The sequence below is a fragment of the Aedes albopictus genome, chromosome 3, assembly GCF_035046485.1.
Source record: "Aedes albopictus strain Foshan chromosome 3, AalbF5, whole genome shotgun sequence".
Classification (NCBI taxonomy): domain Eukaryota; kingdom Metazoa; phylum Arthropoda; class Insecta; order Diptera; family Culicidae; genus Aedes; species Aedes albopictus.
Window position 1 is genome coordinate 126321673 of NC_085138.1, and position 113291 is coordinate 126434963.

A 113291-nucleotide genomic window follows, 5' to 3' on the forward strand; every position below is an offset into this window, starting at 1 on the left:
AATGCACAACTGGGAATGTGTTACTAACTTCATCAAAGCCTCTTTTTAACGTATATAAGCACTTTAACAGTTACCCCTGGTCAAGTGTGAATCCGGAATAAGTGATACCAACGTCATAACTATACTTATTTTTTAAATATATTTTTGAGACTAATATTCTTCTTTAATAATACAAGTATGACTACGTTGAATATGTTCTCCATACAATGAATATGTTTTCATTACAAATATTTGTGCTTCGAACGTGATGCGTTGAGACCTGGTATGCACGGCATTTCTGGAGGGTTTGTCGTACGGTGAAGATCTGGTCCATTGTCGACCGACCATCGATGAAGTGGGCTTGTGAACTTCCCAAAAACTTATTCGTTTCAGATGACAGACGACAGAAGATGAACTGAGATAGCATTATGTAGACAGCATTCAAAATGGTGATCCCTCTGAAGTTGTCACATTCGCCTTTCTTGTGAATGGGGTAAATTACACCTTCCTTACCTTCCTCCGGTAGCTGTTCGGTTTCCCAGATCCTGACTATCAACAGGTGCAGACGAGTGGCCAACTTTTATGAGCCCATCTTGATGAGTTCAGCTGCAATACACTCCTTACCGGCTGCTTTGTTGGTTTTGAGCTGGTGGAGTAGGTGGAAAAATCTAATAAATAACATATTCAGTTATTACTGATTGAATTACCGAAGAACAAAAATTATTGTTGAGTTGCTTAATAATAGCTCGTTCAGATACTACAAGATCAAAACAATATCAGACAAGATTTGTCGACCTTTTTCTTAAAAAAAAAATTTAAAAAAAACTACCAACGTCCTGCATCGAGCCTACGACCTTTGGATTCAAAGGCGGCGATGCTTACCACTCAACTGTGGCTCACGCTTGTGAGTATCATGGGAATAAGAACATGAGGTTCTTCGTTTCAACAGCTCAAAAAGGGATACATGGCATTTCACTAACATCGAGCCATCTCTATGGGTGCATGTGTACCATTTCGTGCAGGAAAGCTAAATTTGTTCTTATGTAGATATTTCCAGATATTTCGACAAGAACAAAAACTGATATCATGTCACTTCGAATTAATCGTGCGATATTCGAATTTTTTTGAATAACACATCAAAATCACATCGAGCTACGACAACAAAAATGGTTCGTTTTGAGAATCTGATTTAGATATTCTCGTCTACCCGGGGACTGGCATTTGATATTTGTTTTTTCGTGTGTAATTTTACGGTAGCTTGAGCTTGAGCTTGATTGACCGCCCGTGGATGCTACTCCAGTATCGCCAGACCAGCAACACTCACACAAGGACCAATGAGATAACTGCCGGGGACAAGCAGGCATCTTCAGTGTGTGAGCGTTGGTGATCTTCTATTTTTAAGCGACAATGGCGCCTGCCACGTCAGGTTGCAGGTCAATGTGGGGAAGGGGTAAGGAAGTGATGATTGCAATCGTTTGTATCCACATCTGGCCGAATATACCTCTGCGCCAGCACAAATTCATGCGGATGTTGGAGTGTTGGTGGGAATTGGTTGGCAGAAGGTTCACACATTGGTGTGTGGATACCAGAGGAAGGTGATAGAATTGTGTGTTTTTATTATTTTGAAGATGTGCGGCACAGCTCGCTTGATTGCATAACTTGTAGGCGTTTTCTAATAGGATTGTGACACTGTGCTGTGAAAGTTTGGAAGGAAGGGAAACGGCTTTTTTCAACCCGTTTCTGTTCTAGCGACGGCTATGAACATGTTTATATACATGAGTTGTATATGTAGAGAGCAGAGAGAAAGTATATAGAAAGATACAAAGTAGGAGGAAAGGGACGGGCCAGGGATTGAACCCAGGACCTTCTGCATAGAAATCAGAAGCGGTAGCCACTAGACCACCAAGCCCGTCTATTTTTTTTTCATGTGTAATTTTACGGTAGTAGAAAAATACCAGTGAACTAGAATTGGGAAAACTGATTCAATTCTAACAGTGAATCGCTTCCGATTCACTCTAAAAAAACGACTCTTTTGATCGATTCAGTAATTTATTTCCAGGATTTGAATGAATAAGTCGTTTTTCAAGTGAGCCGACTCCTTTTCTCATATTTTTGACCAGTTTTCGAAAAAAAAATCCACTTGCATGGTACGAACGTTGTTGTTGATATACTGAGTGAACGTATAGATCCAGACATTTCTCATACCACCCATTGAATTTGAATCCCTTAAAATTATAATTTCTAAGAGAAAATAAAACATTTGTATCGGAAGTTGGAACCCAAACGTTTAACGCATCCTTAAGCAGGTTCGTCCCAATGTTGACCGATTTTCGCTAATTGTTGAACGATTCACTCCGGTAGTCGATAATGTAAATGATCTGTTACAAATATGTCAGATTTTCATCTGCAAGTTTCACGAGAGTTTCAGAAGGGTTGCGAAGGGGTTTCTGGAGGTTTCTTGAAACTTCCAATGAGGTTTCAGAGATATTTCAGATGAGTTTCGAGACGTTTCAAGGCTTTTCAGAGGGTTTCAGAAAGATTCAGGGGTTTATGGGGGAATTCAGGGAGGTTTTCAAAGATGTTGCAGGTGGTTTTCAAAGGGGTTTCAGGTCTTCTCAGGGTTTCATATGATGTCAGAGATATGTCCCCTGGTACACTCTTGAAATCCCATAATACCCACTGGAACATCATTCAAACCTCCTAGAACGCCCTTGAAATACCCCAAGAATGCGCTTTTACCCTCGAACGATCGCGCTGTTGTATTTTGTACAACACGTTGAAAAAATCTCGCTTTTTGTACTAAGCTTTAGCGTGGTGCTGACGCAGGTAGTCAACCGCGCGAGTTACGGAAGGTTCAACACCTGAAATCTTCTTGAGTTGCATGAAACATTCATGAAACTCCCTGAGGTCCCCGTAACACCCCTGGAGCACCCTTGAAACACCTTGAAACACGTTGTAACGCCCCTGTAGCGCTCCTGAAGCGCCCCTGAAATCCAGTGAAATTTTTGCAACTCCCCAGAATCTCCCTCCCAAGTAAATTTTTGATGACCAGTTAGTCATGTAGAGGTTTTGAGAACCGTCATAAAACAAAATATTTTTTATTTTGGTTATCTTCTAGTCTGTTTGACTACAAAATGCTACTTGAGCTGCCCTTGAATAAGCGATCCTGAAATCCCTGAAACTCACTGAAACACCCCTGGAGCTGGAACGCTCCTGAAACCCCATGGAACGCTCCTGAAATCCCATCGAACGCGTATATATTAGAGTGGGTCATCATTTATATGGAAAATGAAAAATTCAATGGTATCCCATCAGATCAAAGCTTTTTTGGTCCCTTTTCAGGACCCAAATAAATGTGCAAAATTTGGGCACGATCGGTTAAGTCTACGTTTTGCGCATCGCGTTTGAAGTTTGTATGGGGTTTTACATGGGAAAACACACTTTTTTTGCATTTCTCTCATAACAAGCTCAAATTTTTCTAAAACCATGTAACCGATAAAGTGAAAACATAGCCTAGGGTGTCCTGAAAAACTTTGTCGAAGACCGCGAAGTGATCTGATGCTTATGAAAGAAGTTATAGCGTTCGCATTGCTTGGTGAATCAGCATGATTTTGTTGCTATTGTTATTCCTTTACATGTTAATACATAAACACATGCATGCGTTTCGTTGGTCATAACTATTTTCACAAGCATCGGATCGCTTTGCGGTCTTCAACAAAGTTTTTCAAAACATCCTAGGCTATCATATTACAATATCGGTTGAAAAGTTTCAGAAAAACTTGTTCAACTTATGACAAAAATGCAAAAAAGTATGTTTTCCCATACAAAATCCCATACAAATTCAATTGCAGTGTAGACGCAACCGATCGTGCTCAAATTTTGCACAGATACTCAGGACCCAAAACGGAACCAAAAAAGCTTTGATCTGAGAAAACGGTTCCGATGACCCACACTATAGTATATATCGCCCCTTTATACACCTTTAACGTCACCGGGAAACTCGCTAGAATCCCTTTGAAACTCCCTGGAACTCCACGGGTCGCATATGAAACCCTCTATAACGCCCCTAAAACGCTCGTGAAATCCGGTTAAACCTCTTGGAATATCTGAAACCCTCGGAACACCCCGGGAACGCTTCTGAAAGCTGTTGAGCCCATGAGATCCGGGAAACAACCCTGGAAAACCCTTGTTACTAACTGGAATCTCCAGAAACTTCCTGAAACAATCCCTTGAAAACCTCTGTAACGCTCCTGAAACTCTTTTCTGCGCCCGCCTGGAACGTTTCTGAAACCCCCTGCAACACCCCTGGAATTCCCTTGAAACTCTCTGGAATGCCTTTGGAAACCTCTGAGATCCCCTATAACACCCCTGAAACTCCCATGAAACCCCATTAAACCTTCTGAGACCCTCTGGAAAGCTTCTGAATCCTCTCGACCGCTCCAGAAACGGTATGAGTGTATTTATTTTTATGATTAAAATCAAGGAATGCCCAAGAATTTTCATTTTTAACAACTTTTGAAAATTAATCCAATTTACACACTGAAGATGCCTGATAATCCCAAGCAGTAACTAGTGTAGCTTTTTAATCTGGTGGTACTGGACTTAAACTACGGGCGGTCAAGCAATCTCAAGCTAAAGCACTTAAATTGTTAATTATCAAATAGAAACTATATACAGGGGATAGACAAAATGATCGGGACAGGCAAATTTTTCAAAAAATGTTCGACTGGCTGTAATTTTTCGGAAAGTGCATCAAATATTCTCAAATTTTTACTGTAAGTTCATCAAGTAGTTGTGTATCAGTGGTCCAGAAAGATCGAGCCATTATCCACGAAGATATAAAGATTCTTGGAAAAGGTGAAATTATCCGATAGCCAAATTTGAGCTGTTATATCTTCGGATTCAATGAACCGAATGCAATGAAATTTGGACCATTTATGACTTATATAATGAGCTATGAAAAACCGTTGACTTAACTTAAAATTTTTAACACGAAACAAAATTACAACGATTACATTATTTTTCTAATAAAACACCAAATCATCCAAAACTTCAACATCGTTTCAAAATTCAAGATGCAAATTGTAGTTCATTTCACTTCCCTCTAATTGATATATATATATATATATATATATATATATATATATATATATATATATATATATATATATATATATATATATATATATATATATATATATATATATATATATATATATATATATATATATATATATATATATGAATGTGTTTTGAAGAAAAGTAACAACATAGCCGCCAACAAATTGAGAAAGTAATGGAATACATATTAAAAATAGACCAATTTGCTAAAAAATCGTATAAATTAAAATATACGAATATATAAAATAAAATCGCTATAATTTTTTCTCTTGTTGAAAATTTCAGGTCAAGTCAAATGTTTTCCAGAGTTCATTATAAAAGTCATAAATGGTCAAAATTTCATTACAATCGGTTCCTAAAATCCGGAGATATAATAGCTCAAAGTAAGCTATTGGATAATTTTACCTTTTTCAAGAATCTTTATAACTTCGTGGAAAATAGAACGATCTTTTTCAAATTTGTACCACTTATACACAACTAGTTGATGAACTTATAGTAAAAATTTGAGAATATTCGATGCACTTTTTGAAAAGTTACAGCTAGTTGAACATTTTTTGAGAAGTGAAAATTTTGCCTGTCCCGATCATTTTGTCCATCCCCTGTACATTATGCATTTCACCGCTTATGAAACCAGCTTCCTGTCGTGTCTGCATGAAAAGTGATAGTGTAATAGCAACATATCATCACACAATATTACGTACCTGTTAACTAAACTAAGCTGTACGACATCACGCTCATTAGTCAAGCGAACCGATATTAATTCATATCAAACCCTTTATACACACGCTTACCGGGCATGTCATAGAAACCTCGTCAGGTGGGTGAAGTAAATCATAATAATAAGCAAAAAGTTGATTGACAGGCTCGTTTCGGTACTCCACTCACGGTTTGTTGAAATTTTGTGTTTGTTACGATCGTAGAACCGATTCACCTGATCCACAGCAGCTGCCGCTGCTGGCCAAGGAGTTCAACTATTTCGTTTATGTGGCAATTTATAGGTCATTGTGCCATCTGGTGCACGCGCAGCAGCACTCCTACTAAGGTCGCACACAGAAGCCCTACATTGCGTAGCCGTGATCGGAAAAGGTATGCCAATAATTGTTGGTTGGGTGGGTGAAAATTACCATACTTAACTGCTCGAGACGGATGCTGGGCTGCTGCACTTTCCAACAGCCCTTCGCTCACTCACCGAACAGGTCCAACAACCCTGGGGGAGGCCATTATGAAATCCATGGAAAGCCAAATTAAAATTATGCACGACCGACTGCACAAAGACGAATTCAATTCAAATGTCAGTCCTGCCAACAACGCGAGCCCAGTTTTAGACGAGCCCTGGGAGAGCGCAATTTGTATCGATTATCATTAATTAGAGGAGGTTGTCTGTTTCTGTTTTTCCAACTTTTATTTTGCATTGTGTTTTCATACGTCAGAGTCCAAACTACTTTTCATGGAGACCTACCTCAGCGTCGTCGTATGCAAGGTACGTCTAAGTCGCCGGATCACCTCTCGCTCATCCACCAAAAACCGTCCGTGCAATCGCGCAATTGGAACTCAAAAAGCGTAGAAGAGTAACGGATGCAGGTCGATGCTCTCTCAGTCTGTGCAGTGTCGCTGATGCTGGTCCAACGTCGTATTCAAATGCATTTACGTTCAAATATAACTACACATTTGTGAAGAATCAGCCTTGCTGCGATGGAGCGCATGTCGCTCCGTAATTGGCCTCCACGGTCATCGGTGTATGTATGTACTGTGGCCGCGAGTCGCCTTCGGATGATGACGTCGTCTCGTAGCTGCGGCTCCCAGCCAGCATTAGAGATCCACAGAAATGCCCGATAATTGACCCATTTCTCAATTATCATTTTCAACTTTTGCTGCGGCCGGCGGCGCGGCCGCGAGGCGGTCGGTCTACGTCTGTTTCTCTAGACGTCGCACTTTCCGTTTCCTTTTTCGGGCGGGTTCCCTGCGCTGCACCCACTCCGAGTGTTCCGAGTGCCGCACCGCGAGTCAGCTGCACTGACTGGTAGTGATGCTCCGTTCCCCATGGAAGTGAAATGCCGTGTATTCTAATCAAGTCGAGAACGCTTGGCGCAGTCAGTGGTCCAATTAGCCGTAATGGGATGATGTGGAGGTAAAAAGGGAGATTAGCTCCATCAGGGCCGATTATCCGATTAGCTCATTACGTTTATTTGGTGTGGTGGGGCTTGGCATTGCTGTTTTTCTGTTGATCGTGGAATTTTCAAGCGGCGTTGACCAGATGGTGTGGTAAAAGCTGCAGTTCCAAGCTTCAACATTATTTATATAGTGGAAATTGGCTTGCATGCACAAAGCATGCTTGTCTAAGACTCGAGACCAGTCGAATATTTCCAATTTCCGGTGATTATTTGCTTTACAAACTTACTGATGCTGAACGCCAACATTGTTTTATGGGTTACTATCTGTCACAGCTAAACTGTGTTCCAGTATTGCTCCAGTTCGATCTAACTCATCAGCCAATTCATTTCCAGCGATGGAAGAATGGCCAGGTATCCCTAAAAGATAAACAGCCTTTGACGGATTCAGATCCTCGATTTGAGTTCAACAAGCGATAACTAACTTCGACCTAGAGTTGGCCGAAGCAAGTGATTTAATAGTAGCCCGACTGAACAGAAGCATGTGACTTTGCCCATTAAGTGCTGCTGAAGTGCTGATTGCACTCGGCACAAAAGAGCAAAGATTTTATTTGATTTATTATGATTGTAGGCATTTGCCCATTTCGGCCTAAAAAACGATGCAGTATCTACCAAGTGAGTAAGACTGATGTAGCCTTAGCTTTCGAGAGATGCCGTCTGAAATACTTCTCTCCACATCAGCAGATGTCCACTCTTCCCGGGAAGGGAATTTTGTGAAAAATGCCCTATAAGGAAAATTACAAGCAATTGTAAGATCACTTGGAGCAAGGACCACTTTGTCTCAATTCACCAAAAGTGAAAACAACGAGGTGTGTGTTAATGTGCGATTTGCAGGAGTTTCCTCTAGTAGACCGAGTACCCACAAGCGGTAAATACAAGAAAGAGCTTTTTGTTTAAGATGAATGTGTAGTGGATTAACGCCAAAGAGAACTTCGAGAACTGCCATGGGAGTTGAAGAGAACGCTCCAGACATCGTCGTTAGGCACGTCCTTTAAAGATGGCCTTTTTTATTGAATTGTTCTCACTTCGCCCTTTTGCCACCACATGAAAACATCCTTAGGCAAATATTGGTTGAACAACAGTTCTTCAAATCCATTTGATATACTTGAGTTTCAGACCCCAAGTTTTACAAAACGTTCGCCGGCATTGTCCGAAAGGCCATGCAAGTTTTCTCGATTCTGAACTCAATACGAGGTATCCAGGAAAGCTTGGAATCTCTAACGTACTTTACCTGATCAGATTGATTTCAGAATCAAAGAGACGCAAAAGTCGAACGCCATTACAGTTTCGCTTTTCCGTGAAAAGAACAATAGATGTTCTACTCGGATTTATCGAAAAGCCATATTAGCGACACCACTCCTTAACTGTCTGAAGGGCGCTTTGCATCAGGTTGAAAAGTGTTCTGATACACATACAAACTAACAATGTTAGGTAGTCGTCGGCAAAACCATATGAAGGGAGGAAAACCGCTATTATTGAGTTGCTTCAATAGCGTATCTGCTACGAGATTCCAAAAAAAAACGGTGACAAGACTCCCTATTGAGGGCATTCGCAAGCACACAATTTCCTATTCGCTGCTTGACGCAATGTCGAGAGATGTCGGATTTTGAGCATTTGGTAAATCCAATTGGAAATAATTGGAGATATTCGAAAGATACGCTGACAAAGGCACCGTCGATATCTAAGAAAACACCCAAGAAGGATTGTTGTTAAACGAATGTCTTCTCAATATCGTAAACAACCCTGAGTAGAAGTTTTATTTTTTATTTTTGTGTATTTTAACCCTTTGGAGCCGGAGGGGTCATATATGACCCCAACATAGAAACGGCTGTATAAATTCACCCATTCAATAAAACAGAATACTGTCTTCGGCAAAGTTGTTGCAAATTGAGTCCTCTATTAGGGAAAAATTGAGATATTTGTATTTGGAACTTCATTCATAATCTAGAACATCCTGAACACCATGAAATTTGGAAAAATGAAATAATTGACATACCAGTTGTTCTAAAAGCTAAACTTGGATGTGGGTTTCGTTTATATGTATCCATTTAGCCTTCATCGAGAATATCAAAAGGTGTTTTATATTCTGGGATGCTCTAGGTGTTCCAAACTGTCCTGTAGTGAATTCCTTCAAATCTACAAGAATAATTTCATGTATTTCCGCCACAACTAATAGCATTGCATAAGATACTGGGATCCGTGAAGCTCTTGACATTTACAATGTCATTTATAAACGCTATAGGGATCTTCCAGGTTAGCCAAACTACCTTGGAGTTCAGGACTTCAGATCTACACCCGTAACAGTATCCATATCTGTTAAACTGAGAAACGCTACATAATCAATCGCAGTTACTGGAGCAATCTGAAGTCTAAGAGCTTATTATAAACCTTTGGGACATTTAGGGTCGTCCAAACTATTCTATAATAAAGTCCTTGAAGTCTACAAGAATAATTTTATGTGTTTTCACCATATATAGTATTGCATAATCTACTGGGGTCCGCGAAGCTCTTGAAATCTCAAATGTCATTCAGGGATACTACAGGGATATTCCAGGTCAGCCAAACTACCTTAGAGTTCAGGACTTCAGGTCTACACTCGTAACTGTATCCATATCTGTTATATTGAGAAACGCTACATAATCATTCACCATTACTGGACCAATCTGAAGTCTAATTTATTATTATAAACCTTTGGGACATTCAGGTTCGTCCAAGCTATTCTATATGAAGGTCTGCAAATCTATAAGAATAACTTTATGTGTTTTCGCCATAAATAATAGTATTGCATAACCTGCTGGGATTCGCGAAGCTCTTGAAATCTGAAATGACATTTAGAGACACTACAGGGATATTCCAGGTCAGCCAAACTTCCTTGGAGTTCAGGACTTCAGGTCTACACTCGTAACAGTATCTGTTATACGGAGTAACGCTGCATAATCAACCGCAGTTACTGGAGCAATCTGAAGTCTACTTTTTTATTATAACTCTTTTGAGACATTCACGGTCGTCCAAACTGTTCTATAATGAAGTCCTTCAAATCTACAAGAAAAAAATATGTGTTTTCACCATAAATAATAGCATAGCATAATCTGCTGAGATCCGTGAAGCTCTTGAAATCTCAAATGCCATTTAGAGACACTACAGGGATATTCCAGGTCAGCCAAATTTCCTTGGAGTTCAGGACCTCAGGTCTACACTCATAACATCAGCTATGTCTGGACGTACTGAGTAACGTTTCATAATCTATAACGGTGACTGGACCAACCTAAAGTCTACTATATATTTTTATAAACCTTTGGGACATTGAGGGTCGTCCAAACTGTCATGAAGTTTAGCTCTTGATAGTAACAGTAGTTAGTCTCGCAATGAACTTTAGATTGTAATCTGTAATGATAGTTTCGAGATATTCCAGATCAACATCACTACTCCGGAGACCATAGCTTCAGGTCTACATTTGTGAATCAAATTGTGATAATAGCTTTTGCCACTACGTTAAGGTGTTACATAATCCACTGTACTCACGAAAGTAGTTAGAGGAACAATACGCGTTGTTATATATTTTTGGGATACAGTCGACTCTCCACATGTCGATGTTCTACATCTCGATATCTCTCCCTATCTCGATGGTTTGGTCGGTCCCTTCATTCTGCATACATTTTACCTTTCTACATGTCGATACCTCCTTATCTCGATATCTCTCTATCTCGATGCGATCTCGTTCGTTTTTGTTCTAGACTTTCTCTCCATATGTCGATATGCCCGTTTTTACAGGTTGCTAGGTCTAGTTTCTTAGATGCAAAACATTCTGGGAAGGCGAAGTGACATCTGTTTGTTGACGGTTTTTCCCAGTTACGGACGATTTTCCAATTTAGTGTGCATTACAAATAGGTTCTTCAGTTCGATCTCTCCCTATCTCGATGGTCCCTTGAATATCGAGATGTAGAGAGTCTACTGTATTATGGGCTCCTTACTGTTATGAAGCTTAGTTGATAAAAACAACCACTGTAACTTTGAGAAGACTTGTTGGACATGATAGATTACAAATCATAGCTTTTAATGAAAGAAGTTACCGTTACACTCGTAAACTTTAGGATCTAAACTCAAGAACAGTTTGGATGACCTAGGATATCCCGACTGATCTGATATTGTCTATTTACCTTTCAGAAGACTTGCTGGACATGATAGATTACAAATCGCAGTTTTGTATAATGAAATCAGTTACCGTTACACCCGCAGACTTTAGGATCTAAACTCAAGAACAGTTTGGATAACCTAGGATATCCCGACTGATCTGATATTGTCTATTTACCTTTCAGAAGACTTGTTGGACATGATAGATTACAAATCACAGCTTTGTATAATGAAATCAGTTACCGTTACACCCGTAAACTTCAGGATCTAAACTCAAGAACAGTTTGGATGATCTAGGATATCTCGAGTGATCTGATACTGTCTATTGAATTGTCAGACGACTTACTGGACATGATAGATTGCAAATCGTAGCTTTGCATAATGAAAGAAGTTACCGTTACACCCGTAGACTTATGGATCCAAACTCAAGAACAGTTTGGATGATCTAGGATATCCTGAATGATCTGATACTGTCTATTGAATTTTCAGAAGACTTACTGGACATGATAGATTACAAATCGTAGCTTTGTATAATGAAAAAAGTTACCGTTACACCCGTAGACTTATGGATCTAAACTCAAGAACAGTTTGGATGATCTAGGATATCCCGAATGTTCTGATACTGTCTATTGAATTTTCAGAAGACTTACTGGACATGATAGATTACAAATCGTAGCTTTGCATAATGAAAGAAGTTACCGTTACACCCGTAGACTTATGGATCTAAACTCAAGAACAGTTTGGATGATCTAGGATATCCCGAATGATCTGATACTGTCTATTGAATTTTCAGAAGACTTACTGAACATGATAGATTTCAAATCGTAGCTTTGTATAATGAAAGAAGTTACCGTTACAACCACAGACTTCAGGATCTAAACTCAAGAACAGTTAGGATGATCTAGGATATCCCGAATGATCTGATACTGTCTATTGAATTTTCAGAAGATTTACTGGACATGATAGATTATAAATCGCAGCTTTGTATAATGAAAGAAGTTACCGTTACAGCCATAGACTTAAGGATCTAAACTCAAGAATAGTTTGGATGACCTAGGATGTCCAGAAAAAATATTACGCATAATATTCTACCGTTTTTATACTATTGAATACCAAAACTACAGAAAAACGTAGAAAAAACCCCAGAAGAACGCTTGGAAAAATTCCGGCTTCAAAGGGTTAACTGGTGTGAAAGAGTCACAGTGGACTTACCAGATTGGTAAGCATGTTGATTCACATGAAGAGGCACATTGGATGAACATCACGGATGTGATGATCGACAATGCGTTCTAAGCATTTCAGAAGGATAGAGGTCAAACTGATAGGTCTGAAACTCTTTGCTTCTTCATACGACGCACGACCCACTTTCGGAATAAGTTTTAAAATATTATCTCGCCTGGATTTAGGAATATACCCTGTAACAAAACTACAAACAAGTATTTTTTTTTTCAAAACATGTTTGAAATAATCAAATCTCTTCTGAAGCAAAATAGGATAACTCCCATCTGCCCCAGGAGATTTGAAAGGAGCAAAGCTATTAAGTGCCCACTCAATCGATTCTATAGTTACAATACTCCGAGCTGAAGCCAGGGAATCACAAGACTACAAGAAAAGGCATCAGGTTCATCCGAAGATGTAATATCCACACATCCAGGGAAGTGTGTGCTGAATAAGCAATCCAGAACTTCCTCATCAGAGGAAGTCAGATCGCCATTTGGCAAACGAAGTTCGTTCACTCGGAAATCCTTAGATTTCGCAAGGATTTTATTTAATCGACTGACTTCACTCAAACTAGAAACATTTGTTCAAAGGTTTTTCCAGCCGGATCGTTCAGCAGACCGGAGAGCTTTCCTGTAGGCCTTGCGAGCCGACCTGAAAGCCTCCGAACCAGCCGAACGTCGTCTGTTCCAACTCTTTCTACATTGTTTCCTGAGCATGGCCAGATCAGAGTTTCACCAAGGGGTTCCCCTTGTGGTCTTCATAGACCGTAGAGGGCAAGCTTCTTCAAAAGCTTTCACAATGAGAGCCGTTGTAGTATCAACGTCATCATCTAAATCACTTGGAGAGTTAATGGATGGTGAGTATCCATGATGTTTGGTCGTAACTAAATCGGTAAAGAGATCCCAGTTGGTTGACCGGGGGTTCCTGAAACGCAAAGTTTGCGAAGTAACATTCACATGTTCAAACAAGATGTAGCGATGGTCAGATAAAGATTCTTCATCTGACATATGCCAATTGGTCAGCTCGTGACTAATTCTGCTAGAGCAAAGCGTTATGTCTAACACTTCCTCGCTAGCAGATACCATGAAGGTTGGGCGGTTGCCTATGTTTAATAATCCAATATCTGTACTACTTAAGTATTCCATCAAGTTGGAGCTCTCAAATTGATGTCTGAGCTGGCCCAGATTATATGGTGAGCATTAGCATCACTACCAACCAACAATTAGCGGAAGGCCTTTTGAAGTGCAGTATGCAATGGCTTGCTTGAAAGCATCCGTAGGGGATGGTTCATCATGCGGTAAATAAACCGAACAATAAACGTATTTCCTGTTGAGGTTTCCAACAGATACATCGATTGTGATAGCACATACATCTCTGGTAGTTAGTTCAGAGATGAGTGTAGCAACGATTGCGTTGTTGACAAGCACACATGCTCGAGGCATGACACGTGAGTTTGCCATTTTATTTTTACTGAAAGTAGCAAACATCGGATTCACAAGGTTTCTTAGATAGAAATTCCCCTTACGAAAGTGAGGTTCTTGGACTAACGCCACTTGGGCTGTACCATAAGTCTACAAAGATTGATAGTTGCTGTTCTTTTGTGCTGAAGATTGATCTGAGCTATCCTAACCGTAGCCACTACCCAAACTAGGCAAGATTAAACTCACAGCAATCACAGCACAAAAAAGAACAGCAACAATAAAGCCAGATCGGTATCGATTTGAGTGCGCCAAAGGCGAGGATGCACTTAATACACTATGTAAATCGCATAATGCGAAACCATATAGGTGAACAATTAAACTAATCAATGACATCTTTCCTAATCCCGCCCTTATTCATCCTCAAGTTTGAGACTAAAGAAGGATGGCTGATTGTCTCGGAGAAATACAAGGTTCACTACGACTACGCTATTGCTCCGGTTAGCACAGCAAGGGCAAAATATTGTGGAGGGTGCCCTGGTACTCCACAGGCTTCGTTTGCGATTAGGTTTGTATTAGACCCCCTAACCATTCATTCCTAGGCACTGTAAGCATGAAGTCGCATAACACCATGAATTAGGGGTCAACTGACTAGTGGACTCCTTGCACTGGAACAGGTGGTCCGTATAGTGTTATTCTTAGGGCCGATTTCTTCACCCTGGCTTAGCCGTTAAGCCAGGTTTAACTATATGGGTAAGCCTGGCTTACGAGTTAAGCCGAGGTGAAGAAATCGGCCCTTAGCCAGTTGAACTTATCGCTACCGATACTGCACAGCTGCCTAGGCTGATCAGAAAAAAAAAAGATAATATTGATGATTATCTGCAACTTCAAACATTTTGGGACGATTTTGTCTGATCTATACAATTGTTTGTTGCCGTGCTGCCGCCCGATCCACCCAACCTTTGTTGGGCCCTCGTGGAGTGGCTTAACCAGACGGATTTGCACAAGTTACACTGTGCGGACCCGCAGCTCCTTCACTTCGTCCTCGAGGTTTCGTTAATTCGTCTGGTACGATATGTACACCGGGTAACTCTGCGAATCTGCAGCACCTTCGCTTCTCATTTGACCAGGTTCCCTTCCGTCTGAAGCTCCTCTTCTCCGATCTGTGAGTCATATAGGTGTTCGTACAGGATTACTTCAGGAATTCCCACCGAGAGTTGCTCCAGGGATTCCCACCAACGAATGCACCAAGCAGTCCCGCCGGGGAATTCCGATGGGGATACTGCAGCAATCCCCGGCTACACTACCTGGTGCAATTACTGGTGGGAATTCTTGGAGCAACTCTCGGTGAAAGTTCCTGAAGTAATCATCGCATTGGAGGAAATTGCTAGAGCAATCCCCGGTGGGAACTCCTGGCAATCCCCGGTGGAAATTTCATAAGGAGTCCTCGTAGGATTTACTGAATGAATCCATGTTCAAAATTCCTGGAGGAATCTCCAAAGCGAACCCCTGAAGAAATCTAAAATTCCCACTGTATAAGTTCACCATTTCCTTCCTAGAAACTTCCAGCAGTTTCCCTCCGGGAATTCTGAAGTAGTTCCTTCCGAGAATCCTCTGACATTTTTCCCCCTTCTCATGAACCAAAAAATCCTGTAATAACTCAGCATCTGGAAGTAACCCAATAAGTAACTCCTAGAGCTCCTAAAGAAATTTCCGTGAAGAGAAGTTGAAACCTCTTGCAGTTTTTCCGGGGTCTTCTCTACCACTTCCATTCGAGATTCCCACTGAGAATTTCCCCAACAAATCCCTTCCTGAAATTTTCAAGCATGTTTTATCAATCCTGCAACCATTTTATACGACAACTGCATCGTATTTGTTGTGCTATTAACAATGATAAGATCAGGTGCAAATGTTTGACAAATCTGGAGCAGTGAACTTTAATTTTTGGCAACTATGATGCTGCAAGAGCTGTCGGCAAAAACCGTCAAAAATAAATCAAAAAGCTGGATATTTGTTGTTGTATATGGATTGAGGGCCCATATAGCCGAGGCGGTAAACGCACGGGTATTCAGCATGACCATGCTGAGGGTGACGGGTTCGATTCCCGGTCGGTCCAGGATCTTTTCGTAAAGGAAATTTCCTTGACTTCCTTGGGCATAGAGTATCTTCGTGCCTGCCACACGATATACACATGCAAAATGGTCATTGGCAGAGGAAGCTCTCAGTTAAAAACTGTGGAAGTGCTCATAGAACACTAAGCTGAGAAGCAGGCTTTGTCCCAGTGAGGACGTTACGCCAAGAAGTAGAAGAAGAGAATATGGATTGAGAATTTGATGAGTCACTCAGAATTGGAAGAAAACAGTGAAAAGATCTAATACTCGTTTCCCCCCCATAATTGCAAATGAATTTAAAAGTTTTACGAAATTACTGAAATTTCAAGACTTATTGAGAACGCCAGTTTTTTGCAGTTCTATAACTTGAGCTTGAGTTTGATTGATCGTCCGTGGATGCTACTCCAGTATCGCCAGACCAGCTACACTCACACAAGGAACCAATGAGATATCTACTGGGGACTAGCAGACTAGATTTTCAGTGTGTGAGTGTTGGTGATACATTATTTTAGGCGACAATGGTGCCTGCCACGCCAGGCTGCAGGTCAATGTGAGAAAGCGGAAGGAAGTGATGATTGCAATCGTTTGTATCCTCATCATGTGTGCGTCTGCGCAAATGCATGCGGATGTCGAAGTGTTGGTGGAATATGATTGGCAGTGAGTTCACACATTGGTGCGTGGATGCCAGGCGATTAAGATGAAAGATTAGTGTGTTTATTACTCTGAAGATAATGCGGCACAGTTCACTTGATTGCTTAACTCATAGGCGTTATCTGATGGATTTACACTGTGCTGTGAAAGTTGGAAGAGATGGAAACGGCTTTTTCAACTCGTTTCTGTTCTAGCGATGTTTATGAACATGTTGTAGTTGAGTTGTATATGTCGAGAGCAGTGAGAAAGTATATAAATATACAAAGTAGGAGGAAAGGGACGGTCCAGGGATTGAAACCAGGTATTTCTGCATAAGAATCAGAAGCGGTAGCCACTAGACCACCAAGCCCCTCTTAGTTTATTGCAGTTCTATAACTCACACAAAAGTGTTGAATTTTTGGCAATAAATTTCTACAAAGTTCTTGTTTTCACTGACTGCCTGGTATACAATGCATATTCACAGCAAAGCATATTGTATGGTCTCTCTAAGTGTGCTTCTATTAGTATGAACATGACACACAAGCACACCATACCAGCTCACGGAGGGAGAATTTGCTCCAATAAACAGCAATTATGCTTACAACGTTCGTTCGTCTTTTGTCATATGCAATGTACGCCTTCTTCTGTTTGGCATTCATTGTGTCGCGCATTTCAGTTAATATCATTCATTTTAATTAAAATACCGCATGACGGTCGCGTTTCACTGTCTGTCTGGCGAGTGCATCAAGTTTCTCATGGTGGAACGTTCCCCTGGCTCTGTTGAAATGTTGTGCTGTATGCATGAAAAAAAAAATGGCTTTTCTCAACAGTTTTGCATTTGGTACGTGTGGGATGACGTGTGATGACACACATTTCGTTGACTTGTTTCCATACACAGTTTGTTAATGAGTTGTTAAACGATAAATCATTCAACGAATCAGTTTTAATTACTCGGCAATCTTTCCGAACATCAAAGCGAACAGGAAACCGATCCGGATGCCCCGATTGTTAACCATTAAACGTCATCAGCTCGTGAATCTCCTCTCACAGTCGTCGCCACGTCCCAAGTTGACACTTTCCATCACAAACCGCCAGTTCCCCCCATCAGTCACAGTCAGTTACTTCTTCCTGGGGATCGGAGGGCATCTTGAAAGAGAGCAAAACACGAATAAAAACATTTGATTTACGATCAGTTAGTGCCCCAAAACCAGAGGGCCAAAAATGGCCATGAAAAGCCCCCGGCCGAACTGCGGTATGGCCGGCCTGTCACGTTCGGTCGCCAGTCCATAAATTCGGTAGCTTTACGGCTTGCGGCATCGTCGGCAGCATATAAGCTAAACACCAACAGCCCGGACGTATAAGTGGAGTGGCTTGTGATTGTATGGGACCAGAGCAATTTCTGGGTCTGGGGGGATTCCATTCCGGTAAATGGTTTTAAGCAATTTTGAAACCAGATATTTTTTCATTGATCATTTGTGTCGTTTCGGTAATTTTGTTCAATTAGCTAATGTCTGGACACACTTTTATAAAATCCATGGTTTGCATATACATGACCGGTGTGGGCTAATTGAGCAAGCATTATAGTCAAAAAACGTTGTTCTTGCATCATTTTCGTAATAGGCCTTACTAAAGGTCTATTTTCAAAATACATATTCACCGAATTTTTAATAATAGGAAGACAGACATTTATGTATAGGGTAAGTGTACCAATTATGGCTATAGTACCAATTATTCGGCATAGTTCATTTTCACCCTTAATCGATGTAAATTAACAAGAAAATTTTTGTGAACAACAGATCACGTTCACAAAAGATGGTCGCACTCATTTAAACTCCACATTTTTCTTAAATCATGGTAGAAATAAATCATTTTCCTTAAAATTTCGACTGGCACACGCTGTAATCAATACTAAAAGTAGTTTTGGCTCCGTTTCTATATTTTTCCTGTAAAGTATGAACACTAAGGTGTTTTTTTAACTAAGTGATGACATTCGTTGGTCTTCTCGTTATTTTTGTATAAATAGCTTTCCTTAGGTAGTGCCATAATTGGTACACGCACCCTATATGGCAGCAAAAATTTCAAGGTGTTTTGATTTTCAATGTAGGTTAGGTCCTTTTGGAAAGTTTTTCGAGAATACTACTTCGAACAATTAAAGATGTCACAGTCGTCACAGTAAAAAATGCTTCCGTTGCCCTTTCTGTGCAACAAAGTTTCCGTGAGTCATCTGACACGCCGCACAAGCGGCGCAGTGAGTGATCCGAAGCGCAGACAAACGAAGCGACAATAATTGAGTTGTAAGATGACAATGCTATCTTCAGACGCCGTTTTGTCGGCAGTTACATTTTATTACGTCTAATTTTTTGAAAGGAAAGGTCTAAAATGATCAGCTGACAAATTAGTGAGTCATGTTCGATGACAAAATAAAAACAAGTTACTTGAAATCCTTTTTCTCTGCGCTTCGAGTTCTCTTATCGCAACACCTTTTAGTGACGAAACATTCTTCGAAACAACCTCGTGATCGAAGAATGGCGTCACGGCTGTAATTGTACACATTCCTCGAATGATGTCAACTGACTTCCCAGACAGCTGATGAGGTTTTTTTCCTAGTAGCTCAATACACCTATGCATAAAATTGCTGTGATGCTGCCGTAACTAATTGTTTAATGCAGCAAAGGTGTTGGAGCGAAGATAAACATGTAACAGTGTCACATGCAGTATTGTTTTGTCTACTCTCTTAACTCTCAAATGAAAATTTGAAGGCAACTGCTGCTAGTACAGTCTATTAATATGAAATATTGAAAAAAAAAATGCCTTTTCGCTTGACCTACGCATTTTTTTTGTAAACTGTTTGCATATACTCGAAGCAAACTCTCTTTAAGATCCGTGCGTCCATTGTTCGTATGGTAATTAACCACACGTCTGACGACAATACGTCACTTCTTTCGCTGTTTGTTTTGTTTACCTACTTTTTCATTTCACAGAATTGGAGAAATCACCCGTCCAAGTCCAAGATTGTGGCGTTTTCTAAGATTTATGCCATTGTTCCATTTGCTCACGTTTGTCTCACTAAATCACATCGGCTCTATGTGCCGATGCTGAACCATTTTTATTACCTACAGCTCTCAACCCACGAAAGTGTTTCCAGATCCCCCACTCTATATTGAATTAAATTGTTTTGTTGTCGCATTACACAACAGCGGCGGCGACGGCTACCCACACTGATAACCTCTGGAAATCACAGCCCGCCCTAATGCGGGCGCAGACTTCCGATCAGCGCAGGGCAAATGACATCATGCGTTTTATGAACACACTAATGTCAGAATAACCTCAAACGTTGATTGTGCAGGGCACGGTAGTGGCTAATGTATCATCATCATCATCGTCATCACCAGTCGCATCGCAGTGAAGGCCTGAGGGATGACGGACTTGGGGCTATAAATCAAATCTGTTATCAAGTGCCTCTGGTTAACGTGTGCTTTTGATTGAATTATATGAGGTCCTCCGGTAAGGGCCGACAAAAATGAACCGCCAGACGTCACGTTGAGATGCTCACGAAATCGACGAAAGTTTGGCCTTTGTTTCTGCAATATTTGTTGCTTCCTCCAGCAAAAGCTGTTGGGAACAATCCATTCATGCGCTTTCATTTATGCTTGAAGTAAATGAAATATTACTTCTCAGGGCAGATATGTTTTTTTTTTTTCTATCATCAATAGAACTGGCAGCACGACAATGTTCTTCAAAACGGATGAAATAAGTTTTAACAGTTGGTGTTTAGAACGCCATGTATTTTAAACCTTCCAAAATCAGTTTCTTTTTAGTTTTACCAAAATGCCAAATATGCCAAACTAAGGCGATTTCAGAGCAATGACAGAAAAGCTTGGAGTAACATATCGATTCCATTTCCACACTTAAACTAGACCTAAATCTTGAAATAGTTCATTACATTCCTGAATCCTACAATGATTTCCAAGAAAATTTTATAAATCCTTTGGGAGTTTTTTTAGAAAAGATTTTGTAAAATTTAGTAAAATTGTGGTACTTATTGTTTAGATTTAATATTAGCTTCATTCCTGTTTGCACAGACTGACATTACTACCACGATACAACGGACATAACACAGTGGCCAATGGAGAATTTTCCGTTAAGTTTCGACGAAGATTTCCGACTGAAGCTGCTAACCGCACAGCCACGAAGACAACATGGGATTCGTACAGTTTTTTTGGTGATTCTCATGAAATGCCTTCTGATATTCCTCCAGGAGCTTCTCAGTTCACCGCGAAGTCCTCCTAGAATTTCCCAATAATTAGTCGAAGTGCTCTGCAGGTAATCCTCCAAAGGCACTCTGGGATTTTCTTTAGATGTTTCCAGGAAATTTCTACAGAAGCTCCCAAGGGTCTATCTTCCTGGGTTTCAAGGATTTCCTTTAGGAGTTTCACGAAAATTTCTTCTGACCCCTCCGAGAATTTCTCCAGAAATTTTCTGGGAAACACTCCATGACTTCCCACGAATACCACGGGGATTTCTTTAGAAGGTTCCGAAGAATTCCTGCAACATTTGTGGTAGCACTCCTCTAGAATTTCCCTGGGTATTTCTCCATGGTTTGATTGGGATTAGCTACATAAACTATCCATAATTTCCCTCCAGGACTTCCATGAAAATTATTTCAGGAGTTCCATAAGAAGTCCTCCAGCAAAAATGGATAATTCTCTCAGGATTTCTCTGAATTTTTTCCTTGAATTCCTAAAGAAGCTCCTCTGATTTATGTTCAAGAGTGCCCCAAAAAAATGCGGCAATTCCTCCAGACGATCCTTGGAAATCCATCCTGGAGTTCATTGGAAATTCCTCCATGAGTTTCTCGGGAATTCTTCCAGAATTTAGTCGGGAATACCAACACGAGGTTCTGCGAAATTCCTCCAGCAGTTCCTCAGTAATTCCCCTAGGAGTTAATCAGGAATTCCTTCAGGAGTATTTCGGGAACTCCTCCAAAAAATCCTCGGAAATTCCTCCTGGAGATCCTCGGAAACTCCTACTAGAGATTCTTGAGAATTCCTCCAGGACTTCCTTGGGTATTCTTTCAGGATTTTCTTGGGAATTCCTCTAGGAGTTTTTTTTTTGGGAATTCCTCCAGGAGTTCCTCAAATATTCATCTAGAAGTTCATCGGGATTTCCTCTAGGAGTTCCTCGGACATTCGTCAAGGAGATCTTCGGGAATCCCTGCAGCAGTTCCTCTGGAATTCCTCCAGGAGACCCTTGAGAATTCCTCCAAGAGATCCTCAAGAATTTCTTCATCAGTTCTCCAGGAATCCCTGCAGAAGTTTCCAGGCAATTTCCACAGTGTTACGTACTGTCAATGTATGTGATACACTTCGTGATTCGTCGGTTGATGTAATGTGTTCGGATAGGCCGAATGGCTTCTCAGAGGAATAATAATAAAGCAGACTTTAGTCTAATCTGAAACTTGAAACTCTACGGATATCTTTTGTACATAGCTGATCACGACAATCCCGTTAAACCCTAAAGTGAACTTAGCACTGTTCTTAGGTTCTTAGCTTTTGCGTAATAGTAGTGCTTCTGCTCTACAAATAATATTCGCTATTAGACGGCGAATATAAAAGTGACGACGAGGCTGAAAAGCAATTGATTTTCGCGTGCATATCGCCCATAATTGTGAAGTGCAGTTTTTCAACAGCCAAGCATCGCTGGCAGACACATCTTCCAAATTTATCGGCTGGGCTGTATCTTAACCGAATTTGACAATCGCCTTCCGTTCCTTGGTGAAAATTTGGTATGGAAGTTGAGTTCTATGATTAGTGTAGTAAATCGTATCAAACACTGAGTGCACTTTATTAAAAAATACCCATTTTGTTTCACAGCGTGGCTGCGGTCGCTGCATATTTAACTCTCAGACTTATTTATTTATATAGAAACAATAACTCATTCACAGTAGCTAAATGGCTCTTTGTATATGAAGAATAGGGTGGCCCAGAAGTTGGTCTTCGTGATTACAATTGTGATCCGGTATTGTATCATTAAATTGCATTAGTTTATGAGTTTGTGTACCTTTTTATCAATTTAGGAAGAAGTGAAGGACTATTGTTTGCCGATGCTCAAAAAGGGTGACCCATTATCAGTTGCAACGAATTAGGAATTACAAAGGCTGCCTTTACAACACAAGGTTATTGAATTCGTAGAACGGCGGACGACACATCGTTGCTATATGTGACACAGCCTAATGTCCATTTCCTAATCACCACTTTCGTTGCGAACTGCATGCTTTGGCGAACGATTTGTTTTCGACCGATTTGTGAAATTGAGTATTTAATGTTTGATTTACTGGTGCCCTTTTTAAGTGTTTTGTGAGTCAGTGTTTATAGAGTTTGGAAATTTGTTTTAAAAGCGCCTAATGCGAAAAAAACGAGAAATCTAGTAGATGCAGTAGTAGACAGTAATGTGTTGCAAAAAACAATAGATGTTTAGAACTAGAGAGAAGTCCCATTATGACTAGAGTGTGCAGAAAACGTTCAGTTTTTAGTGATTTATTACAAATGTTTGGGCCAGTGGGTAATGCTTTTTTGGTTAAACTAACATGCAAACTGAAGACGAAGGTCTTCGTTGAGAACAGTAGGAATGAAGAATTCCAGTATAAATTTCGGAAAGGCCCGATGTTGTGGGAACATACTGAACCTAAAAATATTTTCATTTATCGAGTAAAGCGTGGGGGAATTGTAGGATTTATGTATTTATGGTCGTGTATTCTAGCTAATGCTAAAGCTAAGATTTATTTTAATGAGGGCAAATTGATGGTCGTGCAGAGTAAATGGCAAATTCCTAAAATAATAAAACCTTTAATGACTTCTCGACATTGTAGCTCAATGGCATATTGTAAGGGACTTTCAGAAAATTGGAGAGGAAATTTCACTATTATAATTAGATTGCATCGAAACCTACTGAAATTGGAGCATAAGTTACCCAAACGGATTGCCATTAAAGGTTCCCAGATTGTTAAACATTGGAGGTGTTTCGATTTACGAGGTCCTAAAATAATGAAGAGTTCAGTTACGTGTTTGCATAAGGTGCAAGAGAGCGGGAAAAGTCCTATATTTTCGAAGATGGTGTTTAACCCATTAAAGGTTCCCAGATTGTTAAACATTGGAGGTGTTTCGATTTACGAGGTCCTAAAATAATGAAGAGTTCAGTTACGTGTTTGCATAAGGTGCAAGAGAGCGGGAAAAGTCCTATATTTTCGAAGATGGTGTTTAACCTTCCAGGACGCGCGCCATCAAGCAACCGAAACTGCACCGCGCTCGCGCTGTATACGAAAAGCGAGGTTTTTTGGTAGTGTTGTACTTTTTACAACAGCGCGCGCGCTGAAGGGTTAAGAAGACATGGTGTCACAATGAAATAGATAATTTACGGCGTTTAATCAGCAAACATTGTAAAAAGTACCTTTTTGCTATTTTTCAGATTTTCTTTGAGAGCATAAGCGCGATGGCGCGACTGACACTGATCGGCAAAGTCATTGAAGAAGGCCGGCGAGGGCCCAATACTTCGACTACGAGGATTCATCGCAACGATGCCAAAGAGCTAGTCATGATGCCATCGTCTGGAATTCCAGAATCAAAAACGGATTTTAAAGCGGGCACTGAACTAAACTACTGGAACTTGATTGAAAATTTACCTATCGATTTAAGAAGTCTAAAAATCATGATGCGTAGTAATTATTATCACAATTGTAACCTAAAATGTTCTAAAGTAGCTCGAGTTAGGCAAGACTTTGCACATATGATAATTGGTAATTTTAGTTACGAGTTTGACAATTGTCAATATCTGAAATTTGTATTATATTTTATCTTTCAAAGGGGAAAGAGCTGTTACGTACTGTCAATGTATGTGATACACTTCGTGATTCGTCGGTTGATGTAATGTGTTCGGATAGGCCGAATGGCTTCTCAGAGGAATAATAATAAAGCAGACTTTAGTCTAATCTGAAACTTGAAACTCTACGGATATCTTTTGTACATAGCTGATCACGACAATCCCGTTAAACCCTAAAGTGAACTTAGCACTGTTCTTAGGTTCTTAGCTTTTGCGTAATAGTAGTGCTTCTGCTCTACAAATAATATTCGCTATTAGACGGCGAATATAAAACACAGAAGTACCCGAGTGTTTATCTTGGAGCTCCCAGGGAATTCCTCCACTAGTCCTCGGGATTTTTTCCAGGAATTTCCTGCGTATCCTTCCATGACTTCCGCACGAACACCACGGTAATTCCTTTAGTTTCCTTTAGCTTCCCAAAAGGTCATGCAGAATTTGTGGTAGAATCCCTCCAGCATGTCCCTAGGAATTTATCAATGGTTTTCCTGGAAATCATCACATAAATCATACGAAAATTCCATCCAGAATTTCCACGGAACACACTTTAGAATTCACTAAGAAGCCCTCCAGAAGTTCATGATTCTCTCCAAGATTTCCCTATTATCTATCTATATAAATAAAAATGGAATGGTGTTTGTATGTCACGAATAGGCTCGGAAACGGGTCAACGGATTCACAAAATTCTTCCACTATTGCATTCGTACAGGGCTCCGACGTGTTCGTACGGGAAAACAATTGCAAAAATCGACCGGGAAAGCAACGAAATCGGGGAAATTTTAAATTCTTTTTTTCGGGCCATTTTCCCCAGAATTGAATGTCAAAAAACATAGTAGGCAGGCAATACGACATTTGCCGGGACAGCTAGTTTTTCCATTTTTTCTTCCTTGGATTTATTTCCACGAGCACCACCAAAAAATCAGAAATTCCATCCAGTTCCTCGGGTATTCCTCCAGGAGTTTCTCGGGTATTCCTCCGGGAATTTTCCGAAAATTCCTGCAGAATATTCTCGAGAATACCTCCAGAAGATCGTCTGGAAGTCATCCTGTAGGTCCTCGGAAATTCTTCCAGGAGTTGCTCTACAATTCCTCCATGAGCTCCTCTCCTGGAGGTATTTTTTTAGATGGTCCTTGGAAATTCCTTCAGGAGTTCCTCTGCAATTCCTCCAATAGATCCTAGGGAAATCCTCCTGGAGATGCTAGGGCATTCCTCCAGGAGATCATCAGAAATTCCTCAAGAAGATCCTCGGGAATTTCTCCAGGAGTTCCTCAGGAATTCCTCCAGAAGTTTTTCGGGAACTCCATAAGTTTCCCGCGAATTCATCTAGAAGTTCCTCCCTCAGATTCCTCGGAACTTCCTCCAGAAAATTCCTCCAGGATTTCCTCCAAGAAATCTTCGAAAAATCCTCCAGGAGTTCCTCCAGGAATTCCTCGAGAATTCATCCAGGAGATCCTCAGGAATCCCTGCAGATGACCCTCGAAAAATCCTCCAGGAGATTCTCCAGGAAATCGGCGAGAATTCCTCCAGGAGATCCTCGGCAATTTCTCCAAGCGTTTCTCCGCAATTTCTCCAGAATATCCTCAGGAATTCCTCCACGAGATCCTCAGAAATTCGTACAGGAGATTCTCGGAAATTCCTCCAGAAGTTTTCGGGAATCTCTCCAGGAATTTCTTGAAGAGTTTCTCTGAAATATCTCCAGGAATATTTGAGTTCCTGTTCCAATTCCTCGGCAATTCCCCCTGGGGTTCCTCGGGAATTCCTCCAGGAGAAAAGTGTTTCTCGGGCATCCCTCCAAGAGAATTCCTTCGGAGTTCCCCAAGGTTTTTATTTTTTGGCAGTTCTTCCGGAATTTCTCTAGGTTCCCCGAAAATCTACTCCATGAGTTTCCCCTGATTTCCCTAGCATTTCCTGAAGTTATTTATGGGAACATCCAGTTGAACTTCTGATAAACTCCTAAACGATTTCTTGAGAATGTCCTGGAAGTATCCCCGCAAAATTGCTAGAGGTATTCGTGACGAACTCCTGGAGGAATTCCTAAGGAGTTCCTAAAAACTTCCCAAAAACTTCTTTGGAAATTCCCGAGGAACTCCTGGAGGTATACCCGAGAATCTCCTGAAGAAATTCCCGCGGACCTCCAAGGAACTTCTGGATGAACACACATAACACGCGGCGCGAGACTGGATGAATTCTCAGCAAACTACAGAAGGAATTACTGAGGAACTCCTGGAGGAATTTCCGTAGAACTCCTGGATGAATTCCCAAGGATTTGCTGAAGGTATTCCCGAGGATCCCCTAAAGGAATTGCCGAGGAATTCCTAAGGAACTTATGAAGGAATTCCCTAAGAACTCCTAAAGAAACTCTCTCAAACTCCTGGAGGATTTTTTGAGGAACTGTTGGAGATTTTCTCGAGGATCTCCTGCAAGAGTTCCCGAGGAACTTCTGAAAAAAAAAAAAAAATCCGAGGACCCCCTAAACAGGGCTGAAAATCGTCGCCGTTTGAACAGAAAAATAGACAACGAGAACGAAAACTAGACAGTCTTCGTTGCTCGTTCCACATCCGATGGCTCATTTGAGCCAGCGACTCGTCATGAAGGGCTTGTGTCGTGAAGAAAACAAAATCTTCATCCGTTTGTTTCGCTCTTCGTCCAAGGTGCCTAGCCGACGAAGTCAATGTTGCCCCCAACAACACAAAGAAAATGGATTTTAATAAAAAAAAAGTTGGTGGTCTTCTGTTTTATGATTGAGCTTCGTCGTGAAGCCCTTAGTCGACGACTTAAAGGTTAGTCGTCACCGTTGTTCTTTCGGATGACGATGATTTTATTGTTCTCTTCACGGAGCGGTGACGAGAAGGACGATTGTTAGCCCTGCCTCTAAATGAATTCCCGAATAACTCCATGAGGAATTCCCAGGAAGCTCCTGGAGAAATTCTCGAGAAACTCCTAGAGGAATTCCGCGGAATACATAAAGGAATTTTCTAGAAACTCCTGGGAGAGTTTTCGAGCAACTTCTAGAGGTATACCCAAGAATTGTCGAGAGACTTCTGCAAGAATCTTTGAAGAACTCGTGGAGAAATTCCCGAGGAACTTCTCGAAGAATACTTGAGGAACTCCTGGAGGAATTCCCGGAGATCTCATGGAGAAAATCCCTAGTAATTCCAGGAGGAATTCCTGAGGAACTCCTGGAGGAATTCTCGAGGAACTTCTAGAGGAACTCCGGAGAATACATAGAATAACTTACGAGGAACTCCTGGAGCAATTCCAGGAATGCTTGAGGAACTGCAAGAGGAATTCTCGACGAACTTATCATGCCAAAGATAAAAGCTCAGCATCTGGTTTCTATGAGAACGTTTCACGGAGTCTTTCACAGAAAAGGAAACTCATTTCGAAAACCTTCGAGTTCAACTGATTCGTTTTCTACCATTCTCTATTGGTCCGTAGCAAACTGCATCTGTCAATGCCGAACCCTGAGAATCTGCGATCGCATTGGAATGTAGCATACCTACCTACGCACTGCACATGTTGGGAAACTAGTAGCGGAAAATTATGGCGATTAAAGCCAACAACCTTCCGAATCGGTCGGTCGGTCTCCTCAGCTATAAACTAGAATCAACTTTTTTGTTTCACAGATGACGGCCATCATCATAATAGCAAGAGAGTAATAGTGCTTTGCGCTGGCCTCGATGATTATTATTAGCATCATTTTATGGTGCGAATCCACATGGCTTTCCCATGCTCTAGGTACTGTAGTGGCTGTGTAGCCTAAAGATCAATTACTTGATTTTGAAAGTAATAGGTACATACGATCTTCGAACCGCGACTAAACTCATTATGATGGGATGCTTAGGTATGCCTAATCGCGTTGGTTAACCGCTACACTAACCGATTAGCATACCAAATTTTATATTGGAAAGCATTGCGTTGGTAGATTAAATTCAACATATTGGTGCATTTTTTAGAGAAAGTAACTTTCATGAGAGTTTTCAGCGACGTGAACAACAGCGGCTAAATTAATGCAAAGGTCATAAAATTACAAAGTAACCGCTCGGATGATCGAGCAAAGATGGTTGAAACTTGATACACAAAAAAAAAGAAAAGGCAAAATCTTCGAAAGTGCCCAAAATGTGACCACCTAATAAAATGCGAAAAAGGGCAAAGTAATTTTGACCGCACTTGGCGGCAATACCAGGCAAGCGGTAGCTTGACCAATCAAACTGTCAAAGAAAATTTAAGTTGATAGATTTGTTTTTGTCGATGAGATTTAACCAAAAAATACCGAACTTCGAAAGGTGAATGTAATTCACCATTCCGGGGTATAGCTTTGGTACCGAAATGCAGCGTTTTTGCCGGGATTGAAAAGAAATCGTCTTGACATCTCTTCACTGCATTGTATTTAAACTCGCATTTTTGAGATTACTACTCGACACAACACGGATTGAAAGCTTCAACAATTCCCAACTCTGTATTAAATTTCGGGAATCGTCCCAGAGGTGACAGTTATTTTTTTCGCTGGTTTGCGCAAATCGGTCCAATCCGACAGGTTCTCTGTCAATTGATTTTCATTGACATTGGCGTGCGTAATAATCGCCCAAAAATGTCTTCTGTATTTTATCCTCCTTTCGATATCTTTCGTTGCCAAATATGGACTACCGCCGCTGGCCTGGCACAGGTTAAGTGAATCCCCCCGGCGGAGCTCTCTTATTTCCTGCTGTTACGATTCGCCACATAACGTCGTCACTGGATTGAGTTTGCAGATTGCCTGAAGATTTTGGTTTCGACTTTTCGCACTGTTGTAGCCTACGGAAGCAATGTGACTTTGTTGGTTCGAAAAAATGAAGGAAGTCAAGCGGTGAGAAAATGAAGAATAAAAAAAAGTGAAGCATAATATGCATTAAATTATAATAACGTTAAATTAAAACAATTAGCAAAGTGAGAAGAAGCAACTTGAGCGAAATGAAGCAAAAGTGGAGTGCAAAACCAGCAAAACTCCAAAACCAGTTCCAATAAGTGATAATTGAGAGAGAAGAAAACAAACGAAGCCGAAGAAAACAAATGCGATTAGGAAGCCTTAAGTAAAACGTTTCTATAAATAAAGCATCAAAACTAAAAGCAAAGTCGGTGCCGAAGTGAATGCGAATGAATGTACCACGCTCGCGAGAAGCAGCAACAGCAGCAGCAGCCAAAGCCCCAGCAATTGACAACAATAATAGCGATTCATCATCGACCTCTCCGACGTCGTCGGCCACCCCGCTCTCGCTATCATCCTCCTCAACGCCGTCCTCGTTTGGCAGCAGTGGTAGCGGTGGCGGTTCGCTGCGGGGCCTTGGCAGTGCTCTGCGGCAGCTTCAGCAGTACCAGCGCCGGCGAAATTTTCTAAGTTCGCCACCACCTCCTCTAGCATCACTGTCAAGCCCCGGAGCAGCAGTAGCCGCGTCAACGACGACGATGCTTCTCACGAGTAGTTCCGCGGCTCACGACCATCACCTGAGTTTTGTGATGGGTTTCATCAAAGAGGATGAAATCTACAACAGTGTAACGTCTTCGTCGTCGTCCAGCGGCGGAGGTGCGACTACGGCCTCCTCCATCATTTCCAGCACCACGGACACTTCGTCGGAGGACAACTCGCTGGTGGTGCCCTCGGCGGTGATATCGTCTTCGGTCGAGCTGGCTCAACCGTACCACGATGATGTAAGCATACATTTGGCGGGGGGTTGTACACAGGTTAATGCAGCATTGTTTGCTTTACGATTATTGCTGAAGTAAATGACCTTTCACTGATTAAGATCGCTTTTCTAATTTATATGATTGGGTATAAATGATTGGGTCACTCTCAAAACCATCACCGTTGATAACTGGCGTGGATTATCTGAAAAAAAAAAGCTTCTTTTTAGCTTTAGGTACGGTCATATGCGCCGGATCATTTTATATCTGTTCAGCCCATCTTTTCCGCTGTTTTCCACTTCTGCGGTTGTGTACTTTTCAGATCTCTTGTGAACACAGTTTTTCTAGGGAACTTGCTTTCCGGTATTCTCTAAAAATGCCCTGCCCAACGCATTCTTCCGGATTTGGCAGCCTTCTGGATGCTGAGTTCATCATGAAGTGGAGCAAGCTTGTGGTTCATCCTTCGTCGTCACATATCTACCGTTGCTCTCTTACACCGCACCAAATATCGTCCTTAACATGCATCGCTCGTACACTCCAAGTGCTTGCATGTCCTTTTTGACTCGACTCGAGTCCATAGTGGACCACCGGTGGTAATTATTTTAAACCACAGATTCTGTGGACTCATTATGATGGGATCAGGGTATCTCCTGATTTTTTTTTCGTGGTTGAAAATGTTTTTCGTTTTTGCAGAAACCATTTTTGAACAAAATTTTACAAAAAAATGGTTACTGCAAAAATGGAAAACATTTTTCGCCTCAAAAAAATTCATAAAATACCTTGATCCATACTCTACATGTGCACGAAAACCGATTTTGAAAATATTGCTTCGCTATTTAATAAAAAATCAAAAACCAAAAAAATGAGGAAATGCTTCCAGTTTCGCCTTAATCACCAGTGTCCGCGTTACCTGTGTTATTTAGCTGTTCGTCGAAGTGCTACTTCAATCTTTCAATCACATAACGTTCGTCCAACAAAATCCTCCTGTCCTTATCCATGTAGTGTCCTTATTGAAAGAGGTGCCGTGTTCGATACTGGAATTCCATTTCCTTAGACCCCACTTTGCGAAAATGTTAAAGGGTTTTCTAAAATCTTTAGCTGGAGCTTTCTTAGTCTGCTGGTGTTATGTTTGACTATTGAAATATCATTTATAATTATAACATTAGGCACTTTTTTTTCTAAGTAGCTAGGCCAGAGTAATCGTTCCCATCGTTACTATGTAAAGGTAATTAACCCTAAAAAGGATACCTTCATGGCCTCAGTATCGTCACCTCGCTGAGTGTGTTCCATCAAAGACGAGCTCTGAATGGCGTCTGGGGTCCAATGGACCCCAGGTATCCCTTTTAGGGTTAAGCACTTTTTCGACTGAAATAGTTACCAAAAGGCATTTTTAATATATGTATTATGCTTAAATTATGAAATTGCACCATTCGTGTACTTAAGATTTGCCAAAAAAACCTACTTAAAACAATATTTTCCTTAATATTTTGGCTGCTGTGTTCCTATTTTTGCGGTAGTGTTCCTTATATCCTCCGAAATCCCATATGAATTGAATGGGATTCCGCAACAACAGGAACCAACATTAAATTTTACCTCCATAATAGAAACAGTGTGCGTAAACCTCCTTTTGCTAGAGTCACTACGTTAGCAAGCTTTCCCAGAAGTAATGCCACAGGAAAGTTAATGTTGGTGCAAGTTATTTATAATCAAAAACAAAGAGAAATGATAGTTTTCATTTTTTTCCAAGCTAATTTGGATGGAAAATTACCGACTAACGTTTTGAAACCCTTCATTAGGTGGTGGGATCATTTTTTTTTAAATTGATTTTTATTATTGCCACGTCAATGGGCACACTTACCCTATGAAAACTTGTATTCGTCACTTACGGATTTATGTAGTTTTAAAATTGTTGCTCAACTTAGGGATTTGGTCAAGTTTTTATAGTATGTGAAAATGAACTTCAATGTAGATTTCAATGTAAGATATAATTGATTTAGAGTTCGGTGTTCGGTTGTAGTTTCAAGTTTATAATTTGAGCTGTTTGAGATTCCTTCAAACAGGTTCCTGAGATTCCTTTTGACAAACTCGTAGGATTTCGTTCATTCAGCTTGAACCCAACACATCGAAAAATCCAAAAAAAAGCATCGCCGTGCGCTTCATGAACATTTTTCTTAAAAAAAATAGAATATAAATCCATTTTTATCGAAAAACATCAATCCTCTCAGAAACAAAAAATTAAATTTGAACGATACGTAAATCGTTGTTGTTGTGAATTTCAACGAATTTAATCGAAAAAAATATTGAAAATTGAATTTATTTAAATGCACATACCTGGAGCATTGAAAAACACGCAATTTTACTCTTGAGAATCAACTCAAAATTCCATCTGATTGTATTTTTAACTTTGTATTGATAAGTACATTGAAAAGCATCCGATTTTCTGTCAACAAAGCTTTAAATTTCAAGTCGTGTAAATTTTCAGCTTTTGGTTTGCAGAGTTGCCAGCTACCGAGAATGTTCATGTTGTCATGGAAAGCACCGGAAGACGCGTTGTTTGCAAGTTTTGTGCTTCGATTTTTGTGGTTCAGGATGGCTGGTGAGTGTACACTGACTAATGGCTGTTCGGGCAAGTGCAGAATACGAAGAATTCCATCGAATCCGGCAAAAAAAATCACCCACACTAGCGGCACTTTCAACTGCAGTCGCTGCGCGTCTCCCGGTGCTTTGTTTTGAAATTCGCTTGCATCGTGGACAGGAATGATGGCCCAGTTTATGGCAAAACAGGGCAAAGGATGTTTGCTCCTTTACGTAAGGGACTAGTCCATCGATTTTGATTCGATTAGATAGGTAGCATGAAAAGTAAAACAAAACTTCCATGAAAACAGCAGCATATAAATTGAGCAAATCGTTTAAATTTCCACGAAACTGAATTTCACACGACTCGCTTTTTAGCTCGTGTAATTTTAAAATCTAACGCAATTTTGCGTTTATTTCGATGCTCCAAATATGTGCATCGATCTCAACGCAAAATTACACGAAAATTTTAACTGTGTTTTACTTCCCTATTCACGTGAAAACTAGTGCGTTGAGCTGAAAAAAGTTGAATATTGTCTAATTTCGAAGAACTGCGCCTTTTCAACTACATCACAAGCAGGATTTTTTTTGGGGAATTCCGGATATAGCTTTGGAGGAAATTCAAGAGATTTTCCAACGCCCTAGTTTGGTCCTAGTTTCTTCTTTCACTTGATTCAATCTACCAATTGTTGCTCGTTTCGAGCTTCTCAGCCATTGTCGTACACCATAGGGTTAGATACATCCAAAAATGTTTCGATTGGAGGATCGTGAGGCTAGCGAGGCAATTTTGGAACTATCTCGGCAGGGCTCCTATTTTGGGCACTTTTCTGCTATAACTCAGCCAATTATGAACCAATTGAAACAATGCTTGGAACGCGGTGAGATGCCTATAGTATCTATCCGGGTACGAAATTTCAAGTAAATTGGTTTGGCATTCACTGAGTTATTGCCAAAAGTGCCAAAATACCGGCCACTGCCCAAATGGCTCGCTCCCCTATGCCTAAATTAGATTAAATGCGTCGATATTTTCCGAATTTCATTGATTTTGAGAGGTTTTGGCACTTTCCCCCTCTCCTCTCCTCACACATCTACGTCAGTTCTCTCTGGTTTTAACCCGGACGTTCCACGGTGGGACGAATGGCCAAAAACGTGAACTTTTTTCAGTAGCGTCTTTAAACGCGATTTTATCGGAATGGTGTCTTCGGATGAAAATTTTATAAAAATAGGGCGCGTCGAATGGCGTTTAGTTTTAGTTCGCAACTTTGCCATAGGCGGCGCTGTAAAATCCAACTTTTTTGTTTGACGTTTTTTCAATATGGTGTCTTCGGCAAAGTTATAGATATGCTCAATACAAATATCTTTGCCAAAGACACCAACCCTCTATCTCTACATTGCTTCAAGATACAGACGTATTTTATGAATGACCCCCCAAAAATCGTGTTATTCATATATTTTGAAAACGCGCAGTTTTAGAAAGTTGCAATGTTCTACAAAGTTGTGTAAAATGTCAAAAGAAACAACTTTGTAGAAGTGAATAGGGTTTTAAAATGGCAATGAGGTTAGTTATGGCTATTTTTGAGTTAAAAATAGCCGTTTTTCAAGGCCCAATAACTATCTTGGATGCAAATGGATGCAAATCAAACCCCACTAGGTTCAATATGTATTACTATTAGTTGAATATTCTGATGTTTTCGGTTGTATCCTCGAGTATCCTTAGCAGGGGTTCTTAATTTTACTAGAGCATATTTTTGACGCTAAAACAATAATATCAGTTTTTGTATGTCATTTAACCCCATTATCTTCAGTGAAGTGATAAATATTACCTATTCGCATAATTGTATGCTTTATGGCGCCTATAAAAATCAATTATTATCGAATCATTATCATATTATTTTAAAAACACTGCATAGAAGTGAGCTGAACCAGACGGTCATATGTATCCAAGTGATCTCACCACCAAGCAAATACACATATTATTTTCAGCACGTATAGTAACCGAACAAGCAGAAAGTCAACTCATATTAAATCACTACGTTTCTAATGTCGAATACCCAATTACTAATTTTCTAATTCACTTAAAAGCGTCAACAGGCATGAGATTTTTCGATCGCTGTGAGAATGCTCTAAATAATTCCTGCATGAATGCAAAAAAGCTTTTGTATACAAAATGTTTTAATGATTTCTAGTTATCAAAAAAGTTGTGGATATGCACAACATCTTTGATGAAAAGTAAAGGTTTCTTTAATCAAAAATCATAAAAGTTGTTTTGGGTATGTGTTGGAATATGAGAACTAATTTAGAGAAGCTGTTTCACCCTTTTACTGGCTTAATCGAGAGTTACTTGAGCCATGTGTTCAATGAGCTTCCCGTATAAATACACACACTCTCCCGCTTGTTCGGCACCTGTCAAATTCATGTTGTTTCCGATAGCTGAAAATGCTCCTTTTCATTTCCACATATCTATTTGTAGCTATGTTTGAAAGTTGGGAAAATGGATACCAATGCTAACGTAAATGATTTCAGGTTTTCTAGACTTGCTATTTGTTCGGTTACTATACGTGCTGAAAAAGAATATGTATATTTCTGGCGTTCGTTTTGTATAGGTCGTATGTTGACTGTGATTCCTACCCTGATTCGACCTATTCAAATCGAAAGCCAGATTAACATATATGTTTTGAACACACGAATAAAATTTGCTTGCTGGTGAGATCACTTGGATACATATGACCGTCTGGTTCAGCTCACTACTATGCAGTGTTTTTTAAATGATATGATAATAATTCGATAATAATTGATTTTTGTAGGCGCCATAAAGCATACAATTATGCGAATAGGTAATATTTATCACTTCACTGAAGATAATGGGGTTCTAAATGACATACAAAAACTGATATTATCGTTTTAGCGTCAAAAATATGCTCTAGTAAGATTAAGAACCCCTGCTAAGGATACTCGAGGATACAACCGAAAACATCAGGATATTCAACTAATAGTAATACATATTGAACCTAGTGGGGTTTGATTTGCATCCATTTGCATCCAAGATAGTTATTGGGCCTTGAAAAACGGCTATTTTTAACTAAAAAATAGCCATAACTAACCCTATTGCCATTTTAGAACCCTATTCACTTCTACAAAGTTGTTTCTTTTGACATTTTACACAACTTTGTAGAACATTGCAACTTTCTAAAACTGCGCGTTTTCGAAATATATGAATAAAACGATTTTTGGGGGGTCATTCATAAAATACGTCTGTATATTGAAGCAATGTAGAGATAGAGGGTTGGTGTCCTCGGCAAAGATATTTGTATTGAGCATATCTACAACTTTGCCGAAGATAGTATATTGAAAAAACGTCAAACAAAAAAGTTGGATTTTACAGCGCCGCCTGTGGCAGAGTTGCGAACTAAAACAAAACGCCATTCGACGCGCCGTATTTTTATAAAATTTTCATCCGAAGACACCATGCCGATAAAACCACGTTTAAAGACGCTGCTGAAAAAAGTTCACGTTTTGGGCCATTCTTCCCACTGTGCAGTGGAAGTGCTCATAGAACACTAAGCTGAAAAGCAAACTGTGTCTCAGTGGGGACGTAACGGCAAATGTAGACTCAATGACCGTTCGGCCTAATGGTTTTCGGCTTGGAATATAGCACAAACATCATTTCTAAATTTATGTAAGAACAATCAATAGGGTTCAGAACGCGGATTTCATTTTTGAACAAGAAAACAGCTTTCAATGATGATGAATATGTCAATAACGAATCCTTCGGGCTTCAGCTAAGCATAGTTTCATCCTTGTATTATAGAAACATTAATATCTCACAATAGGGGGGCGAAAATGTTTTTCCCAAGCTCCAAGGGGGCGATTCCTCCAACAAGTTTGGGAAACACTGCTTTAAAGAGTTGCTTTTTTCATTCTTCGAGGAAATCCTTCTGGGATTCGGCCAAGATTTAAGAGGTTGTTCCAGCAGTTTCTTCTGCGATTCCAGGAAGAGTTCTTTTTGGGATTCTTCCAAAAGGTTCTCCTGGACAATCTGCAGGAGTTCGGTCTTGAAATCTTTCAGGAGTTTTTTTTTTCTGGAAATCCTCCAGAATTTCTTCTGACTCCGAGGAATCCTCCTTGAGTTTTTTTTCTGGGGATCTTCCTGTAGTTTGTTCTAAAAATCCTCCAAAAGTTCTTTTTAGGGATCCTGGAGAAATCTTCTTCTACTTCTTCTATATGGCTCTACATTCCCACAGGAACCTGGCCTGCCTCTCACCAACTTAGTGTTCTTTGAGCACTTCCGCAGTTATTAATTGAAGGGTTTTTTTTGTCAGTCCATAAATTTGTATGTTGTAAGGCAAGCACAATGATACACTATGCCCAGGGAGTTAAGAAAATTGTCCCAACCGGAACGAGAATCCAAAGTCTTAGCCATCAGGCTAACTAGAGACCCTCTGTGGAGAAATATCTTGTTCAAATTTCTGGATAAATCTCCAGAAGGTATTCTCGAAAGATTCCTAGGCTTAATTCCCTAAAGAAACTTCTAAATGTGTTCCTGAAGAATTCATGGAGAAATCGAGCAGAAAACGCAGAAGGCATTCGCGGAGGAATCCCGAGATGAAATTTTTGAAAGAATCATCAGAAAGAATTACTGGTATTATGGCAGGAGTTGGAAATGTAAAATGGAAATCTCCCAGGATTTCGTTCTTGAAATCTTTCAGGGCTACAAAATGGTAAGTCGACAAGGAGCGTTCAGCATAGCTTAGGTCCTCATAAGATCTAGGTAATCTCTGGGGATTCCTCCAAAGTTCTTCTGGGATTTCTCAAAGAGTTCTTTGTGTGATTCATTAGGGTTTTTTTATTCTAAGATTCCTCCTTGGCCAATTATTTTGGTTTCGCGTCGCGTCATTCCTCCTAGGATCCCTCCAGAACCAAGCAGTTCTGAGATTCCTCTTGATAATCTCGTCGAATTACTCAAGGATTTTCTCCAGGAATTCGTCTTGGCAATTTCTTTGGAAGCAACATTCTTTTTAACAATTGATAAACAACCAGCTCTAATTCCTTAAGAAGTTTCCAGTGTAGTTTTCGTAGAACTTCCTTTTGAAATCCATATAGAAAGTTTCTCCGTAAAATTTACCAGGAGTTTTTCTTTGGATTTCCATTTGAACTTTATCCTGAGATTCCTCCACGAATTTCTGCGCTGGTCAAACCTGTTGGAATTCCGTTTTTATAAACGTTACGATAGCTTGGTCTCTAATTGCAACAATACTTTTTCTGAGTTTTTAAAATGGAAGAATTAAGAGTAATCTTGAAATAAATAAAATGTTTATCATTTCTAATTTTACATACTTGAGGCTGTAATGGACGTAATGGAATTCGACGAATTTTAGACTAGGGATTAAAAAATGTTCCTAACTGACGTACACGGTAAAAAAAATCACTCAAAATATGAGTTTAAAAATAATCACTCAAAGGGGCTTTTCCCTCTTTCAAAATTTTTAGTTAAAAATAAATAACAATAACAATACTGAGTTTAAAAATGAGGAACGAAATACAAGACCATAAAACTTAAAATGAAACCTCTTAGATTTCCCTCAGAAATATTATCCAAGAAATTGGGTCTCGGGATTTCAGATAATCCCGTACCATTCCGCTAGGTTATCTCTTGGAACTCGATGATAAGTTTTTATTTTGGACAGCTAAAAGTGTTCCAGACACCTGAAAATTTTCCACGAGTTCCTCTTTAGTTTTCTTGTGAAGTTCTTTCTGATATGACCGTGACGTCCGTTCTTGAATTCCTCCTGATTGGCTTCCCCAAGAAATTCCTTCTCGGATTTCTGATAATCTCGTACGATTCTATTTCGTTTTCGTTATCTCTTGGATCTCGATATGAAGTTTTTGTTTGGACATCTGAAGGTGTTATTTCCCAAGAGTTTCTTTTAGGATTTTTATTTATTTATTTCTGATATTACTCCAGGTGTCCCTTCTTGAATCTCCACAGAAGTTTTTCCTGGGATTCTAACAATATTTTTTCTTGGATTCTTCAAAAAGACCCTTTTGCATTTCTTCCAGGAAATATTGCAGGAATTCGTCCATGAATTTCTCCAGGTGTTTCTTCTGGGATTCCAACAGAAGTTCCTTCTGGAAATTCCCCAGGAGTTCGTTCTTCAAATCTATTAGGATTTTTTTCTCTGGAAATTGGGTTCTTTAGGGGTATCCATATTATTCCATAATCGGAATCTCCGTCCAAAAATTTGTCGAAATCCAAAAGTCCATCAATTTTGGTGCCCGGGAACTATTTTTAAAATGCATTTAAAATTTGTATGTTTTTTTTATGTTCGAGATGAACTGTCCTTTTTTTGATTGAACTATTCTGCCCATATTCGCATAGTCGATGTAACCACCATTAGCAATGCCACCGTACAAAAGCTAATATCTAACACGTGTGCATATTTGTGACCAGTTTTATTCAAAAGATCACAAGATCTAACCCTTAGTTAGATGTCAAGGCGGAAGAAATCTTGAACTTTATATTTATTCATTGTTAAAATTCCAAAAGTATGTTGAAAAGTACAGTGGCGCTTACATCGACTATGCGAATATGGGCAGTATTATTCTATCCACAAAAATAAAAACTGTTGTGTTTATTCAACCATCAAAACAAATGTATTGGAACGAAATAAAATCACGTTATACTCAGAAAAATGACCTCTTTCTATTAGGATATAGAAAAAAGCAATATTTTGTTCACTAAACAACTCAATTGTCCAGGGTTTCTTGCTAGGTCCCTTCTAGGAATCTTCCCGTAGTTTGTTCTGAGAATCCTCCAGGAGCCTTATTTGAGGCCCTGCTGGAGTGCCCGAAAGAATCCGCTGAACACATTCGTGAAGGAATCACCAAGCGTAATTCGTGGAGGAATTCCCAGAAGAATTTTAGAATTCCTAGTGGAATCCCCAGAAGGAATTCTCAGAGACGCCGGGATCCACTATAGACTACCATTACCTATAAGTTAATATGAACTCCTTTTTTGTTCAAGCTTGTTGGAAAAATGTAATCAAGCTTAACTACTGATAAGCATCGTTTTCCTCCTCTCCTCTTTTCTCTTTTCTTTGCGTAACGATCCAACTGGGACAAAGTCTGCTTCTCAGCAGTGCTCTTTGGCAAGTAGTATCCAACGTTATTAACTGACAACTTTTTCTGCCATTGAGTATTTTGCATGCGTATGTCATATGGCAGGCACGAATATATTCTATGCCCAATGAAGGATATTCCCCTAATGAAATTTACCTGGACTGATCGGGAATGGAACCCATCATCCTTAGCATGGCTGAATACCCGGGCATTTACGGTTCTTAGATAATCTAAATCACCCTAGATTACCATTAGTTTGGTCGCCTTACGTATAGTTTTTCATTGTAACACCCGAGTCCCAAAAGGTTCACCCAATAGTCACCTTTTTCTGTAGTTCTCTTTGTGCGAAATCTTTTTCGCGTCCCATTTACTCTACAAAGCATCATCCATGCAAAAGTAATTAAGCACCTTTCAAGGTTGCTGCTGCACAAGATTCAAAACGTTTGAGAAGTTTAACACATTACCTATCATCACCCGACTCGGAACTCGGTGAATTGAGCTGTTGGTTACAGCAACCTGAAGCTTCACCATTATTGTGAGCTTTCCACCCCTTTTTTGTTTTGCGAAGCTTTGCGGTGAAGGTGAAGTGCTGCACTGGTGGTGTAATTGAAACGTTTCGTTAAAGCTCTCTCGAACTGGTATTAGTTAGGGTTACCAAGATGATTAACTAGTTACCTGCTAAATGTGCCTTTTTATTTCTTGAATCAACAAGTGTCCATCATTTAACGCTCCATAAAGATTATTTTTACAAAAATCATCGATTTTTGATTCTAATTCAGTTTTTCCTCATCTCCACTTCCAGAACAAGCAAATCAACCACAATGCTTCCCCGTTCCGACGCTGGGGTCAATCGTCGCTGCGGTCCCGCTCGGGAGATCAACGAACACCCGGTTCATCGCACCGAAGGCCGTCGTCCCTGGCTGCCTCGGAGAGCGATGTCTACACCAAGTCCATCGACGATGACTACAGCTCGACCAAGAGCGGGTACAATCCGTACCTGGATGGTGCCAGCACGGTAACGACGGACTCGACGCAAACAGCCGGCGGTACGGGCAGCAACAGCACTGGAGGTCCGGTGGGGGTCGCCTCGTGGGGAACGTCGTTTGAGAAACTGTTGGAAGATGCAGCTGGACTGCACACGTTTTCAGTAAGTTTAACAATTGAATATTTTTTGGAATGTGTTCAAACTTTCTCATGTCTTCCTTACAGGAATTTCTCAAAAAGGAGTTTTCCGCTGAGAATATTTACTTCTGGACGGCGTGTGAGCGTTACCGGCAGATTACCGATAGAGAGGAACGCGCCAAGGAGGCACAATCCATATTTGCCAAACATCTTGAATCGGGTTGCGGTGAGCCGGTGAACGTGGACTCGATCGCACGGAACATTGCCAAAGAGAATTTGCCGCAGGCAGAACCTACGTTGTTTGCCGCTGCCCAGAAGCAAATTTTCAACCTGATGAAGTTCGACAGCTATCAACGGTTCATCAAATCGGACATGTACAAAACATGCCAGGATTCGGAGGCGAAGGGACATCCTTTGCCCTATCCAGGTGAGCAGCTGGACCCGCTGCTGAGGACCGGGTTTACTCTGCAAAGTGCAACTAAGCTGAAGAAGTCGTTGAGTAATGCTGAAGACAGGCGGAGGAAATCGTTGCTGCCGTGGCATAGGAAGACGCGGAGCAAGTCAAAGGATCGTGGCGATTCGGAGAGTCGGAAGGAGAGTGGAAAATCATCGCTATCCAATGGGGGAGGGACTGGTGGTAGTAGTAATACCTTGAAGGTCTTGTCTACCAATTCTACTAGTGATATTCATAGTTCTAGGAGTTCCTTAGCTAGGTAAGTATCTTTGTATCAAATTCTCTATATGTTATAGACTTCAGAGTGCCTCATATTGCCGTTTTTTGACATCCTAACAAGCATTGAAACTGCAATGGTATTCATTTTATAATTTTTCCAGCTTTGATGCCGCCATCGGCAAGTCGTACGATCAGGACGACACCCGCAACACTCTGTGCCGTGTGATATTGTCGAACGGAGCGACGACGGTGGTCCAGACGCGCTCCAACGAAACCATCAAGGAACTAGTCGAACGATTGCTGGAGAAACGCGGCATCGTTTACAATGCGTACGAGGCGTTCCTGGCCGGCAATCACAAACCCCTGGATCTGGACGGTCCGTCTTCTAGTCTCGCCGGGAAGGAAGTGAACATCGACCAACGGGTGGTGTTCAAATTGAGTCTTCCGAACCGAAAGATGATTTCCGTCAAAAGCAAAGCCACCAAGCCGTTGGGCGACGTCTTGAGGCCGATTCTGTTGAAGTACAACTACGAGCTGGACCAGATGAACGTCTACTCCAAGGATGCGTACCTGGATATGACTTATCCGGTTACAAGTGTGGACGGACTGTGGTTGCAGGTTCGTAACGGAAACGAAAGTGAATTTCATCAGGATCTTACGCGAACCATTGCTTCGCGATCCGAAAGAGCTTACGCTAATCAGGTACCTCCGCTCCCTATTATCGCTACCTCCCAGCACCAGCAGATCATTAATCATTTCCAACAGCAATTGCATCAACAAGCACACGCCCAGCCACACAGTTTTGCAATGCCATCATCCAACGGAAGCGCTTCCAATTACATTACTAAAAAGTCCCAAAACATGTACAGCAATCAGTCGTATAACAACAATAATAACAACTTCCAGTTGAAGAGCAAAGAAGACTTCAAAGACGATACCAAACAGGAGCTCAACATGCTGGACGAAATCACCAACAAAGTTTTCAACGAGCTGATGAACGGAAAGATTGCCAACGGAAAAACTCCAGAAGACTGTACCTCGGATAGTTCATCCACCAGGAGGGACCGATTCCGGAGGCGGGGATCTAACGCCCCGTCGGAAAGTGGCCGAGGAGCTAAGAGCAAGAAATGTTCAACTGCTGGCTCGGAGGATGGTGGCGAAAGTGTTAATAACGTGGGAACCAAAAAGCCCATCATTGCCAAACTGAAGGCTGGAGTGAAGCTGCAAATCCCAACGCGATCGCAAAATGACGGTAAGATTGAATATTTTTAAGATTACGAATTGTGTATTGATTAAAACTTTTTTTCACAATTGTAGAGCTTTTGGAAGGTTTGAAGCGTGCCCAGCGTTCTCGCCTGGAGGATCAAAGAGGAACCGAAATCAATTTCGAGTTGCCGGATTTCCTGAAGGATAAGGAAAATTTCACATCCACCAGTCAATCGGCTACGACAACCACATTGGCCACGGCAACATCCGCCACCACTAACGCACCCACCGGAGGACCTGCAAATCCTACAAAGCTCACACGAAGGCCTGGTGTCAAGCGACCGGAGTTTACCACCAGTTCATCCGTTGAGTTTCCACTGAGCACCAGCACAAACGGAGGATCATTGCAGCAAATCAACCGACCACAGCCGGCCCCACGATTGTCCATCACCAGTACCCGGGGTCTAGTGGGTAGTGGGAGCAGCCCGACGTCCCCCGGCGTGTTGCCAGTGCATTCGGCTTCCAGTGAGAGTAATTTGAACAATCTCTCGCTGCGATGCAATGCCTCTCCCTTGATGCTGGACGACAACGGCAACGGATCACAGTCGGAGAACAGCTATGCAGGTAAGTTCTACGAGTACATACCAATGGGCTTTTGATGTCGTTCATGGTCCAACCGGCTATTGAAAATATGTGTTTTCTCATTTTCCAACATGTCAATACAGGAAGCTTTTCAAGTGTTATCGAGATGATCATGAGTGTAAAGTGAGGGTGCCCTTCTCGATTCCCGCGGGACGCCAATACGGTATTTATCAAAACGGGTTTCGGATAGTCTGTGTTGTATTCTGTATTGCACTCCCATAAGTAGCACTATTCTGTGTCTCGTTGATTGAGAATTATGTAGTCGTCATGTTTCCAGTAGATTATTGTGTGTAGCTTTTCATTTACAAAAAAAAACATGTAGACTTCGGAACATTTAATATCGAGTGTTTAGTTAGAATCGAAGAGTGTGATCAAAGTTGTATCAAAAATGCAATACGTACATTTCTAGTTTATATTTACTCATAAACCTATGGTCATATCAAAGCCTATCTCAGATTTCTTTCCATCTACCTATTTATCGCCTTTTCTATAAAAAAAAACTTCGTTTCGCCATACACAAACAGCCGTAAGGCCTCTAAAAAAAGTAAGAAAAGTTATCAAATCATAAAATTTATTTACACTGTTGTCATCTGGACATGAGCAACAGTGCCGTCCAATAGTAGATGTCAATAACATCAAATCGACTGCAACATTTTAATGGGGCTATCCATTACCCATTCAGGATGCCGTTGTAAAAAGTACAACACAACCAAAAAACCTCGCTCATCGTATATAGCGCTAGCGCGGTGAAGTTTCAGCTACTTGATGGCACGTGTCCTGAAAGGTTAAGTACGTTACGGTCCGATTATATTTTTCTAGAATTCCCTTGAATGTTCTTACAGGGTTTTGGACTTATGGAGGAATTTCTATGGGAATTCCTGAAAGAATTGCTGGAGGAATAGCTGGAATAAATTCCCGCAAGTATTTAGTCTAGTCTACACATACACAGCAATATCTTGAAAGAATCCTGGAAAAGCCGGCCAACTGTGCAGGGTTATCGACATGGGCGAAACTACCGGGGGTGCCGGGGTTGCCAGGCACCCCCTAGAATTTGAATGCATTGCTGTGAGATATGGGGCGATGAATGATGAATGGATGAACTCATGAATATTTGTTTGTAGTGCACCCCCTGGCAACAAATCGTAGTTTCGCCCATGGTTATCGAATACAATTGAACAACAGAACAATAGAACAACGATATCTCGTCAGCCGCGTTATATATGAGATGTGAAATATAAACGTTGAGAGTGACGTTACTAAAAGCTATTGACACTCCACTGAAGCTCTTCTTCCTGAGATGGGACATAGGAATTCTCGCCTAATGCCCTGGCTCAAAAGCCTAGGCTTAAGCGCCATATCTACCTCTTTAAGGTGAAACGTCAATAAATCCCATTGCAACTTTGGATACAAACTTTAGAGGCACAAATCTGACAAACGAGGCCTCGAACCAAGCCGCACTTGTTTATCCTGGCTTTGCTCACTTGCAAAAAGAGGCAGCTTTTCCAAATCGAGCGCATTTGTTTACGAATTTCCAAGATTGGTGCTCTTGAAAACGTGAGTAGGGGTGCAAGTCGGCCATTGTGGCAGCCATATTGGTATTCTCTGAAGTTTCTCCTTAAACGAGAAAAAGTGGTCCCACCTCCTTTTACGTTTACGAATTAAACGATAAATTGCCAAGACATATCATTGCACGTGCCCAGAATTCTTCCAGCAGCACTGTTATTGTGTTTCGAAAATCAGACAGCCCATTACATACCAGCTTTTCCATCCGATCGGCTAAATCGTTGAATGACATCACAAATGCCGCGAATACAACGTGCCCACACCTCACTTGTTCATCGATTTTAAATCGGCGTATGATACAATCGATCGAGACCAGCTATGGCAGATTATGCACGAATACGGATTCCCGGATAAACTGATACGATTGATCAAGGCGACGATGGATCGAGTGCTGTTCGTAGTTCGAGTATCAGAGACACTCTCGAGCCCCTTAGAATTTCGCAGAGGGTTACGGCAGGGTAATGGTCTTTCGTGCTTGCTGTTAAACATTGCTTTAGAGCAGTGTTTCCCAAACTTGTGGAAGCTATCGCCCCCTTGAAGCTGATAAAATAAGTTTTCGCCCCCCTAAGTTTGACTTTTTTAATCAAAATTTGAAGCTTTGCAATTGAGCTAAATCTCGGATTTCCAATGATTGTAGACCATCTGCTGTCACGACATTTATTTAAATTTTTCAAAAATATCCCAACGCACCAAGTTCTTTTACCACAAATTTTCATTATTTTTAATTTACTTGCAGTTTTAAATTTGAAATACAATATGTACATATCGTAAATAACATTCAATATCATATTTTTCTAGAATTTGAAGCAAATGAAGCTTCCTAATATATGTTTTTACAAAAACATAGTAATGTGTTCCATGATCAGAGTTGAAAGACGTCAATCAAGACGTCAATTAGGGAAATAGGGAATCCCTCTATTCAGTTGTCAAATTATCTGTCACGCGTTGTCTTCGATCAAGGGGTATTCGACCATGGAGTCTAAAGAGTCTGCACAGATAGATCGGCACACGTCGCAACAGTAAGATATTTTCAAAATCTACTACAAAGCCAAAGCATAAGATATCTTAAATACATTTTTTTAATTCTATCGGAATATCCCAGGACAAAACAAAAGACAAATATGTACTGGAAAAAATCAAAATTTCAATAAGAACTTCTAGACTCAGCAAATAACGTGAACTACTGATTTTAGGCCAGTTGTTTTAACTACAATCTATAATTGGTAATTCAACTTTTCAAAAAGTAGCTGCGAAAATCATTAGAAACCCTTAACAAATACTGAGAAGAGAAAACAATTTTTGGAAATTTGTTTCAACAAATCAATAGATATTTGTGACTGGTTACATTTTAATTTTAAAGGGTTCAACTATTCATCAGCTTTTGAAAAATCGCCCCCTTGTTGGAATTTTCGCCCCCAAATTATGAGTTTTCAAATTTTCGCCACCATGTAGTTTTCGCCCCCAAGGGGGCGATTTCGCCCACTTTGGGAATCACTGCTTTAGAGGGTAAAGCGGGGATAAACACGGGCCGAACGATTATCACGAAGTCCGTTCAGCTGCTTGGTTTAGCTGATGATATTGATATTATAGCTAGAAAATTTGAGACGATGGTGGAAACGTACATCCGACTGAATCATGAAGCCAGGCGAATCGGATTAGTCATTAATGTATCGAAGAAAAAGTATATTATGGCAAAGGGCTCCAAGGAGGTATCACCGCGCCCGCCATCCCATTTCTATCGACGGTGGTGAAATCGAGGCGGTTGAAGAATTCGTGTACTTCAACCTCACTGGTGACCGCCGATAACGATACCAGCAGAGAAATTCAGAGACGCATTATGGCAGGAAATCGAGCTTACTTTGGACTCCGTAGAACTCTACAATTGAACAAAGTTCGCCGTCACACGAAATTAACTATCTAAAAATGTCTGATTAGACCGGTAGTCCTCTATGGGCATGAAGCATGGACTCTATGTGCAGCGGACCAATAGCCCTTGGAGTTTTCGAACGGAAGGTGCTGCGTACCATCTACGGCGGAGTGCAGATGGAAGACGGGAATTGAAAAAGGTGAATGAACCTCCTCCTCTTCTTGGCGTAACGTCCTCCTGGGACAAAGCCTGCTTCTCAGCTTAGTGTTCTATGAGCACTTCCACAGTTATTAACTGCATTGGCGTAACTAGAGGGGGGGCCAGGGGGGCCAGGCCCCCCCCAGAATCCGCCAGGCCCCCCCCAGAAATTTTTATGACTTTATATATAGAAATTAGAAAAAATCTGAAAACCACTGTCGTGGTGACAAACATAGATCTATATTCTCAATTTAGTTGAAAATCGGAGCTTTTGACTAGCGAAGTTGGATTTTTCTCCAAATCCGTGCGTCGGACCTAACTTCGGAAGTGGTGCGCTGTATAGCAAACAGCTATACAGCGCACCACTTCCGAAGTTAGGTCCGACGCACGGATTTGGAGAAAAGCCCAACTTCGCTAGTCGAAAATTCCGGGTTCCAACTGCACGTACAGTAATAGAAATTTATTTGGCATAATATGTGTTTAAATTGACAGTTATTGGAGACAAGCAATACTTTGTACATCTTCTTTTTTAAATCGCTGAGAAATTAAATCTAAATGATAATTTCCAGGAATTCTTGGATGGGTATCTTTAAGAATCTTTGAATTTTTTAGCAGCATTACTGCAAAATATGGTTAAGTGCTTCTTTATCGAAATCAAGTATCATGTGGGAATAAAACTCTGGTTGAATTTGCAATGGAATTCCAGCAAAAGTTTGTGAATTCCTAGTGAGAATAGATGTACGTAGCTGAAGCGTAAACGCGAGTGTATTCATTAAAACCATGCTGGAGGTGATTTCTAGTCAAACACTATTAATTTCTTTTATTTCGTGGGCCAGGGGTATTTTTGCGTCTATCAAACAACGCACAAATTCAAATGGTCATTGAGGAAGTTTTAATATATTTAAAAGCTGGTGCTGCAAGATGTAATCGTAAGTTTGAAGGTATTCATGATTGGACTTGAAAAAGAATTGGTATTCATGAGATAATTGTGAAAGAATTCCTGGATGACTTCTTGGAGATTGTTTTGGCTTCTATGTCCCCCTAAAATTATCTAAAATTTCAATACAAATTTCAATACAAATCGCTGGAGGAATCCCTCTAGAAATCCTTCAAATTATTCAAAAAATCTACAAGTAATCCTGAAAAAGCCCTGGAGTGAATCCCTGGAAAACACTATGAACGGAATACTGAAACTTTTTAACTAACCTTGCTAACCGCTGAATAATTAAAAAAAAAATCCCGAGAGAAATTTCGGAAGAAATCATTACAAGAATTCTCGAAGCAATACCTGCAGGAATCCCTGCAGTAATTTGTGAAAGTATACCTGGAGGAATCCCTGGATGAATTCCAGGAGGAATCCAAAAAGTAATTATGCTAGGAATTTCAGCAAAAAAAAAAATCTGAAGAATCCGCATTAGAAATCCCTGTAGAAATTACTAGAAAATTTTTTAGATGAATCCTTGGAGGAATTTCTGGATGCATTCCTGGAGGAATCCTTAGAAGAATTCTTCAAGAAATCACAGGAGGAGTTCCTAGATGTATTTCTGGAGGATATCCGGGAGAACCTTCTGGAAAAATTCCATGCGGAATCTCTGGAAAAGTTCCTGGACTGATGCCTGGAGCATTAGAGGATTTTTTTTATTATCGTACAAATTGGTATGAAGTTTCTGAAGGTTAATGAAATAAGGTAGGGATCATATATATTTGAAAAACTAAGTTGAAAAAAATCAGGGTTGCCTAATTTTCCGGAAAACTCCAGTGAAAATCAAACATTTTCCACAGACACCACCTACTTTGAAAAATCATAGAACGAAGCATCATAGGCACATTTTTTTTTGTGAAATCATAAGCAAATTTTCTCAGCAATTCCAAGATGGATTTCTGGAGGAAATCCTAGAAAATTTTTTGGACAAATTCCTGGCGGATACCCTGGAAAAGTTAATGGATTGATTGATTGATTTGTCTTTTTTAAAGAGACTTTCAGCCATTGGCTCCAAAGTTAATGGATACATTTCTGAAGGAGGCATCCCTGGAGAAGTTCCTGGAGTAATGCCTTGAGCATTAGAGAAATTTCTGATGAAATTCCAAGATAAACTTCTAGAAGAATTCCCAGAGGAATTTCTGGAGGAATTCCAGGAGGAATTCTTGGAGGAATCTCACGGAAGAATCCTTAGAGGAATCCCTGCAGGAATTTCTGGTATATTCTTGGAGGAATTCCTGGTGGAATTTCTAGAAGAACCCGTGAAATAACTCCTGGACGAATTTCTAGAGGCATCCCTGGAGTTGAAATTCATGGATTTATTCCTAGAGGAAACCTGAAAGAATTTCCGGAGGAATCCCTTGGAAAAATTCCTATAGAATTTCCTGAAGAATCTCCTGAAAGAATATCGGAAGCAATCTCTAAAGGATTTCCTGCAGAAATTCCTGGAGGAATGCTGTAGGATTTTCCGAAGAAATTCCTGGAGGGATTCCTGGATCAATTTCTGAAGAAATTCCTGTAGGAATTTCTGAAGAAATACCTACGGTAAATCTTGGTGGAATTTCTTGAGGAGCCCCTGGAGACACTGCGAAGGTAATTTCTGAGGAATTCCCAGAGGAATTCCTGAAGGAATTCCTACATGAATTCCTGAAGGACTTTCTGAAGGAATTCCTGGAGAATTTCTGAAGAAACCTCATAAGGAATTCCCGCAAAATTTCTTAGAGAAATTTCTACAAAAAATCTTGAAAGAATCCCTGAAGATATTCTTGGAAAGAACCCTGGAGAAATCTCTGAAACTCTGGAGGAACCTTAGGAGGGATTCCTGGAGGAACTTCCGGACAAGTTTCAGGTGGAATTTCAGGAGGAATTTCTGGACAAATCTTTATAGGAAATCTTGGGGAAATTCCATGGAACTATTCATGGATTAATTCCAGGAGGAATCCTTTAATCAATTCTTTGAGGAATAGTTCAATGAATTCCTGGAAGAATCTCTAGAGGAATTCTGGAAGGAATCTATGGAGAAATTTCTGAATATATTCATAGAGAAATTCCCAAAGAAATTCCTAGAGAAATTCCTAGAGGAATTCTGAGAGGAATTTCTAATGGAGTTCCAGGAGAAACTTCCAGAGGAATTTCTGGAGGACTTACAGGAGCAATTTCAGAAGGAATTTCTGGAAGAATTACTGGAGAAATCATCGGAGGAATTTCTGGAAGAATCCATGAAATAATTCCTGGAGGAATGTGTAGAGGAAACCTCAGAGACTAAATTCCTGGATTAATTCTTGGGGGAAACCCTGGAAGGATTTCTGGAGGAATTCTCGGAACAATTCCTGAAGGAATTGCTGTACGAATTTCCGAAGAAATTCATGGAGGAATTCCTGGATCCATTCCTGAATAAATTACCGAAAGTATTCCTGAAGAAATACCTGGGGTAATTTTTGGTGAAATTCGTGGTAGAACTCCTAGAGGAGTCCCTGGAAAAATGCCTGGATGAAATCCTGGAAGAATCCCAGGAGGAATACCTGGAATAATTCTTGAATAAATTCCAGAAAGAATTTGTGGGGAAATTTTTAAAAGAATCCCTTGAGGATTTCCTGGAGGATTCCTGAAAAAATATTTGAAGGAATTCCTAGAGATATCTCAGGAGGAAATCATTCAGGAATCCCAGGAAGAACTATTGAAATATTTCTTGGATAAACTCCGAGAGGAATTCTTGGGGTAATTTCTAAATGAATCCCTGGAGGATTTTCCAGATAAATTCTTGGAGAAATTGCGGTAATAATTTCTGAAGGAATCCTGGATTAATGCCTGGAGGAATCCCTATGGAAATCTCTGGAGGAACTTCTGGAGGAATGCCTGGAGAACCCCTGCATAAATTCCTGGAGACATGCCTGTATCAATTCCTGGAGGAATCTCTCAAGAAATTCCTTAAGAAATCCCTGGAGGATACCCTGGGGAATTGCCTTGAAAAATCCCTGGAGAAATTCCTGGACTAATTCCTGGAATAATCTCTGGATATATTTCTAGATGAGTACCTGGTGGAGTTTTCAAAAGAATTCTGGGAGCAATCTAGTGGAGTTTAGAGTTTTTAGAAGAACTCCCGAAGCAATCTCTAGATGAATTGCTGGAGAAATCCTGAGATGAGTCCATGGAGAAACTCCCTGGAGAAATTTCTAAAGAAACCTCTCGAAAAAATCCTAGAGGAATCCTTAGAGAAATTTCTAGAGAAATTCTTGGAAGAATCCCTGGGAAAACTCTTTGAAAAATCCCTGGAGGAATCCCTGAAGCAATTTCTGGAGAAACCTCAGGAGGAATGCCTGGAAAGTTCTGGACAAATTCCTGCAGGAAGTTCTGGATAAATTCCTTGCGGAATCCCAGGAAGAATTCCTGGATTAATCTGTAAAGGAATTTTTGTGGAAATTGCTTGGAACTATCCCTGGAAGAATTCTTGAATGAATTCCTGGAGGAATCTCGGGGGAAGGTTCTGGAAGCAGTTAATGGAGGAATTTTTAAAGAAATTCCAAGAGAAATTTCTGAAGAAACTCCAAGAGAAATTTCTAGAGGAATTCCCAGAGCAATTTTTGGAGGAATTCCAGGAGGGATTCCTGAAGGAATTGCGGTATTATTTTCTAAAGGAATTCCTATGGGAGTTCCTGGATCAATTCCTGGAGGACTTTCTGAAGGGATTCTTGGGGTAATACTTAAGCAACCTCTTGAGGAATTCCTGGAGGCATCCTTAGAGGAATTTCTAGAGAATTACTTGGAAGAATTCCCGGGGGAATTCTTGCAAAAAAAAATTGGAGGAATCCCTGAAACAATTTCTGGGAGAACCTCAGGAGGAATTCCTGGACAAATCTCTATAGGAAATCTTGAGGAAAATCCGTGGAACTATTCATGGAAGATCTGCAGGAGGAATCCCTAAATGAATATCTTGAGAATCTCTGAATGAATTCCTGGAAGAATCTCTAGAGGAATTCTGGAAGGAATCCATGGAGAAATTTCTGAAGGAATTCAAGGAGAAATTTTTAGAGGAATTCAGAAAGGAATTTCTGGTGGAGTTCCAGGAGGATTTTCTGGAGGAATTACTGCAGGAATCATCGGTGGAATTCCTGGAGGGATCCACGAAATAAATCCTGGAGGAATGTGTAGAGGAAACCTTAGAGAAGAAATTCCTGAAAGAATTTTCGGAGGAATTCATGGAAGAATTCCTGGATCCAAACTTGAATAAATTCCTGGAGTAATTCCTGAGGAAATACCTGGGGTAATACCTGGAGAAATTCTTGGTAGAACTCTTGCAGAAGTCTCTGGAGAAATGCCTGAATGAAATCCTAGAGGCATGCCAGGAGTAATACCTGGAATAATTCTTGAAAAAAATCCGGGAGGAATTTCCGAAGGAGTTCCTGGAGGAATCTCAAGATTCATTCCTGATGAAATACAAAGTTTGATTTCTGAGGGAATTCCAGGAGGATTTTCTGAAGAATTCTCAGGGGAAATACTGAAGAAACCGCTGAAATTCCTGAGGAAATCCTGAAATCCTGGATTAATTCCTGCGGGAGTTTGTGATGGAATCCCAATAAGAGTTCTTCTAGAAATGTTTAAAATAATCTCGGAATTCGTTTTTGTAAGAATAACAGAAGAAATTTCCGGTGAATCCCTGGAGGAACTCTTGAAGTAATTTCTGAAGAAACCCGATGAGGAATCCCGGAAGCAAGCCCCATTAGGAACTCTTTATGGAATCTTAGGAGAGCTTTCTTAGCGAATACCTGGAAGATTACTTGTAGGAATATTCCTGGATAAAAAAAAATGAAGAAATCAATGTCTGCAGTAATTGTTGAAGGAATACTAGGATCTAGTGGAGCGGACCTGGTGGGATGGTTAGAACACTTGACTATCACGCCGAGGGATCGAATCCCACTCCCGACAAACTCGCAAAATTTGACTTCTTCCTTCGGAAGGGAAATAAAGCGTGGGCCCCGAGATGAACTAGCCTAGGGCTAAAAATCTCGTTAATACACATAAAAAAAACTAGGATCCCTAAAGGTTTTTTGTACAAATTTTTCAAGCAATTCTTGGAGTGTTTTTTTAAGAATCTCTAAGCAAAATTTTCTAAAAGAATTTCTGGAATACATTCCTGCAGAAATACTTCGAATCATTCCAGATGTAATTATTGGAGCAATCTCTAGTGGAATTTTGGAAGGCATATATAGAGATAACCCTGTAGAAATCTCTGAATACCTGCAGAAATACCTTAAAGGATCTCTGGAGAAATTCCTGAAGGAAACTTCGAAAAAAGCACTGTAACAATTACTGGAGGAACCTCTATAGATATCCCAGGACAAATCCCCGAAAAAATGTCTAGTGGAATCCCTAGATGAATTCTTGATTGAATTTCTGGAACAAGCCAAGATGGAATCACTGAATTAAGCTATGAAAAAAAATCTTGGAGGAATTGTTCGTACTCATATAGTTTACAAAACTATGAACAAATCTGAAACAGTCATTTTGATTACTCAAAACTACAATACTGATTTGCATATTCACTTATCGGGCGCCCATCCCGCTTAAAATTCATCTCAAGTCAGGCCCCCCCTGGGCCCCCTCCAGGAAAAAATGCTAGTTACGCCAATGATGAGAGCTTCCTCTGCCAATGACCATTTTGCATGTGTATATCGTGTGGCAGGCACGAAGATACTCTATGCCCAAGGAAGTCAAGGAAATTTCCTTTACGAAAAGATCCTGGACCGACCGGGAATCGAACCCGTCACCCTCAGCATGGTCATGCTGAATACCCGTGCGTTTACCGCCTCGGCTATATGGGCCTTATATGAATGAACCACGAACTGCATCAGCTGCTGAGAGATCCAACCATCGTACTCACCACCAAAATCGGGAGGCTATAGAGTACTGGTTTGCTGAATATGATACACCGCGCGGCCTTTGTAATGTTCCAAACACGCATTTGCACGAACTTCCACGCGGCAAATCCTTTTGGAAAGGAACAGCCGCATATGAGGAAACGCCGCAATGTTATCTCCCATAGGTATGAAGTAAAAGGGGAGCAAAGAACGGGGCTGTTTCTTTCCTCAGGGATTTACCGCGTGTACTTTTGGGCAAATGCATCAACATTACAGGCTTTATTAGGTTTGCCAAACAAACCCATTTGGTATTGCTGAGAAACCCTATACCTACACATCACATGCTGTCGTCATTTTTGTCGAGATCTTCATACAAATGTACACTAGCCTCTGTAAAGGTAGCACATCAATGTGGTTGAGCAGCTATGTTGTGGACGCTTATTGTTTGTTATTCACGAATCTATTAATTTGTTACTAAATTGTCCTATTTCTTTTTATTCTGTTTTGCAGACACGACTTTGATTTTTACCCACGGTCCCGTTAATACAGCCACGTCCCCCGAGACATCGCCATCAGCCCGCACCGCCCACCTTCGAGGGTCAAATTTTCACCTGAGTACGGGTGACAGTTACGATCCTTCACAACCTAGTAACGACCCCCAGGACACAAATCCCTCGGGCAACTATCATTCGTATCACCATCACCACCACCACCATCATCATCACCATCAGTCTGGCCATCATGCCCAGCAACAACAGCAGCAACAGCAGCACCATCACCATCTCACTGCTAGTACCAGCAGTGGCAGCTCAACCAGTACCAACAGCAGCAACACAGGCACCAATACCAGCAGCAGTAGCAGTAGTAGCGATGCCGACAATCAGAAGGGACCACCACCTTTGCCACCGAAGCCAAAAATTCTTCCCATCAAACCGTCCAACTGGGGCCACGCACCACCAGGGTCCAACAGTAGCAGTAATGGCAACAGCATGAGCACCAGTTTATGTAACCTATCTACTAGCTCAACAAATGGGAACGGTATTATTGGTAATAGTAATAGTAGTAGTAGTCAAAACGGTGTTAGTAATAGTAATAGTAACGGAAGTGGCAAAGATCGACGATCGTCTGGTCAGCAGCACCAGGGAGGCTCACTGGAACGCCATTCTCAGTCTCAGCAACAGTCGCAGACGAGGAGCGTCTTTCTGGACCACACAACAAGCAGCTTTGTGTAACGAGATGAAAGATATAATGTACATATGTTAGGACAATTCAAGATTTACTGTATTAAATGTGAACAGATTTTTTATTCGGCAATACGCTTCAGAAGCTGTTTTGTACGTATTTTTCCTAAGCTGTGCACGTATTTTTCATAAATTGATTTTATTTATTTTGCTGTCGACTGTCTGTATTATTTCAGAACTTTTTCACTTCACTATGTAGATATGGAGATTTATATACTGAAAATATAACTAATGTTTTTTTAAATTTATTTGTGGTTTTTATAAATATCACATGCCATTTTAGGAATCATGGTTAAATTGGATTTAGGAAAAATCCGTAGCAATCGTTTCAATATCATTCGTCTGAAATTTAATGATGGTTTCCATAAAGACTGGAGTAGCTGGCGCTCTCCATCCTAGGTCACGCTTAATTCTCACTAGGTAATTATCGTTATCGTTGCACCCATCCATATTTCCGGTTGCGCTCCACGTCATCTTGATGCAACTGGCCTCCAGGGCGTGATCGAGTCGAGGTGAATGTACTTCAAATTTTAGTCCTTAAGATCGTATAAACTATAACCGAAGACTACTTTATCAACAAGACATGCAACTCTGTGATTTTCCCATACTAATGGCAAGCGTCAACGACGGCACCGCCGCCTGGTGAGCTAAGGTGGTACATTTGTGTAAAAGTGTAAGAGTGTATTGGTGCGAGTATGAAAATTTACACACACTATCATGAATAGTGCCACCTTCATCCGGGGTGGCGCTGCTAGCAGTGGCTCTCGATTTTCAGCAGTGTTGCAAGTCTTGTTGATAATGTGGTCTTCGCTATAACCATAGCTTTAGTAAGGCGTCTACTAGCGTGGTTCAAAAACTCGTTTTTGCTCCACACCGTTTATTCGATTCGTAATCAGATTCTAAGCCTTCTCCCAAAAATTGAGCTGATTTGGTCGAAAATTGAGAGTGCACAAGCCCTTCAAAGTTTGTATGGGAATTACTATGGGAAAAGGACGTTTTTCATTCAACTGACCGTAGCATTTCTCCAAGTGCCCTAGGCCTAGAGTGTTAGTTGACCCTTGGTAGTCCTAGGCTACTCTATCACCTACAACTTTGCCGAAGACCACATTGAAATCGGACGCCTCATTAATTATTTATTAATTTTTGTCCAGAATGAAAATCCTTGATTATGATTGTTACATTATTGGATGGGCATCACTGCAATTCGCCTTGAAACATAGTAGCCATGATTTATGTGTGCTATCTTTGGCGCCATGAGCAGCAATGTTGCCTGCTGGGAAGTTGAACGATCACTGTTAATGTTTCGCCAGTTGGATGAAAATCGATAATTAATTAATGAGACGTCCGATTTCAATGTGGTCTTCGGAAAAGTTGTAGGTGATAGAGTAACCTAGGAGTACCAAGGGTCAACTAACACTCTAAGGTACCTGGGGAAATGCTACGGTCAATTAAATGAAAAATGTCCTTTTCCCATAGTAATTCCCATACAAACTTTGAAGGGCTTGTGCACTCTCAATTTTCAACCAAATCAGCTCAATTTTTGGGAGAAGTCTGAGAATCTAGTTACGAATCGAAAAAGCGGTGTGGAGCAAAAACGATTTTTTGAACCACGCTAGCGTCTACTTGTACGCTTCAACATTTGGACACTCCAAAGAACTCCGAGATGAAGGACAGCGACGAGGACGATCGAGTAAGCGTCACTATCAATACATCAAGAGGTCCAACTGTTGCAAAACTGGAATGGACCGTATCAAGCTGACTGGTGCCGGTAAAAAGCGACTAAAAACGGCTGGATCAGCGCTATGACAAAGACGAGGCCAAAAAGATAAAAGAGATGCCAACACCCACGGGAAAGCCGTACAAGGACCATTCTCGTAAATCCCTAGCCACATCATCGGTGAACATCCGGCTGCAACGGTACAAAGATCCAAATTTCAAAGACGGAAGGGCAGAGGCAGATGCTGTCCACATGCAGGAGTTTGCAGTCAACTCGGGAATACTCCAAGAGGCTGTAGCTGGGCGCCGTCAATCCGGGAAACCGAAAGTCCCAGGCACGAAGCAAAAAGCAAAAACTGCTCATACTCTACCCGGGAATATTAAGGTTCCTGGTAAGGTGACAGCAGCAGTAGCTGAGAGTCTGCAATCAGGGAATCTAAAAGTCCCAGATAGGAAGACTATTCCGCTATACACGAAGGTTGTAAGTCAAGTACGCATAAGACTAATACCAAAGGACTATCCGACTACAACTCTAGCAATAGCAATATAGCAGCTAATAATGGTACAAGACGCCATTATTAACAAAGTAGTGAAAAATCGGGAAACAGATGTAAAACCGATTTTCAGAGGCTGCACCATAAAAACAGGCGTCTTTGTTATTAACTGCCTTGACGAGTCTACAGCGGACTGAGTAAAAAGAATAACTCCGAGCTTACTTGTATGCGAGGGAGTTGAGTTAATAGCGGTCGACGAAAAGAACATTCCTTGAGCGCGAATCTTGGTAGCCTACCTGCCGAAAAGCGCCATGAAAAACAACGAGAACATAATGGCATTCATCGAGTCACAGATTGACTTGGACACGGACTCCTAGAGAGTTCTGCATCGATCTTGCCCTAACAGGAATGATGTTCAGCTGACTCTTTTTTTGTTTACAGAGACGCAATTACCAACATAAAAATGGTTCAGGTAAATCTACAACGTCAACAAAGGTAAGCCAAAGAAGACCTCGACCTGGTGCACTACAGAAACCGTGGGTCAACAAATGTAGGTTACTCTATGACGATAGCCAAGGACATCTCAGTAAATGGAAGGATTAATTTTACTCCCATTGCAGAATTTATCAAACGAGGCATCGTAGCCATCAGGATGGAGGTTCCAACATAGCCAGGGGCAAGTCTATCGTTAATATAGCATCAGCTTATTTTCCTGGTGATGAAGAAGAAGCTCCGACGTCCTCAATCTGTGAATTTGTCACTAACTGCAGACAACAAAACCAGCACTTTATTATCTGCTGCGATGCCAATGCTCTCCACACTGTATGGGGTGGGGAAGCAGTGACATCAACAAACGAGGTGAGTCCCTTTTAGAATATATTTCTGCTAATAACATTGATATATGTAACAGAGGGGACAAACCAACATATGTAAACTCAAGGCGACATGAAGTACGTGATCACTTTGTAGCCAACTTCTAACAGGTAGAATTGCATCTTGGGTATCTCTCTCAGATCATAAGCATATCACTTTCTCAATAGGCCGTGAGGGAATCCTATCGCGACCTCAGGAACACCAACTGGGATCTCTACAAGCAATATCTTGCGACCGAGTTTCCTCTGCTGGACGAAAAAATAAGAACAGCAGCGCAACTAGTAAAAGCTTCTTACTTACCTTACCGATCAGGCTAAGGCCGGGGTGGCCTCTGCTGTACATAGTAGCCGTCTCCATTCCACTCGGTCCATGGCTGTTTGTCTCCAGTTCCGCACTCTGCGTAGGGTCCGCAGATCGTCCTCCACTTGGTCGACCCACCTAGCTCGCTGTGCTCCACGTCGTCTTGTACCGGTCGGATGACTCTCGAGAACCATTTTAGTCGGGTTGCTATCCGACATCCTGATGACGTGACCCGCCCACCGATTTTCGCGGTATGGGCGATGGTTGGTTCTCTTAGCAGCTGGTGCAGTTCGTGGTTCATTCGCCTTCTCCAAGTCCCGTCTTCCATCTGCACTCCGCCATAGATGGCACGCAACACCTTCCGTTCGAAAACTCCAAGGGCGCGTTGATCCTCTGCACGTAGGGTACATGTTTCGTGCCCATAGAGGACGACCGGTCTAATCAGCATTTTGTAGATAGTCAACTTCGTGTTACGGCGAACTTTATTTGATCGTAGAGATCTGTGGAGTCCAATGTAAGCACGATTTCCTGCCACAATGCGCCTCTGAATTTCTCTGCTGGTGTCGTTGTCGGTGGTCACCAGTGAGCCCAAGTACACGAATTCTTCAACTGCCTCGATTTCATCACCGTCGATATAAATTCGGGGTGGCGGGCGCGGAGATTCCTCCCTGGAGCCCTTTGCCATCATGTACTTTGTCTTCGACACATTAATGACTAATCCGATTCGCCTGGCTTCACTCTTTAGTCCGATGTACGTTTCCGCCGTCGTCTCAAATATACGAGCTATAACATCAATATCATCAGCGAAACCAAGCAACTGATCGGACTTCGTGAAAATCGTTCCACTAGTGTTTATCCCCGCTCTCCTTATTACACTTTCTAACGAAATGTTGAACAGCAAGCACGAAAGACCATCACCTTGCCGGCTTGCCGTGACTCTCTGCGAGATTCGAAGGGACTCGAGAGTGTCCCTGAGAGAGCATCTTGTAGGCAGCGCTCAGTAGTGTGATCGCGCGGTAGTTCCCGCAATCCAACTTGTCGCCCTTTTTGTAGATGGGACACACGATACCTTCCATCCATTCCTCCGGTAATACTTCCTTCTCCCAAATCTTGGTAATGACCCAGTGTAGTGCTCTCACCAGTGCTTCTCCACCGTATTTTAAAAGCTCGCTTGGTAGTTGATCTGCTCCAGCGGCTTTGTTGTTTTTCAACCGGCCAACCTCCTCCTCAATCTCTTGGAGGTCAGGGACCGGAAGTCTTTCGTCCTGTGCACATAAAGCCTGTATCCGCAAAAATCGGGACACAGAAATACAGCTGTAAATCTGCAATAGATACATTAAAAATGCTCAAATTTGATCCATTAACATCTTCCAATGTGTTCATTTCATCTACAAAATTTCATGTTAATCGATGCAGTACTTTTTGTTGTAGCAATTAAAGAGTAGAATGTGCGCCATTGAATTTTGTACAGCCCCTAGGTTTGCTTGTCAGTGTTGTAACTTTTGAATTTAGCAAAGGAAATGGCTGAAATTTTACACACAAACCTCTCAATCTACATTTGTTGCATAGGCAAAATTTCAAAAAAATCGATGCGCTATCAACAATTTTATAGCCGAAACATGTATTGGGACAGAACTTGATTTTAGCACTTCGAACAGCAATTAGTCAGCACCCTTTATTGTTCCAATTGTACTATTGAAAGTACTACACCAATATTCATCAAATTATGCAGGCATAATATACACATAATCAACTATCATCTGTGAAAATTTCATGAAAATTGGCAGAGAAATGCAAAAGCTATGATTAGACATACATCGCACATGAAACACACGAAAAATATTCACTAACACTCACCCCTATCAACACCAATAACTTTCAAACCAATTGATAAAAGTTGATGAAATTTAACAAGAAAATGTCTCTATAAGTATCATAATTGCTTACGAAATTACATAACTATCATCACAAAACTTTGAACTGTAGCGTGAAAGAACCATATATTCTGCGAATGAAAATTGGTCATGATTGTACAAAATGCTTAAGGACAAACGTCTTGAAATCCCGCTTCAACAGTGCATCAGAACTTCAGACGCACAAATCTCAAGAAGCAAGCTTCAAACAACAGTGCATTTTATTATTCTGCTCTTGCTCACTTGTAATATGCTTAAAATAAGAAGATCAGTTGCGCTGGTTTCGTTTACGAAGAGATTTGTGCGCTCGAAATCGTGAGTAGGTGACAAAGTCGGCCATTGTGGCGACCATTTTGGGTTTCTAACAAGTCTATCCCTAAAACCACGTCTGTTTGTTTTTCATCCACAGTTAAAAGTAATCATATTCTGATTTATCGATCGTACTCTATTAATAACTTGATGATTTTGTGGCTATATCGCTCTTTTTCTACTCAGAGAATAAGGGAGAAGAGAACAAAGTGGATAATGAAATGATAGACATGATATGGTCGGCGTTAAGTCAGAGGGGACCAAGTAACAAAACTGACGAAAATAAGATTTTTAAGGCATTTTATTAAGAATTACTTTAGCTACTTGGAACATTCACCCGATTTTCTTAATATTACAATTAACGAGAGTTATAGCACAATTTTCTTTTGATTGAACTGCGAAAATCGATAATAGTGTGCAGTCAGAGTGGACCAAATGCTTGATGTGAAGAGAATTGAAAAAATATGTATTGGTTAAAATCCAAAAATCAAAATAATTTTTCATCAAAATATAATACGGTTCCAAATCGTATGGCTCCCTAACGCATTTTTTGATGATAATTGATCAAGAAAGCACGTGAAAATCCATTTTATTATGGTTAATGTCGTATTTTACAGATCATCGTGTTGAAGCAAATTGTGGCAATTCGCGTGCAGACAGAGTGGACCATGTGTCTCTAAAAAAAATAGTTGAAATTACCTTATTCTTCGCAATCCTTTCTAAATCAAAATATGTTTGTTTAGTAGCTGTTGGGCATCCTATTGAAATGTACCAATACCCGTTTCATGAAGAAATTAATTTTACCGGTAATTTAAGAATTGTGTACTTGGTTCACTCTGTCTGAACGAATTTTTGAAAAACGCCAGTCCTCTGAATAAATTATTATGAACTGTGTAACTACAATATTTCAAAAACGTACCGAACTATTAAAAAACGTTCAAAAGTTGTTAGCGATTAAATGTTCAAGTGAAGAATTCTTAAATAGCTCATAATTTACTACCCTTCATGTGATATTGAACTGTTGTACTTGGTCCACTCTGACTGAACATAAAAATTGAAAATAGTAATCAACAGTGTAATAACAGAAATATCAAATTTCAAACTTCCTGCTCACATTATACATTAACTGTTGTCCTACTTGTGCATTATTTTTCATCAAATATGTACAAACTTGAGTGTGAACTGTAGTTGGTTGTAGATTTTCCAAAAAATCGTTCAGTCAGAGTGGACGAAGTACAATCAATTACTTAGCAATTTCTCGGTTTCAAGCTTTTTTACGTTTTTTTCGCGATCAACAGAGAGCGATGCTTTGATGAATAGTTATTAAGATTTATAGCAAAAATTCAAGAACATTTGTTGAAAAACTCAAAACTTATGGAGTTGCAAACTTTAAAGTCTTTTTTCTAGAAATTAGGTAAAAGACACATGGTTCTCTCTGACTTAACGCCGACCATATAGTATTCGCTAGGTTGCGAACAAGTATGAAAATGTTTATAGAAGGTGAAATTAGGCAAGTAGGCCATGTATTGAACGAATACATCGAATGCGTGAAACTTCTGCCGTACGACCTGTGCTTTTAAACATGGCCTACTTGCCTAATTTCACCATCTATAAAAAATTTCATACTTGTTCGCAACTTAGCGAATACTTCTTCTTCTTCTTTATGGCTCTACGTCCCCACTGGGACTTGGCCTGCCTCGCTTCAACTAAGTATTCTTTGAGCACTTCCACAGTTATTAATTGAAGGGCTTTCTTTGCCTGCCATTGCATGAATTTGTATATTGTGAGGCAAGTACAATGATACACTATGCCCAGAGTGTCGAGAAAATTTTCCCGACCGGAACGGGAATCGAACCCGCCGTCTACGGATTGGCGATCCATAGCCTTAACCACTAGGCTAACTGGAGACCCGAATACTATCATATCTATCATTTCATTATCCACTTTGTTCTCTACTCCCTTATGCTCTGAGTAGAAAAAGACCGATATAACCACAAAATCATCAAGTTGTTAATGCATCGAATTTAAAAAAAATTGCACAAATAATAAACATACATCAAAGAATTCTCAGCCAATTATTTGGCCAATTTTACCGATTCATTACAGAGCTACAGTCGTGCTTCTGTGTCCCGATTATTGCGTATACAGGCTTTACTCCTAGATCTGTTACCACGCCACCTTTGCTGCCCCCACTCGCATAACAGTCCCATCTTTGCTGGGATTCCTATTCATATGGGACAGTTATGCGAGTGGGGGCAGTTTGGTACTTGCAACGTTGCCATGGAGGTACTCATCGTAATGCTGCCGCCACCTCACGCTCGCTCGTGAGAATATTCCCGTGATTATCTCGGCACATTTCGGCTTGTGGCATAAAGCCTCTGCGCGAGCGGTTCAGCTTCTCGTAGAACTTTCGTGTGTCCTTAGCGCGGTACAGCTCTACCATCGCTTCGTGATCTCGTTCTTCCTGCTGGCGCTTCTTCATCCGGAAGACTGAGTTCTGCCTTTTCCGCGCCTGTTTGTAACGTGCCTCATTCGCTCTCGTACGGTGTTGCAGCATTTTTTTTTTTTTTACTTAATAAAATTTGGTTTATTTCTAGTTGATTATGTTTAAAATTAATTACATGTTCATTAATTACATTTCAACACGAAGATAGAAATCTAACTCCCCTACGTCCACTGCGTTGTCACATCTCGTGACAAAGGTGACATAATTTATTAGGAGCTTGAGAATTGTTGTCCTTTGCCTTCTGGAAGTGTTGTTCAAAACCGGTCGTACCATATCTTCGAACGTGAGTCTCCTGCGTCCACCCAGAACAGTCTCCAAGACGCTGTGTAGGTGCCTCCACGCCGCAGTAACACGCATACATTCACTAAACTTATGCTTCAGCGTTTCCACTGTCAGGTTGCAGTGCGTGCATTGATCGCTGTCCGCTCTTCTAATTGTGTGCCACAAGCTTCGGTGCTCGGTTTTTCCATTAACCAGTACATACCAGTCGCTTCGTTGTTCCGATGTTAGCTTCTTGTCAGCAATATTACGCCACACTTTTTTCCATTCAACAGTTGGATGACATATTTCTACCCTTGGCTGATCGGTTTGGTTTAGGTAGAAACGGTGTATGCCATCAGAGGAGGGATGTTGTTGTAGTTCAGCCGGTAATCGTGGATAAGTTTGGAGGATGAATTTCAAGCAGGGCAGGTCAGCGGGGGGAGCTTGGTTATTTACCCCAGAAAGAAAAGTATTGTAGAAAGGAATGCAGTCAAGCTCCCGAATGTGACGGTTCAGAAGCAAGGCCTTCGGTTTCAGCATGGGAAGCTGCAGTTTCAGCCCTCCTTGTTCGATGGGTCTAGCTAACTGTTGTATTGGAATACGTGCTGGTTGCCTTCTCCACAAAAAAGTCCCCATTGCACTTGTCAGCTTTGCTACATGAATGGCATATAATGGCAGAAGCGATGCTAAATACCATATCTTTGAAGTGATGAAGGTGTTCAGAAAAATCACCTTTTGATGTAGCGTAAGTGTGCGTATCGAGTGTAGTCCAATTTGCTGTCCAATATTACCTATTAAGGACTCCCAGTTCAAGGTGATCATCTGCCGAATCGAATTGGCAAAAATCACCCCTAAAATTTTGATTTTGGTTTCCGTTCTCAACCAATCAATTCCAATTGGATTCCCGTTGATATAACCGACATCGATTGACGTCGTCTTACGCAAATTTAGAACAGCGCCTGATGCATGACCAAACCGCAGGAACAAGTCACGCATTTCATGAGCTTTTAGTGCCGACGTGACTACGATGCTGATATCATCGGCATAGGCTACTACCAGATCGTCGGGCCCGCACACACGTTCAAGCGATGCCAGCAACGGATGCAAATACAAAACAAACAGGTGCATTGATAGTGGATCTCCCTGACGCACAGATCGTTGAATTGGAAATGATGCCGTCATATGCCCATTTATCAACAGGCGAGAAGTCGAGAGCGTTGAAATGCGAGTGAGCAAATCCACCAGTCGGGTGTTCACACCGAGTGCTCTCATGTTTGCGTACAGGAAAGAATGTCTCACTCTGTCGAAAGCGTGATCGAAGTCGAATCCGATCAATTTAGCTACCTGCTTTCGTGTTGTAAGTTGAGCTATGCGGTCCTTCAGGGCTAGCGTTGCCTGAAATATATTGTTGTCTCCGTTCGAACATTTTTGAGAGTAGCTGAGAATGCGATGGGATTTCATAACGTTGTCCAATCGTGCCTTGAGTATCCGCGAGAGCAACTTATAGTCAAAGTTGAGTAACGATATTGGCCTGTATGATCCAACAGTGTTGCCAGTTCCTCTTTTCTTGACAAGCACAACGATGCCTTCGACGAATTTAGAGGGGAAATTCGATGAAAGTGCTTCGTTTAATATCAAGTTTAGTTTACGATGGATAACATCAAAAAGTCGGAGATAGAATTCCTTCGGCATTCCATCTAGCCCGGGGGATTTTTTAGACGAGCTCAATTTTATCGCAGACCAAATTTCCGCCGTCGTGATGTCGTCCATGCATGCTTCATTCACCGCGTCGTTGACAGGGATAACTGGGTCACACTGGAACTCTTCGTGTTGTTGTGGTTCCCTCTCCGGCTCCGAATACAGTTCGGCAAAATACTGGTACACGTGTTCTTTGATGTCTTGCGAGTTGTCGATGATCTCTCCTTCTTCGGTGTCGATTCGGGATATGGTCGTACGTTTCCTTCTCCTTTCGCCGAGTTGGAACACTGAGAGAGGTTCTCCGGCGATAATTCGTTCGTTAATCCGAACGAAGGCTTGGGTAAATTGTCGTTGTAAACTCAGCATTTCTCCCTTGAGGCGGTTTATAGTTGTAAGCATTGCTGGGTTTTGATAGTATGCCTCGTATGCCCGACGTAGCCGCTCGTAGAGTAATTGCTGCGCATGATGAAATTCATCGTAGGCTTGTTTCGATTTCCAGCGAAAGAAACTGGTGATCTTCGGTTTTGCGTGCTCTAGCCACCAATCCATCCAGCTGCGGTAGTGGCGCCTTTGACGGGTCCAGAACTGCCATCGATGTTGAAAATCCTCAATGTTTTCATTCGTGAGGAGGTGCGGTCGGAGTGACCAAAACCCTCGACCGGGCGGGTGCCCTAGATCAGGTAGGCATATTCGTGAAGTCACTGCCATGTGATCAGAAAACGAACACACGTGTGTATGTATGTTTCGCAGATGACCACACAGGCTACCACTGACATATATGCGATCCAGGCGTGATGTCGAGTTAGCGGTAATGTATGTGTGGCCGAAATCCCTGGGACGAAGTTTGACCCACACATCGTGAAGGTTCAGCTGTTGTACGCTGGTTCGGAGAGATGGGCTAGAGTTGTTTCCCGTAGCATCGCATTGGCGAAGAACGGAATTAAAATCGCCGGCGAGTATGGTATGTGCTGTTTGGTGACGAAGATAGTAGGCCAGAGTGTTGTTGAAAAATCGCTCTCTCTGGGCTCTATAGGCAGTGCCGGACGGTGCATAGATGCAGCACAACGTTGTGTCTTGGACACGCACAGCGACCAAACGCCCATCCAAACTTTTTTCCACATTCGAAAATTGGATATGGTCCTTCAAGGCGATGGCAGTGCCTCTTCTCGCGTGGTCAACATTCGCAATGACGTTGAAGCCGGGTAGAACAAGCTGATCATTTTCTACTTCTTGGAGGAACAGAATGTCGATGTCCAGTGTTCGTATGAACGTTCGTAGCGCATTTATTTTGGTGTTGCTCGTGATCGTGTTCACGTTTACTGTCGCAACGTTATAACTGGTGAAGAGGATGGTTTATTGGTGGGTGTCTTTGTTTTCAGAGTCGTCGGTACCATCGCACCGCATCTTCTTCCCGGCAGGACGTTTGAACGAGTGTCTGCTGGAGGTTGACGAATCTGTTTCATTACCGTCGGCTTTTTTGTGCATCGCTGATCTCCGTGTTACTCTGACCCACGGTTCGCTTTCGTGTCCCTTTTGCTGCTGCTCATCTGACTTCGTAGCATGGTTGTTGTCGTCATTAGCTTGGTCGTTGCCCGGTAGGTGCATCGAACGGCTTGTCGTCGGATCGGCATTCTCGTTTGCCGCTTTTTGGGTAGGCTGTCTGCCTAGCTTTACCGCTAGTTGATCTGGTCTCCGCTGCGATGACGAAGGCTTTGTACGAGGGAGATTCGGGTGTTTCATAACATCGGCGTATGACGTACTGTTCGCTGCCAGTTTTTGAACCAACAGCTTTTTGTTTTGTACGCAGGAGACGCCGTTGTGTACGTGCTCACTGCAATACTTACAAGTCTGCTGCTGACCGTAATAGGCTAGATTGGTTCTCTCGCCGTCGATCGTGACGTATGAGGGAATGTTTATTTTTACCGTCATTCGAACAGTTCGTACACCAGTCGGTAGACCGGAGAACAGGTGGCCGTCGTCCCACAGCTCTTCCCGAATAGAATGTAATTCTCCGAAGGCGCTGAGGAATTTGACGATTTTATCGTTCGTGACATCCTCGGAGAGGTTGAACAGCCGCACCTCGACTGCTCCATCCTCCATCAGCAGACGTAGCTTGTATGGTTTTCCATCGATTGTCATCTCGTGTTTATTGTCGTGTTCCTCGACAGTTTTCTGTGCTACTTCCAAGCTAGTCGCTTTGACGTAAGCGATTCCATTGCTTCGGCTGTACTGTATTCGTAGCACCTCTTCGCGTTTCAGCCCTAGCGTCACACCGACAAATTGGTGGACCTCCTCAGAGGTGGGCTTTTTCGGCACATTCGCGTAATCGACGCGAAATGTGTTTTCGCGGCGTTTAATCGCGGACATTTGCACGCGATTGCGGCGATCCCGACGCGAACACCACGAAACGAATTCACTATTTCGAAATTAAGAAACTGACCACAAATTAGCCGGAGTATGGCTCCCGTAATCGACTGCGATACACAACCGCGTCCGCTCGGCTCGGGAGTTGAGCTCTAACTGTCCGGAAGTCTTTCGTCCTGTGCACATAAAGCCTGTATCCGCAAAAATCGGGACACAGAAATACAGCTGTAAATCTGCAATAGATACATTAAAAATGCTCAAATTTGATCCATTAACATCTTCCAATGTGTTCATTTCATCTACAAAATTTCATGTTAATCGATGCAGTACTTTTTGTTGTAGCAATTAAAGAGTAGAATGTGCGCCATTGAATTTTGTACAGCCCCTAGGTTTGCTTGTCAGTGTTGTAACTTTTGAATTTAGCAAAGGAAATGGCTGAAATTTTACACACAAACCTCTCAATCTACATTTGTTGCATAGGCAAAATTTCAAAAAAATCGATGCGCTATCAACAATTTTATAGCCGAAACATGTATTGGGACAGAACTTGATTTTAGCACTTCGAACAGCAATTAGTCAGCACCCTTTATTGTTCCAATTGTACTATTGAAAGTACTACACCAATATTCATCAAATTATGCAGGCATAATATACACATAATCAACTATCCTCTGTGAAAATTTCATGAAAATTGGCAGAGAAATGCAAAAGCTATGATTAGACATACATCGCACATGAAACACACGAAAAATATTCACTAACACTCACCCCTATCAACACCAATAACTTTCAAACCAATTGATAAAAGTTGATGAAATTTAACAAGAAAATGTCTCTATAAGTATCATAATTGCTTACGAAATTACATAACTATCATCACAAAACTTTGAACTGTAGCGTGAAAGAACCATATATTCTGCGAATGAAAATTGGTCATGATTGTACAAAATGCTTAAGGACAAACGTCTTGAAATCCCGCTTCAACAGTGCATCAGAACTTCAGACGCACAAATCTCAAGAAGCAAGCTTCAAACAACAGTGCATTTTATTATTCTGCTCTTGCTCACTTGTAATATGCTTAAAATAAGAAGATCAGTTGCGCTGGTTTCGTTTACGAAGAGATTTGTGCGCTCGAAATCGTGAGTAGGTGACAAAGTCGGCCATTGTGGCGACCATTTTGGGTTTCTAACAAGTCTATCCCTAAAACCACGTCTGTTTGTTTTTCATCCACAGTTAAAAGTAATCATATTCTGATTTATCGATCGTACTCTATTAATAACTTGATGATTTTGTGGCTATATCGCTCTTTTTCTACTCAGAGAATAAGGGAGAAGAGAACAAAGTGGATAATGAAATGATAGACATGATATGGTCGGCGTTAAGTCAGAGGGGACCAAGTAACAAAACTGACGAAAATAAGATTTTTAAGGCATTTTATTAAGAATTACTTTAGCTACTTGGAACATTCACCCGATTTTCTTAATATTACAATTAACGAGAGTTATAGCACAATTTTCTTTTGATTGAACTGCGAAAATCGATAATAGTGTGCAGTCAGAGTGGACCAAATGCTTGATGTGAAGAGAATTGAAAAAATATGTATTGGTTAAAATCCAAAAATCAAAATAATTTTTCATCAAAATATAATACGGTTCCAAATCGTATGGCTCCCTAACGCATTTTTTGATGATAATTGATCAAGAAAGCACGTGAAAATCCATTTTATTATGGTTAATGTCGTATTTTACAGATCATCGTGTTGAAGCAAATTGTGGCAATTCGCGTGCAGACAGAGTGGACCATGTGTCTCTAAAAAAAATAGTTGAAATTACCTTATTCTTCGCAATCCTTTCTAAATCAAAATATGTTTGTTTAGTAGCTGTTGGGCATCCTATTGAAATGTACCAATACCCGTTTCATGAAGAAATTAATTTTACCGGTAATTTAAGAATTGTGTACTTGGTTCACTCTGTCTGAACGAATTTTTGAAAAACGCCAGTCCTCTGAATAAATTATTATGAACTGTGTAACTACAATATTTCAAAAACGTACCGAACTATTAAAAAACGTTCAAAAGTTGTTAGCGATTAAATGTTCAAGTGAAGAATTCTTAAATAGCTCATAATTTACTACCCTTCATGTGATATTGAACTGTTGTACTTGGTCCACTCTGACTGAACATAAAAATTGAAAATAGTAATCAACAGTGTAATAACAGAAATATCAAATTTCAAACTTCCTGCTCACATTATACATTAACTGTTGTCCTACTTGTGCATTATTTTTCATCAAATATGTACAAACTTGAGTGTGAACTGTAGTTGGTTGTAGATTTTCCAAAAAATCGTTCAGTCAGAGTGGACGAAGTACAATCAATTACTTAGCAATTTCTCGGTTTCAAGCTTTTTTACGTTTTTTTCGCGATCAACAGAGAGCGATGCTTTGATGAATAGTTATTAAGATTTATAGCAAAAATTCAAGAACATTTGTTGAAAAACTCAAAACTTATGGAGTTGCAAACTTTAAAGTCTTTTTTCTAGAAATTAGGTAAAAGACACATGGTTCTCTCTGACTTAACGCCGACCATATAGTATTCGCTAGGTTGCGAACAAGTATGAAAATGTTTATAGAAGGTGAAATTAGGCAAGTAGGCCATGTATTGAACGAATACATCGAATGCGTGAAACTTCTGCCGTACGACCTGTGCTTTTAAACATGGCCTACTTGCCTAATTTCACCATCTATAAAAAATTTCATACTTGTTCGCAACTTAGCGAATACTTCTTCTTCTTCTTTATGGCTCTACGTCCCCACTGGGACTTGGCCTGCCTCGCTTCAACTAAGTATTCTTTGAGCACTTCCACAGTTATTAATTGAAGGGCTTTCTTTGCCTGCCATTGCATGAATTTGTATATTGTGAGGCAAGTACAATGATACACTATGCCCAGAGTGTCGAGAAAATTTTCCCGACCGGAACGGGAATCGAACCCGCCGTCTACGGATTGGCGATCCATAGCCTTAACCACTAGGCTAACTGGAGACCCGAATACTATCATATCTATCATTTCATTATCCACTTTGTTCTCTACTCCCTTATGCTCTGAGTAGAAAAAGACCGATATAGCCACAAAATCATCAAGTTGTTAATGCATCGAATTTAAAAAAAATTGCACAAATAATAAACATACATCAAAGAATTCTCAGCCAATTATTTGGCCAATTTTACCGATTCATTACAGAGCTACAGTCGTGCTTCTGTGTCCCGATTATTGCGTATACAGGCTTTACTCCTAGATCTGTTACCACGCCACCTTTGCTGCCCCCACTCGCATAACAGTCCCATCTTTGCTGGGATTCCTATTCATATGGGACAGTTATGCGAGTGGGGGCAGTTTGGTACTTGCAACGTTGCCATGGAGGTACTCATCGTAATGCTGCCGCCACCTCACGCTCGCTCGTGAGAATATTCCCGTGATTATCTCGGCACATTTCGGCTTGTGGCATAAAGCCTCTGCGCGAGCGGTTCAGCTTCTCGTAGAACTTTCGTGTGTCCTTAGCGCGGTACAGCTCTACCATCGCTTCGTGATCTCGTTCTTCCTGCTGGCGCTTCTTCATCCGGAAGACTGAGTTCTGCCTTTTCCGCGCCTGTTTGTAACGTGCCTCATTCGCTCTCGTACGGTGTTGCAGCATTCTCGCCCATGCTGCATTATTCTCGTTTTTCAACTGTTCACATTCGCCGTCGTACCAGTCGTTTCTGTCATTCGGAGTCGCGAAGCCTAGTGCTGTAGCCGAGGTACTACCAGGCGGATCGGATGTCCCTCCAGCCATCTTCAAGTGTAGCTGCGCCAAGCTGCTCTTCCGTTGGTAGGGCCACTGCTGACTGCTGCGCGTAGTCTTGAGCCACTTCTACGTTACGAAGTTGCTCGATGTTGAGCCGCGGCGTTCGACTTCGACGCGTGGTGATAACTGTCGAAAGTTTTGAGCGCATGCATTCAGCGACTAAGTAGTGATCCGAATCTATATTCGCGCTGCGGTATGTGCGCCGGACATTGGTTATATCCGAGAAGAATTTACCGTCGACTAGAACGTGATCGATTTGGTTTTCTGTTTGATGGTCGGGTGATCTCCAGGTGGCTTTGTGGGGAAGAAGGTGCTTCGGACTACCATACCACGGGAGGCTGCAAAGTTTACGCATCGCTGACCGTTATCATTCGATACGGCGTGCAGGCTGTTTCGCCCGATTAGCGGTCTGTACATTTCCTCCCTGTGGAGCGGACCTGGTGTGATGGTTAGAACAGTTGACTATCACGCCGAGGACCTGGGATCGAATCCCACTCCCGACAAAACTCGCAAAATGTGAGTTTCTTCCTTCGGAAGGGAAGTAAAGCGTGGGTCCCGAGATGAACTAGCCTAGGGCTAAAAATCTCGTTAATACAGATAAAAAAAAATTCCTCCCTTTCTACCTGCGCGTTCATGTCGCCGACAACGATTTTCACGTCACGCGGCGAGCAACCATCGTTGTTTGCTCTAACTGTGCGTAGAATGCTTTTTTCTCGTCATCAGGTCTCTCTTCGTGTGGGCAGTGGACGTTGATGGTGCTGTAGTTGAAGAAACGGCCCTTAACTCTCAACATGCACATCCTTGCGTTGATTGGTTGCCACCCGATCACACGTTGTCGCATCTTGCCCGACACTATAAATCCTGTTCCCAGTTCATTGGTGGTGCCACAGCTTTGGTAGAAGGTAGAAGTGGAAGCTTCTAATACGGTTATTAACAAAATTATACAATAGCGTTTGGGGGGTAGAGGGAGTCTCTGAAATTGCTACTAGCCATGAATACGAAAATAGGCTACGAGGGGCAGGGGGGTGTTGAAAATTGGCCAAAAAATACTACGTCACTCTTGGACGGCCCCTTACACGCTTTTATGTCTAACTTGGTAGAAAATAGGACCATTTTCTTCAACAAAAAAAAGCTTGTGTTGATAAAGGTTGAAATTATTCACGGGATCAGAATTTCCCGGGTTGTGTATCAAACTTAGCTTCGAATTCTCGAAATAAAAAATTAGTGAAAAATGACTATGCCTTTGATGATTGCACTATAATGGAGGCGCATGGTAGCTTACTGTTTCACAAAGGTCAAAGAGATCCAATTAGCTCAAATATATCATATTCCATGGTCATCCTATTAAGTTTAGTTCATCACGAACAGATGTAACAAGGTTACAGTAATTCATAAAAAACTTAAATTTAAATTTGACTTTGCAATCCCATCACCCGAAAAACAAAAACAAATACAAATAACAAAAATTGAAATAAAAGCTAAAAAAATATTTGACCTTAAAAAGTATTTGAAATAGAGCCTTTACTGTCAGAAACGAAGTTGGCGTTCCGTGTCTCTGACTTAACGAACGTACCTAGAGAATCCGATAAATGAGTTCGGTCTTTAAAAATTAGCTCACTTTCAAATTAGGCCCCGAAAATAGCCGAATGAAAAGAATCGGGTCGCGCGTAGGTTTGTTATAACCAAAATCTGGGTTGAAGATTCTCTTTCATTCCGACTGTCGACAGTTACAGAAGTCTAGTGGCAAACCGTGATAGAAGAAAAATTATAGAGTGTGAGAAGGGAGTCAAAAGTTTTAAAAGTAGAAGTAATAGAGAGTGAATTAAGAAAATAACTCTGTAATTAATTATGGTACTTTGTATAAGAATTGCAGGTTTCCTTTTATACCAAAAGTATATTAAAAAAGTGCTATTACAAAACCACGTGTGCCTAGTAAGGTTTGTGTAACAATACAATGTATTGTTCTTTTGACAAGTAGATCTTTTAATACTTAGGCAGAGGCCGTTAACGCTGCAACCCTCGTGTGCAAGCGAGAATCTGTAATAGAAACGAATTTTTCGAACCAACCGATCAAAATCATACAGGTAAATGAAAAAAAGTGATTGTGTTTCTGACAAATTAAGTAATTTGAAAATCGTTTGAAGATCCCTTCAAACGAGGGTGCACCCCTAGGGCCCGGACGGCGTGACATCACAGAACTGATCGTTTGCGTCATTCTGTTGGACCGATAAGGCTGTGACGAAGCATACATCGTGCAGCATAAATAGTGACGTCACTCGCTGGTGTGTCAGTTCAACTCACCACGCGGTCTGTCCAAGCTACCAACCGCAAGCGTTTCCACGGGCAACCGATAGAGGGCGACTCGTCACCATCCAACCCGATCGGTCGCATGCAAGCCCGGCGGTTTATTGCATGGAAGATTGAACGCCTCGACACCACTCGCGTATACGCCACGTGACCGGTCAAAGGCGTAAGTTTGACCACGTTGATGACCAGTAAGTGCACTTATCATCCTCCGCTGGACTCCGTGGGACCACGCCATCGTTCCTGGTAGCTGTAAACCAAGTAAGGTCGACCTAATTTTGTAAATACTAACCCCCCTATACCAATGTACATATTATAAGCAAGCGCTAAGACAAAGATCGTAAATTGCCATTTTAGTTCCACAAGTTATTGGGGAAATAAACGAAGAGCTCTGCAAACGCATTTTTTAAGCAATTCTTAGTTGTTGCAGTTTTAGTGTCTGAGAAGTTTCAACACAGTTCGTTTTTTTTTTCTCGTTGGATTAGAATAGGCTCTGGAAAGGGACTCCTTATTGGTAACCGGACCACCCTGTAAGTAGTATATATTTTGAATTTAGCTATTCCTTCGGTTCGGTTTCGGTTGCGCTGAAGTTTCGATTGTTGGGTTAAGGACTGAAGAAAGGACTCGCCCTGAGGATTCCTGGCCGGGTACGGGACTTTCCGATAGAGTTGTGGACACGCTCCTTCGCGGTGGTTGATAGCCACCTGGCGCTTAAGTGAAGGTTACAGTAATTCATAAAAAACTTAAATTTAAATTTGACTTTGCAATCCCATCACCCGAAAAACAAAAACAAAAACAATTAACAAAACCCCTTTCAGAGGAAAGAAAGCTCAATATTCTAATTGAAAACATGAGGGACTCCTATAAGCCCTTTTTGACCATTTACCGAATTGAACGGATTGAAGAGCTCACGACTATTTGTCATGGCTTAGACAAATCCATGTACCGAACTTACAGCAATTATCCTAGAAATAGAATGCCACAGGTGAACTATGTAGATGAGGCTGAACAAGCTTGGGAAGAAGAAGTAGATCAGGAAGAAGAGTTGAATACTATCGGTCAAGCAATGCGTAGAAACAAAATTAGTGAAAAGCCAAAAGAGCTCGCGAATGCAAATCCTAAAAATGTCCCAGAGGTCGAAAATAACATACTTTGTTGGAATTGTCGCCAGTATGGCCACTTCTGGCGTAACTGCGACAGGCAGAAGAAAATTTTTTGTCACTTCTGTGGGCAAATGAACTATCTGACTGCGAACTGCCCCAACAATCATCGTTTTCCAAGTAGTCAACAGGGAAACGAGGAGTCAGGAAGATTGTAGGGAGTAATCTTTCTGATCCACTTCAGAACTCACCTCAGTTGGTGCCAGAAGAAAAAACTCCCGATAATAAACCGTATTCCAAATACGCGACAACCTGTTATATTAATACCAGGCCCAGTAAATGCCCCTACATAAATGTTGAAGTGCTGGGAAGTCCAATTGTCGCTTTATTAGATTCGGGAGCGAGTGTTAGCATTTTGAGCTCACGAGACCTGGTAGTCAAACATGGCTTTAAGATCCATCCGATAAATTTGGTAATTAAAACAGCTGACGAGACAGCCCATAACTGTGAGGGTGTAATACAAGTACCCTATACGTTCAATGGCGTAACTAATGTTGTTCCTACATTACTTGTTCCCCAAATTTCCAAAAAGTTAATTCTAGGGATGGATTTTTGGGACGCATTTAAAATTGCCCCAGCCTTTGTAAAAGGCGATGCAGTTAGACCAATCCCAAGCTTTGAGGGAAATGTCATTAACATGGTAGAAGACTTTTTTGCTGAAGAAGAGGAAGTTATCGTGTTGTCCGTTGAACCCCAGGGTCACCCACAGTGTGTGGAAGATGAAAGGGTCGAAGATAACAGCTTAGACCTACCGTTTATCGAAGATGTGGAAAACAATAAGGCTCAAAACATTACGACCGAGCATGACTTATCAGCCGAAGAGCGAACCGAATTGAAAGAAATTATAGAGATGTTTAAAGCAACTAACGGGGGCAAGCTGGGGAGAACAAACTTGTTAAGTCATGAAATACAGTTGATAGAGGGAGCTCAACCAAAAAAAACCACCCCAATATAGGTGCTCTCCGCATATCCAAAAGGAGGTAGACAAAGAGGTTGCGAGGATGCTTGAGTTGGACGTAATTGAGGAGTCCACCTCTGATTGGTGCAATCCGTTATATTGCCTGTTAAAAAAACGTCGGGAGAATGGCGAATATGCCTAGACTGCCGTCGTATTAACGACATAACGAAGAATGAAGCATATCCTTACCCGGACATGCTAGGCATTCTTGGGAGAATCGAACGAGCGAAATACTTCACGGTGATCGATCTATCGAAGGCATATTGGCAGATTCCCCTGGAGGAATCAAGCCGCGATTACACTTCTTTTAGAGCCGGCAAGCAATTATTTCGATTTAAAGTTATGCCCTTTGGGCTCAAAGGAGCGCCAACGACTCAAACCAAACTTATGAACAAGGTCCTAGTGATAGACTTAGAACCTTACGTTTATGTGTATTTAGACGATATAATAATAACGTCAAATAGCCTCAAAGAACATTTTCGTCTTTTAAGACTGGTTGCCGAAAGGCTGAGAAAAGCTAATTTAACAATTAGCTTGGAGAAATCCAAATTTTGTCAAAAGACAATAAGCTACTTAGGGTATACTTTATCGGAACAAGGCCTGGCCGTAGACAGTACAAAAATTCAGCCAATTTTGGAGTATGCAACTCCAAAAACACCTAAAGAAGTACGTCGGTTCGTTGGCATGGTAAGCTTTTACAAGCAATTTATTGAACGTTTCAGCGACCTAACAGCCCCTATTACGGACTTATTAAAGGGGACAAAGGGGAAGATCTGTTGGACAAAAGAAGCAGACGAGGCGTTCCTAAAAATTAAATCAGTACTTACCTCTCCAAACGTTTTAGCGAATCCCGACTTCCAGCTTCCCTTCATAATTGAATCGGATGCCTCGGATGTTGCAGTGGGCGCAGTCTTAGTCCAGGTGATCGACGGGATAAGAAGGCCAATAGCTTTTTTCTCCAGGAAGCTGTCCGCGACCCAACGGAGAAAGAATGCCTGGGAGTAATATTGGCCATCCAAAAATTTCGGCACTACGTAGAAGGCTCCCGGTTTACAGTAGTAACCGATGCCCAAAGCCTCATTTGGCTGCGAAGAATTAGCGCCGAAGGGGGCTCGGCTAAATTGGTCCGGTGGGCCCTGAAGCTCCAGCAGTACGATTTTGAACTGCTGTACAGAAAGGGGTCGTTGAACATTACTGCCGACGCCCTATCACGATCAGTTTTGACCGTGGATTCGGTGGATCCGGAATATGAGGAACTAAAAAAGAAAATATTATCGAATAACGCCAAATTCAAAGATTTTAGAGTGGTAAAAGATAAAATTTACAAAATTGTGACATCAAAGTTCATTGACCCTAGGTTTGAATGGAAATATGTCCCTCTGACTCGAGAACGTATAAAATTAATTCAGGAAACCCATGATGCCATGCATTTCGGTAGATTTAAAACTTTAAAGAAGTTACAAGAACAATACTACTGGCCACTAATGGAAAATGACGTCAGAAAGTATTGTCAAGGATGCGATACGTGTAAAAAAACAAAGTATCCCAACATAAATCGAACACCGTTGATGGGGAAACAAAAAGTTGCATCACTGCCATGGCAGACAATTTCTGTCGATTTTGTGGGCCCGTTTCCTCGTTCAAAATCTGGAAACTCAGTTTTGTTGGTAGTGACAGATTTGTTTTCCAAATTTGTCATTATTCAACCCTTAAGTGATGCCAAAACAAAACCATTAACTTCTTTTTTAGAAAATATGGTTTTTTTTGCTGTTCGGAGTCCCGGAAATACTTATATCCGACAACGGTGTCCAATTTAAATCAAAGGAATTTGAGAAATTCTTAAGCAACTACCATGTCACGCATTGGAAAAATGCTAATTACCATCCGGCAAATAACCCAACGGAAAGGGTTAACCGAGTGATTGGAGCAGCGATTAGGACATACGTGAAAGATGACCATAAGGAATGGGATCGGGATATCCAAAAGGTGGCCATGGCTATAAGAACCTCAGTCCACGAATCAACTTCTTTCACGCCATATTTTGTAAATTATGGGAGGAATTTTATTAGCTCAGGTGCAGAATATAAACGCATCAGGGAAACTAACGAAGATGCTGGCTATGATCCATTAGAACTCAATGAAAACCTGAAATCAATCTTTGAGGCGGTTAAAATCAATTTGAAGAAGGCCTATGACCGTTATGCAAAGCACTATAATCTACGGTCTAGCAAAACCATCCCAAGCTACGAAATAGGGGAAATAGTGCTTAAAAAGAACTTCTTTCTGTCGAGCAAGAGCAAACAGTTTTCCGCGAAATTAGCGAATCCATTTTCATTGGCAAAGGTTGTAGGCAAAATAGGGTCAGCTTGTTATGACCTAGAAGATGTGCAAGGCAACCGTTTAGGAGTTTTTCATGCCTCACATCTCCAGAAAAAATAATCAACTTCCTTTTAAAGCTATGTCTGAGGCCAAGTGCACAGTTACTATGAGATTTCGTTCCAATAAAACACAAACTTACGGTTTGGTTACTCCGAGCAGAGCGGGAGGGGCTGGCTTCAAAAACGATTCCTTACTACAAGCAGTTCCCTCGTCGCCTCTCGATGATCCATTCTCAGGGCTGTTTGAAACCTAAAAGAAAAACAAGCGTTAGTCCTGAGAATGTAGATACAGCTATGTATAGGATGGAGTACAAGTATAGTTTGTCGCCCTAGAATCATCAGCCAGCTTACCCACCCAAGCCCGGAGTTCACCGAGGTGAACTGTGAAGGGAGAGTACTATGGAAGGAAGTGCGAGTCTGCAGGGCAAGATGATGACCAGGCTGAGATTCGAACTCAAAATATACTTGTACACACCATAACACAACGTTGAAGAACACCAAAACACTACGAACAGGGTCAATGTTCACAATATTAAGCTATGTAGGTACACAAAGAAAAGAAAACACTGTGAGTTTGCCGCAGGATAATTCAAGTAAACACTGTACATATCGGTTGTAAATAGCCTAGAAGTAGCACTTTATACTCGTTAACTTTAGACCGTTCAATAGCCGCATCAGAAAACACAATATTTACAATAGTTCAATGAGTTTTGGGTCCACTAAACACAGCATTGAAACAGTTTTGGTATCAGTTTTGGCACACTTACAACATCACAGTTGGCAGCATTCAGGATTTCCGTAGCCGTTTATATCACACAAGCAATAGTTTCTGTTTTTTCTTCAAATTTTGGCACTTTTTAATAGTAGATTCACTTTTGTTCGCTTTCACTTTCATTTCACCACTTTCAGAGAAAATCAAACCAAAACAAATCCGATAATTCAGAGAAACGTCAAACGCAATTTATCGTTTGTAGTCGTCGGCCAGTTACAGTAGAGGCTGTCGAAGTAGGGATACCATGAAAGTTAAGGTCATTTAGAGCGCGATTGCGTTCGAATAAAATGTTATGATTTTAAATGAGAATTTCAATAGAATTTTGTTCGGATAAATCTGAAAGTACATAAAATGTTTCAGTTTGGATTAGAGGATTTTGTCGAGAATGTTCTTGACGGCTCCCTGGTGGAGATATGTTGGTCGTGGAAGCGGCCAGATTTATGTTCTAGAATACTAGGACGGGTCTTATGAGACTTTGGGTTATAGAGGTGTAATTTTGGCAACCGTAGTGGTATCCCGGAATTAGATTTTGTAGTTCATTTTTTTCTTATTGGTTCCTACAGTTAAAATTTAAAAAAATATATAAGTAATTAGATGATACGTAGAATTAGATGAGTTCATTTGTTTTTCTTCTTTATATAATTTAAGTACTATTTCGGTCAGTTGAGTTAAACCAAATCAACTAACATTAATAGAAGCATTAAAGAAAAACTGTTTTATTTTTTAACATAAAAAAAATAAATTCAGAAATCTTCATTTATTTTTTTTAACCGTTGGTAGGGGGTAATGTAACAAGGTTACAGTAATTCATAAAAAACTTAAATTTAAATTTGACTTTGCAATCCCATCACCCGAAAAACAAAAACAAATACAAATAACAAAAATTGAAATAAAAGCTAAAAAAATATTTGACCTTAAAAAGTATTTGAAATAGAGCCTTTACTGTCAGAAGCGAAGTTGGCGTTCCGTGTCTCTGACTTAACGAACGTACCTAGAGAATCCGATAAATGAGTTCGGTCTTTAAAAATTAGCTCACTTTCAAATTAGGCCCCGAAAATAGCCGAATGAAAAGAATCGGGTCGCGCGTAGGTTTGTTATAACCAAAATCTGGGTTGAAGATTCTCTTTCATTCCGACTGTCGACAGTTACAGAAGTCTAGTGGCAAACCGTGATAGAAGAAAAATTATAGAGTGTGAGAAGGGAGTCAAAAGTTTTAAAAGTAGAAGTAATAGAGAGTGAATTAAGAAAATAACTCTGTAATTAATTATGGTACTTTGTATAAGAATTGCAGGTTTCCTTTTATACCAAAAGTATATTAAAAAAGTGCTATTACAAAACCACGTGTGCCTAGTAAGGTTTGTGTAACAATACAATGTATTGTTCTTTTGACAAGTAGATCTTTTAATACTTAGGCAGAGGCCGTTAACGCTGCAACCCTCGTGTGCAAGCGAGAATCTGTAATAGAAACGAATTTTTCGAACCAACCGATCAAAATCATACAGGTAAATGAAAAAAAGTGATTGTGTTTCTGACAAATTAAGTAATTTGAAAATCGTTTGAAGATCCCTTCAAACGAGGGTGCACCCCTAGGGCCCGGACGGCGTGACATCACAGAACTGATCGTTTGCGTCATTCTGTTGGACCGATAAGGCTGTGACGAAGCATACATCGTGCAGCATAAATAGTGACGTCACTCGCTGGTGTGTCAGTTCAACTCACCACGCGGTCTGTCCAAGCCACCAACCGCAAGCGTTTCCACGGGCAACCGATAGAGGGCGACTCGTCACCATCCAACCCGATCGGTCGCATGCAAGCCCGGCGGTTTATTGCATGGAAGATTGAACGCCTCGACACCACTCGCGTATACGCCACGTGACCGGTCAAAGGCGTAAGTTTGACCACGTTGATGACCAGTAAGTGCACTTACCATCCTCCGCTGGACTCCGTGGGACCACGCCATCGTTCCTGGTAGCTGTAAACCAAGTAAGGTCGACCTAATTTTGTAAATACCAACCCCCCTATACCAATGTACATATTATAAGCAAGCGCTAAGACAAAGATCGTAAATTGCCATTTTAGTTCCACAAGTTATTGGGGAAATAAACGAAGAGCTCTGCAAACGCATTTTTTAAGCAATTCTTAGTTGTTGCAGTTTTAGTGTCTGAGAAGTTTCAACACAGTTCGTTTTTTTTTTCTCGTTGGATTAGAATAGGCTCTGGAAAGGGACTCCTTATTGGTAACCGGACCACCCTGTAAGTAGTATATATTTTGAATTTAGCTATTCCTTCGGTTCGGTATCGGTTGCGCTGAAGTTTCGATTGTTGGGTTAAGGACTGAAGAAAGGACTCGCCCTGAGGATTCCTGGCCGGGTACGGGACTTTCCGATAGAGTTGTGGACACGCTCCTTCGCGGTGGTTGATAGCCACCTGGCGCTTAAGTGAAGGATGTTTTTCTCCGAACCTTATCTTCCGCTTTTCCCAGTCCCGTTACACAGATTATTATTAATAATGGTCTTTCTGTCATCAAACCGCAGTAAAAATGCAACACTGAATTGGTTCGATAATCGTTTTCTTCTTGCGGGATTTAAGGCACATCAGGTGGCAAATCTAACCCACCACGCTTTAACGCTCAGTTCGGAGCACGACACTATGTGTATCCCGACATTCCGCCTATAATTTGATTATAAAGTGCTCCATTAGACCGTCGCCGGTGACCTCATGAAACATGGCACGTACCGAAGACTCATAGCAGTGCATAGATAAACCTCTTAATCCCAGCAGCAGTCTGCCCAGACGGTAGCACGAAAAGGGTAACAACGATGAGGACGACGATGAAAGCGCAGTGCAACTGGTCCCACTACTGCCGATGCTGGACGTCGTCAACGATGGGGATGGGGACAGCGGTCGAAGGGTGGCGACTGCTCTGCCGGTCGGATAACCCAATATTGGCGATGGAGAAGCTGGAGTACCGACGATGCTCATCTGTTGCATGCTGTAGTGGCCTAAGGCGATCAGTGCCGTCTCGGATGTGCTTTCCAGTTGTTGAACTTCTTTGGCACTCAAGCCGTATTCTGCGGGGGGAAGGAAGTGAGATTAAACGATTGTTTAGGAAGATTTTCCGCTCGGATTGGTCTCTACACAGGAAAAGTTTCTGCTGGGGAAGTGCAGTTCAATCGAATGTTGCTTGATAAAATGCCGGTATTTACCTTTCCGACAAAGTATCATTGTTTCCAGCAGAGAAAGTTCGATTAAGTCCACTTGAAGTGCCTTTGTTTGCCGCACAATAGTTCGAAGTTGTTCATCGGCACATCTGCTATTATTGGGAGAAACGTGTGTTGATGTACATAAGTACGCATTAATTGGATTGATGATATCGAACAAACCTCTCAACGATGGAGGATATATCGATGGACCAGTTGGCAACTCTCAGGATGAAGCACTCGAACCAAACGTGTTGAAGAATTTGATTTTGTTGCTCACGGCTAAAGGTGGCGAAGCTTTCGTTTGCCCGAGCCTGGCGGATGCATGCTGCGAGCACCTGGACCAAGATTTGCGTTGGGAGGGTATCTGAAAATATTAAAATATCGGGTTTATCATTTGAATTACGGTAAATGGATAGTTTAGTTCTTTTTAAACATGTTTGTCCCTAGCGTAAGTACACAAATACAGATGTTCATTTGACACAATTTTCTTAGATTTCCACTAAACACTTTTCATAAAAACTTATCACAGCGCACAGCAATTTTAAATCATTCCCGTTTCATAAAATTCATCGGCTGACCAATTTGCATAATCGGTTCCGGAGACCCAGCGTGGTTTATAAGAAGGTCAAATCGAAGATTTTATTTTTTTCCTCCCCGCTGTTGAGGAAGTTAAGCCACAGCATCTAATAGCTAGTTTAAGCTGTAATTTTGTGGCATGTCCCGTTCTAATATTCGCATCTATCTACCTGAATACCTTGTTGGCTACAAAGTAATTTTACTCCAACGCCGAGAGTATAGTAGAACATTATCTTCGTCGGTCTGGGGCAATGTTCCTCCAGTTTCCCCGAACATGTAGAGATCGCAAATTTTTACTACCATAGCACTAACACCACAGGATCTGCCTCTGTCTCTGCCCAATATCATGTACTTCGTCTTGGTAGAGTTAACCGTTAAGCCATTGTCTCTCTCTTCAGAGGAGCATAAGCTTCCTCCACTGCCCTACGATCGATACCGATAGGATCAATATCGTCCGCAAAACCGAGGAGCATGTGCGACCGTGTGATGATGGTGCCGTTCCTCTGCACGCCAGACCTCCTAATTGCTCCTTCGAGTGCAATGTTGAACAGCAAAATTGAATGAGCTGCGTACGCTGCTTTAAAATCAATGAACAGATGGTGAGTCTGTAAGTAATACAGTGATAGAAATTCGTTTAGCCGTTTGTACAATTTTAAGAATTCCATGATAAAAAACTATCAAATTTCGAAAAATATCCAACAAAGTCATTTTGTATGGTGATCTGCAATACAGATCGACTTGTTTATCATGAATTAGATCGTTTTTGGAAGTGTTGCCATATTAATTTTGCATGCCTCTCATATAAATATGTCATAATATTGTAAATGTTACCAAATAGGATAGATTGGTGAAGTACTAGATTTGTAGTAATGAGCTGAATTTTAGTATGGTGAGAAGGTCAATTCTCCGTTTCTGCAATGAAATGGTGCAAAAAGCGTGGGTATTATGATTCCTGGCCTAATTTGATGCTGTTTGAGCAAAACTTTGGGCAACAGTGTTGTTGTTTTCTCCATTTCTTGCAACATAAACAATATAGTTATCCAAAGTTTTGCTCAAACAGCATCAAATTAGACAAGGAATCATAATACCCACGCTTTTTGCACCATTTCTTTTCAGAAACGGAGAATTGACCTTCTCACCATACAAAAATTCAGCTCATTACTACAAATCTAGTACTACACCGAACGTGCCCCATTGAGATTTGATGTAGTTATTTTTATCGGAAGTGTTTCAAAAGAATCTAATGAAAGTTTCATGACCAAATCAGGATGAAAATTTACGAAAAACAATGTTTAAAAACATTGTTAAAGCTAAAACAGAAAAAAAATAACGCAAACCATCAAAAAATCACGTATTTAAATAGGGTGGGGCGGGGCAAGATGGGTCACCTAAGGATGGATCGCCATAACTTTGTAAATACAAATCGTATTGGTTTGTATTCGTCCGCTTCTCTTCAATACACTAGTTAGCTATGCTAAAGGTCGATAAAAAGTTCATTAAATACAAAATATGATGGTAAACAAGCAGTTTTAAAAAGTGATCGATTTTGCGCCGTGAAAAAAGTGCGAAAAGTGTTTTCTCAACGAAAAACGTCAAAATATAAGATTTGTTCCGCATGCATATATTCTCCATATCCATACTGAGTAAACAAGAGCTACTAGTAAACATTTTATAAATTTATTTGGAGTATAAAAATCTTTACGATTTGAGTGGTCCTAAGGCGACTTGAAAATAGATGTTTTCCCTAAAAAATTATCATAATTTTATGTTATAATTTTGAGCGTTCATTCCACTTGATTGAAGTCATTTATGAGATAGTCTTGTAACAAAAAATAAATAACTTTTGAATGCTCCAAGAATATGTTCAAAATTGAAGGTGACCCATCTTGCCCCGCGGCCGTTTATATGGAGATTATATGGAATGTATCGCATAATAAAAATGGCTAAAAACCATTTTATTTCCAATGAGAGTGAATAATTTTTCAATCAATGCCCCAAATTTTTGTATATTCACGCTAGTCATCTAACAAAATTATTAACATAATAAAAACATGAGTAATGCGCCCGAAAATGGCACTGACCCATCTTGCCCCGCGACCCATCTTGCCCCGCCCCACCCTATTGTTTTGATGAAATATGATGTTTTCACTTGCATAAATCACAGCGCTTACTACTTTTACTTCTTCTAATAGCTCCCAGTATCTTCTAGACTGTATTCTGGCTGAAATAACATACATTGGATGGCTCATATTTCGAAAAATGGCACGGAAATGAACTACTTGTTTCATAGTTTAGACATTCTTTTCAAATAAATCATGTTAAAAATGAATGTGGTTCACAACTAAGACTCATTCATAATATATTTCTTCAGAATAAATGAAATAAGCCAATTGTTTGACCATATCTTGCATTTTTGTATGAGCATCTGCTTTTGAATAAACAGGGTACAAAAAATTTTACACTTCCTGCAATTCTTTCACTTTGCAGTCTTCTAACTCATTTAAAGACCGCCTCAGAAAGTATGGACGCAAAGACAAAATACTGACATTAAAAAAATATTGATGACTAGTTCTTTTTGAAGGCTGCATCCTGTTGATCAACCTATTCTCTCAACATGTGTGCAGTGGTTTATACGATTCCAACAGTTTGTTTCAAAATACATAAACTTTTAGCGCAATACCGTCAAAAAATTGTGCACAAATGATGTACACTTAGGAAACGAGCAAAATGTGGAAAGGGTAAGTGAGAAAACCATGTAAGCAGCAAACAGGAATCACGGTAGGAAGAACACGTTTCAACATACGCAAAAATTGGGTTAAAAATAAAGGTCCTGCTTACCCTCGTTTGGATAGACTTAGAAGGAAGGTATTTGACCGCAAGAAAAAAAGTCTAACTTACACAGAGCGGGTTATGACCAAAAAAGTTATCATTTCGTATTCCAATGTTCATCGTGGCAAAGAACGTTTCTATTATCGATCCTATAGTACGCAGAAACAGACAAAACAAAGCCTGAAACAAGAACCATTTATCAGGCCCAGACATCTGAAGATTAGGTGCATCCATACTTTCTGGGGCAGTCTTTAGTAATGCTAGTATCAAACAGGTATACTCCACAGACATTAGGGCACGTCTTTATTTCAATGCAGAACTATTTATTTTTGCTTTTATCCATCCCATTTTAAAGTTTAACCAACCAAAAACCAATATACTTAATTTATTCATGACATTTTATGCAATAATTTGAACATTTCTAACAATAATTCTGAGCCATATTGGAGTGTTTGCAGTTTGACGTTTGAGTGTTTACAGATATCAGTTTTCTTAAATAAATTTGTTTATCGTCGCTTCTCCTTATCGGGACATTTTTTTATAATATTTCTCCGAATTTCACAAATAAATAAACTTTTAAGGTCAATTATCTTGCTAATACGTCATAAACTAAATGCCTTGGAGTCTCTCTCTCTCTCTTTTTGGCGTAACGTCCTCATTGGGACAGAGCCTGCTCCTCAGCTTAGTGTTCTATGAGCACTTCCACAGTTATTAACTGAGAGCTTCCTCTGCCAATGACCATTTTGCATGCGTATATCGTGTGGCAGGCACGAAGATACTCTATGCCCAAGGAAGTCAAGGAAATTTCCTTTACGAAAAGATCCTGGACCGACCGGGAATCGAACCCGTCACCCTCAGCATGGTCATGCTGAATACCCGTGCGTTTACCGCCTCGGCTATATGGGCCCTCCGAGCAAACTTATGTGTCTCTGACAGATTTTGGGCCGAAGAACCGGAATCTGGGCTCAGATTTGCTCCAGCACATCACAATTTTGAGCTATACCTCAATTTATGGGGCAAAACATGCGATTTTGGGCTTTTTTGACTGCAAGCCATTAAGCATGGAAATACATTTTTTAAATAATCAAAAGGTAAATTGGTCAATTAACATCTAAATTAACAACTCATGCAAAATATTTCATCATCATCATCAAAATATTTCGTTTTACAAAATCAAATTTGATAGTTTTATCAATTTATGTTAAGTACGATATTTCCCATACAAGTCACCTTTCAAAAGTTGCATGCAAGTTTACATACTAACATAAAATACTTAAATCTATGAACTTTCAATTGGAAAAACGAAATATTTTACATAAGTCGTGAATTCAGATGTTAATTGACCAATTTACCCTTGGATTGCTCAAAAAAATATTTCTATGCTTAATGGCTTGCAATCAAAAAAGCCCAAAATCGCATATTTTGCCCTAGAAATTGAGGTATAGCTCAAAATTGTGACGTGCTGGAGAAAAAATTTGAACCCGGATTCGGATTCAGCGGTCCAAAATCTGTCGGAGACACAAAAGTTTGCTCTTGGGACAGACCAATAATTATTTTTTGTTTCGCAGTGTTATCACTATGGAGGGGCGTTCCTCTAGGTATTCCACAAGGACTTCTCCAGGAGCTCCTCCAACGATTGTTTCTGGAATTGTTTCTATGAAATCAAATCTCATCAGATTTTTTTTTCAACATTTCTATAACAATTCCTTCAAGGTTAGAAGAATAACTCCAACATGTTTTATGTCATTTCATAAAATACTTCTGAAAATATCTGTGGAGGAATATCTCAATGAATTCCCGGAGAAATCTCTGAAGGAAATCCAGGAGATATTTATATTAAAATGGACCGGAGGAGGAATTTTACAAAAAAAAACCTTCTAGGCATTTCTTCGGTAATCCCCGACGAAATTTTCTTAAGGATTCCTGGAGGACCATTGGAAGTATTTCCGAAGGAATTCCTTAGTCAGTTCTTGATGCATTCCATGAAGGAACTTCTGAAGGAATCCTTGGAGATATTTTTGAATAAGTTGTCTATCTAGCTCCTGAAAAAATCTCTGGAGTTATTCTTGAACGAATCCCTGCAGGATTATGTGAAATAATCCCAGGAAATTGTCTCAAATATTTCTAGAAAGAGTTGCCAAAAAATTTGAGAAACTCTCCTTCAGAAACCCTTGATGGAATTCCTACAATGATTTGTTTATAAATATTTAGAAAAAAATCAAGAGGATGTTCTGAAAAAATTCCCAGAGGCATTCATGAAGATATTTTGAAAGGAATTCCTGATAGAATATTGGAGAAATACTTAAATTTCTGTAAAGGCTTTTTGAAATTTCCAAAGGAATATATCTAAAATTTTCTAGGAATTGTTACTGAAGATATTCCTATTTTTTTTAAAGAATCCGAGAAAAATCCGAGTAAGAATTTCAGGAGGCTCTCCATAGAAATTCTTTGAGTGATTTATGGAGGAACTAAAAGCATCTCTAAAAAATATTTTTGAAGAAACATTTGGTTTTTTTCGAAGAATCCTTGGAGAAATTTCTGAAAGAATTTTTGATTCTTCTTTATCTAAAAATAAAATGCTATTAGAATGTGTGGAATCCATCGATGGTTTTCTGACAGAATCCTCGGAGAAATTTCTTAAATAATCCATGGAGGAGTTTATGAGGCAGGGACATTTTTTTAGAACTTTAGAAGAATTCTTGATGAAATATATGGAGAGTTCTCTCTGTATTGATCTCAGAATGTTCGAAACATTCTGTTCATTTGTGGACTCTAAAATGGCTTTAAAATGTAGACATTCAGTCTATGCTGAAACTCCAAGCTAAACAGATCGTTTTTTTTATCTCACTTGAAATCACATCGTTCTTTTCCTACCTAATCAGTGAACCCATGTCCCTGAAATATATCAGAGGACATAAAACTCTCTACAAAAATTTGTGAAGAGTATTTGCCTCCAAGAATGTCATTATATACAAATAATACCAAAGATTTGAAGTAAATTTATGATATTTGATAATATGTAGGAAAATGTGTTTGTGGACCTAATGATAATACCGCCAAGGATTTTATTAAAAACCCGTTAAAAGAGACTCGCTTAGTACCGTAAAACGGGGTCAAATTGATCAGCGAGGTGAAATTGATCATTTGGGTACTACATTGTAATTGCATACCAGGAACTTCTTAGCGTCGCAATGATTTCAAACTTCTTACCTCAACTAATTCGTAGATGTCTAGAGATGAGTTTAGACTTTTATTTTTTAGAAAAAAGGCTAGTTTTGCCTTATTTCTTTTTAGGAATTTGCAATGTATTTCTCATCTAGCTGAAATCATTGCTTCTAAACAATCGATTACCATTAGGACTTCCCGTATTTTTTTTTGTTTTAACATTTTTGTGGAACTTTGGTTGGAAAGTTATGAAGCTTTCTGAAGATGAAAACGTTAAAAAAAGTTCTTTTTTTAGGGAAAAGTCATTTATTATAACAGAAATTACTTATATCATAGGAAATTGTCTACCTTTAGGCGTTATTAGGGGAAATTTCAAAATATAATTTTGCATTTTAAGTGTCAAATTCACTAGTTGTAAGAGTTTTGACGCGTTATTCGGTGATGATTAACCTGGGCTTGTTAGGGGAATATCTGTAAATAAAAGGAAAATCGGGTTAAGTACGGTTCCTTTGAATTCCACTAAGAATTTTCATCCTTTGACAGATACGTATTTCGACCTCAACTTGTCGAGTCAAGTACAAGACACTGAAGACGACCTTACAGTTGAGGTCGAAATACGTATCTGTCAGAGGATGCAAATTCTTAGTGGAATTCAAAGGAACCGTACTTAACCCGATTTTCTTTTTATTTGCGTTATTCGGGTTTAGAAGAGCAAAATTAAGTTAATAAGGAAATTTTTCTTTCTTACCGATGCTTATTTGTATACTGATCAATTTCGCCCCAAAGTAACATCTTCAATTTTTTTTATTTTTGAAGTAATTTAATTAAAAGTTTAAATTTGTTAAACAAAATTCTGTCACATGGTTTCTTGGAGATCCACTGGTTACTGATTTTCCAGAAATTGGCTTCTTTAGCGGTGTTGAGATAATTACATATTCAGAATCTGCATGCAAAACTGAGCCGAAATCCAAATTTCCATGAATTTTGGTGCTCGGGAACCTATTTAAAAATCAGTTTGAAGTTTGTATGGGAGCCATTTGTCGAATCACCTCTCGTCGCATTTTGTACTGGGCGGAGCTGTCAAGCAGTTGCTCAGCTGTCAAAAGGTGATTTCGAAAAATCTATTTGAAATTGATTTTAGGTACCAAAATAAAGTTCAAATATCTGAAAAAATCATAGTGATTCAGAAAAAGGTGCTCTTTCGTATAAAATAAAAAATAATACATTTTTCCTAATTTAAAAACCCAATTCTTTTGGCAATTTTTAAATTGCCAGTAATGTTATCCCCAATAGTTGTTTTAAAGGGATCAATATGACCCCGGATTACGGTACCTACTTCAAAAAGAATGAGTTAGGAAGGAGAAGAATCGCCTACCCCGTGGCCCAGCATACAGAAGAGAAAGAACCAGCGGACAGGTGAAAGGAGCAGGGAGCAGCAGCAAAGACGTGCTATGCGCGGAGCCCCAAAGAGAGTGCGAAGAAATACGAAAAGAATAAGTTTGGAGTAGAGCTTTAAGAAAGTGGGGGCGTCGTCCGGTGTTGAGGGTTGACGCCACACTGCTAGAGGGAAGTGGTAGTAAAGGAGGACGCCAAGAAAGTAGAATGAAAGTGCGCGAGCATATACGGAGTACCGTGTTTTCTTTCCACGGAGTGTTACGAGCGTCTTGCATTGGCGTAGCTAGGGGGGGTTCCAGGGGTGCCTGGCACCCCCTAGAATAAATTTGGCACCCCCTAGATTTTTTCCTTGACAGTCACCTAAAATTGAAAACTTCATATAACAATTCAAATATTTATAATTTGTGCATTTGAACAAAATATAAGCTACACCCGGGATTTACCCATTTCCAATTGTTGCACGGTTAAAAACTCGCCTATTGTTGCACACTTCATGTTGTTCTTATGAGGTGTGCAATAATTAGCAAATTTTTAGCCGTGAAACAATTGGAAAATTACCCTACCAAATTTACGTTTTGGACACTTCAACTGTAAAAACAGTTAACAGACCAATTTTCTGTAAATCAAGTGACGACAATGAATCCTAGCTAATTGTGCTCAGAACAAAGATAAGCGAAATAATATCTTTTGGAAGCAGGAAGTGCGGTGTACGACTCACATTAAAATTTTAACTTTAAATAATCAATCGGTACAGTAATAATTTGGGGGTAATTAACACGAATGTATAATGTACTAGCTGTCCCGGCAAACTCTGTCTTGCCAATTTTGTGGTGGTTTGACAGCCTTTGAGTTCATCTAGGCATCGCACTCTAGATTGCACCAAAACTAGATCTAACCAAAACTGTATTTTGAAAACCAAAACAACTCTTAGTAAGTAGGTACTTAAAACACAGTAGGGGATTCGTTTAACGGCGTAAACCGCTGATTATCTATTGTCCTGATCGTCGCGATCACTAAGACAATCTTTGATAATTTTATTAGCAATTGGGTTTTTAAATTAAAAAATGTATTGATTTTTTTTAAATTTTATACGAAAAAGCTCTTTTTTCTGAAGAAACTGGAAAACCCACAAAATTGCGTATAGTAAATGTTGTATTTTTGGTTCGAACTAGGCATTATTCGGTTCTCGTAATATAGAGAATATGGTATTACCGAATATGAAACAAGATATATTGTAGACCATCAATAATGGTGATGAAAGTACATATCAATATTTTGTTTTATTTTTAATCTAACTCAGTTTTTGTTTGAAATCAAGTGGGTTATAATTTAAACCATTGTGAACCTCTTTGAGAATTCATTTGGTATTCTCTTCAGTAAAACTTTTGAAAATTTTGTGGGCAGTTTATTCGGGAGATGATTTGATTATTCCTGTGAATATTTGAATTTTGATAATTGATTTGTAATGGTTTTGAAAATTATTCGTGAATTCCTTTGGGAAATGTGTCGAATATTAATTTAGAAATATAGTCAGAAATTCTAAAACGGAAACTTGAAACTCCTTCGTCATTTTCTTTGGGAATTTCCGAGTGAATTTATTTGATGTTGGCTTGGTAATTTTTTGATTTTAGCTTCGGCCTGCTTGATATGTTTTTTTTTTAATTCTGTTATAGTTTCATTGAATTTTGATCAGCAATTTCATAGGAAATTTGCTTCGAATTTTCAACAACGATTCCTCTGAAATTCCTTCAGCATATCCTTTTGCAATTACTTTGCAAATTTCCTTGGCAATTTGTTTCGGCGATTTTTTTAAAGTTTTTTCCGGCTTTTACTTTTGAAATGTATTCAGAAATTTCTTTGGAAATTGCTTGTTCTATATCATCGAGAATTTCTTCAACGATCCCTTTGTGAATTACTTCGGTTTTTTTTTAATATCTTGAAATCTTCTTTGAAAAATTAATTGGAAATTATTTGGCCATTCTTCTGGAAATTTCCAAGGAAATTTCTTAGGCCAATAATTTGCAAATTCTTCAGATAGTTATTTTAAGGATTCTTTCCACAATTGCTTCGGCGTTATCTTCCGGAGTTCTTCTTGCACTGTGAATTGTGAACTTCTTCGTGCATTCCTTTGAAAATTTTCTCAGAAAATACCATTGAAAATTTCTCAAATAATTTCTTTGGAAATCCAAAAAATCTCAATTAATAGAACAAAATTATTTTACAAAGGAATTGCAAAGTCCAAAAGAATATCTAAAGAAATTTATGAGTGGTTTTTCTCAATCGATTTTCAAAGGAATTCTCGAAGAAATTCTCAAAGGAAAACTCTAGGAAATTCCCGAAAAACTAAGAAATTTCCAAATGAATTGCCAGATTAAGTCCTATAAAATTTGCCTACTAAAGACTATTCGAAGGAGCATTTCCTTCTTCCAAATTAATAGTTCAAAAAAAGCATAATAAAAATAATAGTTTTCAATGGAGTTTCAAAAGAAATTCTTGTAATAAATACCAAAGGAATTCCTGATTTTCAAGGAAAATGGCCGAATATCCCTCAAAAAAGGCAAAACATATTCTATAGGAGTTACCGAATAAATTTCAATTAAAAATATTTACAAAGGAATTTTCAAAAAATATGCAGAAGGAGTTTTGAAAGCATTTCTCAAAGAAATACGTGAAGAGTTTCCCAAGGAACTGTCGTGGGTAAAATCATCAAAAAAAAAAAAAAAAAAATAAGAATGAATAAAACAATTAGTTTTTGGAAATTTCGAAGAAATGTTCGAAAGAATTGCCCCTCCGAAGGAAAATTCTAAGAAATCTATTGGGGGGATTTCTTAAGAAATTGCAGAAAACTTCCCCAAGTAATGACAATAGAAGCTCCAAAAATTTTGCCAGATGAAATTTTCAATGTAATTTACCAAGTAACGTCCATCGGAATTGCCGAAGGTATTCCGAAAGAAACTGATGCAGTAGTAAAAAGTATTACCGAAGGAGTTTTCAAAGAGATTGCCGAGAGATTCGTTAAAGAACTTTTAAAATGAATATGGATTAACAAATGCAAAGAAATTAAAAAATAGCACCGAATAAAATTCAAAAAAAGTGCAGAAAGAGTTGGCTAAGACATTCCCAACAAAATATTCAAGGAAGTTCCCAGAGGAATTGCCGGAGGATTTGCTGGAGTAATTAAATAAAATAACAAAAGAATTGCTGACTCAATTAAAAAAAAAAAACGTTTCTCGAAGGGAAATAATCCGAAGGATTTGCAAATGAAATTTAAGAATAGGCCACTTATACTCCTAATGGAATTGCTGTTGAAGTTTTTATGTAATTACCGATGGTTTTTTTAGGATGTGCTGAAAGTTTCAAACGTCCGAAGGGAATATAAAGGATCTGTCGAAGCAATTACTTATTCTATGGGAATTACTGAGGGATTTTCAAAAGTAATCCAAATTGTATAACAAATTGCGAAACAATTCCCAAATAAATTGACGGCAAATTCTCTGAAGAATTACAAATTCTTGTATTTTACATACTTTGTGAATATTTGGTAGTTTTAAGAATCATACTCACAATTGCTCTGTAAAACTATTTTCATGTTCACGTAGTGTTCAACGAATAGAACCCAAATTCTGTATCTATCAATAATGTTCCGTACCAACCGAACACGTAATAATACGTGATAATTCTTATAATTGCTTAGGAAAGTTCCTTATATTTAAATGATTGTGTGCATGTAATACAATGCAGAGGTTGTCGTGGTGAACGTGAAGTTTGGAACGAAATTACAAATCTCCTTTATTAGTCTCAATTTTGTGAAGATTTAGTAGTTCTCATAGTGAGTTTTTAGATCTCAAAAAATACAACATTAGTCCAATTGACATTTTAAACATTTCACGTTAATCTTGATGGTTGAGTTCCAAAAATTTTGCAAGTCGGATGAATCGGCTTTAGTAGTTGAAAAACTAATAAACTGGCACCCCCTAGGCACCCCCTAGGAAAAAATCCTAGCTACGCCAAACTGGCACTGAGGTTGACGACAGGGGTTCATCTTTGCTGGAAGTAACACGGCCCTTGCTTAGTTACAATTTCTCCAAGTATTCTTTCTAAGAGTCGTACAGGAGTTTTTTTGTGATTCATCTAGATCTAGAAGTAACTGTTGACGCATATTCCAACGTTTGTAGGATCGATGTCGTGAATCTGGTGGTTCCTTGCCACGAATGTTGGACAGATTGGTCACAGACCACAGGGTAACGTCTTCACGAATACGCGAACAGGAAACGAGTTCAGTTTAATACACGAAACACATATTTATTGTCAAGTGGTGTGTACCAATAACAATATATCTCACAAACGGTAATGAACAGTCAAGTTTTAGCTAATTTACGAACTAGTTAGTTATCTAATGGTGCACCTTGTAGGCTTTTATAGTCTGAATGGCTATACAATTTGTTGGAAAACCTGAAATGTTCTCGAATTAACATAAAATGGTCACGATCTATGGTTTTCCTGTTATGTTCATCCTTTTAGAATACTGGGCTGATAAGAATTGAATACAATGTACTGGAATCGAACTGTGAGCCTGAATTACAGAAGCATTTGACTAAAACTGTCGTCAACAGTCACATCTGAGAATCCTTCAGAGATTTACAAGACGCGACGCGAGACAAGACAAACACTTATCGTTCTTACAATCGTCAAAGGGTTTAAAATTTACCTTATCTGTCGACCGGTTTCGGGCGCGATGTTGCCAGTCTTCGGGACAATGTCCGACTGGTTACGTGTTGTCGTACGATGTTCGTACTCGTCCAGAGAAAAGAATTTTTTAGTTAGTTATTGTGTCGCATCGTGTCTCTTCAACCTGGTGGATAACAACTGTAAATAAAAAATTCTCTTCTCTGGACGAGTACGAACATCGTACGACAACACGTAACCAGTCGGACATTGTCCCGAAGATTGGCAACATCGCGCCCGAAACCGGTCGACAGATAAGGTAAATTTTAAACCCTTTGACGATTGTAAGAACGATAAGTGTTTGTCTTGTCTTGCGTCGCGTCTTGTAAATGTCAGTTAGTTCTCGCGTTAGCACAAAACATAACAATAAGTGTTCTTCAGAGATTTCTCCAGGAAATCCTTTCAGTATTGTGAGAAGTTCCTTCTAGGATTTTTTCTGGGATTCATTCAAGATTTTTTTTCCCGGGAAACCTGCAAGAGCTGCTTCCAGAATTTCTTCAGGAACTCCTGTTATGATTTCAATAGGCGTCCTTTATGGGTTCTAACCATACCATAGAGGGTTGCATTGCAGAAGATAATATAACATCTATATAAACTTCTGAAAAAAAAACAAGAAATCCCTGAAATAACCGTGTTGGAGTTTCTGGAGAAAAATCAGTATCATCTTCCATTCTTTGGAGTAAACTTGGAATTTATAAAGGGGATTTTTGGGTATGATTCCATAATCGTTGTGATGGACTATGGATTCCATAGTCTTCAGGAAGAGATTCTTAAAGAAATCCCAGAACTCCGAAGTTCTTGAAAAAAAATCAATGAACTTGACTTCATGAGTTTTCGGCAATTTTGCTTGTTATGAAAGGCAAAACTCAACATCTTAAATTTTATGAAGAATTTCCGTCATTTGAGAAGTGCACCAAAACTATTTTGTTTGTTACTTCCAAATGGTTCAAGAGTAATCAAGTTCATTCATTATCCTATATTCGTTTGGCAAGAACTTTTCAACACTTATTGTAACATTTTCGAAGACAAAATGTAATGAGCGGGCTGATATCATTGAAAAATCAATCAAGTGTCATTTTCAAGTGGAAATAAGTTTAACTAGTTATTCACGCAATGTCCAAACACATTTAGATTGATCAACGACTCTGTAGTTAAAACATACAGCTATGATAGTCCTTGCTTTGAGTTTCAGAATGGATAAATAGTTTAATGGGTTACCGTAAACCGTGGTCAAATTGATCAGATGTTTAAACATATTTTAATAAACAGTTTCATTGCAAATATCGCATAGTATCTAATTCCAAAGGCTCGATCCTTGCGAGGAAGCTATTGAAAGTACTCTTAATTTAAACAACTAAAAAACGTCTGATCTATTTCGACCCGAAGGTCAATTTGACCCCGGTTTACGGTACTAAAATAAATTGTATTGAGCAATAATTAAAACACTGAATTGCATTCAAGATGCCAAATCTATATAAATAAAAATGGAATGTTGTTTGTATGTCACGAATAGGCTCGGGAACGGGTCAACGAATCTGCAACATTCTTTCAGTGTTTCATTCGTGCAGTGCTCCGACGTGTTCGTACGAAAAATTAATTGGAAATATCGACCGGGAATGTAACGAAAACGAGAATGTTTGAAAATTCATTTTGCGGGACATACAGGGGATGGCCAAAATGTTTGGGATAGGCAACTTTTTTTCTCCCACAAAAAAAATTCAACATGCTGTAACTTTTCAGAGAGTGCATCAAAAAATCTCAAATTTTGACTGTTTGTCAACCTATTATGTGTGCATCATTGGTACAAATTTGGGCTCAATTGATTAATTTTTCGCGTAGTTAGAACTAGAGATGGGTAACTCACTCGCGAATCGACTCAAAGAATCGATTCGCGAAACCGAGTGAGTGAGCCATGACTCTTTTCAAAAGAGTCACGATTCGCTGATGTTCATTACGATCGCGAAAAGAGTTAGTATGACTACGCACTTCATGATGATTCGACGCAGAACATTGCAATCTTTGACAATTTATTTTGTTTCCATACTTATATTATATGGCCAGCTCGCACCAGCGATTCGATTCTTCGGAGAAATTAACGAAAACCTGCGAATCCTGTATTTCACTACGTTATGCTCAGAGGTTTCTGCAAATCGTCAATATACATACAATGCAAGTGAATTTTGTACGAAAATAAGTTGGCTCACATCAAAAATCGACATTTTCAGAACCATTCGGGTAAAACACTATTATTTAGACAACTATTTTTTGAACTGTCATATCTCGGAAACCAGTGAACCGAATTAAACGAATTTTTTAACGTTTATCAACAACATATTGATACTTAATACGACGTTATAAAATGTAATATTTTCTCAAGGCTAATTAAGTTATACCGGATGGAAATTTTTACCTATATAGAGGAAAATAAGTCAAATTTACAATACCACACAAAAATTACTAAATGTGTTCTTCCATCAATCTAAATAGGCTCTAATATACCTGTTAGAGATAACTTGACAACAGAAATGGAAAATCTTTGAATATCAACACTAAAATTTATTGACATTGATGTAAAAAAATTACATTTTTTCGAGGAAAATCCAAAAAGGGTCAATCCATGATAACTTTTTTCAACGTTTAAAAAGTACATATGTTTCAATAGTTTGTGAAGCATTTACATATTTTTAGTATACGTTCAAAATTTCATTCAATTCGGTTCACTGGTTTCCGAGATATGACAGCTCAAAAATGAGTGTTTTAGCCGAACGGTTCTAACTTTGCGAAATATTAATCAATCGAGCCCAAATTTGTACCAATGATGCACATATAATAGGTTGACAAACAGTCAAAATTTGAGATTTTTCGATGTACTCCATGAAAAGTTAAAGCATGTTGAACTTTTTTGTGAGAGAAAAAAAGTTGCCTATCCCAAAAATTTTGGCCATCCCCTGTATTTCTACAAAGCTGCATGTCAAAAAACACAGTAGGCAGGCAGTACGACGTTTGACAGCTAGTTAACGACGTAGGTTGAACTTGCTCGAAGTTGCTGCATCCTACTCTTACACGTTTGTTGACTAATGGGTAAGAGCAAGATGCAGCAACTTCGAGCAAGTTCAACCTGCGTCGTTGAACAGGACTAATATTTATCTCGTACAGTACTTACCTTTATTGGACAGCTCCGTTGACAACTTCAACAACACAGGCCTTTTCAGCATCATCCGCGGATGTAGCTTCCGACTTTTCCGTGGTCCACGTTCTTCCTGCACGGCCGCTGCATTCATTCCCACTAGAAAGCACTTCTGTAGTCTACAAAACGGGCACCAATTCCTTCGGGCCTTATCCACTGAACAGCCTCCTTGTCCAGCTGCGATTGTAAGCAAATCCTGACTTTAAAAAAATTGTCACGTACACGACCAAACTGTTCCTTACTCACAGATGCAGGTGTAGAATGCTCGCTTCCGGATGCTTCGTTTGAAAAAGCAAGAACATCCATCACAGCAGATGGATCCGTAGTGTTTTCCGGAACTTCGATCTCCACAAACCTTACAAAGCATGGCTGATGCCATGTTACCCGGTTACACTAAACCTTCAAATATGAAATCACCTTCCTGACCAAGTTAGTTCTGCCGCTTCCTGACCGTTTGACCGTCATTTATATAGATTTATCGGCGGAACTTTCAAGTGCCCACTAAACTGCCAATCTGTTCCGGTATCCTCCCGCTCCCCATCTTTGTCCAGGCTCTAGGTACCTAGGTACGTGTTAACATGACTTATTTATTTCGAACCGTGGCGACATTCGTTTCGTCTTATCAAGGAAGGAAAATCTGAAAATCTTTGCACCATGCCTGACATGTTTGCTGCCCATCCACACGATTCATTACTGCCTGCGGGTGGTTGGTTGGGAAGGAAGAAACCATTCTAGTCCTTGGTGGAGTCCGGCGATAGTTGGTGCGGTGGGTGGCACCAGACAGGGGGAAGCGCCTAGGCAAATAATACGGAAAATGACCAAGTCATTTTGTTGCCCTCGGCCGACGACGTCCGTGTGTCAACTCAGGATGACCGGTGATATGTAGTTAACACACAAAAGACGATGTTCACCAACCCGTGTCTAATGCCCGGCAATCACTGATCGCCGAGGATGCTTGTCGTATGTTAAACATAATTGACAACAACTCCTTCAGCACGGTTGACAGGACTTTGTCCGACGGATTATTGTTGATTGTGAGGGGTTTGGTTTTCGTAAATATTATAGCTTTGTACGGTTTGTTGCTCCATTAATTGTAGGGTTGCGATTTATTAGTAGGAATAATTCTCGAGTGATGAACGACGACGAAGCTTCAAAGAATCGTACTAGATAAAAAAGGGACGAACCAGAAGAACACCTCCAGGAGTCGAGTGCTAGTGCCTGATACCCGCCTCAACGAGAGCGGTACATGGGAAAGCGAAGCAAGAAGTTAGCCGGGGCCCGTGGCGCAATTAGTCACACATTTGTTTCATAAGCAGATGGTCATGGGTTCGATCCCATCCCCGGCACTTTTGTCAGTTGCGTAGATGGGGTAGAATCGACTGTATTCTGTGCAACTCGGATTTTGACGGCTACGCAGTCTTGTTAAATCAAAACGAGTTGTTATCTAACCCGACGTTTCGACACTTTGGATGGTGTCTTCTTCAGGGGAAAGATACGTATTTCGTTTTTTGTTTGCTGTGATTTTGTCTAATTTTAACTGTCGAACTCGTTTTGATTTAACAAGACTGCGTAGCCGTCAAAATCCGAATTTGTCAGTTGCTTTTTCCCCCTGAGAGTAGCTGACACTGACCCTCTTCTGAGTCTATGGCTCAAATGGACCCGGATAGTTGGACATCGGTGAAGGGCAACTCATAATGGACCCCCAATCGGAATGGAAAAAGAAACAACCAACAGCCACACATCAGCTTCATCGTGCTCATCATTCTACCATGTCAGGGTAGAAAGTGAATGGACTTATCCACCGATGAACCAAATTCATCGCGGTCCGAGAATTTTGACACTAGAGCGGGGTCTGTTCAAATCAGAATCGTCCAATTCTGATTGGAACAGACCCCGCTCTAGTGTCAAAATTCTCGGACCGCGATGAATTCGATTCATCGGTGGATAAATCCATAAAGCAGCGCAACGGCAACCAGTTCGATATTGTAGAATTAGAATAGAATACATTTAGGCGCTGTACAAAATGTAAGTACAGCTTCCAATTGGAATCGCTCACGCAGTGCTCTAGTGGACAAAAGAGCTGTAAATTGGGTTAAGTGATTGAAGAATAAAAAAAAGAAGCAATAAGTGGCATCACAAAAAAAAACTAGTTATGTTCAGTGTATTTTGTATTTTTTCGGTTTTTAGTCACGGAAAAGCGCATCGTACTCTTTTTTACTTATTGGTTGGCAAATGGGTATGAGCAACATAAAGCAACCTTGGGGCAGCAGGGCTGGTAGTAGCCCAGGGGCTTGAAGACCCCCTCCTCTTCTGTGAGTTAGGCGTGTTGTTCCCGATTAAGAATAGGACTACCAGCCCCAATTCAAGGCGTCAAGCGACCCGTACCGAGGAATGAGGGATTGAGGGGGGGGGAGCCTTTGGTATCTGGACACCCCACAGTATTTTGTCCCTTACCGCGTTAATACAGGGCTCCGGCGTGGCAGACCTTTTTTCCGTGGTACTCGTTTAAAATGAGTTCAAATAATAATAATAGTAATCAACAAGGTGGTAGTGGTAGGGGGGAGGTTAACCCTTTCGCGAGAAGCGGGCTGGCTATGTCTCCGTTAAGCAGAGTAGATGGATGAGCAGGGAACTGTGCGCACGTAGTTGCAGCGTAGATTACCCAATTTCCTCCGCGGCTAGTTTGTCGGGTGAGGTATTGTACGGAGCGTAGGTTGAAGGTTGCTCGAGATCATAATAATAAGCTCGGCTCCAACTCTAATAACCCACTAAACCACCCATTCAAAACAAACAAATGAGACAGCGCACAGTGTAGTGTGACTTGGTCAAACAAACTAACAAAAATGTTCCAAAATTAGCTGTATTAAAATAGCAGTTGTGCCTTCGAATTTTGGCACACATTTGATTTATTGTATATGCCCACCAACACAATTTGTTCTTATAAAGCATTTTTAAATTTATTTAAATTCCTACTTTGCCCAATATTTTCACAAATTATCCCATTGTGCACCACTTTATTTACGTTTTTGTTGACAACTCTCTCCTCTCTTCTCTCGTACTTTTTCTCTCTGACCGTAGAAAACTACCGTGTTATGGGGTGACATTCATTGATGTAATTTCAACTCATAAACAGTGAACGATTGTTCTGTTTTCTATTGAAATCATATTGGCAGTATGATATTTAAAATAGTTAAAAAGATTAACAAAATAACAGCCTTTTGTTGTGATAAACATGAACTATGGTTTAATCAATTTCGCCGTACGTTGAACAATACTACTCAGTTTAACGATACGCTTTTCCGTTTTAGCGAACCGCGATGTAAATTGATTCGGGTTTTCGTCCACAAAAGTGGAAAACGCATTAGTTTTTCGTGATAACCGGTAGGTCAGGTGCAAGTGAGGACAATTTCACACAATCGATCAACTTATTACAGTGTTGTGTTGTTTGGAAGACTGCTAAAAAATTATTTAAAAAACTCCAGCAACTATGTCCTTAATGAGGGACATGGGCTCTCTGCGATAGAGGTGGCTGCGCAGCAGCTTTGCGCCCACGAAGTCTAATATTAGCGATTAAGGCCCTTATTAGACTTCGTAAGTCAACGATGGTGGCCAGGCAGGACCACGAGAAACTCGTGGCAACTGCGGCAGCTGCAGAACCGGCGAAGTCAAATCTTCCAATGTGTACCCAGCGCCCGCAAGACTAGGCGGCTGTTAACCCCGAAGGTCGATAGTAAAGCCGGCAAGTTGGATCCCAGCCAAGCGTCCTGGAAAGACGGAAAGAGGAAACGGGGTATGTGACCATAGATTGGTGCTCAGCAGCCATAAAATTGGGCAGGTCACGGAGAGGACGCCCCTTGGAAGTATTGTGGAAGAAGAAGAAGAAGGAGGAGAAGAAGAAGAAGAAAAAGAAAAGGAAGAAAAAGAACCGAACGCAATGCAGGAGCGTGGGAACACTAGGCCTAGAAAACTCGTACAGGTGGAATGATCCTCGAGCTCGAGCGCGACAAGGAACGCAAGGGCGCCGTTCAGGGTGTTGAGGTAAGGGCTCCTATAGCGGAGGCGACTCTGAAGGTGAAGACCTAGATGAGATCACAAACGCGGAAGAGCTTGTGACGGCACTGCGGCGACAGTTCAAGGTGAAAGTGGCCACTGCAGCCGTTAGGCTACAGAAGGGCCTGACAGTGACATAGGTGGCCTTGATACAGCTACCTGTGGCGGACGCTATCAAGACCGTTAAAGTAGGAAAGCCCAAGGTGGGCTGGTCAGTATACCAACTGACCTTGCACGAGCTACCGGAGGTTTTGCTTGAGGTGCCTGGAACCAGGACACAAGTCATGGGACTGCAAAGGCTCTAACAGGAACAAGATGTGTAGGTGATGCGGCGGTGAAGGCTGCAAGGCACAAGGCTGTACGAGTTCACCCACGGGTTTGATTTGGTCCAGGGAAGGGCCCAACGGTATGCCCAAGGTGCCCGGCCTTCACAACAGCCGCAGCTGACAAATCGCAGTGCAGGTAAAGCAGCGCTGAACCTGAACCAACGCAGCTCAGCAACTGCTTTGTCAGGATACCTGCCGGAAGCGAATAGGTTCGGAAAAATTGCGGCGATATGGACGACGGGTAAATACCCCTTCCAGAAGTTGGTGCCTACTACCTACGAAAGCTTCATGGTCATCAAAGTCAACGGGGTCTTCTTCTGTAGCTGTTATGCACCTCTGTGGTGGTCGATCGAGCAGTTCACGCAGATGCTGGACTTAAGGCGAAACTGGAAGCATTTCCTCACTTTTTGGTTTTTGATTTTTTATTAAATAACGAACCAATATTTTAAAAATCGATTTTCGTGCACATGTAGAGTATGGATCATGGTATCTTCTGATTTTTTTTGTAGTGGAAAATGTTTTTCGTTTTTGCAGAAACCATTTTTGAACAAAATTTCACCAAAAAATGGTTTCTGCAAAAATGTAAAACATGTTGCACCTCAAAAAAAAAATCAGAAGATACCTTGATCCATACTCTACATGTGCACGAAAACCGATTTTGAAAATATTGCTTCGTTATTTAATAAAAAATCAAAAACCGAAAAAATGAGAAAATGCTTCCAGTTTCGCCTTAATGACGATCGTACTGGTTGGGCGAAGGCTGGTTGCAATAGCAGGTGACTTCAATACCTGGGCCATGGAATAGAGAAGCCGTTTTACGAACCAGCGGTGTCAGATCCTGCTAGAGACACTGGTCATGCTAGATGTCGACCTGGCTAATGTTGGTACTAAGAATACTTTTAGTCGGAACGGTGCGGAGTCGATTATTGACGTTACTTTTTGCAGTCCTGGCCGAACAAGTAGATCAAACTGGAGAGTAGACGATAGCTACACTCACAGCGACCACCTGGCCGTTCGCTACAGTATCGATTGCAACAACAGCAGGCAGCGGAGAGGAAGCGGCGGCAAGGCCAAGGCCAAGTCCTTGCAAGTGGAAGACACCATATTTTGACGAAAAGCCAGCGCCGCGCCTGCCTAGGGGCTAGACGGTGGATGCAGCGATCACGATCTGAGGAAGAGCGAAACGAACGATAGGTGGTGTCCGCCGCTGCAAAAGCCGCGCTGAAGACCGAGATAAAGGCAAAAAGGCCTGCTTTGAGAGTCTCTGTCGGAGTGTTAATGCGAATCCGTGGGATGATGCCAACAGGATCGTGATGGCCAAGCGTAGCGTAGGTAAGGTCCCAGATCCGGATGGATTTCCGAACCTGATCTTAAAAGTAGCTATTGCAGAGGCTCCCGAGATGTTCAGGTCTACTATTGCAGAAATGCCTGGACGAAAGAGTTTTCCCAGAAGTATGGAAGAGGCAGAGCCTGGTTCTATTGCCAAAGGCTGGGAAACCACCCGGAGACCCGTCGACATATAGATCAATATGCTTGATCGACGGGAAAGGTGCTCGAAAAGATCATCCTCAATAGAATGTTGAGGCCCACCGAGGGTTTAAAGGGTCTCTCGAGTAGCCAATACGGTTTCCGAAAGAGGAGGTCGACCGTAGACGCTATCGTGTCAGCTACAAAAACTACCAGGAAAGCACTCGAGCGTAAGAGAAGGGGGATTCGCTACTGTGCAGTAGTGACTCTGGATGTAAGGAATGCGCTTAATAGCGTCAGTTGACCAGCGATGCGCTCCTACGTCTGGGGATATCCGGGTACCTATACAATATTCTCGGAAGTTACTTCCAGAATCGAGTACTAGTTTACGACACAGAGGTGGGTCGGAAGTGCTTTCATATTACCTCAGGAGTCCCACAAGGTTCCATCCTGGATCCGGTGTTATGGATTGTCATGTATGACGAGGTGTTGAGGCTATAGTTCACGGTGGGAGTGGAGATTGTCGACTTTGCTGGCGACATTACGCTCGAAGTCTACGGTGATTCGATCGAAGAAGTGGAGCTGACTTCCACCCACTGATTCTATGACAATTCCCGGAAAATCATTTTCCGGAAAGACATTTTCCGGAAAACATTTCCCGGAATGACCCATTTCCCGGAAACCCATTTTCCGGAATGTCCCATTTCCCGGAAACCCATTTTCCGGAATGGAACATTTCCCGGAAAACTGTTATGAAATGCACAATAATTGACTCATTTTGGTTGGTATTCATAGAAGAAGGGCTTTCAGCGTTATTTCCAAATCTTCGAGAAAACATAATATTAGCAGTTATGATGCCGACAGTTTTATCACTACAGCTTCATTGAACAGCCATTGTTTAATGAAGGAAAATATTCAATGACATTTCTGGCAGCTACAATTCTAAAAGATAACATTCGAGAGAATAGCCTAAACACAAAAAAAAGGAATGATATCTAATAAAATGGTAGCGGTTATATTTTGCGCAGTAACCAGTATACTCTTGGTTTAAAGTTTCCATACTTTTTGCGAGCTCTATGGGTGGGTTGCGGATTAGTCAATATTAGTCTTTTGACAACACCTCTGAAACCTACACATCAGACGCGAACAAAAAAAAAACAAAAATAAAACGTTGAAATGAGAAAATAAATGAGAGATGAAATGTCAAATTTAAGTAATGGGGAAGCCAAAACTTGAATGACTACTTAAAGAAGAGAATACTGTATTGAATTTATCTGTAGCACTCACACCACAGACAAACAGACGTAACACCTTGAACGATTTTCATGAAAATCCATCGCCCAGTTTACACTACCATCACCTGGCGGAAAAGTTGCACGAATCACTGTGTTGTGCCATATCGTCACCAAAAGGCGCTAGTGTGAACGTCAAACACGCGCCTCTGGTTGTGAAAGCCTCAACTATGAAAATTTAAAATGATCGTTAAATGGGTGGTCGATGGAAATTTCTCAAGTGTTACGTCTGTTTGTCTGTGCTCACACTATACCCTCTTATTAGTTTCTCTCATATGTTCGCTGGCTTTTTCATACTAAACCTTTAAAACTGTAAATAACAAGAGGCCAACTTCAACTTTTTGCTTAACGACTCATTCGGTTTAAGGGCGATTTGCACATATACACTTGAGATATAGCTGTCAGTAAAGGCCCTTCAAATAACAACTGAGGTAATGGTGGTCAACCACATTATTACTAAGCCAAATGGTCATTAGACTAGATTGAAACGAAAGCGATCAAGAAACAGGCCTCGAAAGAACAGCCTATTGCTAGAAGAAGGGAAAATCTCTATAGGTGCAAGTCACAGTTTGGCAATTAAATAACTCTGTAGCAGTCTAACTTTGGTCTAACTGTAAAGAACAACACATTTTTAAGAAAAGGAAAAATATCAGATAGAGTTAATAGTTTGGCCGGCAATCAAATACGCAACGATGTAACTAGAAAAAACAGCCTATTAAATAAAGAAGGGCAAATCTCATATGTATATAGAAAGCAGCAACTGCCAATAAAACACATGTTTGTTACCATGTGTTTTATTGATATGTACTTGCTGCTTTCTGTATAGGATATCTGCCCTTCTTTATTTAACCCTCGAGCAGTTGCGTCTTCGATCACCTTCACCTACACCACGCTCACGCTGTGTATTACAAGTGTGCATTTTTCATGGGGCGGGGCGTGTACTTAGTACACGACGCGACCGCTTCCGGGTTAATAGGCTGTTCTTTCTAGTTACAACGTTGCGTATGAAAGCTTGCACAGTGACGTCAGCATTATCTCTTTCTCATTCATTCCTTCGGCGTCGATCCGTAAAAGCCGTCTTTGCTCTCAAAAAAAAAAAAAATCGAGGGCAATGTTTACAAATCGTATGAGAATTCGATGAGGTTAGATTTTTGCTGCAGGCCTCTATTTGATTGGCGGCTAAACTATAAACTCTGATATGTTCCCTTCTCTTAAAAAGTGTTGTTCTTTCAGGTCGAAAGAACAGCCCGTTTTTAAAGAAGGACAATTATCAGATGGAATTAATAAATTGAGCACGAATCAATTCTGTAACGATACATCGTTAGAAAGAACAGCCTGTAAATTGAAGAAGGGCAAATCTCCTATGCAGTTAGCAGTTCAACTATATAAATGCACCTAGAACAGCCTTTGACGAAAAGGAAGAAAAATTTGTTATTGAAAAGCCAGTCAAAATATGTCCAATCGACTCAACGATGCTGGCTCTACTTTGTTAAGTGAACTGAAACGAGAATCTGAGTTCCATTTATAAATGAAGTTATACAATCTTGAAAAAAAAAATAGAATATAGTTTTAAGGCTCGATTTTCTGGAAATTGATCATCAACTGATAAAGTTAGTCGTAATAAGAAACAAAAAACAAGATCATGTCGAAAGATTCTAAAATATCTGCTGAGGTCTCAGGTGTTCCTAGAACTGCCTTTCCGGGAAATTGGGCATTCCGGGAAATGGAGCATTCCGGAAAATGGTTTTCCGGGAAATGGGTTATTCCGGAAAATATCTTTCCGGGAAATGGGGTATCCGGGAAATGATTTCCGGGAAATGTCTTTCCGGGAAATAGTATAGAACCCCACCCACTCGATCAAGGCTGTGGATGCGTGGATGAGATCCAGGAAACTGCAGTTGGCTCCCCACAAAACTGAGGTGATGGTTGTGAACAACCGGAAGTCGGAGCAGCAGGCGGTGGTCAATGCAGTGTAGGCGATTGCACTATCACTTCGAAGCGCTCTGTCAAACACTTGAGCGTGATAATTGACGATAAGTTCACCTTCGGTAGCCACGTTGACTATGCCTGTAAAGGAGCCTTCACAGCTATTGCAGCACTGTCCCGGATGACGTCCAATAGCTCTGCGTTGTAGGTCAGTCTTGTCCAGAGGATGTGTAGAGATGAATTTGATTGGAATATCGTTTCAACGGCTATCACCCACATCGTCTAAGAGCTACAGAGGACGTGGCGCGTGGACTCGGAGAATAGCTAGTTCAGATGCGGTACAAGAGGTGGTCCAGGGGTTCGGAGTCGGCTTCGTAGGTCATACCGGTGCCCTGCGGTCGAAATCGACACTTAAAGCGATTAAGGGGCCACGGAGAGGAAGTCCTGGTAGCGTTTCTGTCGTGGCGTCGGTTAGAAAGAGATCCCCGACATGGCCCGTGGCAGGTGAAGACCTTGCTGTCAGCAACTTTCTGGTGCTTCTGATAGGGCCTGATGGGTAGTGATACCCTTCATTGCGGGAAGGTCAGATCGGGTTGCGCGTAGGCATCAGTTCTTATTATTATTATTTATTTAACTTCAAAATTTTGAAAGAGGGAAAACCCCCTTTGAGTGATTTCTTTAACATCAGTTCTTGATGTCTGCAAAACAGTTGGGCGCGGGCGGGGTTGACTCTGCCCAGCCCACCTTCTGAGGACAAAGGGAGTGGTCAAAGCGAGTCATCGATGTTCGTTGCTGCAGGCAACGTCCTGGCAGGTCCTGGCTTTTACTCTTGTTGTAGAAGATGACCTTACCTTCCTGTTCGGGTGTATGTTGAGTCGATTTTCCCCTTATGATTAGAAGAAAGAAAGGCACTACAATAACCATTAGGTGGGTTATTCTGTTTTTTTTTTTGAAAAACATGATTCCGAGATAATCACGTTTAAGATTTCAAGTATACACTACGCGTCTGTATGGGAGCAAGGTGCAAAACGCCATATATTTGCTTCTTGGATCTCTATGAAAATTTTACACAGTGCTGTGTTAAATTTTCATAGAGATCCAAGAAGCAAGTATGCTCATACATTTAAGAATCTCTTTTACATTAATGTAAAATAATAAAAAACGATATTTTGCCCGACCTCAACATACATTTTGCCCCCATCTGAGAGAATTTCAGAATGATCATCTGAAGGAAGGAGTTAATGTAAGCATCCCAAAAAGATTTACTGCATAAATCCCAGAAGGAACTCCTTGTGAATTTTCAGAAGAAACACCTAGAATGATACTGGAACTCTTGAAGTAATCACAGAAGAAACTCCTGTACGAATCTTAGAAAGAAATTCTGGGGAAAACTATTAAGAAACTACGGGAGGAACCGGTGAAGTAACTTCTGGAAGTATTCTGGTTAATGTCAGAAATAAGTTATTCCTGGAGAAATTCTAGGAAGAACTCCGGTACCAACCGGTGAAAAAACTCCTGAAGGAATCCCAAAAAGAGCTCCTGGGTAAATCTCAGAAGAAGAAATCCTCAAAAGGAGGAACCTCTTTGAGGTCTCTTAGAGGAATCTCAAAAGGAACTGCTCGTTGATCTTAGAAGAAATTCCTGAAAAAATCTGGAAGAAACTCGTGATAGAACAGCTCCCTCAGAATCTTAGAAGAATCTTCAAAACGAGGAATCTCAGGAAGAACTTCGTTGATTCTAGAATTTTCTCAGATGTTCATAATGTAAATCCTCCAGGAGATTATTACGCATTCCTTCAGATATTTTCTTATGAAATTCCTAATGAAATTACTTCAGGTGTTCTGTAAGAAAATGTTCTATGACTTTCTTGTGCCTTATATTCCTACATGATCTTCTTGAGGAATTCCTTCAAAAATATTGTAAGCAATTCTTTCAATATTCTCTTCTGGGTTTTCTAAAAAAGTCTTGCCAATAGTTTCATCTGGAAATACATTCTAAACTATTTCCTGAGTAATCTTTTCTGGAGGAATCTCGGAATGATTTCCTGGAGGATTCCAGAAACTCCTGAAATTATCCCTGAAGGAATCAAGAAATCCTGGAAGGAATCCCATATGGTGTTCCTTGAGAAACCTCGAGGTTTGGTTCAATCGGAAAGAGCTCCTGGAAGAATTCCAGGAGAAACTTCTGCATCATTCCTGAATAAATCCCAGAAAAATCTTGAGCTATTCCGTAAACACAATCAAAATTTTCAGATTTTTTGGAACAATTTCAATGAGCCCATGTAAGCATTGGGCAAATTTGGCTGAAACATCGATTTTTGTGAATCGATTCGAATCGGATCAGCAGAATCGATTCACCGATTTGATCGAATGCTTTGAATCGATGTTTTCAAATCGATTCGATATTATAAAATACTAGCTGTCCCGGCAAACTTTGTCTTGCCAAGTTGTGGTGCTTTGACAATTGTTAACGTCATTGCATCATGGCACCCTAGATGGGTTTCATTTCGATCATGTTAATTTTCTTCCCAGGTCATAAAAAATCAGCATTTTGTCTATTCTCTTACATTTTTAGTTCATTTCCCTAACTTTTTTTACATATATACACTGCCACCATGAATACGAATCTAACCATGCAAGAGTCATCCTGATCGGTTCAGCCGTTCGTGACTTTTGTTGTCTCAAAGGGAAGTCAAACTCATTTTTATATATATAGATTACAAAACTATACATGATTCGTTTGTTGCATTTAGTTCAAGTTCATGGTATGTTTTATTTGTCGAAATAACTTCAATATCCAAATTTGAGATTGCACGTCGAACATTTCGCGACTCTGATTCGAAAATTGATATAACGTTGAGACTGCATTCTAAAAAAAATGAAATTTATTGTTTTTGAATCGAAAAAAAAAATATTGAGATTCCCCAGAACTCGGAGAAATATTTACATATGGTACTGAGATAAATTCCCACCCACAGACTGCTGTGAGAAACTCCCCAAGAATTTTCAAAGTGATTCCACCAAAGTTCTGAAAGGAATTCCTCTAGAATTATGAGAGATTTCTTCAGAATGCTGAAAATGATTACACGTACAGCAGAATCCTGAGCGACACTAGCTAGAAAAGAAAGCAATAGAATATAGCGATATTTTGGTAGGAATTCTCCCTGAATTTTCCTAGAATCCTGAGCGAGATTACTCCATATCTATGAGACGAATTGTCTCAGAAACCCTAGAGGAATCCTCCCAGAATCCCGTAATAGCTTGTCTCAGAATCCTAGGAAAGGCTTTCCCTTGGGATGCTCTCAAAATGTTCCAGAATCCTAAGAAGGATTATCCCAGAATCCTGAAATGAATTTTCGCAGAATCCTGTGAGGAATTCCAAGAACGATTCTTAAACGTTCTTGAGATTAATCCATCTATAATACTGAGAGAGATTCTCACAAAAGATTTTCGGAATTCTAAGATGAATTTCCAAAGAAACTTAAAATATATGACCCAGAATCCTGCTTAGAATCCTAAGAGGGATTACTCCTGAATCCTGAGAAAGGTTCCCTTAAATATTGGATGGGATTGCCAAAGAAACTTGAGATATACTATCTCAGAAATCTGGGAGATAAGATTCCCTGACAAGAATTCCTACAGAATCATCCTGAGAAGGATTCTCTGGAATTCTGAGAAAAATCTGATGAAATTCCTAGAAAAAATTACCGCAGATTCCTGAAAGACATTTCCACAGAATCTTTGAAAGGACTTCTCCTGAAAGAGATTGTCCCAGATTTCTGAGTGTGATTCCTCTAGAATACTTTAAATTGTTACACCAGAATCTCAAGAGAATCTTCCCTTAATCTTGTCAGAGATTTTTCAGGATTACTAAGAGGGACTCTCCCAGAATCCCGAATGGATTTCTGTGAGCAGCTGCTTCAGAATAAAGAAAACAGAATTATACTGGGATTCTCGTAGAATGCTGAGATGGATTTCTTAGAATCCTAAGAGGACTCACAAATCTATGCGAGGGATTTTCCTAAATCCAAATTTATCTAGAGAATTCTGCCAGAATCTTGAGAGAGATTCATCATTAATTAATAAGTGCCCTAGAATCTTGAGAAATATAGCCTCAGAATTCCAAGACTTTCCCCAGAATCCCCAGAATCCCACAGAATCGTGAGAGAAATTTCCCCAGATACCATCAAAAAGCTGAATTTTCAGAGAATCCTGGGAAGGATATCACTGGGATTCACTGGGATTCCCCCAGACTCCTAAGAAATATTCTCCCAGAATTCTGGTAGGAATTTCGCCACAATTCTGAGAATGCTGAGTATGATTCTCCAATAAGTCTGAGAAGAGTTCCTGAGAATGCGAGAAAGATTTCCTCACAGTTCTGAGTGGGATCCTAAGTGAGGGTCTTCCATAATCCTTAAAGGAATCAACCCAGATCATCCAGAAATTTCTGAAAATCCTGAAAGCATTTTCACCCTTGGTAGAAAATACCCCAAAATCGTGAAATGATTTCCCTTAGAATCCAAAGATTCCCTAGAATTATGATAGGTATTCCCATATAATACTGCTGAGAAATATTCCTCCAAAATTGTTAAAGGGACTTTTCCATATTTCTGAGGATACCGCTGAAATTCTGTGAGAGATTCCTTCAAAATGATGAAAATTATCACACCAACATCCTGAGAGCTTATCCTAGAAAAGAGAGAAAAACTCTTCCAATAGATATTCTCCCGGAATTCTATTAAGGATTTCCCAAGAATCCTGGGAGAGATTACTCCAGTTTTCAAAGATGGATTCTCTCAGAATATTTAAAGGAATTCTTCCAGTATCCTGAGGGATTTATTCAGATTTCCGAAATCGATTCTCCCTGAATGCTGAGAAGGATTGCCTTAGAATCCTAAAAGAAGTTTTTCCTCGAGATTCTCCTAGAATGCTTAGACGGATATCTCCAGAACTCCCTGGATATCTTCCAGAATCTTGAGAGGGGTTCTCCTAGAATCCTGAGAGATTAGACTCCTGGGAGTGATAGCCCAAGAAACCTGAGATATACAGGTATGTCTCGATTTTATAAACCCTAGATTATATACACTCTCGATTTTATGTACATTTTTTTAATGGTTGAATTCTGATCACTCCTGTAGGGGTGAGTATGGCAGCATAATCGATCGCGTTCGCTATTGTCTCGAGTGAAAATCAAAACAATTGATGCGCGGGTGTTTAGTGTTCAGTATTGTGTTGTTCTTTGCTGAGTATTGTGTTGTTCTTTACAGAGAAGAACATTAATCAAGACAATTAGATGATCGGCATTGAACCACAAAAACCCCACAACAATTGGTGAGATATTTCCAATATTATTTATTTATAAATATTTCTATTTCAGTATATTTACTTTATAACTGCATATAAGTTGAAAATTCGCTATTTTCAACATCCTTTCATCTATTGGAAGATGCTTCAGTTCTGGGCTCTTTCTAAGTTGATGAAGGGATTTATAAATGCTTGCAAGGACTTGGCCAGGTGTGTGGAGCTGAGTGAATCTATGACATTGTAGATAGTAGCGACATCAGCAATGTCAATGGAAATATTCAACTTTGCAACTCCATCCAAGATTTGTGCAAGTATTCATGCTATGCTATGCTATTTTTTTAATGGTTGAATTCTACAGTGTTAAAGTTAATAGTTTTGAATCGAAAGAAAAATCGAATATAAAAAATCGATTCGGTCGATTTCATGGGGCTTCAACATCGATTCAAATAATCGATTAATCGGAAGAAAAACATCGATGTTGCGAACATCGATTCAAAATTGCCCAACGCTAGCCCATGTCTTTAGTATTCAATGAACACTCCCGCAATCATTAACTGAGAGCTTCCTGACATTGGAAACACAGAAGATTGAGAAACACATGGTGGAGGCGCATGGTTGTTGATTCATATCTCAGCCTACATTACCCTGTAGGGCACA

General features: G+C 40.4%; 2 protein-coding genes and 2 long non-coding RNA genes across 8 annotated transcripts; 3 read left to right on the forward strand and 1 right to left on the reverse strand.

Moving 5' to 3' along the window:
* Window positions 1-26635: 26635 nt before the first annotated feature.
* Window positions 26636-55589, forward strand: LOC109432399 (regulator of G-protein signaling loco). Of its 5 annotated transcripts, none has more exons than XM_062859522.1 (7): window positions 26636-30336; window positions 40802-41146; window positions 41209-41834; window positions 41956-43046; window positions 43112-43624; window positions 43726-43805; window positions 54615-54754. In XM_062859522.1, exons 1-6 carry the CDS (start codon window positions 29779-29781, stop codon window positions 43767-43769), a joined length of 3177 nt encoding a protein of 1058 aa, XP_062715506.1. In that variant the 5' UTR covers window positions 26636-29778; the 3' UTR covers window positions 43770-43805; window positions 54615-54754. The 5 variants fall into 5 exon arrangements, with proteins under 5 accessions (XP_062715506.1, XP_062715504.1, XP_062715505.1 ...); XM_062859520.1 differs by lacking the exon at window positions 43726-43805 and having other exon boundaries at window positions 27549-30336; window positions 41956-42496; window positions 42560-43046; window positions 54615-55589; XM_062859521.1 differs by lacking the exon at window positions 43726-43805 and having other exon boundaries at window positions 27555-30336; window positions 41956-42496; window positions 42701-43046; window positions 54615-55589.
* A 17405-nt stretch (window positions 55590-72994) lies between these two features.
* LOC134291966 (uncharacterized) lies at window positions 72995-74427 on the forward strand. The gene is made up of 2 exons (XR_009999383.1): window positions 72995-73703; window positions 73764-74427. It is a non-coding gene; the product is annotated as an uncharacterized LOC134291966 (long non-coding RNA).
* Window positions 74428-77809: 3382 nt separating this feature from the next.
* On the forward strand, window positions 77810-81417 carry LOC115262755 (uncharacterized). Its single transcript, XR_009998834.1, has 2 exons — window positions 77810-80546; window positions 80604-81417. It is a non-coding gene; the product is annotated as an uncharacterized LOC115262755 (long non-coding RNA).
* A 325-nt stretch (window positions 81418-81742) lies between these two features.
* Window positions 81743-99464, reverse strand: LOC115257294 (nuclear receptor subfamily 2 group E member 1). Its single transcript, XM_062858602.1, has 5 exons — window positions 98517-99464; window positions 98247-98447; window positions 82574-82757; window positions 82397-82500; window positions 81743-82261 (listed from the first exon to the last, which is right to left on the reverse strand). Exons 1-5 carry the CDS (start codon window positions 98647-98649, stop codon window positions 81861-81863), a joined length of 1023 nt encoding a protein of 340 aa, XP_062714586.1. The 5' UTR covers window positions 98650-99464; the 3' UTR covers window positions 81743-81860.
* Between the last annotated feature and the right edge of the window lie 13827 nt (window positions 99465-113291).

Bases quoted from the DNA above. Each gene is read 5' to 3' on its own strand.
- LOC109432399 (XM_062859518.1), top strand. From the start codon at position 29,779: ATGCGAATGAATGTACCACGCTCGCGAGAAGCAGCAACAGCAGCAGCA. The intron at 30,337-40,801 runs GTAAGCATACAT...CTCCACTTCCAG, and splicing joins CTCAACCGTACCACGATGAT to AACAAGCAAATCAACCACAA. The intron at 41,147-41,208 runs GTAAGTTTAACA...TCTTCCTTACAG, and splicing joins CTGGACTGCACACGTTTTCA to GAATTTCTCAAAAAGGAGTT.
- LOC115257294 (XM_062858602.1), bottom strand. From the start codon at position 98,649: ATGGCATCAGCCATGCTTTGTAAGGTTTGTGGAGATCGAAGTTCCGGA. The intron at 82,758-98,246 runs GTAAGTACTGTA...TAATATTTTCAG, and splicing joins AACGGAGCTGTCCAATAAAG to ATACCCTCCCAACGCAAATC. The intron at 82,262-82,396 runs GTAAATACCGGC...TTCCCCCCGCAG, and splicing joins AATGATACTTTGTCGGAAAG to AATACGGCTTGAGTGCCAAA.